The sequence below is a fragment of the Cynocephalus volans genome, chromosome 14, assembly GCF_027409185.1.
Source record: "Cynocephalus volans isolate mCynVol1 chromosome 14, mCynVol1.pri, whole genome shotgun sequence".
Classification (NCBI taxonomy): Eukaryota; Metazoa; Chordata; class Mammalia; order Dermoptera; family Cynocephalidae; genus Cynocephalus; species Cynocephalus volans.
The window spans coordinates 57,476,690-57,604,250 of record NC_084473.1 but is presented as its reverse complement, the minus strand read 5'-3'; the positions used below and the strand labels follow the sequence as shown (position 1 = coordinate 57,604,250).

At 35.7% G+C, this 127,561-nt stretch overlaps 2 protein-coding genes across 2 annotated transcripts; one reads left to right on the top strand and one right to left on the bottom strand.

The window, feature by feature from the left end:
* Positions 1 to 8,545: 8,545 nt before the first annotated feature.
* PEX13 (peroxisomal biogenesis factor 13) lies at positions 8,546 to 39,440 on the bottom strand. Its single transcript, XM_063078299.1, has 4 exons — positions 39,311 to 39,440; positions 19,522 to 20,216; positions 13,497 to 13,622; positions 8,546 to 11,288 (listed from the first exon to the last, which is right to left on the bottom strand). The coding sequence occupies exons 1-4, from the start codon at positions 39,400 to 39,402 to the stop codon at positions 10,990 to 10,992; spliced, it is 1,212 nt and encodes a 403-aa protein (XP_062934369.1). The 5' UTR covers positions 39,403 to 39,440; the 3' UTR covers positions 8,546 to 10,989.
* Positions 39,441 to 39,958: 518 nt separating this feature from the next.
* PUS10 (pseudouridine synthase 10) lies at positions 39,959 to 109,159 on the top strand. Its single transcript, XM_063078615.1, is given in 19 exon segments — positions 39,959 to 40,007; positions 42,932 to 43,068; positions 45,593 to 45,847; positions 46,545 to 46,631; positions 82,378 to 82,412; positions 85,676 to 85,787; positions 88,007 to 88,068; positions 88,372 to 88,417; positions 90,618 to 90,682; positions 92,099 to 92,184; positions 93,244 to 93,369; positions 98,365 to 98,421; positions 99,293 to 99,369; positions 99,463 to 99,518; positions 100,538 to 100,655; positions 104,234 to 104,376; positions 107,832 to 107,856; positions 107,858 to 107,977; positions 109,093 to 109,159. Coding segments are annotated over 18 exon segments (1,635 nt in total). The 5' UTR covers positions 39,959 to 40,007; positions 42,932 to 42,942; the 3' UTR covers positions 109,132 to 109,159.
* The last annotated feature ends 18,402 nt before the right edge of the window (positions 109,160 to 127,561 follow it).

Genomic DNA, 127,561 nt, shown 5'->3' with positions numbered 1-127,561 from the left:
TAATGTAGAAGGAACCTGGGCCCTGAATTAACTTTTTTTTTTTTTTTCAAAGATGACCGGTAAGGGGATCTTAACCCTTGACTTGGTGTTGTCAGCACCACACTCTGCCAAGTGAGTCATGGGCCAGCCCTCCTGAATTAACTTCTGAAGCAGAGCATACATCTGGATTGTCATGAGGGAAAAAAAAGTTAATCTTGTTGTTGGTACTGTGTTTTTAAGTGTCTTTGTTAGAGCAGCTTAGTGTGTGTCCTAAAAGATAAAGTTTGTCCCTGAAAGTGGAGTGCTATAATAGCAAAACTCTAAGACATATATGGCACTGGCTAGCAGGTAGAAATATATTACATGCTGGAAGACTGGTTGGTGACTATTCCCAAATATACTGGGAAAAGTGCCAACTGTGTTAACTGGGAAGGCAGATTATCAAACCTATAGCTCTGAGGGAAGTGGTTTAGAAAAGGCCAGAATGTGTTTGTGTTGGCTTTCAGCCAGTTTCAACAAAAACAGATGAAGTCAGTTAAGAATTAACCAGTTTGCAAAGAGAGATTGAAGAGAGTAGAGTTTTACTACTGGACCCATTCCATAACATCTGCTCTTGTTGATCCAAATACTACCAAGCAACTCTGAGAGATCAGTTTGGATACTTAGTGTCTGAAGCTTTTTCTCATCACTCTTGTCTAGGGAATAACATACATTTACAGAATGACAACTAGAAAGGATTCTAGAGAGATCAACTTCAATCTTTTCAATTTAAGGTTCAAACAGAAAGTTTAAGTGACTTGTCCAAGGTCAAATGGCCAACTCATTAGGTTCAATGACCTTTGCACAAGGAAGAATCTTTCTTCAGCATTGTATAGATGGTCCTTCTTGAGGTCCTTTATGCAGAACAGGCAATTTCACCCACGACTTCCATCCATTTCCCCCTCCTCACCAACTGTGCCCTTTTGTGTTTATAAGCTTCTCTATTCCTCTATTAGTTTTAGTACAGTCTAAGTTGCTTTAATAAGGAGACCTAAGACACAATGGCTTAAACACAACAAAAGTTTCTCTCTCTCTTAAATTACAGTAGAGGTGGGTAGTCCAGGGCTGGCAGGGATGCTTTGCCATCCTTGACACACAACTTCCATTTCAGCATCTGAAATGTTTGCAGAACTCTTACTCCTACTTCCAAACCCCACAGAAGAAATGGGAGGCAAGGCAAGGGAAATGCATGCCGCAGTATGTTTTTTTAAATCTATTTTTTAGTTGACAAAAATTATATATATTTATGGTATAGAACATGGTTTTGAAATATGAATATATAGTGGAATGCCTAAATCAAGCTAATTAACATATGTATTGCCTTGTATATTTGTGATGAGAACACCAAATCTACTCTTGGCAATTTTCAGGTATGTAATACATTGTTATTAATTAACTATACACATCCTGTTGTGCAACAGATCTCTTGAACTTAATCCTAACTGAAATTTTGTATCCTTTGACCAACATCTCTCCATTCCCTCCTCCCCCAGCCCCTGGAAATGACCATAGTACTCTCTGCATTTGACTTTTTTAGTTTCCACTTACAAGTGTGATCATGCGGTATTCTTTCTGTGCCTGGAGTATTTCACTTAGCATAATGTCTTTGAGATTCTTCCATGTTGTTGCAAAAGACAGGACTTTCTTCTTGAAGGCAGAATAGTATTACATTATGTATACATACCACTTTTTCTTCATCCATTCATCTGTTGCTGTACACTTAGATTTTCCATATCGTAGCTATTGTGAATAATGCTGCAGTGAACATGGGAGTGCAGACATCTCTTTGACATACTGATTTCATTTCCTTGGGATATATACTCAGCAGTGTGATTGCTAGATCATATGGTAGTTCTAATTTTAATTTTTTGAGGAACCTCCATACTATTTTCCATAATGGCTGTATTAATTTAAATTCCTACCAACAGTGTGCAAGGGTTCCCTTTTCTTCATATCCTCAACACTTACCTTTCCTCTTTTTGGTAGTAGCCATTTTAACAGGTGTGAGGTAGTATCTTGTGGTTTTAATTTGCATTTCCCTGATGATTAGTGATATTGAGCATTTTCCCCCCATATCCCACTACTTTTAAGGGCATGATCCAGAGTCATACACATCACTTCTACTTACATCCCACTGACTAGAACTTAACTACAAGGGAGGAAGCTTAATTTTCTAAGGTAGACTCTGAGCAACTGTGTAGCCAACTAAAATGTGGGAGTTCCACTTTTAAATTACGAAAGAGTGAATACTAGTGGTCACTCAATCATCGATCTCTACACAACAGCCTAATTTCAAAGATTATATGCTACTCAGATCTCTATTACTGACTTCATTAAAATAAATTATTTTTGAGACTTTTTAACTACAGTGAAATGTGAAACTAAAAAGGAATCGCATTCATACTGAAACAAACGAACCCCCCCCCCCAAAATGTTTATTAATAAAAAGCAATAAAAGTAAATGGAAATGCTTTTGGGACTCCACCAAACATTACTGGAGAACCAACTTCTCCATGATAAGGCAAAGGGTTGTATAAAACAACAAAATTAATGGGGAAAAGTAAAAGAAAGTTATCGATAAGCATATTTTCTTCATCTGCTTCAAGGTCTGTAAGAAATTAAAAGTGTGTGTTAGAGGCCATGTTCATTTCCCAAGCATCTCTAATGGTTATGTCCCAGTGTGCAGATTTTTTTAACTACCAAAAAGTGGAAGACCCTGTTTATAATACCCATCTCAGGTGAGACGCCAAGTGTTGAGACTATACATGTCCTGCGTGGTGTCATCACGTGTATATATACATAGCAGTTCTAGGCCCTGCTTTGCAGAATCTTGACTGCTTACTGCTGAGCAATATTATTTCCCCTTGTCTCTTAGTACCTGTGCTAGAAATAGGTAGAGAATTTCCCATTCTTCTAATAGACTGCTAACTCAAGAATATCCCTGTTCCTAGATATTGTTCCACCCAATCCCCTTAGCAGGCCCTCAGTCCTTAAAAATAGCCCCTGATTCAAAACTGCATCATGGTTATTAATGAACACTTATCACTTTTAACATGAGTTTATATATATGAGCTCTTACTGTATACAAGGGTACTTCAAAAAATTCATGGAAAGAATTTTTCTTTTAATTCTACTTTTCCATGATTTTCCATGAACTTTTTGAAGTACCCTTGTATACCAAGTGCTCTGCTAAGTGCATTAATACACAGTATCCTTTAGTTCTCTCAACAACTCAGTGAAGTAGGTATGATTATTATCCTCATTTTATAGGTGAGTAAAGTGAAGTACAAGAGGTTAAATTCTCCAAGAAAACTAGAAAGTGGCAGAGCTGGGATTCAAGCTCATGTTTGACCCCACATTTAACAATATGATAAGAAGTGAAATATGCCCATGAAAATGTTGGCTGTTAAAAGATAGGGAAAATACACAAAGACTCCTTAATTTGGTGTTCACAATAATGTTTATTATTTTATCAGGCTTTCTACTTAATCTTCTCATTTTCCAGTCCCAGAAATGTATGAAAGAAGAATCTTGATCTATTTCAACTTAATGAAAATTAAGTTCCAAATAGAAAATGTGTTCACCATTCATACTAAAAAATTCATTTTAGTTCGTTTTTAAAAGTTTGTGTGTTTTCGCATACAAATGGAAAAACATGTTTAATGACTAATACAATGGTTGAGGAGTGCGTTTTTCCAATTAATTGATGTCATGTATCATGCATGGATGACCAAATTTCAAAGATTATCATAGACTACAAAAAACATACATAAAACTGAACTACACTATTATAAATATATCTGCTTTTTTCCCCTGATGACTGAGAAAGCACTTAGGAATCTTCCTAAATTTTAAAGAAGAAGTTTCCAAATGCCCATCTCAATTTAAGGCCCTGTGAAAATCTGTGGCAAAATGAGAAAACTAAGATGAAGTATACATGCCCACTGGTTTATTATATGCCAGCTTTCCCCCCTGAAATTATGCCTTTTCTACTTTCTAGTATTAATTTCCTTCATACCTGTTTCTCCTCATATCCCACTGAAAATAAATTTCACAGCTAATTTCAGAGTAAGGATTAGTTTTTAGAAAGTAAATAGTCTTAGTACTTAAAAATCAAAATATACAAAAGAAACAAAACCACCAGATATTACTGATTTTCCACAATGTAAAATTTGTAATTGGCTATTAAGAGTCTGGAAATTAGAGGGAACTTCTACTTCTGGAGTGGAGGGCTACATGTGAGACTCTCCTGGTGAAAAAGATAGACCTGGGCGGGGACACACACATTAAACAGAAGAAGTGTGAGAAAGAGGGGCAAAATCAATCAAAACCAGTAGGATGAGAAACTGCAGGCAGAAGGGGGTGCCCTGTGGGTGGACACCCATAGTGGCCTAGCTGTCAAGATATTGACCATTGGGCTGGTAAGTAAAGTGGGGGAAAGCTGATCTTGTTTTCCCACTTTTATTCAAGACCTTCAAGGGAGGACTGGAGTGGTCCCAGAATGGTGGTACCCTAATACTACCAGCAGAGGCAGAAGCAAATCCTTTGTGTAGTCAAGCCTTACCCAATATTGCCCTGCAGAACTCACACAGATTAACAAGCAATGAGTTCATAAAAACTGCTATACATGTGATGAGACCAGATGCTACCAAACATTTTAACTCCCAAGGATTGCAGATAGTGGAACATATGGAGATATAATTTGGTATACTTAAATAAAGGGCACAAAAAATTATCAGGAATGAACAGGAGATTGAAAAACAAAAAGAAGTGATAGAGTTTTATGACTATGAGTATGCTAATTACCTTAATTTGATCATCACACATTGTATACATGTACTGAAATATAACTGTATCCCATACAAGAGAAATTCTAGATATGATTATTGCAATGTAATTACTTAATGAAAATTACTGAAATTAAAATATAATTGTGGAAGTTAATCTCGGTGAATGAGTTAGATGGCAAATTAGACACAGCTGATGAGCAAACAGGAAAATATACACACAAAAAAATGACCCAGATTGGAGTACAAAGAGACAAAAAGAGGGAAATTATGAGACACAGACATGGAGGACAGAAATAACTTCACTAACCTAAAAGTTAAAGTATTATGAAATTACACTCACATGTATATATTTGATAAAATGAATGATTTCATTGAAAAAATTACATAAGAATGCAAGAATGGTTCAATATCAGAAAATCAATGTCATTCACCATATTACTATCACTAAAGGTGAAAAACCAAAAGACCTTCTAAACAAATATAGATTTAAGTTAGCAATAAAAGAGAACTTCTTTTGCTAAAGACTAATTAGCATAATACTCACAGCAAACACCACATTTAATTGAGCAACTTTAGACTCTGAAACAGAAATAAGATAAAAATGCCTGCTACCACAGATACTGTCAAATATAAATTGACAATCTGGCCAATCAAAAAAAGGGAATGAAAAGTATAAGGACTGAAAAGGAAGAGATATACTGTCGTCATATGCATTTCCACTTATGTAACCCAAGAGAATCAGTAATATTAGAACTTCGCATTCATCAAACCTGTAAATATAAGATCAACTTACTAAGTTCAATCTATTTGTCTGCACCAGAAATGAGATACCATTCTCAAAGGCAACAACAACTATAAAGTACCTAGGAATTAGCCAAATAAATAAATAAAATAAAAAAGATGTTCCAAATAAAAGAGAGAGATTATGTTCACAAATGATTTTTATCTTATTAGTATGTCAACTCTCTCTAAGTTAATCTATAAATTTAATGCAATTCCAATGAAAACCTCAACAGCTTGTTTTAGGGAACTTGATAAACTGATACTAAAATTTATACCGAAGAGTAAAACTCCACAAATAGCTAAGATATTTTTAAGGACAAAGACAGGACATTCATTTACTAAATATTACAAAGTTATATTAAGACAATGTTGAACCGGGAAAGGAATGGACATGTACCAACAGAACAGAACAGACAGCCCCAAAACTTCATGTTTATGGAACTTGGTATGTAATAAAATGGGGAAAATATGGATTATTTAGTACATAGTGTTAGGAAAACTGATTGCAATCCTACTCGGCATGCTCAGCAGACACTGACACAAGTCCTCAAAGGACATAACTTAGCACCAAGGTCACTTAGGTTTGGCAGAAGGATATAACACAGTAAACGATGGCATAACGGCATGTAGAGGAGAGCATCCTCCTTAGGGAACGCTCACGTGCCTCAGGAAGCGCTATCTTGTAAAACCCTTGAAGTTAGGTTCTAGGTCCCTGCAACAAGCTTGGTTATCAGAGTTATACCTTACTAAGATAAGTCTTAAAATCTCTGCTTTTTCTTTTTACAATAAAAAAAAAGTCTGGTTAAGCAGCTGACATTCCTTATTTATCTTAATCAAGTAGATTTCCAAGGAAAGAGTGCTAAGGAGAAAGTAAACCCAAGGTCATTTTCTACAGAGAGGGAAGGGGTTTTGTTAACTATTTCTTCTTAATGACTAGATGAAGAAAAAGTTGGATTCACACCCCATACTATATCCAAAAATAAATTCCAATTAAATCAATGACCTAAACATAAATGGTAAAACTATAAAACTGACAGAAAAATAAGACCTTAAAAACACAAACAGTTGGGGAGATTTCTATTCCATGAAGGATACAAAAGACAAGAATTAGCAAATGATAAGATGGAGTTATTTCCGAAGGCTGAACCTGACAAGAAAATAATATCTAGAATACCTAAAAATTTCATGTACTGTACTCAACAAGAAAGAGAAAAACCTAATAGAAAAATGGGCAAATTCTAAGTATAGGCAATTCACAGAATGGAAAACCAGGACAACTAACAGGCATGTAATGACCCCCATTAGTAATCAGATAAAGCAGATTAAGAAAAAATACAATTTCATAAACAATTAGCAAAAATCAGAAAATATCAAGTGCTGAAAATGTAGAGAAAATAAAACCCTCATATCTTACTCCTGGAGGGGAAAACTGATACAATCATTCCTGAAAACAATCCAACATTACTTAAATTAAATATGCATATAACCCTAACCCCAGCCATTCTAGTTTAGAAAATGTATACCAGAGAAACTAAAGGGCAGGTTCCTAAGAAGACAGGTACAATTTTGTAGAAGTGGGAACTACTGGGAACGAACTATTTATGACCGAGGAAAGGACAAGCTATACAATAGAAAAATAATTGAATACAACAGAATAATACACACCAGTCAGAAGTACATTATGTAAGAACCATGGGTAGGTCTTGAAAACCTAATATTTTATGAAAGTTAGAAGCAGAATGAAATTTATACCACAATATCATTTATATAAAATTTAAAAACATATAAAGTAAATATCATGATATAGTTTTTTGAGGAAATATTTAAAATATGAAATATATTTCAGAAGGACAAATATTAAATAAAGTAGGGGATGAGGAGTATGGAATTGCAGGCAGGAGATGAATAAAAACTGTTATGGTAAAATAAAACACCACAAGGGCAGCCTTTCTGGACCAATGATATTGGTGTCATTAATGAAGAGTATAATCAATGACTGACTCAATTCTGAGCAACTGAGGTCCTTAAAAAAACAAAACAAAAAACACTTATTTTACATGAGCAAAAACACTTTTAAAAGTTAGATAAACATTATCTCTTAAAACATGAAAAACTATACATGAGGCATTATGTGGTAAGAACCCCACAGGATTCATGAGTTAGCTGATCTTAAAAGAAACAGTTTATTCTCCCAAATAAGCTAAATAAAAAACTACACAGTATGAAAGAACATTTCAAGGCAATACTGAGAAAACAAAATTTCTTGTGTTGAACAAATATTTCACCGTGTTTTTTCTAAGTTAGGCTGTTCTGCTATTAAGTAAAATTATTTTAAATTACATTTTGGACAAAGTTATAGGTACAAGTGAACTAATTTTAATTTTTAATTAAATACACATGAATCTGAAATTCTAGCCTGATATACATACTCTGTGACACTTTTAGAGGATTTAAAAAGTATATGTGGAAAAACTTACAAAATGTATCATTGCCATAAAATCTTACTTTTGATGGTTCTATATATATTTTTTAAAAGCACTCTCATGTGAGGCAGATACAGCAGCTATCCCCATTACCAACAAAGGAACCGAAAAATAAATAATGGAACCTAAATCTTACAGTAAGTAGTGATGTCCAGACTAGAATCTGGGTCTCCCAAAATCTCAATTTGAGGTCTTATTTTTATTTAACTCCCCTGTAGTTAACTTTTATATAAATGTAAATCTATTATTTTCTTTTAAATCACAAAGAAATAGAACAGACACAATAGTTTGCAGCAGATAATACATATACACAATGATGTGAAGAAAAATACTTTTTATAGTATTCCCAATCCTGCAAAAGAGTTAACAGTTTATCTTTAAAAAAGTCAAGTTTAACATTTTTATTTCCTCAGTAAAAGTTACTTCACAATTTTCAAAAATGAAAATTTAACTGAATTCTATTTGTTCTTTTTTCCATTAAAGAAAGCACAAGGTAAAGGATAGCTGTATTAAAGTAGATGTATAATTACGACACACTGACAGACTAAAATTCAAGTACCTAGATAAAATGTTAAAATATGAAAATTTATAGTCCTTTTACCTTTTCTTTTCTAAACTGATTAAATACAATCCTAAAAATTTTGAAAACCTTGTTTTATGACTTATTTAATTGAAAATATTTTGGTTTCACAGTTAGTAATTCCTGTTAAGTAGCACTCCTTAAATAAGTTCCTAAAAATAACAATATTGGACCTTGAACTTATACTTAACTTCATCTAAAAAAATTATGCTATAACTGTTATGATAAAAAAGGTTATAAAATTTATCTGCTTATTCTAGTCCTAAATTTATTTTCTAGACTTTGATAGGGAATTTTCAGACATAAAGTTACTACTCAGATTATGTATACTGTAATTTAGCATACTTGACCCAACAATAAACACCCTAAGTGAAACTGCTGTCATTCATTTTGTACTATACTCTTCTGCCTATACATTTTTAATAGTAGTCACAAACTCTAAAGACTTTTTCTAACCTAAATAGTGCTGACTCAACATTTCACTTTTACTTTACTTCTAGCATTCAATTAAGATGTCTTAACACCAAATCTAATAATCTGTTTTATTAAAAATTTGTTTCAAGAACAAAATTCCCATAAATTATTCTTAACAAATCAAAGCAGAACTTTTAATTTTAGAACACAAATGGAAAATAATACATACAAGAAACTATCTCCTCAACTTGAAGGCTAATATCTGGGTGTTAGAAAAATACGCCTAACAAATAAATTTTACTCTAAGTATTTATTTTTTCCGCACAGGATTAAGATTCTATTTTAAGTGATATGTTACTTATTATATCGTCATTTAAAAAATGGGCTCCCCAAGATGCCTTTAATAAAGTTCTTCTAGGCTGGGTATACATTTGGTTCCTGTATGTTTTAGTCTGAACTGTTCTAGAATTAGTTATTTGGTGAACATAAAGTCTATAAAAAGAAAGGTAAAAATACCAAATCACAATCTTTATTAAATAATTCAAAGCTTTTAACAATATCTGTAAATGTTTTCTTGTACACCTGTATTCCTGACAGTATTAACCTGTTGTACAATCACAGCACGTATACAAATTTTCCAATTTTGTGGGGAAATATTCAGTGTACAGAAAGTTAAATGCATTTAAAATCATTACTAAACAAAAACTCAAATAGCGTTATCATATTCTAAATGGAAGTAGAGCATTTTATAGTTTCAGTAGTTAGAAACCGAACTGAAATGTGTATACAATGTGACACATTTTCAATCTTTAAAGAACATCCTGAACATGCAATTTTATTTTTATTTAAAAAAAATTTTTTTAAAAGATGACCGGTAAGGGGATCTTAACCCTTGACTTGGTGTTGTTAGCACCACGCTCACCCAATGAGCTAACCGGCCATCCCTATATGGGATCCGAACCCATGGCCTTGGTGTTATCAGCACCACACTCTCCTGAGTGAGCCATGGGCTGGCCCTGAACATGCAATTTTAAAATTATACTAGACAGAAGCAGAGAATCTATGAAAAGATTAAAAATCATTACTGTCAGAACTGATTATATCGTTTTACAAACTCAACGAACTTAAGTCTTGGTTGGAAGAAAAGAAAGCAAACCTTTCATATATTGTGATTCATCTAGGATGAAAACTAGTCATATTGCAAAGGGATAAAGAGTTATGATCCTCACAAGAAATGGAAAAAATTTGTAAGAAAGATAAATTTCAGACTTTTTACTAACAGGGAAAATATTAGGGCTAAATATTCTATCATTCTAGACCAATCTTCCTTCAGAATGCGTCTAGTGACCTTTTCAAGATAAATTTCAAAAAGCACAATAAAAGATAATAGTATCAATTGTATGTGGGTGAAAACATTATTGCCTAAAGCAAACCCAACACTGGAAATAATACAGATCAGAAAATGTTTATCATTCAATTTAGTTAAGGTTGTAAAAAATTAGCCACTTTGCCTGTTCTCATATTTATATGTTATCTACTCATTTTCTAAGGATTCCATGTCAATTAATCTAGAACTTCAAAAAGCATAAATGATCCCTACTGTAGCAAACTGTTCTTTCTATAGTTTATCAGTCTTACTCTTCCAATAAACCTAGGGATTTAAATAAGATGAAAATGATAGCAATCTCCATAATCTCAAAATCTAGATGAAACAAATGTCCTCATGGTCCAATAACTTGTAATATGTAACCAGGTCACTAGACTAACATACTAGTGTATAACTTTAATATTTCTAGCAGCAAAACAGCTGGAATAGCCAATAACAAATGTTTTGATTGGATTGTGGATTAATTTCTTTGTAAGAAATAATTTTTAAAAGTACTCTAAAGTATTGTTCAACTGAAGGCAAACATGAAAGATATCAAAGACCTTGTTTATCTCCACTGTTCCCAGTGGAGTCAGGTGCAACTGGAACCTTATTAGTTTCAACAAAAACAGATTCAAAGGCAGCTTCCTGTTCATCCAAAGAATCAGCAGCTGTGGCTCCTTTAATTAGTGTTGGGTTGGTAAAAGACTGCTGTTGCTTGGAAATTTTACTTGATTCCACTGTTTTTCTACCTCTTCTTTTACCAAGAATTTTGACATAATTTGCAGGTATAAGTCCTGTTGTTTGACCATCAAGACTAGCCAGAAGCCAACCACGCACTTTGGGTTGTTGTTCTGATGGGGAAAAAAAAGACAGCCTTAGAATTATAACATACTTTGGAGATCCAGTAGAATAGTGATGGTAAAATATATTAAGTAAAATCTGTGTTATACTAACATAGTAGATAGAATATATAAACAAATATTACACTTGTGTATGTTCAAAATCAAATGCCGAATAAGCTTAACAGTTCTAGGGTCCATTCTTATAATCTGTGTTTTTAATTTTATACTTACTAAATATTTCTTTCTACCTTGAAGAACATAAAGTTTTTGTCAGTTGGCCCATTCACAGGGTAAGCAGATTCAGTTCTCTCAAAAGCTGAAAACTAACATCAGTGTCTTTCACATTTTAAATCGGAATCTAAGGAATGAACATCTTGTTTCTTCTCAATAGGGTAAGTTAGGGGTAAGTATATATGGGGAAAACAGGATAATTTAGTCAGGCTCCCTCAGCTCAGCTCTGGGGGTCGAGCGCACATTTCTTGTAAACAAGTTGTGTGTGGGTGGAGTTAGTGCCCATGTGTACCAATATATCTTTTTAGTTCCGTTGCTATTGTGTGTTCTTCAGTTTGTGAAGCAGGCTGGCCAGCAGAGAGCTCACGTCTAAAAATAGAGCATGTTTACTCTGCTAGCAGCTGCTCAGTTTTTCTTTGGACTTTGCCCTAGCAGTTGAGTTTCTGAGTTTCTCTTTGTACTGCCTAGGTCTTAGACGTGTGTGTGCTGAATAAAGACTATTCCTTCTTCAGCCAAGGCTCCAAGGACCATTTTGTCCAGTTACCTAGCTCACAGACCTGTGTGTGAAGGGTCCGTGAACGTGCTTGAGGGGTCTGTGAGCTCCAGACCCCAGCTTTAGCTCTACAGTATAGAAAATAAATATATAACTCTATGCAGCCAGCATTCTTTACCTACTTTTGGCTAAACTATAACATTCGTTCCATATGACTGAAGATAGTGAATGTTAATTTTGATCCAAGATAGGCAAAAAACTGAAGACCACATGACAAAAAGTTAAAGGCAGTACTTTATGCAGTAGGAAAGATTACTTAATACATTCAATTTTATATGACATTTTCCCACCTATTTTACCTATGTCTTTAAAAAGCTGTTTAACCATTACAATTTTAGCTTAACATTATAATTTAGGTACAATATAAGCTTTCATGTTTAGTACTCTTTCAATTATTCACATATTAAACTAATAATTTGAATACTGAATGTAACTTTTCCCCCCATGTAAACACTAAGAACAAAAAAACCATTAAAGGCTAAAGTTTCCATTAATAGAAACTCCCACGGAAAACAGCCAGAGTGGTTAAACACACAGGTGCTGAAGTCAGACAAATCTAGATTCACAGTCCAGTTCTACCACATCTTAATTTTGTGATACTGGACAGTTTACTCATTCTGCGTCTCAGTTTTCTCATGTGTAAAACAGACACAGGATAGTAACAGTATCCACTTCAAAGTATCATTGTGAGGGTTAAATAAAATATGTAAAATACAGTGCCTTGTACATAATGATAGCTGTTATTGTTAACAGTACCTTTATCAACAAAATGTGACTTTTTGCAATAAATCTGAATCCCCACAAATACACACAAAATTTTCTTTTTATCCACAAAACCCCTGATTATAATTATTTGGGAAAGGTAAAGAAAAAGGTAATAGTGTCTTGAGTGATTAAAAACTATTAGTGACCTAGTCCAAAAAGAAACCTGAGATGTACATAAATTTCTTGCTGAGGTTCTTTAATACTTCTTGACAATAATTTCTAAAATATTCACGACGGAGTTTCTGAAGTAAACACTATTCCAATAATAAAGAAAGCAACACCAGTCCCAGTAATCATGGACAGACAGGCATGCTTAGATGATGCTACATAATTCCTTTAATTTATTAGATTTATTACATTTAGAATTTACCTTATATTTTTGTGTGGGGGGATTAACAAGAGTTTGAATTCAACTGTTTTGAGTTTAGAAGAGACTATATAAACAGTCATTTCCTTATCTCAGTGAAACATTATTGAAACAATTCTGCTGGGGCATTTCTCCCTGACTCTCCCAAATTTGCAAGGTCTGAATTGACATGAAAGAGAAATTCTAGTAACTACCTCAAAGATAATTAACAATTCACAAGATCCTTTGTTGCAGTTTTTAATACTGTACTTATAAATATTAAAAATCCACAGATAATTCCGATTTATTCATGATTTGTTACCTTTGAGAGCTAAGTTTAGCATATCACCAGCACGGAAAGAAATTTCTTCTTCAGATACAGCAGCAAAATCATATTCTGCTCTAGCAACTACATGGTCATCCTCACCACTTGCCCAGTTGATGTTGTCTATAAGCCAAATTAAGAATTAATAGGTTAGTAAAGCTTGCGAAAGGAAAATGCAGATATTTCACTGGCTATTGTCTGCAAACCGCATAAATTTATTTGCCAAGAGAAAAGTCCTTCCCTCTTATGTAAATCCAACAACGAACACTATGTTAAATCAACAGTATGTTCACTAGGATATCTACTAAGAAATTTTTCCTTTTCTGTAAGCTCCAAGTTCTACCTTCCTTACTTAAGCCAGGGGTTGGCAAATTTTTTTTGTAAAGGGTCAGACAGCAAAAATTTCAGGCTTTGCAGGCCAGGAGGCTAAATAAAGGGCATTGTGTAATTACATAGAGAGAAAAAATTTTTCTATAAACTTTTTATTGACAAAATTCAAAATGTCATGACTGAGTTCTTTATAACACAGGTCTACTACTTAGAAGAATGGAATATCCTGGGGGAGAATAATATTTCACTTAATTAGGGTTCAACTGCAAATATTCATTTGCTAATGTTAACTTATAATAAGATCTGAGGTATTTCATCTTCGAAAATGTTTTTTCACACAGATAGGTACCACCAAATCCTGACATCAATCCATAAGCATGTGGTTTTAACTAGGCAAATTCATTACTTGAATGATTAATAGACTAGAATATAATTCTATTAAATTCTTTTCTTCATATTTGCCTTTTACCATGTCATCATAGTGCAGATTAATCACTTCCAAAGGAAGGTTAAGTGGAAGCCTCTCAATTGCACAGTTAAATAGATTTTGAAATATGCAAATTTCCTTTGCACTTGCATGGAGGTCCAAAAAAGGGTCTGGCATCGTGGAATGAACTTGGAAAATATATCTGCTGCAAACTCATGTAGGAATGGAAATCTCACTTCTTGTTTTAACTTTTGACAGCCTGGGAGGTAATATAAAGCAGTGCAACATTCCTTGTGATTCAAATAATGTTAGCTGTTGTCAAATAACTTTAGCATAAGTTTTGCATATAAGCACTGTTCTGCCTTATGGTTTTAGGTTGAATTCATTACAAATATTACCAAGTCTGTAGCAAAAGCTGATGTACAAAGCCATTTAGTGTTTTTATAAGAGTGGCTGAGGGTGGTTCTGTTCAGAAAAATTTCAGTCTTGGCCTTGATCTCAAAACAAAAAAAAACTAACTCTTGTTAAGCCACTGAACATACAGTAGGGCAAGTCAGAATCTTCAGCTTCTATATCTGAGAAAAACTCTCAGAACTGACAATGGTTATGTCACAAGAGTGACTACAGTTTTTTTTCTTCTTTTATTTGGAACTGGCTGGTAAGGGGATCCGAACCCTTGACCTTGGTGTTATAACACTGCGCTCTCATGAACTGAGCTAACTCACTAGTCCCCAAGAGTGAATGAATTTTACCTTTGACAGTATTGGTTCAATAACACATGATAAATTCATATATTTTCTGCTGATTACACAATGAATAACCAGGGACTTAAAAAACTTTATATTTTCAAATGCTTGGTAAATTGTGTTCAGTTAAGCCTATTTCCGCTCCACCTATATTTTTACCACCATCAGTTGCAACTTAGCAGATTCCACCTCAGGTTATAGTGAATTAGTGTTTTCAATTTCTTTGAAAATATTCTTGCCTGTAGTTGTACCACACAGACTATTTACAGAGGCTAATTCTTCAGTGACTTCATATTCATCATTGATTCCTCAAATAATCAACTGAGCAGTACCTTGTGCTCCTATTACAGACTGGATAATTTATAAACAATAGAAGTTTATTTGGCTTGTGGTTATGAAGGGCGGGAAGTCCAAGATCAAGGAGCTACATCTAGTAAGGGACTTCTTGATGGGTCATAACATGTTAGAAGAATTACATGGTGAGAGAGTGCTCGAAAGAGCAAGAGAGCACTGAACTTGATTTTATAACAAACCCACTCGCACAGTAACAGACTCAGTCCAGCAATCATGACATTAATCCATTCATGCCTTAGTGACCTAATCACCTCTTAAAGGTCCCACCTCTTAACACTGATGCATTGGGATTAAGTTTCTAACACATGAACTTTGGGGGATACATTCAAACCATAGCAAGTATCAACAGTATCTGTTGGGTCATCATGAGCCAAGGAAAACCTTTCTAATCATTTGCCTTGTTTTAAGTTGCTTTGTTGTTCCAAATGCCATCAACTCTTCAAGAAACTGTTCTCACTGAAGGCTAATATTCTTAAACAAATTTACTTTTTCTCAACACATTTCTTTGGCTGTTGGAATCACCATCAGTAAATAACTTCCTAGCTTGGCTAACAAATGAGCTCTCACAAACTTATTTTGGTCGCAGTCTGATTTTCATTTTCATTCTTTTTTGGTGAGAAAATTCTGTGATAAGATTTCCATTTTAAATTTTCAAATTTTTCTAACTGTTGATTTTCTATGATTAGTTTTCAGTGTGGTAATGTGGATATATATTATATCCATTTAACGTAGTTGTAGTGTTACTACATAACATGTACAGTGCTTTACCATCTAATTCAATAACAAAATAATCCATACTACACTGTGCCTTAAAAGTATGACATTCAAAGTTCAAAGTCTTCTCTTCTTGTGTGCCATGTATACACTCATAATAATAAAAAAATTACAGTATAACTATATGTGACACTTAACATGCTGTCAAGTTATAACTGAGTTATTGAGATTTGTAGTGTGCAGAACTGAAGAGTGAAGCAGTGAGAGTGCCATATATGATCTCTGTGCAAACAACTCTGTTATAGTGAAAGAGAAGCCATAATAATATGTACACGAGTGTGGCTTTGTTCTAATAAAACTTTATTAATGAACACTGAAATTTAAATTTTATATAATTTTCACGTCACAAATTCTTTTTTAAAAAATATTTCTTATTTTTTTCTAACTGTTGAAAAATATAAAAACCATTCTTAGTTTGTGGGCTGTACAAAAATAGGAGGTAAGCCAGATCTGGCCCATAGGCCACAGGTAGCCAACCACTTCTCTAAAGTCATAAGACCTAAGTCTCCTCAATTTCGCTCCTCCTCAAAAATCTTTTTGTATCATTACCCATTTCTCCTTCTTTTGCCTCAGATAAAGAATTGTACCTCCTTTTGACTGGTTCCTTGAATCAAATCTTCTCCAACAAACTATAGGAGCCTCCTTCACTATTTAACACTTCTCTGTCCCTCCCTTACCTACAATCGCTCCTCTACTGACTCCTTTCTTTAGCCTAAAAACATTTTCAGATATCCTTACTTCTTAAAAGACAAACCAAAACTAAAAATTGAGAACTATCACATCAACTTGCTATCACTCAACATGGCTATTCTTTGTTTCCTCTCCTTCCATTCACTGCTAATCTTTTATTTTTTCGTATCTTCTGAGTTTATAAACCCCTTATCCCCCGCCACAGTTTGTTTTCTCCGCTCTACACCAAAATTACTTCCTGGCAATCTATGACATCTAATTGACAAATCTAATGAACTTTATTCAGTTCTTGATCTTACGTTATTATAGCACCTTATACCACTCATCATCCTTCTTCCCCTTCTTGAAACTTCCTTCCTCCCTCCACTCCCATGCTTCCAAAATGCAGTAATAACATGGTTCTACTTCTAGTCTTCCTGATTTCCATCTTAATCCCTCTTCTTTTTTCTGTCTTTCTACCATAGTAATATAATCGACTTACACTATTTCAACTATTCAACTATCACTTCTATGTGGATAATTTTTAATTTTTTTTTTAACCTCTCTCTTTAAGATCCTGTCCTGTCTTTTAAACTTCATTCAAGTCCCAATGTCCCAATGGCACATCAAACTCAACATAACTCCAACCAAACTAATGATAATCACTCACAAACCAGTTGTTCCATGGGATTTCTCTATATTTATTTTATTGGCTTTTCCTGCAAATACATATCCACAATCTGACTCCACCTCAGGACTCACATCACTGCCACCCTAACCCAAGCCACTATCATCTCTCACTTGAATTAATGTAATGGCTTCTTGACTCTCCAGATTGGTCTCTTCTGCCCTAGGTCTACCTATTAACCATTATCAGCAAAAAGATTTTCTTTTTAAAATCTAAGTCAGATTATATTTCTCCTTTGTCCCAAACTCTGTGATGGCTTCCCTATACCATCTACTCATTCAACTCTTCCTCCTAGTCTCCTACCACTCTCACTCTGCTCCAACCACACTGGCCTTCTTGCTGTTCACGTGACATGCCAAGCACACTGCCACTTAAATATCTTTGCACTTTTGCTTTTCCCTATGCCTTAAACACTCTTCCCTCAAATAGCTGGAGGGTGTATTCCATTACCTCCTTCAGGAAGGCCTTCCCTGACTATATGTAGTCTTCCTATTCCTGGCACTTCCCAACATTCTTCCCTACTTTATGTTTTTTTTTTCCTGTGGCACATATTACCTTCTGACTTATTATATATGTTTACTGTCTCTCTCCCATTAGATTGCCACAAGGGCAAGGATTTTTTAAAAATGTTTTACTTGTTGCTATATCTGTAGCTCCTAGTCTGGCATGTAGTAGGCACTCAACAAATACTTATTGAAATAATGAATAAATATTATCACTCTAATAACCCAAATTTAAAGTTCTAGGTCATTTTGATTCTTCCTTTCCCTTTATGTACCACATCTACCCAGTGACCAAAGCCACTGAATTGATTATATCAGTTCTGCTTTTCACATACCCTAGTTTGGAGCTTCATTATCTCTCATCCAGTCTAATGCAAATGCATCAAAACTGATGTCCCCAAATTAATAAATGTTTATTAAGCACCTCCTATGTGCCAAGCAGGTTGTTAGATACTGGGAATACAAAGGTGAAGATAATCCAAATCCTTTATGAATCTTACTATCTAATTTCAACTTGTTTTAATTAAACTCCACTGATTTATCTTAAATACTTCAGACATACTGACCTCGTTAGAGCACTGTTTATATATATGTCACAGCCCATTTAAAAACCAAAAACTACGAAAAAACTATCCATCCCTTACTAAACGAAGATTAAGCCTCATAATGGCAATTAAGTTTTCTACTATTAGCCTTCAACGTAATTTCTAAACCTTATTTCTTACGATCCTTCTATTCAATACTATAGGACAACTGCTGAATGAATCTCATATTTTCTACCTATGTACTTTTGTTCAATCTATTCCATCTGCTTGACAGTCTTTTTCTCCTTACCTAACTGATGAAATGATACCTATTTTTCAAAAATCTAACTCAGATGCCATTTCTTCCTGGATACGACAACCAAAAATGTTAGCTTCATTTTTCCAAAGTCAGAGTATGGGCTTAACAGTCAAGCAACCTGGTTTTATTTCTGGTTCTGCCTTATTAAAGATGTGACCTTGGACAAGTAAGTTCTCTGAACATTAGTTTTGTCACTTGTAAAATGAGGATAATTCCTATCTCTTTGGGTTGTTGAAACAATTGAGATAAAATACCCAAAATATCTAGCAGTGTCATGCATATTAAAAAAAGGGCTCAAGAAACCTTATGTCTCTCTCCAACTGTCAAATTCCTTACCACACTCTTTCTGCCTCATTTAAATTACCTGTTTATGTATATTAATCACTTTTCTCCCAATAAGTTTCAGTAAGGTAGGGATTATGCCCTATGTATCTTCATATCCACCACAGCTCCAAGTTAAGTTCCTTGTAAACAGTAAGGTAATATGTACTGTTACACTGAAAAACAATAAATAAATCAGCAAACCTATTTTTGCTACATATTCCTCTTCCACTTTTGAAGCTCTTAACTGAAAATGTAACTGGATCAAAATAGTAAATACAAATGAATATAAGAAACACTAATTTAACAAACCCATTCTTGAAATTTGAGACTGTTATAGTTTCTGAACCCATTTCCTTACTCTTACCTGTTACTTCATCACTGTAGGTAGACAGCAGTTTCCAGATGAGGTAAGGACCACCAAGGACAACAGCAAAGAACAAGAAAATTGGCCAAGATTTTGCTGAGTTAGCTGCTTGGTGCTCAGCACCCAGGTGAGCCACAGTTCCTTCACTTTCTGCCCACAGGTCTTCATTCTCAGAGCCTCTTCTTAAACCCATTATCCTCTGGATCCGTCTGTAAAGATACCTTATAGTCCTAACTAATGCAAAAGCTGAAAAAACCTTTGTAAAGTGTATTTTTAATCGGGAAAAGTGATTTGCTACATCCAGTACAGCCCTGAAACTGTTATAGACAGCTGAAAAGGTAGCATCCATCATCATACTGACAGAGGCAAATGCATGCACGATACTTTCAATGGACTGAAATGCACCTCTGCTGCTTTCTTCAGCTTGTTGAACAAATCTACTAGGTGGAAGATCATCTACACGGAGGCGGTTATAGCCCAACCCATTATATCCATAGCTGTAAGGGCTATAGCTTCCATAAAATGAATTTCCATAAGCACCGTATCCAGAAGATAATGAACTGTAAGCAGGTCTGAAAGTGTTCACACTGCTGCTTCCTGTTTGCTGTGATGGCCTTGGAAGAATAGGTGGGGGCACTCTGGTAAGTGTTGGTTGTCCAGATCTTGTCAATAAATTAGGACCTAAATCAGCAGATCTAAAACCAAAAAAGATTCAAAATAGTTACGTAAGCACATAATAAAATTCAAAGTAACTATTAAATACCTCCTAAAATGTTATGACAGATTCTACTGAAGATGTTTTAAGAGTAAGAGATAGTCTCTAATTTCCAGATGCTTAGAATCTTATTGTTAAGACAAAATGAGTAGTATGAAATAGCTGACTGAACTCTGCTATTTTCTTGTTTACTTATGCTCGCATTATTAACATTATCTTCAACTGGTAGTTTCTTTTTTAAGATACTCGTCCATTTTCTCAGGTTAGTTACAGCTAGACATTTGTCCATCCATGCACCTAAATGGCACATTCTTAGTAACTATAGTTTCAAAACAGGTCTCAATATCCAATAAAACAAGTTCTTCCACATTGTGTTTCATATTCAAGAGTGCCTTAACTATTTGACTCTTTGCATTTCCATATAAATTTCATAATCAAAGCTTTAAGCTCTATATCCCCACCCCCCCAAAAAAACCTTATTGAGATTCTGTTTGGGATCACTGATCTGTATATTTGAGGTAAATCAACCTCAATCTTTATAATACTGAGAGTTTCAATCCACAAATACAATAAATGCTCCATTTATTCAGCTCTTTCAAAGATTTTTCTTGGTAATGTTTAAAAAAATTACTTAGTCTCAATAATGTCTTAGTTTACTGTGTGGAAATTTCTTAGTTATTCCTATATATTTGATTTTTTTGACGCTATTGTAAATGATATATTTCTAAAATCACTTTGTTGCGGCTGTATAGAAACAATTATTTTGTATATGGTCCTTGTATCCAGCAACGTTGTTCTGGATCTTCCTTTTGGGTTTTCTAGAACCTTAAGGATTTGCAGTCACACTGTATGTGAATAATAAAAGGTTTATTTCTTCCTTTTCAATTTTACAGCTTTGATTATTAAGGTACTGCACCTTGAATAGAAGTGATGATAGCAAGCATCCTTGTCTCATTCCTGACCTCAAAGGGAAAGTTTTCAGCATGTCACTATAAATTATATTTGCTGCAGGTTTGTTGTAAATTTAGCAGTTCCTTTTCTATTGCAATTTGTTAATTTTTTTTTTTTTTTACCATGAATGAATGCTGAACTTTATCAAATGATTTTTCAGCATGTATCAAGATGATTATATGCTGTTTCTCTTCCATTCTCTTAAAATGGTGAATTACATTAATTTTCAACTGTTAAAGCCACCCTACATTCCTAAAGTAAAACCAAACAAGCCAAACTATAATGCTGGATTTGGTTTGCCAATATTTTGTTGATTTTTTATATCTATGTTCATGAGTAAGAATATCCTATAATTTGCTTTTATTTTAACGTCATTGTCAAATTTGGCCTCTTAAAAAGAATTGGGGAGTAAGTATTTCCTTCTTTTCAATATTCTAAAAAAGTCTGTATAATTATTTCTTCCTTACATGTTTGTAAAATCCACCAGTAAAGTCACACACACCTGTAATTCTCTCAGTGGGAAAGATTTTAATTATGAATTCAATTTCTTTTGTTACCATACCACTCAAGCTGTGGTCTGTGGACGAGTGCTAGTTTGTGAACCATTTGTACCATTCTATGAGAAAAGAAAATGAGATGAAGTGTTTAAGTTATTTGATATTGCTATATTTTTACTGTATATTAAAAGTACTGGTCATCAACACAACTATTTTAAGAAGCACTGCTTTAATACTCATAGAACTGTTCATCTTTTCTATTTGTAAATCACACCTGATCCATCTAAATCTCTTTCCTTCCTTTCTGTATTTTCCTTCCTTTTGTCTCTTGTGCTTCATTCTGGGTGTTTTCTTCCCAACTATTTTCAAGGTCACTACTACTCAAAGGGTCACTGTACAACGAGATAAGGAGCTGGCCCCATAATGTAAATCAAAAAATCCTTTCTTCACAAAGAAAGTTTTGCTATCAAGAAAATACCAAATGAATGAAAGTGCGCTTTACATTTACTGTATTTTTGGTTCTAGAATATCCTTTTCTAATAATTTCTTATTCTCTGCCAAATTCTTTATCTTCTCTTTTATTGTCTTCAACATATTAAACATAGTTACTTCAAAATCTGTATGGTAACTTCATTATATGGAGTCCCTATAAATCTGCTTTTTTATCTGTTGTTTTACTTAGCTCCCATTTATCTAATGTTCTCATGTGTCTGACTATGTGATTTGGCTTGTGTGTCAAATATATAAGGATTATAGCAATAATTTAAAGCTTCAGATGATGTTCTCTTTCTCCAAAAGTGTTTTTTTTTTTTAAAAAAAAGATGACCGGTAAGGAGATCTTAACCCTTGACTTGGTATTGTCAGCACCATGCTCTCCCAGTGAGCAACCGGCCATCCCTATATGGGATCCGAACCCGTGGCCTTGGCGTTGTCAGCACTGCACTCTCCTGAGTGAGCCACAGGCCGGCCCTCTCCAAATGTGTTTCATTCTGGATACTGTTTTCTAAACTATCTTCTAATTTACTTCAGGCAGGCTGTTAGGGCTATTATCCATCCTTGATCTCCTTAATCTAATTTCAGGAACTGAGATGATTAAAGCTAGGCTTCTGTTCCTGCAGGGGCATGTTTACTTCTTTTATATCCTCATACTTAGATGTATCCTTTCAGGTTCTACCACAAGGTATGGAACTCCAACTATGCTCTAAGAGGCTGTCAAAAATATTATTCAACTTGCTTCTTTTCCTCTAAACTGCTTCTTCTGGAATCAGAAACTTCTATGGGAAAAGTATCTTCAAATGCCATGCTCACCTTTGTGAATTTCCATCTTCTCCTGAATCTGGGCTCCATAAATCTTCTTGATTGTTCTAAAATGGCTTCAAGTAGATGTTTTTATGTTTTGCTTAGCTTTTCTACTTGTCTTCAGTAGAGTTTCCCCCACCAAATGATCTATTTTACCATCATCAGAAGTCTCCCACAATTTTGTTCATACTTCTACTATAGTATCTTACATTCATTTACATGTCTGACTCTTCTACAAGGTGAGCTCCTCAAAGGCATATAAGTTTTCCATGTTTCTCCATTACTGTAGTGTTTAGCATATAATAGGCTCTGATATAAACACTGTGCTGGAGTTTCTCCCTAGTGAATATTTAAACACATATATCACATAGACTATTAATACAGATTATTTTTTTCTTATATAGCCTTGCATTGTTTCACAAATTGCAATGAATATGTTACTTCAAAAAAACTATAGGGAATTAAATTTAAATATTCAATAAGAAAAAAATAGAGAGCTTTTCTTGTACACTCTGGTTTTAATGCTATGGCATACATAAGTGTATCCAGTGTCCATGGATTCTTGCTTTCTGTTACAACCAGCATAGTAAGAACAACTAAATAAGTCCACAACTTACAAAGACAAAAGATGTGTTTTAAGTATTGAGTGTGCAAAAAGTCTCCCCCCTTTTTATTTTGAAAGATTTCAAACAAAAAAAAGTTGTAAGTACAATAGAAACATATCTTCTACCTAGATTCAACAAATGGTATCATTTGCCACCTTTGCTTTCTCTTTCACTCTCTAGTCTCAATCAAATTCTTGAACCATCTGAAATTAACTTCTAGACTTGATACACTACCCTTAAATACCTCAGTGTGAAGGTTAATTCTAGGTGTCTACTTGTTCAGATTAAGGAATACAGAGAAATCTGGTAAAGCTATCTTTTTAGGTGTGTCTGTGAGGGTGTTTCCAGAAGAGATTAGCATGAGAACCTGAGTGGACTGAGTAGGAAAGATTCACCTTCAATACGGGCGGGAATGATCCAAACCACTGGGGCCCGGAGAAAACAAAAAAAAAAGGAGGAAAAAGGTGAATCTTTCTATCTGCTGAAGCTGGGATATACTCTTTTCCTCGTCCATGGACATCACAGCTCAAAAACTCTTTAGCTTTTGGGTTCCAAGATTTACACCAAGGATACCATTGACTGCCCTGGTTCTGAGGCCATTGGACTTAGGCTAAGCCATACTAAAGGCATCCAGTTTCCAGACAGCCTATCGTGGGATTTCTCTTCACAATTGCGTGAGCTAGTTCCCCTAAAAAATCCCTTCATATATTTATAACACATCCTATTGTTTCTGTCTCTCTAGAGAACCTTAATACACTCAGCATGCATTTCCTAAGAATAAAGATATTTCATACAAAAACATAATACCATTATACCATCTTTGAAAATTAACAATAGTTCCATATCATCTATTATCCAATTGATATTCAAAACTTATCTGGTGGCCAGCTAGTTCAGTTGGTTAGAAAGCATGGTGTTATAACACTAAGGTCAAAGGTCTGGATCCTTGTACTAGCCACTTGCAAAAACAAAAAACAAAACAAACTCATGCATTTCCTTCAAATGTCTTTATATAAACAACTTGAGATAAAATTCGTTTACCACAAAATTCACCCATGTAAACTATAAAATTCTATGGTTTTTAGTATATTCACGGAGGTGTGCAATTATCACCATTTCTAATTCCAGAACATTTTCATCACCTAAAAAGAAAACCCATATTCATTAGCAGCCATTCCCCATTTTCTGCCCCACTCCCAATCCTTGGCAAGCACTAATCTACTTTCTGTGACTATAAGCTTATCTATTGTGACATTTTTTTTTTTTTTTTAAAAAAGATGACCGGTAAGGGGATCTTAATCCTTGACTTGGTGTTGTGAGCACCACGCTCAACCAGTGAGCGAACCGGCCATCCGTATATGGGATCCGAACCCGGGGCCTTGGTGTTATCAGCACCGTACTCTCCCGAGTGAGCCACAGGCCGGCCCTCTATTGTGACATTTTGTATGTAACTGATTCCTGTTACTTAAGGTACTTATGTTCTATACAGTTGCTATGAACTCTTGAATTAGCAAATGCCGAATCACTGTTCCTGGGGGAAACAAAGGTTTAGGTTCCTGCAAGTCTCTGGTCACAACATTTTCATCAACCAATCAATATATATACTTATTTTATGTGTTTGTGTTTAAAGAACATTCACTAGGGCCGACCCCGTGGCTCACTCGGGAGAGTGCGGCGCTGGGAACGCAGTGGCGCTCCTGCCGCAGGTTCAGATCCTATATAGGGATGGCTGGTGCGCTCACTAGCTGAGCGCGGTGCGGAGACACCAAGCCAAGGGTTGTGATCCCCTTACCAGTCACAAAAAAGCAAAAAAGAGATTTAGGAAGGTTTTTCAAGATGGCGGTGGCTGCGGCGGTTGGCGCGGAGTAGCTGAGGTGGAAAAGGCGGCCACTGGGCCTCAGGCAGCCGGGAAACTTGTGGACCTTCCTCTTGCCATCTCTTAAGGGAGGACCGCTGCTGGTGGCCGGTCGTGGGGGGTGACCGCCACTTTGCCCCCGGCAGGAGAGGCTGCCTCATTTACAGGCAACAGCTTTTAAGTGTGGAGCAGGAAAAGAACTGTTTCTTAGCTGCAAAAGCGAGTCTCGAAACAGGGAACACGGCGCCAGGGCTGCTGTGGATGCAGACAGGATCCCGGAGGCCGGGGCCGCGCTGAAGGCGGCCAGCTGCCCTATTCAGGATTCGAGGTTTCAGGCCGGCATTAAAGAAGATTCCTGGGAGCGCCCGAGCCGCGCCGCGACTGAACAGCCCGAGGAGGCAGCGGCCGAGAATGGGAAAGGCGACAAACGAGAGGCAGAGAGTGAGTGCCCGACCTCGCACAGCCCTGTGAGTGACCCCTGGCCCAGCTCTGTTCGGAGGGATTACGCCCACCCGGCTCCCGCCTGCATCACCAGGCCACTCACCGCCCCGGGGCTGCCTCCATTTACCCAGGTGCTGGCAGCTCCGCCCGGCTCGGCTCTCACTGAGCCTTCCCACTTGCTTGGCCCGGCGTGGGGCTTTCCGGAGCCTGCGGGCCGGCCTCCCCTCCCACTCCCTCCGCGGTTCTCTGGCGGGGCTGAGGGCGTGGGGCGTCCCCGGCCAGTGTCGGGAGGGCAAGGAAGTACGGGCGGGCCGACTGTCACTCCACCACACCCTGGACTCCGCCCCCGGTAAACTTCCTGTTACTGGGAGGCAGATACCATCTCTGCGGCCACCAGTTCGGAGAAAAGCCTAACCAAGTTCTGGTTGGGAATAGTGTGGTAGGAGAGTTCCCAGGTCCGCTTGAACCTGCCGGAGAGCTGGCTGCAGGTGGGCGCTAGATTCGGTCTATGCCGGGGGGATACAAAGGTGAACAAGCCCCGAGAAAGATCTACACAGTGCTACAAAGGCACACAGAGCGACCGGTCGTCTGTGCCTAGCAGAAACCTGGTAGACTTCCTGGGCGAGGCGGTGCCGAGCAGGGTCTTGAAGGCCCAGCTGATAGACGAGGGGTGCAGAAGACACGCCCCAGCCCAGCACAGTGCGCACAGAGTGGGGAGACGTGTGGCCAGAGAGGCGGAGACTCGACAGAAACCACACACCTGGTGGGGTCGCCACTGCACGATCCAACAGCCTGGGACAGAGCACACAGAACAGGGAGAAGTCCGGCACAGGAAGTGAAAGCTCAACAGAGATCACACACCCTGTGGTATGTGACCCACCAGCCCAGCAGAGTCCAAGCTGACCAGAAAGGTGGCTCCCCGGAGAAACCCAAGACACGAGGCAACCACACACACAAGGCACTAGAGGCCAACTGAGCAGTCATGGAGGGAGCCATAACAAATTGGCAACCACAGCAACATCCTAGTTAGTCATTAGTCTCAAACCGGTGGACTGTGAAACCCCCTGCCACAATGAATAAACACCAAAAAAAAAAAAACCAGAAATACAAAAAATCAAGAAAGTATACCACCAAAAGTTAATAAATCTCAAACTCTAGAGCCTATAGAACAAGAAGCCCTTGAAATAACTGACAAGGAATTTTGAGTGATAATTCTAAGGAAACTGAATGAGATACAAGAAAACTCAGCTAGACATCATGATGAAATGAGGAAAAGTATACAGGATCTGAAAGAGGAAATGTACAAGGAAATCAATGTCCTGAAAAAAAATGTAGCAGAACTTGCTGAACTGAAGAAGTTATTCAGCGAAATAAAAAACACAACAGAGAGTTTAACCAGCAGGCTTGTCGAAGTTGAAGAGAGAACCTCTGAACTTGAAGATGGGCTGTTTGAAATAACACAAGCAGACAAAAAGAAAGAAAAAAGAATCAAGGACATTGAAGAAAATCTGAGAGAGATATTAGACAACCTCAAGCGCTCAAATATCCGAGTCATGGGTATTCCAGAAGGGGAGGAAAATGGAGATTCCATTGAAAACATATTCAACAAAATAGTGGCAGAAAACTTCCCAGGTATACGAAAAATCACAGATCTTCAAATCCAGGAAGCTCAACGATCTCCAAACGTATTCAACCCGAAAAGGCCTTCTCCAAGACATGTCATAGTCAAATTGGCAAAACTCAGAGACAAAGAGAGAATCTTAAAAGCTGCAAGAGAGAAGCGTCAAATCACCTATAAGGGAGCCCCAATCAGGCTAACATCAGAGTTCTCATCACAAACCATAAAAGCTAGAAAGGAATGGGATGATATTTTCAAAATACTAAAAGACAAAGATTGCCAGCCAAGAATACTCTACCCTGCAAGGCTATCCTTCCGAAATGAAGAGCAAATAGTATATTTCTCAGACAAACAAAAACTGCGGGAGTTCACTACCACACAACCACCCTTACAAGAAATCCTCAAGGGAGTGCTGGGTTTGGTTCCTGAAAAATAACTACCACTGCCATAAAAACCCAAGAAAAATCAATACCCACTAGTATAATAAAAATGGCATTCATGAAGAGAAAACAAACAAACAAAAACACTATCTACAACCTAAGGAACCAACAAACACAGAAAACAAACAGTAAATCAGAAAGCAAGGAACAAAAGACACCTAAGACAACCAAACAACCAATAAAATGCTAGGAATAAATCAACACCTTTCAATAACAACTCTTAATGTAAAAGGCTTAAATTCCCCAAGCAAAAGAAACAGACTGGCTGAGTGGATCAAAAAGCAGGACCCAACTATATGCTGCCTACAAGAGACCCACCTCACCCATAAAGATTCACACAGACTAAGAGTGAAAGGATGGAAAAAGATTTACCATGCAAACAGAAAAGAAAAACGAGCTGGAGTAGCTATTCTTATATCTGACAAAATAGACTTTAAACTAAAAACCATAAAAAGAGACAACGAGGGACACTACTTAATGATAAAAGGACTGATCCATCAAGAAGACATAACAAGGGCCGAGCCCGTGGCGCACTCGGGAGAGTGCGGCGCTGGGAGCGCGGCGACGCTCCCGCCGCGGGTTCGGATCCTATATAGGAATGGCCGGTGCACTCACTGGCTGAGTGCCGGTCATGAAAAAGACAAAAAAAAAAAAAAAAAAAAGAAGAAGAAGACATAACAATCATAAATATGTACGCACCCAATGTTGGAGCAGCCAGATTTATAAAACAAACTCTATTAGACCTAAAGAAGGAAATAGACACTAATACCATAGTAGCAGGGGACCTGGACACCCCACTGTCAATATTGGACAGATCATCTAGGCAAAGAATCAGTAGAGAAACACAAGATCTAAACAATACTCTAGACCAATTGGAATTGGCAGATATCTACAGAACATTCCACCCAACAACCTCAGAATATTCATTCTTCTCATCAGCACATGGATCATTCTCCAGGATAGATCACATATTAGGTCACAAATCAAGTCTCAATAAATTCAAAAAAATTGCAATTATCCCATGTATCTTCTCAGGCCACAATGGATTAAAACTAGAAATTAATAACAAACGAAACTCTGGAAACTATACAAACACATGGAAATTAAACAGCATTCTACTTAATGACATATGGGTCCAAGAAGAAATCAAGCAGGAAATCAAAAAATTTATTGAAACTAATGAAAACAATGATACATCATACCAAAACCTGTGGGATACTGCAAAAGCAGTATTGAGGGGGAAATTTATTGCATTAAACGCTCACTTCAGAAGAATGGAAAGATGGCAAGTGAACAACCCAACACTTCACCTTAAAGAACTAGAAAAACAAGAACAATCCAAACCTAAAGTTAGCAGACGGAAAGAAATCATAAAGATCAGAGCAGAACTGAATGAAATTGAAAACCAAAAAACAATTCAAAAGATCAACGAATCAAAAAGTTGGTTTTTTGAAAAGATAAATAAAATTGACAAACCATTAGCATGGCTAACAAAAAATAGAAGAGAGAAGACTCAAATAACAAAAATTAGAAATGAAAAAGGCAATATTACAACTGATTCATCTGAAATACAAGGAATCATTCGAGACTACTATAAACAACTATATGCCAACAAATTTGAAAATCTGGAGGAAATGGATAAATTTCTGGACACACACAAGCTCCCAAAACTGAACCGTGAAGACGTAGAAAATTTGAACAGACCAATAACAATAAAGGAGATTGAAGGTGTTATCAGAAGGCTCCCAACAAAGAAAAGCCCAGGACCAAATGGATTCACAGCAGAATTTTACCAAACATTCAAACAGGAATTGACACCGATTCTTTACAAACTATTCCAAAAGATTGAAACGGACGCAAATCTCCCAAACTCATTCTATGAAGCAAACATCATCCTGATACCAAAACCAGGTAAAGATATAACCAAAAAAGAAAACTACAGGCCAATATCCTTGATGAATATAGATGCAAAAATCCTCACTAAAATACTAGCAAACAGAATACAGCAACACATACGTAAAATTATTCATCACGATCAAGTGGGATTCATCCCAGGGATGCAAGGTTGGTTCAACATACGCAAATCAATAAATGTGATACACCATATTAATAAACTCAAACACAAGGACCATATGATCATCTCTATAGATGCTGAAAAAGCATTTGATAAAGTTCAGCACTCATTCATGACAAAGACCCTCTATAAGTTAGGTATAGAGGGAAAGTATCTCAACATAATTAAAGCCATATATGCCAAACCCACGGCCAATATCACCCTGAATGGGGAAAAGCTGAAAGCTTTTAAGAACAGGAACTAGACAAGGATGCCCACTCTCACCACTCCTATTCAACATAGTGTTGGAAGTACCAGCCAGAGCAATCAGAGAAGAGAAGGAAATGAAGGGCATCCAGATTGGAAAAGATGAAGTCAAACTGTCCCTGTTTGCAGATGACATGATCCTATATATCGAACAGCCTAAAACCTCTACAAAAAAACTGTTGGAATTGATAAATGACTTCAGCACAGTAGCAGGATACAAAATCAACACACAAAAATCAGTAGCATGTCTTTTCTCCAAGAGTGAACATGCAGAACGAGAAATCAAGAAAGCCTGCCCATTTACAATAGCCACCAAAAAAATAAAATACTTAGGAATTGAGTTAACCAAGGATGTGAAAAATCTCTACAATGAGAACTACAAACCACTGCTGAGAGAAATTAGAGAGGATACAAGAAGATGGAAAGATATCCCATGCTCTTGGATTGGAAGAATCAACATAGTGAAAATGTCCATACTACCCAAAGTGATATACAAATTCAATGCAATCCCCATCAAAATTCTAAAGACATTTTTCTCAGAAATGGAAAAAACTATCCAGACATTTATAAGGAACAATAAAAGACCACGCATAGCCAAAGCAAGGCTGAGCAAAAAAAATAAAGCTGGAGGCATAACACTACCTAACTTTAAGCTATACTACAAAGCTATAATAACCAAAACAATATGGTACTGGCATAAAAACAGACACACTGACCAATGGAATAGAATAGAGAATCCAGAAATCAACCCACACACTTACTGCCATCTGATCTTTGACAAAGGCACCAAGCCTATTCACTGGGGAAGGGACTGCCTCTTCAGCAAATGGTGCTGGGAGAACTGGATATCCATATGCAGGAGAATGAAACTAGATCCATACTTCTCACCGTATACTAAAATCAATTCAAAATGGATTAAGGATTTAAATATACACTCTGAAACAATAAAATTTCTTAAAGAAAACATAGGAGAAACACTTCAGGAAATAGGACTGGGCACAGACTTCATGAATACGACCCCAAAAGCAGGGGCAATCAAAGGAAAAATAAACAAATGGGATTATATCAAACTAAAAAGCTTCTGCACAGCAAAAGAAACAATTAAAAGAGTTAAAAGACAACCAACAGAGTGGGAGAAAATATTTGCAAAATATACATCTGACAAAGGATTCATATCCAGAATATATAAGGAACTCAAACAACTTTACAAGAAGAAAACAAGCAACCCAATTAAAAAAAATGGGCAAAAGAGCTAAGGAGGCATTTCTCTAAGGAAGATATACAAATGGCCAACAGACATATGAAAAAATGCTCAACATCACTCAGCATCCGGGAAATGCAAATCAAAACCACATTGAGATACCATCTAACCCCAGTTAGGATGGCTAAAATCCAAAAGACCCTGAACGATAAATGCTGGCGAGGTTGCGGAGAAAAAGGAACTCTCATACATTGTTGGTGGGACTGCAAAATGGTGCAGCCTCTATGGAAAATGGTATGGAGGTTCCTCAAACAATTGCAGATAGATCTACCATACGACCCAGCTATCCCACTGTTGGGAATATACCCAGAGGAATGGAAATCATCAAGTCGAAGGTATATCTGTTCCCCAATGTTCATCGCAGCACTCTTTACAATAGCCAAGAGTTGGAACCAGCCCAGATGTCCATCATCAGAGGAGTGGATACGGAAAATGTGGTACATCTACACAATGGAATACTACTCAGCTATAAAAACGAATGAAATACTGCCATTTGCAACAACATGGATGGACCTTGAGAGAATTATATTAAGTGAAACGAGTCAGGCACAGAAAGAGAAATACCACATGTTCTCACTTATTGGTGGGAGCTAAAAATTAATATATAAATTCACACACACACACACACACACAAAAAAAAACGGGGGGGGGAGAAGATATAACAACCACAATTACTTGAAGTTGATACGACAAGCAAACAGAAAAGACATTGTTGGGGGAGGGGGGAGGGAGAAGGGAGGGAGGTTTTGGTGATGGGGAGCAATAATCAGCCACAATGTATATTGACAAAATAAAATTTAAAAAAAAAAAAAAAAAAAAAAGACAACTCACTAACTCATTAACAACTCATGGCTAATAGCACTATAACTTATGTATGAATGAAGCTTATCTATCTTGTATCTATCTTTTGTACCATAAGGTGCAAAACAGTCTTGTGTTAGGAACACCAGACAGCACTTCAGCACTATGCTTGCCAGTCATTTTAAACAGTGAAATCATCATCGAAAATGTGAAAAACCTGCCACTAAACTGACTGTGAAAAAGGACACTTGTTTAGAGCATGAAAGCTGAAGTAAAAAGCCAGAGTGTTGTTTTGTTCAACCTCAGCTGGGAGACGATTCAGATCTTTCACAGCTCCATGAATGTCCACAAATGACTGTGAAAGTGCTGGGAGTATTGATTTTGGGGTTTCAAATAAATTTTAGTAAGTCAATTAGCAAATATAAAATACACAAATAACAAGGATCTATGGTAAATGGACTCATACAATATGTAGTATTTTGTGACTGGCTTCTTTCACTTAGCATAATGTTTCTTCATCCATATTGTAGCATGTATCAATACTTCATTCCTTTTTATTGCCAAATTATATTTATCCATACATCAGCTGATGGATATTTGAGTTGTTTCCACTTTTTGGCTGCTATAAATTAAGCAGCTGTGAACACCTATGTACAAGTTTTTGTGTGGACATACGCTTTCACAAATGAAACTGATGGGTTGGATGGAAACTCGTTTAAACTTTGGAGGAACTGCCAGACTGTTTTCCAAAACAACTACCCCATTTTATATTCCTACTAGCAGTGTATGAGGGTTCCAATTTCTCCACATCCTTTCCTACACTTGTTATTTTCTTTTTTACTATAGCCATTCTAGTGGGTATGAAGTGGTATCTCACTGTGATTTTGATTTGCATTTCCCTAATGGCTAGTGATGTTGAACATCTTTTCATGTGCTTATTGGCCATTTAAAAATCTTATTTGGAGAAATGTCTATTCAGATACTTTGTACATTTAAAAATTAGCTTTATTATTGCCTTTTCATTACTGAGCTATAAGAGTCAACATGTCATTTTATAACTATTTTTGAACAAAAATTCAATTAGTGTTCATAAATTGCATTTAGTTGTTTTCTCTCCCCTTTCTCTTCTAAACTAGAACAATCCCATTTTTTTAATGTCCCTGACTTTTTGAAGGGTCTACCCAGTGTTCTTCTGGAATGTCTCACATTCTGGATTTATGTTTTTCCAAAATGTTGTTTAATTTGTATCTCTATCTTCTATATTTCCTGTTAAACTAAGATTGCATCTAATTTTGTAATTAGTATATAATCTGTGGGATGACACTTTGGTACCAGGCAAATATCCTATTCTCCAACAACTGTTCATCTGATGTTTTAGCATCCATTCATGATCCTTTCTAAATCAAATATTAGACATGGAACTGCAAAACAGTAATTTCCTAATTCAGGCTAAAATTTTAACTTAGCCTTGCATAATAATATTGTAAACAAGCTACTAGAACTGTTACTTTCTTTTTTCTCTTACTGAACCCAACATTAGAAAATGGAACAAAACTTGAAAAGGGTCAGCAGATTGCCAATAGTATAGTAATTCAGGCTTTGATGAAGCAGTTCTGCTCCAAAGTAGAAGCACTAATAGAAAAAAACAGAAAAGCAAATAGGCATATTTAGATTTAATAAAAGACAAACATATCTATGAAATAGAAATTAAATAGAAATGTAAAATATGTAGTGAGGAGGACTAAAACAATGGGCCTACTCAATTCTGGGTCCATAATCAGTCAGTGACAGCTAACACTCAGGCTACTAAGAAATAACAAAAACTAAAATTGCTCCACTTAAGAGGAACTAGTTCATTGCTTCAGGATGGGAGCTAGGATGTGTCACTTTTACTCCTAAAAAATAATAAAATTTGCTAACAACAGCTTAAGATTTTTAGAAAGTTACAGACCTAAGAAAGGGGGAGGACTCTGATATGGCCTCAAGCCCAGTAAATGAAACAAGCTGCACTACTGACTCAGTGAATTTATCTGTGATGTCTGTAATTTAACCCACTGTTTTTATACCTGATTCTTGCATGGGGGGGATTCAGGGGGGTGCTGAGGAAACCGGTAGAGGCAACAGGAAACCTACTAGACAGTGAGAGGAGAATATGGAAGAGGGAAAGGAGAGAAAACAGAGCTCTAAAATTCCTACTCAAAATGAGCATATCAAAAACGTCACACACACGAAGAAATAAAAACACTAAGAAACCAAGCCAACAAAAGACAACAATAAGAATAAAAATTCATTGAAGGAAAAACTAATGTCATATAACAGCTCAGCAAAGATTCTAGGTATGTTTAAAATTATTGAAGAGATAATTGAAGTAATAACATCTGTGAAATAAAAATTAGCATTAAATAAAAACATGTGACTATGAAGAAAATTCCATTAAAAATCTTACACATGATGCCCATAATCATAGACGTTATCTTGCAACTATGAGACGAAGAAACTTAGTTACTGTACATTACAGAGCAGAGTAAAAATACAGAACTTGTGAATATCAATTTCAGTAATGGTAGTCTAGATAACAGACTAACCCACTCACTGAAAACAACTAAAAAAAACCTAGAAAAAAATAGAAAAATATCTGTTTAAAGCATCAGGGAACAAGGCCCTGAAAAATTCTGGATTCAAGATCCAGGAGAAATGAAACCCAGAGAAATAAAGTCCAACACTTTGAGATGTTGCTCTAGGAACTAGGATCAATTCCAGAAGAGAGAGCTTACAGGATGAGAAGCTAAGCAGAGCTTTTAATAGACTACCTGGGCTAAGACGACATAAACTAGAGTTCAGAACAGTACATTCCCACACTTCAGACTTGGACCTTAAAGGACTATGCTATAGGTAAGGGTGAAAGGTTAACAAGAAATAGACAAGCCCTGGCAGGAACTAATACCAGTCTCAAATCAACTCAATTCCTCCTTAGATTAAAGTGATCCTATGGCCAGCCCGTGGCTCACTGAGGAGAGTGTGGTACTGATAACACCAAGGCCCCAGGTTCGGATCCCATATAGGGATGGCCGGTGAGCTCACTGGCTGAGCATGGTGCTGACAACACCAAGTCAAGGGTTAAGATCCCCTTACTGGTCATCTTTAAAAAAAAAAAAAAAAATCCTAGATTGCTAGTGGCCTGAGGTTCAAGTCAAAAGTAAAAATCTCTGGAGGAAGATATCACCCCTAGGCCTCAAATCACCTTAAATTGTCTATATTCAATGTCCAGCTTTGTTTAAAATAAAATTTGACCTATATGATGACAAAATTACTTATTGGAAAAAAAGGAGCAACAACAGACAGTACCAGGAGCTCCATATGGGATCCAAATAATGGAATTATTAGGTAGAGACTTTAAACAACTATGCTTAATACATTCAAAGTAAAAAGACAACATTGCGATTTTTTTCCAGCAGAGGATACTACAAAGCAGGACCAAATGGAAATTCTAAAACTTAAAAAAAACAAAAACAAAAACAAAAGCATCCCAAAACTTAAAACTACGAATTCAATGACTGGCTTAATACCAGATTAGAAGCACCGAAAAGATAAATACCAGTGAACTACAAAATAGTTCAGAAGAAAACACCCATAATGAAGCATGAGAAACAAAGGATAAATACAGAAAAGAGACTGAGATGCAGGGCATATGGTGAAATACAGGGCATATGTGTAATTTGAGTTAAGGGAGTGAAGAGACAATAGGCAGAAGCAATATTTGAAGAGATAATGGCTGAAACTTTTCTGAAACTAATGAAAGGCATCAAAGTCAGATTCAAGTATCCCTATGAATTCCACCCAGAATAATAAAGAAAACCACACTGAGGCCCAACAAAGTATAACTGCTGAAAACCTAAAACAACAGGAAAATCTGGAAAGCAGCCACAGGAAAAAAGATTACTTTTAAAGGAGCAAGAACAGATACAGATGTCAGAAATTGTCAGAAAGCTGACAGAAAACAAATGGAAGCCAGGAAAAATTTAGGCCCCTTGAGGACAATGTTGAGACAGGAGATCTCTAGATTTTGTGCTAAAATAAAGCTACAGAGCACCAAGGTATCAGATAAAATCTTAAAGGCCACTAAAGAGAAAAGTCTGTCTATAAAACAATAAAAACTAGACTCAACAGAAAAATTTCTCTAGCTATAAAATTTTGATATAAACCCAGAAAAATATAGTACAAAGTAAGAAAATTTCAATTTCACCTAGGAACATATATGCAAAGATCTTAAAATATCAGAATAGGATTTTGGATTGCACATAAAAAAATCACAACTAAGCAGAGTTCAATCAAAAATGCAAGGATGATTCAACATTAGATTGTTAATTGATGTAATAAACCACATTTTTATATTAAGGGAAAAAATATATAGTTATCTCAACAGATGCAGAAAAACCATTCGTAAAATTTAATTCTTCTTCATAATAAAAATCTGAGCAAGGCAGAGACACAGAAGTTCAAGAGGATATCTATACAAAAAAAAGCAAATGTGGAACTTCAGAAGCATTCTTATAAAATTCAGGACCAACACAAGGATGCTGGCTATCTCTTCTGGTTTATTTGTAAATGATAGGATTATCTACAGGGAACTCAAGAGAATTTCAACCAAACCATTAGAACAAATTAAGCGTTTGATGTTAAGCTATACATAATATTTATACATTTAAAAAAAATCTGTAGCATTCTGACATACCAGCAAATAACCAACTGGAAAATGTAAAAGGGGGGAAAAAAGAGCCTACTTACAACAACAATGAAAAAATATATAATCTAGGAATAAAAAACAAAAGATGGAAAAAAACTTCATGGGGTTAATTATAAAACATTACTTAAAGCAATAAAGAAGATCAAAATTCTCACCAATTGTAGCTTATACAACATTCAAGAATGGAAAGACTTACTTAATCAATACATTTAGACAGTTCCGATAAAAATCCCAGTAAGTCTTTTTATAAAGGATAAGTGTAAAAAGGCAATTCTGAACAACAGCAATGTGTAGAGCTTTGGTGCTAGTTTAAGAATAGACAAATACACCAATAGAATAAGTCAGAAAATCACCAAAACAAACCAACACATTTACAAAACTTGATATAACATTGATAGCATTATAAACTAGGAAGGAAAAGACTACTCAATAAATAGTGCCAGAACAATTAGTTATCCACATGGAAAAGAAATTGTATTCCCTACTTCACAATGATTTTTGTACAACAAAGTCAGTTCCAGGTGGATTAAAGATATGAATGTGAAAACCAGAACATTTAAAAGCAAATATACTGAAAAGTTTTCCTGATCTACGTAGAAAGGATCTATAACCAAGACAAAAAGCACAAACAAGAAAATATGACAATTTTGGCTATATTAAAGTTAAAAACATCGGTAAGAAAAATTCAACATAAATATAAAGGAGAAACCACAGAGTGAAAGACATTAGCAAAACGTATGGCCAAAAAAGATTACTATCAACAATAAAGTACTCCTACCAATTGATAAGGCAAAGATAAAGCCAATAGAAAAGTGGGCAACAGAAAAAACAAAGAAAAAAAGATAAGTAAAAAGATAATATATAAAATTATATAAAGTATATATTATTGTTTAGCATGTTTGTAAACTTTAGATATAACATATATAATATAAAGTATAAAAATATTATTGGGTATAAAATACCATTGGGTATACTAAACACCAAAGAGGGGCAGTAATTACCTCTGGAAAGAATGGATGGGTTTAACTGTTTCCCTAACTTTAAGAAAAAAAAAATAATGACGCAAATCTGGCAAGTGTTAATATTTCTTAAAGTTGGGTGGCGAATACACAGATATTATGGCACTCTCTACTGGTCTCTACGTATTTAAAATATTTCATAAGAAAAAAGTGAGAAAATGGTTAATTTTACATAAAAAGAATTTTAACCGGTGCAAAAGTAAAACTTCTCTCTTCCAGTGAGCAGTCTAAATGGAAAATGGAAAAAAAGGAAAGAAAAAAAAAAAAAAAGAACCACTCATAAAAAAGATAGCAGAAAATGTCATCACGGCTTAACAGCATAATTAAAGTTTATTACTTGCTTTTTATTATTAAGTAGCTATTGTACTCAAGCATTTCAGCGTTTAAATAAAAGATTTCAGAACACAGCAGAAGTACATTCTAATATGTTGGGGATTTTTATGCCTTAGGAAAACCTACAATAGTAGGTGATTTGACATTCAAGTCACACCATCTTAATAAACATGTTCAGATCCAATGAACAAAAAACACACAAGAGTATGTTTTAATCTTTTAAAAGTTGTAGACCCATTTGATACTGACTAAAAATAAAACAAAAAACTATAGGCCTTAGAAAAACATACTATTTGCACACAAAGGCCATCCTTAGGCCTCAGATTTATAATTTCTGCTTTCAAGTTGCTTCTCCAAATCTCAATTCGAAATATTAGCAGAGTTATGCTGGAAAAGAATGCCAAATATGTAGGTTTGGGTCCCAGCTGCGTAAAACCTGGGCTTTCTCCACTTCAAGAGAAGTTAATAGCTTCTTCGAGAGACTTTGCTCCCTTTCGATGCCGGGGCTGGGCAAATGCCGCTCTCAGCCGCCACAGGCCGGAGTCTAAAGCTTTATTTAAAGGGGGTCAAGCAGTTCTGTCAAAGTGTCCCGCAAACAGAAGAGGTCAGGGCGCCGCCCCTCTTTTTTCTAAGCACCAAGGCCCAGAGAGGTGCCCAGAAGCTCCCGGGAAAACGTCGCTACCGACAGTAGCCCGGTCGGAAACAGCTGTCAGACACTGAAATCCCCTTCGCAGGCACCCCGGCCCCACCTAGGTCCTCCCCACCCCCCAGGTTGGGAGCTGGCTGAAGGGGGGAGGGGAATACCTCCCCGCAACAACGGCCTCAACCGCCTCCTGCCAATTCGCCGCTCCCAGCCACCAAACTAGCGGCCTGAAGAATCCCACACTTACTGGAAAGTGGGGCCGGGTCCTGGTCCGGGCCCGGTGCCCGGAATTCGGCGGGTCTCCCAGGGTTTCGGGGGAGGCGGCGGCTGCGACGCCATCTCCTCCACCTCCGCTAGGATCCCGCTTCTCGCCCGGACGGTGCCGGCCAGGGTGCATTAGCACCTCGTGCGCCAGGCACAAAGGGCAGAACACCGAGCCCTCCACCCCTCCCACTCCTGCAATCAGGAAAGGGTTTGTGGTGCTCTGACAACTGGGACCCGAGGGCGGGAAGATGCCCCTAATTTATGGGAGGAAACGCTCTCTTTTAAAATTTGCCTTAGAAAGAGTTTCCGTTCTAAACCTCTGGGTAAGGGCTCATCGATATTTCAGGCAGCGGCTACAATGTCCTAGACGCCAGAGTCTCACGGAGGCTTTTCTGGGACTAGACCCTCCAAGCCCGCCGTAATGCTCTACACACTCCTACACTCGCGGAGGAGGTGGGGTGTGAGGCAGCAAGCCAGGCAGTTTTACAGATTTCCCTACAAACAAGTAGGTGGGGAGTTCACTGAGTCCTCTTAAGAGGGAACTGGTACTTTCGTTATAAAGCTCTCGTTTCCTCGGGGAACAGAATTGCTAGACGCAATAGGTGCTTTGTCTTTAGTCTTCCCCGTTCCCTCCGAGGGCCGGAAGGGTTAAATCTCGCGCTCCTGCATCTTGGGAGAAGGTGAGGCCGGGAGGTCTGAGGTGAGGGGGTGCGTACTGGGTGCAGGAAAGGTCTGCTGGAGGGGGTCGTTTCCCTCCCACTGGAGTGGCTCTCTTAGCATGGAGTCTTGAATGGGAAGTTTCTTGAACCTGCCCGAAGTGGGAAGGGCTTGCTTGGCCAGAACGGAGACTCGAGGTTAGACCTTGGGATGAACTTTCAAGAGTGTAGGGTAGATTTCATAGCTGAGACCATTGAAGTTGTGAGTGCCTCCTTCTCTGGAAATCCACATCCCTACCCTCACGCCACGGGACGAATGACACCCTTTTATAGGAAATGAGTTTTAAAAGATCTCAGGATGTGAGACGCAGTCTGGTTATTTTGGTAGTTTTTCCCGTACCCTGCTCCTTCCTTCCTTGTCGATGAATGGTTTTTGCAGTTGTCTAAGACGTGAAAAGAAAGTCCTTCCTCTCCTCCAGTAAACCAGAGACTGGGCTAGTTATCGTCGAGTACGTATTCAATCCCTGCAGAGATCCTGACACGTGGGAGGCTGTGCTGTTGCAACTTGTTTCAGAGTTCTTTCTGTAAAGCAAACACGTACACGAAGAACAAAAATCTTAACGACAACCAACGCCGGAAAATTTGGAGCGTGGGGTGCATTTCTCAGGGCTTGCTTTCAGAAATAATAAATGTAATGTGGAACAACTGGTTTCTTATGTCTTATGAAATATCATTTCATTACATCAAGATGAACCAACCAACTTTAAGACAATAACATATTTCCTCCTTTTAACGTTAACGTGCTTGAGAAGTCGCTAGATTTTTGCTAGGGGAAAATGATGTTGGAAATTCTTAGCATAATTATTAACATACATACACACAAAATATTCAAAAGAGGTTTTTCATTTGAGTTTTTTCTTAGGCCTCTTCGAAGTTCTCGGGACAGCTTTTGTCATTCTCAGCAGGCTTGGAAACTTTTCAGAGCCAGGTCATTGTAATGTGTCATTTATTGACTTTGCATGATAACTTTATTTTAGTGAATCTATTGGAGAAATAAACATTCAGCCAAAGGAAAGAATAAATTTTAGTATAGCTGTATAAGTCCCCGGGGAAATCTTCGCTACAAAGTGTCCTTTTAAGGCACTTACTCATTGATTTGTATATTGGAGGAGGATGTATTTGTTTATCTTTTTGAGTTAAAGGTTAATTCTGAATTAAATGAAAAATTTGATCTTAACTAATGGAGAGGAGGAGAAAAAATATTTTAAAAATAATGGATGAGACAAAAACAGTTTCTTTGTGAGGGGAATGTAGTAAGGGATGCACTTTAAATGCTTACATTCAGCCCCTCATAGAATTCCAATCCCTTTTCAACATCAAATTAACAGATTAACTGTGCTGGGGGAAGACAGTCAGATCACTTGTAAATAATAATGACTTGATCACACAGAGCTTCATTATTTAGAGGGTGTTCTCCTCATTTTCTGTATACTTTCTTGAAAATATCTGGGGGCCCTAGGTTACTTAGGCAACCTTAAACATGTGCTTCACAGTCCTGGTGTCTGAAAGTTCTCAATGGTATGTGCAGACAAGCCTAGTTTTCTTCCTTTCCCTTCCCACACACGTATGAGGGGTCTTCAGAAAGTTCATGGAAATATTTGTATTATCTTTTAATTCCATTTTTTTCACAAACTTTTCAAAGTATCCTTGTATTTACCTGAATTAGATCCCAGCCATAGGCAATCTGTTTTTTGTAGTCCTGACTGCTGAACTGATTTTTATGGTGAAGAGTTCTATAGAACTATATATCTGTCTTTGTCATTATTTTGTGTGAAGGATCTACTTCTCTTGGTAAATGGCCACAAACATTTAGAAACTGGCAAGTAAGTAGTGAGTATTAAAGGGTTGGAAAACACTCATAATAAAAATCACATCTTCATGGTAAGCTGTTTGTGAGAGCTTCATCCTTCCACAAATTTTAAGCAATTTCATTTGAATTATGAATATGCACAAATTAAAAGGTGCCTTGGTCTTTTATCTATGTGATCACAGTTATACCATACCACAACATTGCCATGTTTTATGAAGTATCACTTGTTCATCATTTTAAAGTAATGTGAACTGAGTCACTGATCAGATCTATTTTTGCCAAAAGAGTGATTAGGTAACTTGAATTTTTAGTATTCCTTCTTCCTGGCAACAGGAGACTTACATTGGCTTTCCCCCCATTCTCTGTATTTTTTTCTGTGTGAGTTTATTCAAATTGCAAAAATTGGCAACTTATTTCGGGCAAATAATTTCTCTTAAGTACTTTGCATTTTGTTTTTGTTGGAGGTTTTACTCACGGATGAAAGGAACAGGTTTTTCTCATTTTGCTAACAATTGATTGCAATTTAGTTATTAAGTCATCAAAGTAAAGTTGATGTTTTTGGACCTACTGATCAATTTGTTTTAAATACTTGACTGCTAAAGTATGATTAAGGCTAGCCAAGTATTATAAATTGTACACTGATCTGATTATTTTTTCCTAGCCAACTTTAATTTTTAATTATTAATAGGAAAAGTTTAATGAATTAACTACTGTGTTCTCAATACTGAATGGTACAACATAAAAAGCAAAATTACACTTTGCACCTTTGTTTTCATTACCCTCTTCAGAGGCAATGGTCTTGATTACTTCTATTTTATTTCTTTTGATCGATTTAGTTATATTGATGCATTTTATCATAATCCAGAATGCTAAACTAAATTCTATGACAGTTAGAAACCTTTACCTGATCTGTCTTATAAACTTCCTTCAAGTTTATAAGGAATATGCGTATAATGAAAGGAGCATTATTGGAAAGTGTGAAACAAAATAAAACCTAGTTTTTATCCCCAAAGAGATGATATATTTGTCTGTGACAGTAAAACACAGAAGCTGCTTATTAGTTTTTCTTTCTTTCTAGTTATAATTACAATGTTTCCACTGACTGAGGAAAATAAGCATGTGGCCCGGTTGTTGCTCAGTACTGGTACCTGTCCAAGATGTATCTTCAGATTCTGTGGTGTGGATTTTCATGCACCTTACAAACGTCCATACAAGGTATTTATATATTTTTTTAAGTTAAGAAAAATTCTATATATTTTAAAACGAATACCTATACCTTTGAGGGCAAGTTTCTATCCGTAACTCTTAATTAAATAAAAAAAAAAAACTATAATAAAATGATTACTGATAGTGGTAATTTTGGAATTCCCATTACTTTAGAAAAGTAGTCTCAGAAATGTTTCTTCTTAAGTGATTATATCTGACATTTAGTGAGACCTTTGAGGAGGAATTTCCTGATGCATTTAATATTTGTATAGACCTTTCCTAAAGGTTATCTAAGCAAACTATCAGAAAATATTGTTTCTTACCCGATATTAGTAAGTTGTAACAGGGGTGGGATGGGGATAATAGTCCTGATATATTCTACTAAGTGGGAGCATTGTGGATTTTGTTGCCTTTTTCCTTTTTCTATTTTCCATATTACCATTTCTATTTATAAATAGCTATGTGGAACACTTTAGAAGTAAATTATCATCATCATTATTACTGCTATAATAACAACAACAGTAATATACAGAGAGCTTTGACATTTAATAGAAGACTGTCACATAAAATATATAACATTTGTGAAATTTATTTGATTCTAATAATGGCATTCTTTTCAGAGGCAGATAGTAATAATGTATATTTGATATATACATATAAAAACAGTGCACATACTCTCACAATCAGTTTCTTATAATTTTAAAAATTACCCAGAGATGGTAATAGCAATCATTTTTCCTTATATGATTAGCTGTTTCTATTATTTTGGATATAATAGTAATACCCAATATTCATTTAGCATTACTATATGTCAAGTTCTCATATAATCCTCAAAATAACCTAACAGGTAAGTACACACTATGATTGTCTCTATTTTCAGATGAAGAAACTGAGACACAGAGAGGTTAAGGAACCTGCACAAAGTTACACAGCTATTAAGTGAGCAAGCTAGGATTTGAACAATCAGTCTGAATCCAAAGCCTAGGATTTGGAGCTAGAAGACATGGATTTGAATCCCAGTTCCACCACTTTCCAGCTTCAGTTTACTTCTCTATAAATGGGAATGATAACATCCACTTCACAGGATTTTAAGGGACAATATGTAATAAAGTATGTGAAAACACTTTGAAAACTGGAAATGGTACATATGCTATGATGATTAATATATATGTATACTTATTTATACAAAATATGACTACAAAGTAATGACCGGTATTGTGTAGCCCTTCTTATACATTTTTTCAAACAAGTTATAATCTATTATTCTATACATATGTTGTAAGATTTAAAATATGTGTTATGTAAAGAGACTGAATGTTACCAACTTCTGTTTGTATCATTTTATATAAATACATAAAAATATTTGAAGGCTTTTTTTGGAAATGTTCTTAAATTATGATCTGTCCCATTTATATAATTACATATGTATGTGTACTCAGTATGTATATGCAGTATATTACAGTGACATTATAGATCTTAGGTCATAATAAATGTATTTGTGTGGGTCATAACATACCTGTATGTGTATGTTTGTAAATTTCTCTGTTCAAATAGGAGAGCTAATGTCTCAATAAAATGAAATAAATTTGGGTGAAAGATTTTTTCTCTTTAGAGTCAGTAAATTGTAATCTGAATGAATTTTAAAAGGGCATTTATTCAACAACTGAGTAATAGAACCTATCTAATTTAGACCAAACAGAGAACAGTTTCTCTGAGTGTTTAGATGAGTGGAATATCTGAACTATGAGAATGGCTTCAAAGGAATGCCAGATTTTACATTCTAACACAAGGAATGACAGAAATTAGGCAAACCAGAATGTAGTAGAAATCTTTCAATAAATGTATATAGATGGTTTGTAATTATGGTGCCAAATTTAAGCATTGCCAACATCTGTGTACCTTGTTTAGTAAATTGTCTCAAAATTATTTTTGCTTAATAGACTTCTATCTAATGATCAGATTTCATATTAAAAAAATATTGTGGGCCGGCCCCATGGCTCACTCAGGAGAGTGTGGCGCTGGTAGCGCCAAGGCCGCGGGTTCAGATCCTGTATAGGGATGGCCGTTGCGCTCACTGGCTGAGTGTGGTGCGGACCACACCGTGCCGAGGGTTGCGATCCCCCTACTAGTCCAAAAAAAAATATTGTACTTGAGGTTTTAGTGATTGTGAGGTTATTAACCTAGCAAGGATGGAAATTCAGTTTGTATTTTTATATGTTTATAATTAGAGTTAAAGTTTGTTGATACTGAAATTAGCAGATGAATGACCCTCAGAACTACAAATCAAATTAATGTGTTAATGGAACCTTTCTGCCTCAGGTTTGGGACTTTAGCTTCACTGATACATGGAATGCTTTTGAAAAAATACTCACACATATATAATAGGAGTTAGGTAATTCTTTTTTAAATTGCCCCAGAATTGATATAAATCAATATTGTACAAGTCTGTGATATGTCATAATTTCCATGTTTCATGTTACCTAGAAACCCTAAGGATGTTGTCAAGGTATTATTACTTTTGTTAAATTTCCAGGAGTTGCTCAATGAACTACAACAATTTCTGGAATCTGTAAAAGATGAATTAATTTTGGAAGTTCCAAATCCACCTCCCAAGAAAATTCGTCTACAAGAAATGGAAGATGGGATTGATAATATGAGTGAAAATAGAGAAGGAAGGATCTCTGTTATCGAAGATGGAAGCATTGCTTCCAAGAACTCAAATTTAAATGTATGCAATGTATGCCTAGGAATTCTTCAAGAATTCTGTGAGAAGGAGTTCATTAAAAAGGTAAATAATCTCTTTTCTAATATAGGAGTAATATATAGAGATTTTCAGTCCTAAGTCCTAGAATTCTTGTATCAAAAAGAACAATGATATTCAACTCTTTTCACACTAATGGATCATAAAAAAATTTTGTAATCTTTTTAAAAAAACTATTCTTGAATTACCTTTTTAATCAACATATCTCAATATCAATGAGCTATATGTCCATGTATTTCAGTCATTAGTGCTAGTCTAGTGAAGAAAAAAATAGCAGTTTGTTTTCCTTTTGCTATTTAACATAGCTAAGGAGAGAAAAAGCTCTTTCTTAGTCATACCTATTATTGTCTAGAAAAGACAAGTGTTACAGCCTCTTAGAAGGCAAATGATTGAATGTGAAATTGCCTTTTGTTTCCTGCTGTCAAGAGTGCTTTGTTATTTGAAAACATTTAAAAATTATGAGGTGACCTAATAAAAAACTATTTTGACACTCAACAGATTGTCTGCAGGTGTCAGTCTTGGCCATTTTGGTACCTTGTGATATTAGTCTTCAGGGTCATAGTTAGCAAATATTTAATCTCAGGATGTTTGTGAGAGATCCTCACTCAAATGTAAAAGTGGAAGTTTTGCAGTGTCATCTCCTGAACCAGAAATTCATATTATGAACATAGAGTGATATTTTCAGCAATTCCTGGGCATTTATATAATTGCCATACTTTTTTAGGTGTGCCAGAAGGTTGAGGCCTCTGGGTTTGAATTCACCAACTTGGTATTTTCAGTCTCCTTCCCACCACAGCTATCTGTAAGAGAGGTAAGGTCATTTGCACGCATAAAACTATATGTAAAATGCATGTTAGAAATTTCTGAAAAAATGGGAATGTAGAAATATTCCTTACCCTATTATATTTTTTGATTATGTACTAATTGAATGACTGAAGCAATTTGTAGCTACTTAATAAATACTTGTTGAGTGAATGAATGAAAAAGGAATTATTGGTTCAGGTTAGTTTATTCGTCACAGGACTGGCACCTTTTTTTTTTAATGGACCTCATTCAATAGCAGGCATTTATTGAGCATTAACTCTGTGTGAGGCACAATGGTCAGAGAAAGATTTGACCAGGACTCTGCATGAAAACATAGTGCTATCTTTGCTAATACTGTTTAATGAAGTATAGTGAGAAACTTCTGTAATCTCAAAATACAACCATGGGTTCTAAATATATCCATTTATATTTATGAGGTGTCTTTCCCCTAAGAGTCCCAAAGCATCACCAGAATGTTACATTTTCTATAATCAGTTTTTTTGTGTGAGAGTGGTTATTAGCTTCAACTAGGCTGAAGATTGAATTAAGAGTTACTGAAGCTGGATAGAATGATAGAGTAGAAGCTGGGAAGTGAAAAAGAGTAGAATGATTTTAAGTAGAATCTCTGTTGATGACAAGATAACTGAACAAGTGGAAGGATAAAAGGATGATGATGATATACGAGGTTTATTAACAGTCATTTTCTAGTCAGTTATCAAAGCATTTCTCACTGATAGGTCATCTCCACGGTCCAATTTTGGTAGAGAGAAACAGACTCCCCCAAAGTTACAGTTTTTGATTAACAAAAATAGGAATATTTTCTAAATGTGGTTTTACATCTTACCACCAAACCCTTCCTCTTAAAGTTTATATTTTTACAGATATGATGTTGATGGGGGTGGGGGGGAAGGGAAGGGGGGAAAAAGAGGAATTGGCAAAGGGCCATGAAAATCAACTACATTGTATATTGATAAATTAAAATAAATAAATAAAATTTGTATTGTCTATTTTTATCACTTATGTGATTTTAACAATATTAATTTAATATTTATTGGATACTTATAAGGTATTTACATTTCATATTAGAAATAAAAAGATGTTGTTTTAAAAACAGAATTATTCTGTTTGAACTCCACTTACTTTTTGTAACTGATTTTAACCAGTATATTATTTAGAAGAAATGTGTGACTATTCAAATTATTGGAGAATTAATACATTTTCACAGTTTAGTGTGTTGTTTCATTGTTTTCATTTATATTAAACATCAATACTTTTTATCCATTCATTCTTAAGAATAATAATTATTCGAGAAATGTATGGTTTTAAATGCACATCCCAGATTTCTTCAGAGAATGTGGTCCATTTTGTGATTTTATTTTATTATTATGTTCCGTTAACTTTCTTTTGCCATCTTTTAATTACTTCTTTGGACTTAGATATGCTGTACAAGCCGTACTGGGTTTAAATTGCTTTTTAAACTACTAATTTGTTATACATCACAATTTAAACTAATTGCATGTCTTCAGAATATTCTTGCATTTTGAATATAAATTCTGTGACTTCTGTAGTGCCATGTTCTGCATTATGGTTTTCAAACTAGATCTGCTAAATATTTTTAACTTAGAACTTATTTATCTGTGTGTAGAATAAACATAATTCAGAGTGGAATTGAATCAATTTGAATGATTTTTATTCACTTCTAAGAAGTAAATTATGATCACAGATATATTAATTTGAAAGCAAATAATATTTTTCTAATGATAATATTTATTCTTCCTTAAGAAAGACCACGTAAAGGTCTGACCTTAAGTAAAGTATTTTTCATAATCAAACTATAAAATTTGTATTAACCCATCCGTATTCCTGGCCCTCCCAATCCCTTTCTGGTTATAGCCATAGTTTTTATTTATCCTCATTATAAAAGCATTAATTAAAAAGCTTAGGAAGAAAAGTTTGCGGTTAATATAATTGTCATCATTTTCCACTGAGTTTAGGAGAATATGGAGCGAGAGATGGAATATATCTCCTGAGTGTGTTTTTCTAGAACTAGCTGATCTGGTCAAGACAGCTTTAAACTGAATACTGCTGAAGAGGGGAAAAATAAGCAGATTAACTGATGGAACACTGTTAGATAGCAAGTAAGACATGGTGAGCAGAATAAATAGAGGCAATATCCAGGAATTCACAAAAGACAACAATTATGGAAAGTAGCTGGACATGATGCATAGAGCCTCCAAATTCTTTAATGGCATACAAAATGTGAATGATAATATAAAGTTGAGATTATAAGGGAAAATAATAAAATATCTCGTGACTATCATGGTGACTTTCTGGGTTTGGGCTTACCATACAGATGTAAAAATGGAAGAATAAGTCTTTCTTGTAAGGCCCAGATTTGTTAAAGGGAAAGATGTAATAATATGATATGGCAAGAAATTATATACCTGCATTGAGATCTGAGACCCTGAAAATGGAAGGATGCTGACCACCATCAAAAGGAGACTAAAAGGAGAGAGAATCAGGGTTAGATGGAGGAGTGGAAGTATACTGTATGCAACTGGGAGGGGTGATGAATTGTAGACACAAGATAGTCACTAAGGTTGTTGGATACCGTAGTGTGAGGGACTCTCAGTGTCTAAGCACTTGATGGAAATCACATTTTGCTAAAAGCACATTACCTGACAACTTTTGGGTTGGAAGTTTCTTCTCTTAGAGTATTGGTTCTCAAACTTTAAGATGCATAAGACTCATTTGGAGATTTTCTTGGGCCCAATCCCCAGAGATTCTAATATAGTAGGTTGAGTGGGACCCATAAATTTGTATTTCTAACAAGCTCACAGGTGGTGCTGGTGCTGCTCTTCCAAGGACCACACTTTGAGAAACGCTGTCCTCAAGGATGATGGGGAAACTAGTCCTAAATGAAAAATTGATAACCTTTTATTTAAAATCTGTATTCCTGAAAGGAAGGGAGGAACAGGCATAATTAGAATTTACCCTTGATTTTTGATAGATGGATTTCAAATAGTCCAAAGAAAGGGCTAGTCAAAGAAAAATAGGATAGGAATCTGGGCTGGAAAATAAAAGGATTGGGAGGTTCAAAGAAAGTGCAATTCAGACTTTAATTCAAACCAAATTATCCCAACCAATAAAAGAAAGTTTAGGGAAAAAATACATCCCAATGAAGAAGAAATGGGGGATCTTACTCTCTCTTTCTCCCTCTCTGTGTATTTATGTAAATATTTTTATATATTGACTTTTTATTTCGGGAAATTTCAGAGGTAATAAGACTAGCCTAATGAACCCCTCTGTACCTATCACCCAACTCCAACAGTCAAATTTTTCACCAACCTGAGATCAATTTCAAAAGAAATACAGGAAAGGTAAAGTCAAATTAATGTAATTGTAAGAAGGAGGCTTAGATCTGTAAGAATAGCAACTGTAAAGCTAAAGCCACTAATGAATAGAAGCTTGCAAGAATTGCTAAGGAAGATCTGTGGTACTTAAAGTTATGTTTAGAGCAAGAAAAAGATGAAAATGGGGGTGGATCTGCTATTTGAAACTGTGTACTGCTGATGGGTGATATAGAGAAAACAAAATTCTGAAAATCCTATTTTGCTTCTGTCCTTTCTGTCAAAGAAAATGATCTTCATACTGAAAAGGGTAGAATGATCATTGGTTAAGGGAGAATGAAAAGCTCCACATGGTGAAACTTCTCTAAATGGGTTCAAGTGTTTGGACCTGGGTGAATTACATTCCAGGATAGAGTCAGAAAGAACTTGCAGCTGTCCATGATCTTTGAGGGCTTTTGAAAAATAGTAGGTTTTTCAAATGACTGGAGACAGATAAAGGTGAAGAGAGTTGGTTCTGTTAACTACCAACTGATGAGCTTGACCCTGAAACCTGGGCAAGATTCTAGATCAGGAACTAAAGGCGTGAATTATGGGCACTGAGCATAAGAAATAATTGGTTGTCAACACACTCAACAGGTTCGCTGAGAACAAATTGTGCCTGCATCATCTCTTCTTTTCACAGGCTAGCAATACTGGTAGAGCAGGGAAAAACGGTACCACTAGCATGACTGGCTTTCAGCAAGTCATTTGACTAGGTTTCTTTCTCATGATAACTTCCTGAAAGTGGCAGGAAACATGAGCAGGACGTGAAGACAATTGGTTGGATTGTGCCAGCCCAGCCATACCCAAGAGGAGCTGATTGATGACTGGTATTAAATTGGATGGTGTTTCTCCTAGTGTGGTTTGCAGATCAACCACGTGAAATTTACTTGGGGGAAGGTGTTGAAAACAGATTGCTGGGTCTTGTCTGAGACTTCCTAAATCTTAATCTCCAGAGGTAGGTCACAGAAGCCCCTCGACAAGTCATGTACACATTGAAATTCAAGACTTACTGAATATAAGGGAGATTTCTGATTTGCTGCAGGACTCTTCATACTCTGTCCTGTTCATTATTTCCATTAGTGATAATACAATGGAAGCACTAACTATAGGTGTGAGTTACACAGAGTTAAGAATATAGAAGATAGGTCAAGTGTTAGAATTAAGATCCAAGAAGACTTTGTGAATAGGGAAAATCTAACAAGATGAAATTAAACAGGAAAAAACATAAGGGTTTTTTTTGTGCCAGGGAAGCATTCAAGATGGAGTCTAATCCTTCAATCTAACCACAGTCCCTTTAAAAACTTTGAGCTAGGAGTTGACTCAGCATGTCAGTGCCAAGAAGATCCACTGACCCTGAGTTCAGTGCTGAGAAACTGAGAAATGTTCTTTTTAATGTCTATTCAATAAATATAGCATCCACCTTGCAAGAGACTGCCCAAACCACTTCAAATCCATTAATAAACATAAGTTCTTATACTTGGGTTTAAAAAAACTGCCAAGTAAAGGATGAGACAGGAATGGCTTAGAATATATGCTTCTAGAGAAGCCTTGGGGTTTTGGTCAAGATAGATAATAAGACAGACTAGATAATTAGACAATAAGAATTAGCGGCATGATTTAGATAACCTCTTTGGTTTTTTTTTAAAATTAATTCATTTTTAAATGTTTTGTTTTGTTTTTATTGGTTAGATAACCTCTCTGGATCTTAGTCCAGATATCAGAAGTAGAGCATCTGGAATGAGAAAGGTGACAATCATCTTTTACTTAGTGCTGGCCATTCTTATTCACGCACATGTTCAGATTATTTTACTTTAGAAGTAACAAGGACAAATGAGAGGGCACATTTTGTGTAATACATATCCTAATCCCTGGAACTTGTAAATACTTACATTACATCAAAAAGGGATTTTTCAGATGTGATTAAGGTTAAGGACCCTAAGATAGGGAGATTATCTTCTATTATCCAGGTGAGCTCAACCTAATCATGAATCCGTAAGAGCATCTTATTATAGAATAATGGTCAGAGAGATGCAACATTGCTCATTTTGAAGACAGAGGAAGGGAGCCATGAGCTAAGGAATGTGAGTGGCCTCTTGAAACTAGAAAAGGCAAGGAAATGTGTTTACCCCTAGAACCTCCAGAAAGGAACGCTGCCCTGCTAACACCTTGATTTTAGCCGAGTGAGGCCTCTGTCGGGCTTGTGACCTAAAGAACTGTAAGATAAAAAATTTGTATTGTTTTAAACCACAAATTTGTGGTAATTTGTTATAACAGCATGACAAAAAGAATACACATTTGGAGGATTTCGTGTATGCAGAATATGGAGATACCTGAAACCTGGTCATAGGAACCACTGCTGAAGGAACTTGGGTTATTTAATTTGGAGAATAGACGATTCAGTGGGATGAATTTGTTTTATTTAAATATTTGAGAGGCTTCCTCAAATATAAAAGAAGGATTACACTGCTGCAGTGATAGAATCAGGAAGGAAATAATTTTCAGCTATAAGGAATTATCCAGAACATGATAGACTGTTTTCAGAGATGGCAAGTTTAAGCCAAGGCTGGCCAACTACTTGGCAGAGATATGGAAGGAAGGTGTGCACCATACAGTTGGTTAGACTAGAGATCTTGTTAAGCCTTTTTAACTCCAAGATTCTATATAATTTTAAGAAATATATTTATTATAGTGGTTATTTTTAGTGTTACCTTATATTTACGATTGATTTCTCCAAACTTCTACACCGTGGTGCCACACTAAAACTATTACAGAATGAATTTCCCATATTTATGCTAGTATTAGGCTAAACTTGCATTAAGTCCTCTTAAAAGATAAATGCTCTTGAGTCTTGTTAATTCTTTTATCTTTATTAGTTGAGTCCAGTAGAGGGCAATATTGTACCATCAGTTTGGTTTATTGGTCTCTCCTCATGGGTAGTGTGTGGGAAGCAGTTTGCTGTCTGTTGACTTTAAATGGATATATCGTCTCTTAAAATGTTACTTTGGTTGTATGAAACACCTACTACTCAATATGCAACTTGATAATGGTTGGAATTTTATTTGTCAGATCAAAACTTTTTCCTTTTAATTTGTTACACTTTATATCTCTATACTTTGCACTGAGTACTACAAATTACACACAGTGCTAGAAAATTAGCTGAGTAAAAAGCAGTACTGTACCATTTCTGTGGTAGCATTTTCTATTTAAGAAACATTATCTTAAATTTTGATAAATGGGTATTCAAAAGACTTTGGATTTTTATTTAGATCTGTAAGTTCTTAACCAATTTGGGATCATTGACCTCATTCAGAATCTAAAGAAAGCAATGAATTTCTTTGTCCTCAAAATTTTGCATGTACTTACACAGGTCTCTTGAATCCCCCAGCCATTAATCCGAGGGTTCTTTATTAATTGAATATTTCAGTAGTTTCCCCCTCTCTGTTATTGAATGATGTGCTTGCTTTTTCTAAATGACAATATTTTTAAAAATTATGTTTATCCCATAGAACAGAATTGGACAAAATTGCTTTGACTTCAAGTACAGAGAACTATACGTTCAAGTTCATATTTGTGTGTGCAGGCTTGAGCTGGCTGTCTTCATTCATTAATCCAACTCTCTGATTCAGCATGTGTATTTTCTGCTTTTTTGTTCAGTTTCCATGACTTCTCAATTTTTATTTTGTATGACAGGCGCCCTTCCTAAATCTGTGTGTGTTCTCTCTCACTCACCACTCAAGACCATCTCAAAGTCCACTTCACTCGACAAGCCTTTTCTGAACTTACTAAGGAGTTTTCAGAATTTATAGCACTAATTTTGGTTAGGTTAGTTGGTTAATACTTCCTTCAATCCCTATATGGTCCACGTATCCATGCAAACCATTGACATACAAGGTTGCTGAATGAGGCACTGAAACATACAAAATTATAGAGGTTACTATGTTAGCCCCTTAAGGGACTTTCAATAGACTCTTCGTGGGTGGGTTGTGGGGTGGTTTTACTGTTTTGCTATGTTTTACATACATGGGCTGCAACTTTTAAAACCCTTCACAGGACATAAGTATGTCCATGAAGCAATCCAAACCCGTTTCCTTTTAAAAAGTAACTCCAGGAGCTTGCCCCTGTTGAGCAAACACCAGTGTATGAAAGTCTGCGGATTAGAATCATAAATCTTTAAGTGAAATTGATCATCATCTAGAACAGGGCTATGGCACTTACTGAGAAAGAATGATATATATGTGGTTGTGATTTATCAGAGCCCTGGACAAGCTACCACCCCAGGTATAAAACCCTTTCACACTTACTGGGATTGTCAGCTTGAGAGTCCAAGAGTTCCCAACCTTTGTGTATGAGGTGATACTCCTTTAATCTCTGACAGTTGAATGGATTCCTAGTATCTGTGGATTGCAGAAAAGATATGACTGGGTGATTTTTAGCCTCACATATTGGGACCATTTCACTAATCATCTCACTCATCTTCATTTGAAGTAGAGTAAAGCTCATGGAGATTATGTGACTTGCCCAATGTGTCACATTTATTGGAAATTGGGTGTCCCTCCCTACTTCGTGCTCCTTTTTTAAAAAAAAATCACACCATCTCTCCATCTTGTGTGCTTATGTGTGTTTTATGTACCTAACTACCTGGTCTCCATGGGCATTACCTTTTCTTAACTACTCATCTTATTAAGCCTCACAACTTATGAACTAAGTGTCAGGGAATCACCAAAATGATGAATTCAAGCATTAAGGAGAACATAGGACTAGACTTGGGTGCAGGTTCAGGATTCTGTTGCTTGATACACAACTGGACATGTTCCAAGGGAGAAAAGATGAGTTACATGTTGTTAGTCAAGATGTATATAGAACCCAAGACCTGGTTAGGATGGGCAATCAGAAGTCTAGCTATCAGCGAGTCAAAGTAGATATTGAGGAGGTCTAATATCTTGTAATTGGGGTGCAGGCACAGAGAGCCCAACACCTAAAACAAGAATCCAATCCCCGAGGTCATTGCAGCGTGCAGCAAGGAGGAATGAATCATGTTCCTGGGAGTGGGATGCCATAGTCAAGCAGGACTAAAAGCAAGGCTAGTTCTAAAGACCACCCCAGTAATATAATGAATACTGGATTCAGAATGTGGTTTGTTAGGGTATTCAGACATATACTTAAATACTTAAAGACATGTATGTTTACTCCCTAGCTTTTCCTTTTTCTTGGCCTGAACCCAGCTAAGTATAGGTGGAGGAGAGAGCAAGGGAAAAAAGTTGCTGTGCCTCACCCACCAGTGTGGGTGATTGAGAGATAGCAGGGTACATAAAGAACATGAGGTGGCCTTAAAAACTTGAAGTTTCTTGTTTTGATTTGTATGGTCTTATTCTTGTGAATTGTTACACTTGGCATTTCTAAAATTTACTAAGAAATGGTAATATAACAGAATTAAAAAGAATAGAAGATAAAGCAAATCCTTTTTCAACTATTTCCCCATCAAATGCAGCATAGCACACTGTTGTTTGCCAGCTATGGAGCTCCTTATCAAACTTTTTTTTCCATTAATTTTTAGGACTATGTGACTTAATAGACTAAGTTTCAGAAAAAAGGAACTTCTAATTTAGACTCTGCCTATTTCAGATTTGAGTTTCTCTTGTCACATAGAGAAGTCATCTCAACTATCCTTTTTTAATGATACTACTGCTGTGTTTTAGACTTAGTAATTCTAACCTACTAAATTGATTGTTTTTGAAAAATCATTCAAAATGATAGCAAATATATATGTGTCACTTAATGAGTATATGTTCTTAGAAATACATCATTAGGCAATGGTATGAACATCATAGAGTGTACTTAAACAAACCTAGATATTATAGCCTCCTGCACACCTGGGGTATATGGTATAGCCTATTGCTCTGAACACTGTTGTATATGCGGTTCATCATTGACTGAAATGTGGTTTTACGGTGGGTATGTGGGACTGTATGTATGTATATATATGTATGTATGTATATATACTCTGTATGTATACACACACAAATAAACACATACGTAAATGAGGTGATAGTTTATATGTGAAACAGCCACACCACCACAATGTGTGCTTGTGTTTTAGGAGCAACATGATAAAACGCCTTTCTTAGGAAAACAAACCGCCCCCGTTTATTGAGTATTTGCATGACAGGGTGTGCTGCCTGTGTGCTCTCATTTAATTGTCGCAACCCCTTGAAGTGGGTGGTTTTATCCCCATTTTACAGATGATGAAATTGAAGCTCAAGGTTATATTGCTGATAAATAATAGAGCTAGGATTTGAATTCTCATCTATCCAGCTCCAAAGCTTATGCTTTAATTATTGTTATGCCATACTGCCTATATTGTGATTTGGTCAGATTTCAAAAGCAGGTTATTATGTTTCTGTGTTTATAGGAGGGATTTGGTTTAGGTTTTGACCTTCACTGCTATTCTTTTTCTCCAAACGATGTAATATCTTCAAAGTTAGGGAAATGATCCTTGGTAAAAATATGGAAATAGAGCTCTTGTAATGTTTTAACAAAAGTGATCTTTTAACAAGAGTGACGATAAACCATCAGTTTAGTTTGTAATTCGCTAAAACTATAACTTTGGAAATAAAATGACAATTTTTAGTACTTTCCTCCTACATTTGTGTTCAAGTTTTTTCATCAGATGACTGGAATAGGTGTAAAAGAGGTTTTGAATCATTTCTTACTACAGCACATATCTTAAAATGTAGGAATTCCTAGTACTTTTTGTGAGGAGCTACTTTTGATTTTCCTTTGATCTTAGGAAGATTGGTGCATATGTGTGTTATGATGAATTATGATGGTAAAGTGCCTTAATTGGAGGTGGGAGTGTCAATAAGGCTTTTAGCCATATCCTTTTGTCAGGGATATGTCCAAGTGTCCAAAACGTGGGGGCTGTGGCAAGTGTTACCCTGAAGTCAGACACACCCAACTTCATTATCGACTTGTCAGAAACCTCTTTCTTAAGAAATAGTACGCGTACTTTCTTCCCTTTAAGCAAAAGGAAAGATCAGCAAAATAGTTTTAGGCCAGGTTTGTCAGTTGAGGCTTGATTAATCACAGAGCTGCAGCTGCTCCTCCTTTTTAAAATTAGGTTGTATTGCTTCAAATATTGAAAGTTATTTCTACAAAACCTCCCTTCTAAATAAAACCAAACCTGTTTATCCTCACTGATATTAATACAGGACCACTACTAGTGGAATCTACTTTCTAAGCTAGATACCATTCAAGCCTCCAGGTGGAAATGGTTAGCTGGGAAATTTTTTCAAAGAAAAACTGAGCATCTTTCTCCTGGCCATTATTTTTATTATGCAATGTTATCCAATTTTTTAATGTGGTAAGTATTTTTCAACCAATTTACGGCATTCATAATTTATAAAACTCTAATGTAAAAGATCTTAGTTGAACATTGGATTGTCATTTCATGGTGCTACTTCCTTTTTACTGCTTGTAGCTTTAGTTTCATAATTAGTGGGTCAGAGATCAGCTGGGTGTCTGGCAGTCTCTACAACCACAGCAAGAGTGCTGAGAGCTGACACTGTCAGAAGGAACAGGGCAAGTATTTTATTTTTTAAAATTACATATATATCTATATGTATATGGAAAATCACAGAATCATATGTCGTTTTCATTACATCATAATTTAGAAGCTACTCATATAAGTAACTGTTGAAGTATTGAGTATAATTGAAACCTTTAATTTTTTTTCTGGTGGAATCTCAGTTTATCTCTGAAGTGGTTAAAATATTACTGTGAGTAGCTGGGCAGAGATAATGTGAGGGGAACTAACTTGGGTGGGGAAAAAAATAAAATGAATTTTATTTAAAGGTGGTCATGAAGTATACAAAAGGAAATGAAACAATGAAATAGATGAAAAGGTGTCAACACAGATAGCCCTTTTATTCTTGTATTAAGAGTCATAATATAAAGTGGTTTTCATTTAGAATTCAGGTCACACCCAGGATTTAAATTTTCTGCGAAGCTGGGACATTATGATATGTATTCATTATCTTGATATTCATTTGGTATTATCACTAGAAACTTATATTAGAAATGATGAGATGGTAATTTTAGTGAGATTTTCATGTTTCTGAAAGCATCACAGAAATCCTCTACCTATCTAGAAAGAGGGCATGTGTACTGAAGCCCTATTAGGTAAATCAATAACTAGGCATGAGTGCTAAATTGGTATTCAAAAAGATTTTTCTTAAATGCAGAAATGTATTCAGAGTACTTCTGTTGGATAACATTTTTATTTATGATGTAACTTGAGTTATTTTGGAAGTAAGATTGAGATGTACCACATGTATGTTCTGAAGAGCTTTTAATCACTCTCACTACAGGTATACTATAATAAATCAGAGAATGCTCACATAAACAATATTCCATTAACATGCAGACATTTTTTTCCGTAAGTTTGTGATACAGTATGTCTCTTAGCTTGTTGGACATCTTAGGTAAAGTCTTCTTCCAGTTTGTTTAGTCTTTCGTATTTTAAGTAATTGCCTTATGGAAAACAGTATGTGATGTGAGTTCTTGAAGTCGAAATCTATCCTAGAATAGAAATATTTTCATTTTCTTTTTATTAGGTTTTTTTTTTTCATTCTTATCAGCGGTTACCCCCTTCCTTCACACAGGTAACCATCGTCTTTACTCCTAAGACTAGAGTTTAGATGGGCATGATTTGAACTTTATATGAAAATGGAACCATAACATGATATATTCTTTGAGTCCAGCCTCTTTCGTTTGACATTTAAGAGATTGATTCATATTGCTATGCAGAGCTATAGTTGGTTTTAATTGTATAGTACTGAATTGCATGAATATGCTTTAGTTTATTCATATTACTGTTCATGTATATTAAAGTCATTTGTAATTTTTTGGCTACTTTCAACAATAAGACAATAAACATTCTTGTAGCTGTATCCTAGTGCACATGTGCAGGAGTTTATCTAAGGTACATATCTTTGAGTGGGATTGCAGAGTCGTAGGAATATACTTCTTCATTTTCACTAGATTATGCCAAACTGTTTTCCAAAGTGATTGTACCAGTTTACATTCCTGTCAGCAGTGTATGAGTCGCAGTTGTTTCGTATCATCACTGACTCTAAGTATTGGGAGTTTTAAAAATTTTAGTATCTCATTGTATGTGTATGTTTTAACTTTACGCTGTATACTTTATGAACAATAAACTGCACCCATTTAAAGGATACAATTCATCGAGTTTTGACAGATGTATGTATCCAAATAACCATCACCACAATCAAGATATAGAACATTTCCATCACTTCCGAAGTTTTCTTGTGCTTCTTTCAGTACTCCCATTCCCAGCCCCAGCCAACTGCTGACCTGCTTAGTCATTATAGAGTAATTTGCACTTTTTCAGAATTTTGTATAAATAGAATCATACATTACGTATTCTTTTCTGTCTGGCTTCTTTCACAAAGCATAATGATTTTGAGATTCATTCATGTTCTTTTATGAGTGTCAGTAATTAATTCCTTTGCATTGCTGAGTTGAGTTCCATTTTATGAGTATATCACAATTTGTTTATTCATTCACCAATTTATAGACATTTGGGGTGTCTTAGTCTATGGCTATTATGAATAAAGCTTGTATGAACTTTTATCTACAATTCTTTGTGTAGATATATGTTTTTATTTTTCTTGGGTAAATACCTTGGAGTGGAATGTCTGGGTCATATAGTAGGTATTTGTTTAAGCTTATAAGAAAGTGCCAGATTTCCAAAGTGGCTTTACCAGTTGAAGTTTATATTTCATCGGCAGAATGTGAGCATTCCAGTTGCTTTATATCTTGCCAACCCTTAGTACTGTCATTCTCTTGCACTCGAGCCATTCTGTTGGGTGTGTAGGGGTTGTGTGATTGTATTTTCCTGATGACTAATGATGCGAGGATCTTTCTATATGCTTATTTGTCATATATACATCTTTGTGATGTCCTATTCAAATCTTTTGTGCATTTTTTAAAAATTGGGTTGTTTGTCTTTTTTCAACAGGTTGCAAGAGTTCTTAATATATTCCAGATACAAATACTTTATTATGTATATGTGTTGCAAATGTTTTCTCTCATTATGTGGCTTCTCTTTAATTTTTTTTCTTCTTAAATAGAAAAATGGTTAAGTAATTTATTGTATCTACACATAAAATGTATAATAGAATAAAATACTAGACAATCATGAAAACTATACTGTAAAATTGTGTAATTCAGTTTTTAAAAAGTTGTATTATATACACATACATATAAGAAACAAGAATGAAAAGAAAAAGGAATACATTAAAATCCTAACAATGACATTCTCTAATTGTAAGAAGTATTATTCTTCTCTTATTCTTATTTTCTTATTTGACCTTTCTACATTTTGTTTTTATAATAAAAAAGAAATGTCTTTACCGTTTTTTACAGATCACTTCTGATAACATGTAAATAGATATGCTATTATATTAGCAGGAAAAAAACAGAAAGATACAAGAAATATGATTTCAATTTTTGAATTTAAAAGAAAAAAGGAATCAAAATATTACAGTGGGTAGTAAAATGGGTGATTATATTTTTTCTTTCTATTTTATATTTTTTAATTTTTCTAGTATAGTAACACTATTTTTATAATTTAAAAAAAGCTTGGGAAAGTGTCTTTATTAGCCATAAGGTAGACACACAAATACAACTAAAAATGCCAACTAGATGGGCACACCTAAGGAAGGCTCTGAACTAAGGACTGCTGCCTTTGTTTAAAAGTGAGAGCTTTTTAAAGAAAGAAAGATACAACAATTATAAGAATACGTTGAACTTTCAAAAGGAGAACAGAACTGAGGTTACCAGACGTGGGAAAGGAGAGGGAGTTAGTGGGAAATAGGTAAAGGGCCACAAAAAATGATTACATAGTGTAATGTTGAATATACTAATTATCCTGAATTGAGCATCACATATCGCACACAGGTATTGATACCTGTACCCCACAGATATATACAATCAATTATGTTTCAATTAAAAATAAAAAGAACAATCACAATAATATGTTGAATTTTCAGGAGAGAACAGACCTTTGGTTACTAGAGGTGGGAGAGGGGAGTGGGAGAGGGGTAAGGGAGAAATTGGTTAATGGACACAAAGAATGATTATGTTTTGCAATGATGAATATACTAATTATCCTGATTTGATCATCACATATTGTATATAAATACCAATAGTCAACTCTGTACCCCACAAATATGTATAATCAGTAAAAAATAAATAAAATAAAAACAAAAACAAATGGTGTTAAGAAATGTTAAAAAGGTGTTAAAGACATGTCAGCACAAATTGAGCCATTCTCCTCAACTTAATCAGAATATTTGAGAGAAAAGTGAAAAAGGAGTGGCTTTTTCACCATGTGCACTTGTGTCTGGGAACCTCCTAAAATCAACTTCATCCCTACTCTCTGGGTGATGCCGGCAGGGCCATTAGGCTGGGCGTCATTTGCCGAGTGTGTCCATCTGTCCAGCACACCCAGGCATTTGAGAGATGACTGACTTCTCAGCAGAGCTGAGCCAGCAGGTCATCTCATCCCCTTTCCTCTCTTCAGAGCACAGGATTTCCATCCCAAAGGGGAAATTGTCCTCCCAGGAGAATGAAGAGAATGCAAGGAAGCTGCTGCTCTTGGGACCATGGTCTCCTGCACAGGAGCCGCAGTTGTTTCAGTAGGTAGCTCGGATCATCTGGATGGGGATCCACATAGGGGGATCAAGGTTGTAGCCCAACAAGGAAAAGGCAAACAAACATACTTACTCACACATCTTACCCCAGCCTTCCAGTGGTAATGTGGTCCTCGAAGCTTCTAAGCATTATAGATGTACTGTGTTTTGGCCGATACAGAATTAAATTCTTGCTCCTCCTTCTTGGGCTTAAGCCCATTGATTCCAGCTGTCACTAAATTTGTAGGCTTATGCCTGTGGTGCTACCGGATCCCTTATAATCACAGCTCTCCTACAGGCTGCACAACCTCCCACTCCCCTATTCAAGAGTTTAGCAAATATTGAGCACTCACAGGCTCTCATTCAGCAACATACAAGTTTTGGAGGCTGGGAATTCCACAGTCCAGGGAACATTTATGGTGAGGGCCTTCTTTACAGTGGTCACTTTACAGCAATGCAGAGTCTCACATGGCAGAAAATGGCAGAGCATAGAGCCCCTTAATTCTTTTAATGATATCTTACAAAGAGAAGTTTTTACTTTTGGTGAAGTTCAGTTCATCCACTTTTTTCTCTTATGGCCCATGTTATTTGTTTCCTAGCTAACAAATCTTTGTGTACAGAAAATTTGCAAAGATTTTCTCTTATGTTTTATTTGAAAAGTTTTCTACTTTTAGCTTTTATATTTAGGTCTATGACCCATTTTGAGTTAAAATATACAAAATGTATAAAACATACAAAAAATATACACTATGAGATAAATGTTGATTTTTTTTTTTTTTTTAAACCTAGTGCCATCTGTTGAAAAGACTTTTCTTACCCCACTGATTTCCCTGGTACTTTGGTCGAAAATAAATTGACCATATGTATATGTGTATATCTCTATCCTCCCTCTTCTATTCCATTGACATATTTGTCCATTCTTATATCAATATCACAATGTCTTAATTACTATAGCATCACAGTATAACTTGAAAATAGGTAGCATAAATCTTTGAACGTTGTTCTTTTTGAAATTTTCTTGGCTATTTTAGGTTTTGTTGTTTCCATATGCATTTTAGAATTAGTTTTTCAATTTCTAAAATAAAACAAAATTTGCTTGAATTTTTACTGGGACTACATTGACTTTATAAATCGACTTGACAAGAATTAACATCTTGATAATATTGTATTTTCCAATCCATGACTGTGGTATATTTCTTGATTTATTTTGATGTTCTTTAATTTCTTTCAGCATGGTGTATAGTTTTCAGGGTACAGGTTTCACACATATTTTGTTAAATTTATCCCTAAGAATTGCATGTTTTGGGGTACTGTTGTAAATAGAATTGTATTTTCCAATTTTTTATTGCTGATCTATAGAAATATAGTTGATTTTTATAACTATAAACTGTAATCTTGTTAAACTTATTTTATAGTGCTAGTAGTTTTGTTGTAGATTCTTTAAAATTTTGTACAACATGAATATGTTTTTAATGACAAATTCAATTTCTTCAGTTTGATATTGGGTTATTCAGGTTTTCTATTGTTTCTTCTGTCAGTTTTGGTAATTTGTGTCTTTTAGTAAAGGAATTTGTTTAAGTTGTCAAATTTATTGACATAAGGTTTTTCGTAATATTCCTTTATTATGGTTTAATATTTTAATCTCTGATACTGGTAATTTGTGTCTTCTTTTTATTTCTGTGTACAGTCCAACTAGAAGTTTATCAATGTTATTGATCTTTTAAAAGAACTAACATTTGTTTCCATTAATTTGCTCTATGTTTATTTCATATTTCATTGATTTCTGCTCTTTATTATTTACTTCCTCCTGCTTATTTAGGCTTTAATTTGTTTTTATTTTTCAGTCTTACTAAAGTGGGAGCTTAGGTAATTTATTTTAGAATTTTCTTTTTTTGCAGTATAATAGCAGAATTAAGTAGGTATGATAGAGACTATATGGCCTGCAAAGCCTGAGATATGTACATCTGGCCCTTTACAGAAAAAGTTTGGTGACCCCTGCTTCAGGACTATAATAAACATCTTCATGTTAATCCAATGAGGTAAATATAGTAACCGTACAACATTATATTTCTGTTTACTGTCCTTAGTGCAATTGTCGTTATATGTTATGTCTACGTGTTATAACCCAATGATACAAGGTTATAATTTTTGCTTTAAACAGTTATAAATCTATTTTAAAAAAGAGAACAACATACATATCTCTTATATTTACCCACAAATTTACCATTTCCAGTGCTCATCATTCTTTCCTATGGATCTTAGTTACCATCTGGTGTCATTTCCCTTCAGCCTGAAGAACTTAAGCATTAAAAAAAAAAAAAAAGTCTAGGTCTGCTGGTGATGAATTCTCTTAGTTTTTGCTTGTCTGAAATATCTTTATTTTCCTTCAATTTTATACGATGGTTTCATCTGATATAGAATTCTAGGTTGACGCAGTATTTTTTTCAGCACTTTGAATATGTTGTTCTATTATCTTTTGTTCTTTGTTATTTTCTGATGTGACGTCTGTCATTAACTGTATTGTTGTTCCCCTTCATGCAACACATTTTCTCTGGCTGCTTTCAAGATTTGTTTTCTTTTTATTTGTTTATTTATTTATTTATTTATTTATTTATTTGGTCTTTTTCGTGACCGGCACTCAGCCAGTGAGTGCACCCGCCATTCCTATATAGGATCCGAACCCGCGGCGGGAGCGTCGCCGCGCTCCCAGCGCTGCACCCTCCCAAGTGCGCCACGGGCTCGGCCCCAAGATTTTTTTTCTTTATAGTGTTTTGCAACCTCTTTCTGCTAAATTGAATTTCTGAGCCTGCTTAGAGTCAGTTTCTGTTGACTTCTGTTTTTTTGGAAAATTAGTCACTTTCCTATTTTTTGCATGTCTAGTAAGTTTTAGTTGAGAATTTTGTATAATATATTGTAGCAAATCTGGAAACTATTTTGTTCTTCTGATTATTGTTTTATGGTTCTAGGTAGTTAACTTGCCTGGTTTCAATCTGTAATCTTGTTTCTTGGATGGCATGCAGCAGCTGATATTTCAGTTACTGCTTTACTGTACCCCATGGAGGTCTCCCCTTCCCCTGTCAAATTAGAAGTTGTATGGTCTGTGCACAGTGACTCCTCCCCACCCCCCCAATCTTTATAACATTTATTTCTTTTTCTTGCTTCGTTGAATTGGTTAGGATCTCCAGTACTGTGTTGAGTAGAATTGGGGATAATGAGCATCCTTTTGGATTAATTATGTGTGTGTGTTTATGTTTAAATTCCACCCCTCCCCAAACATCATTAGCTTTAAAGTTATACATTTAATTTTTTTTCCTTTATTGATTACCCTTGACTTCACAAGGTCTAATTAAATTAGTACTTTTACTTCTCCCAGAGCATATAAGGACCCTAGAATACTTTTATTTCATTTATCCCATCTTGATTTATATGTCATTGTGTGTATTTTAATTTTACACATATTTAAATCCCCCTGACATTATTATCATTTTATACAGGCAGTATTCTATACAGTCAGTCATATTCATTTAGATTTACCCACATATTTATCCTTTGTATTGTCCTTCATTTCAGCTTTCATCTGGGATTATTTCCTTCTATATGAAGAATATCCTTTAGTTTTTGGGGGTTTTTTTTGTTTTTTAAAGTATGAATCTGCCAACAAAGCATTCTCTCAGTTTTTATTTGTGAAAATGTCTTTATTTCATCTTTATTCTTGAAGAACATTTTCATTGGATAATCATATTTTAGGTTGGCAGTTATTTATTTTAACATTTACTTGTACATATTTATGTGGTACGATATGTTGTTTCAGTAGACATTTATTTATTTCAGCCCTTAATTCAACTTTTTTTTGGTTTCTTTCCTTCTTTTTCTTTTCTTTCTTTTTTTTTTTTTTTGCTTATTGTTGTTGAGAAATTGGTGTTGTTTTAATAGTTGCTCCTTGGAGGATAATCTGTCTTTTTTCTCTTGCCATATTTAGGATTTTTCGTTTATTTTTATTTTTGAGCAACTTTATTATGATATGTCTAGGCGTGTTTTCTTTATATCTATTCTGCTTGGGGTTCATAAGGTTTCTCAATTCTGTATTGATATTCTTCTATCAGTTTTTAAAATTCTTATTTATTATCTCTTTAGATGTGTTTCTGCTCTATTTTGTCATTCCTCACCTCCTGAGATTTCAGTTACACATAGGCCTTTTGACTGAATCTGCTACGACTTTTTTTTTTTTTTTAAATATTTGATCCTTTTGATTCTCTGTGTCATTCAGGGTGTTGTCTTTTAACCTGTCTTTCAGTTTGTTGGTTCTCTTTTTAGCTATGTCTAATATGTTGTTAAACCTAGTATGTTGAGTTTTAAATTGCTGTTATTTAGTTTTTTTTTCCAGAGCTTCCATCTGTTTGATTTATGTTGTTCCTGTTAATAGTTCTCTGTCAAAGTTTCAATATTTTCTTTTATTTTCCTGCATGTATTCAGCTTTGCTTGAATTTTTAAAGTCTGTACCTGATAATTTCATTCTCTGGATCACATGTTTCTATTGCCCATTTTTTCACCATCTCATTTTTCCTTATGTACCTCATTTTTTTCTTGCTTTTTCCGAAATTATAGACTTTATTTGTATAGAAGTTTTAGTTTTCAGAGTAATTGAACAGAACGTACAGATAGTTCCATTACCACCCCCCGCCACCATATACAGTTTTCCCTGTTATTAACATGTTACATTAGTGTGGTACATTTCTTATCATTATGAACTCATATTGATATGTTGTTATTAACTCAGTTTTTACACTAAGGTTTTTTCTTCGTGTTGTGCAGTTTTGTGGGTTTTGCCAAATGCATAATGTCATGGATTTACCATAACAGTATCACAGAGAATATTTTCACTGCCCTAAAAGTCCTTTCCACTTTTTCATCACTCCCTCCCTCTCTCCACCCATGAAACTCTCGCAACCACTGATTTTTTTTCTTTCCATTGCCTCAAACATTTGTCATTTCTTTGTGTTAGGATGTACCTCTTTTGTTTGAATGTTGGAGATTGAATATGAAAAATATAAATAATTTGAAACCTGAAATAATGTTTTCCTCCTTGCCTTGGATTGAATGTCCCCCCAAAATTTGACTCCCACTGTGATAGCATTAAGAGGGTGGGAAATCCTATTATGGTAATTGAAAGTGGGGCCTTGAAGAGGTGATTAGATTGTAGGACCATGCAGTAGCGAATGGATTAAGAATGGTGGTCATGGGCATAATTTGGAGGGCTTTAAAAGGAGAGTGAATGAGGAGGTTAGTCTCTCTCTGCTCCACCATTTTCTGCCATGTGAGACCCCTGGGTCATTGTTGCCAGCACCAAGACTTTCACCAGATGTGTTCTCTGGACTTTGGACTTCCCAGCCTCTGAAACTGTAAGCAATAAATTTTGTTTTCTTATAAATCACCCAGTTCCAGGTATTTTGCTATAATCAACAGAAATGGACTAATACACTCCTCCAGAGAGGTTTTTAGTTTTCTTTTGGGTTCTGGCTAGGGCATTAACAATTCTGAATCACCTTAATCCAGGTACAGAGATTGTCATGATATGAAGCTGATCTTTAGAACCTTTAAGGGTTGTTCTATTCTCCATTTACCCTTGACTTCTAGGATGGAATCTTTCATGGTTTCATTCAAGCCTTAGGTCTAATCATGATGCCCCCTCCCCTTCTTTGGTGGGTGCTGGACTGTTAACTTTTGATCATGTTAAGGTGTTCAGTCACCTTTTCTGATTCACAGATGACCCTTGTGGAAAATCTGTTCAAAATGTTTGGCTTATCTCTGGTTTCCTTATTGTGGATTTTGGCCCTGTAATTCTTCACTGCTTTGTTAACTTTCTGATGTCTTCAAGCAGATTTTATTTGTCAATCTTTTCTAGTTGTTCTCAGCAGGAGGATTGATCCACCATTAACACATTTTCTCAACTTTGTTTTCCAACCTTCTTGTTTAATTTTTCATAGATACTATGTTTTTAATTTCAGTGGCTTTTTACTATTTTCTAGTTTTTCCCCTTTCGTGTGTGTGTGTTTTAGAAATATCCTTTTCTTGGTTCTGGTCAAGATGGCAGAATAGACAGTCCCCAGCGTCACTTTCTCCCACAAATCAACCAATTTACCACAATAAAAATGTAACATCAGCCAAGATGGGGCCACCGGAGCTCAGGGGAAGAGGAGGAGAGACCTACAGAGTTCAAGAAGGTGGGAGAAACCATAATGAGAGAAAGAAAAAACTGCTCTGAGTATTTCCGGCTGTGGCTGCTTTAATGCTGGAGCTGCTGAGCGCATGCAGCAGGAGCCGGCAGAAGCTGCGGCTGTGCCCTTCAGATGGAGTTACTTGGAGGTAGCAGGGGAGAAGAGGACCTTGGTGGCCACCAGGACAGCAAGACCTCTAATAGGGTTCCCATGGACCCATGCAGGAGCAAGGAGCCAGAACAGCTGAAAAAGGGGAGCCATTCAGAGGCCTTTGAGTTAACGCAAAGGACTGGCACAGGGCCTGTCCTATGTGAAGTATTCGGAGCATGGGCGGTGGGGGAGACAGGCTCACTGGGAGAACACTGGGACACAGCAAGGACAGCCGATCTGCCCCCCAATCAGCGCAGGACTACTCAGAGGAGATTGGTTGAGAATGCAGAATTGCATGGGGTGCAGTTTGATGAAAAACTCAGGCCCAGATCAGAGTTTCTACACAACCCAGGTGCACCGAGTCTCTGGAGAGCTGGAAGTACCTATAAGGTCAACCATTAAACCCTGAGCTGCATAAAAAGCCTTCCCTAGGGAAACAGCAGCAAAACAGCAATTTAGCTCAACCACAGAGCTCAAGTACTGGTTCCCACAGGAAGTTCCCCTGTGTTAGAAGTAAGCAAATGACAAAAAATTATTTCTGGCCCAGGCACACCACCAGCACCTTGGGGCCTGCCAGGGGACATGAGGCATGGAGTTGGGGACAGGACCCCCTCCCACAACCAGGCACACCACCAGTGCCTTGGGGCCCGCCTGGGAATCTGAGGCTTGAAGTCAGGGACTGGACCCCACTCCTGCATCCAGGCACATCACCAGCACCTCAGGGCTTGCCCAGGGGCCTGGGGAATGCAGCCAGGGACCAGACCTGCCTCCCATAACCAGGCACACTGTGCCAGCACCTTGGGGCCTGCCTGGGAATCCAAGGCATGGATCCAGGGGCCAGATCCCCCTCCCACAACCAGGCACACCATGCCAGTGCTTTGGGGCCCACCCGGGGACCTGAGGCATGGATCCAGAGACCAGACACTCCCTACAACCAGGCACACCACCAGCACCAAGGAGCATGCCAAAAACATCACCTCCACGTGGGTGGCCCACCACAGCCACCACAATAACCATGGCTGCTGTGGAAGTGGCTAGATGCCACAACCACCATGCAGATGGTCCGCCAGCCACTGGAGTGCATTGACACAAGGAGAGTCACTAGCAGAGATAAAAGAAGAGGACATCTCTTTCCACAAAGCCCATTTCAGAGTGACAGAAGAAGCATCTGCTCTATGATAATATTGGGGGACCTGATCACACCTCTCAGCATTGGACAGATCATGTAGACAACAAATTAAGAGTAACCATTATTCTTTCAGAAGGAGGGAAGAAATCTAGGGTAATTAGAGGGGGGAGGGAGAGGAGGATGGGGAGAGTTTGGACAAGGGGCATAAAGGATAATTATGATTTGTAACAATATGTGTGCTAGTAATATTGATTTGAACAACATATCTCAATGTTGGACCCCCAAAATATGTATAATCAATTTTGATTCAATAAAACTTTTTTAAAAAGAAAAATCCCATTCTTGTTTGATAAGCACAATATTTTATTTATCTTTCTGAGAATATTGATATTTATTGCTATCGTTGAAACATTTTTTCTTGTCTCTAGTTTCTAAAAGTTGCCTTTTTCACTTTAATTTGATATGTTTCTTCTATGTTAGAGGCTCTCCTCAGTTGCCTGCTGACCCCTTGGTTGTCTGGTCATATTTAAGAGTACAGATTAAGAAGCAATTGGAAGCTGAATGCATGAATGAAGAGGGATGGTCGAGTGTGGGTTTTACTATGTAGTGTGTGATCTGTGTTTAATGTCATTAATCTTTAGGTCTTTCCTCTCGGACAGGTGGCATTTCTTAAAGAAGATGCAATCTTCCATCTAGAGATCTGCCAGGATCTAGAAACTGGGATGGAGGCAAGGGTTATGGATGTATGTCATTATTTTGTGCCTATGTTTACTCACTGAAATACTGCTGCCCTTAAGTGTGACTTATGACCCCTAATCAAAAGACCCTTATTTTATCATCTCAAGAAAATAAAAGTGTGGCCTTTTGCTAGGGTTAGAGAGGAGACTTTACCTGGCTACATGGTGTGGGGTAGATTTGAGGATCTGCCTCTTTTGCAAATAGATTTTCAGTCAGTCTTCCTTATTTTCACCACCACTACTACTTCCAGAATTCCTGGATGCTGTTTATTCCTTAATCTTTTGCTGATTGTGGAGTATCACTTTCTTCTGTTGCCAATTCAGAACTCAGGTTTTCAGAGATCTGCTAAGTCCTTTACTACTCTTCTATATGATTTCCAACTTCCAAATTGTTGCTGTTCCCTACACTCACTGTCCCATGCTGGTGTATTGTAAGCACTTTTAACAAATCTTTCCACTGTTGTTTCAAAAGATTAGCAAAAGTGCATGCCTGAGTTTGATCATCCCTCTTTATTAAGAAGCCCAGTATATTTGTTTACTTTTAAGATATAATTTTTGCATTTGTCTCATTTTAATTTTTATTATAATTACATCATTTTTATTTGTTACATTAAACAAATTACTAAGACCAAAGTGTACTGTCTTGTTTCTTTTATCTGTAAGGTTAGAAATACTTTCTTGCATTATAGCAACCCTGATGGAAATTTACCAATCTACTTTTTATTTTACAAATTAATTACAGAGAGGAATATGAAGGGAAAATTTGAAAAAAATGTATTTATAGTAGAGTTTGTATTCTTTTTGGCAGTTAATAGTGGAATCATACCGAATAGTGACACTTAGAATGTTTGCAAATTTTAAGGTTATGTAATGGAGGAGTGGTAGATGGAAGAGAAGGGCAGAACAAATTCATTACCAATTAGACTCATGAGTGTATTTAATAATAATTTTGGGGACTGCCCGTTAGCTCACTTAATTAGAGTGATGCTGATAATACTAAGGCCAAGTGTTCATATCCCTGTACCGGCCAGCTACCCATAAAAAAAAAAAAAGAAAAAGAAAAAGAATCTTTGACATCTCATGAGCCTTTGTCTTTTTTATTTGTTTAGTTATGTTATTTTTATGTCATATTGTACACAATTTGTGGTGATGTATGAATAGCTCATCACACTACCATTCTCCAGAAATTTGCTTGAAATGTTTCACACACCATATCTTTGTCATTAGATCTTGCCTTTAGACAGGTCTTCACCAAATAATTCTAAGGAATCTGTGGTTCTGTTTTTCTTCTTCCCCTCTCTCTCACTTTCTCTTCCTTTCTCTCTTTCCTTTCCTCCCTCCTTTCCTTCTTTTCTTGCAAATGTTACATCAAGGTGTCCTAATAAAGAAATTGGCAGGATTTAAACTGGACAGGATTGTAGGTCCAAGGGCCCCTGCCTTCATCCTTTCCCCAGTGTCTTATTGCACTTTGTTGTTGGGTGTGTGGTTAGATCTGCTTTGGTCATTTGCCTTTATGTCTTGCACACCTGTTAAAAAGCATTCAGAGTTAGAAACTGGCCCACTGCAGATGCTGTTGCATTCTCAGATTCATGGCAAAATTCAATTAGTATTACCTTCCTTAAACTTTCAGACTAAAACTGGAACCGAAGTTTGGAAGGTGAAAGCCTTGAGGAAATCCCCTTTTTTATTTAATGTGCTTCAATAAGCAGCTTAACTTATTTTTTGAATTTCCAGACAGGAGACCTGTATTATAATAACAATTAATTTTTTTGTAGACTATTTGCTTTAAGCGTTCAATTATACAAGAAACCTCATTTTCACTATTTTATAGATGAGGACACAAGCACCAAAACGGTACTTAATTTGCCCCAAATCAATTGCTATTAAGTAGGAAGGAGAACTCGAACCCAGTTCTTTCTGTTTTGGAGTCCCATGCTTTTTTCCAGGATACTTTATGACTCATTCCCATCCTGGTTCTGATACTACTTAGGCAAGTCCCTGGAAAGAAAAAGAGTTGGCAGACACATTAAACCTTAACAGCCCAGAGGAGTTTATCATCTGTATTGGAAAGATTTTGTTTGAAGTTTTTAGTGCATTGCATTAATACATTTAGAAAGACTCAGATATCGATAGATGACTTATAAACCTATTTTTCACATTGTAATGAAATTCACTAATTGGAGAAAGATCTTTCTTTAGAATGAGATCATGATATATGAGGGATTGTGTGTGCATTTTACAGTTTGCAAAGCATTCATTCTATCATCATGACACCTCTAAAGTTAGCTATTTCATTTATGAGGAGTAATGTTTATATTCAAAAGAAATAGATAACTGTTCTCTTTAAACTGATGAAAATAAAGTGTAGAATATTATAAAACAGGTAGAGCTTTATTACCTTCAAATACATGCAGTAATTAACTTAAACTAAGTCAACATAGTCCATTCACTCTTTTCAGCTTGAAAGGATCCTTGGTGATATCTTTCAATGAATAGATAAAACCAAATTTGTAATTAGCATGTTAATTATATGGTCTCTTTAAATGTACTTGAGAGTCCCTTAAAACTGTTTTCTTACACATCTAAAGCATTGCCCCTGAAAGTCTGGTTAGTTTTATTAATCTGCTCTGCCTAGGAAGGAAGTATTTGCTAAAGAAAGGTAAATTTCCCCCAACCCTTATTCACATCATCACACCTTCTGAATTACTGGGTTCTTATTAATGCATTTTCCTTTGGTTTCATTCGTGCAAAAGAACAGATAACATTTTTGTTGTGAAAGTTTGGTTTCTCTTATAATAGGTGTTCTAATCTGGTGATCATATTTCTAAAGGATAGCATGTACAATCTAGAGTAAACCCATTGGATGTGGCCTTGTACTCATTTGTTTTCTGTTGCATATAACAGAATACCTGAAACTGGATAATTTATAAAAAAAAGAAATTTATTTATAACAGTTTTGGAGGCTGGGAAGTCCAAGGTCAAGAGAGAACATCTGTTGAGGGCTGCCTTCTTGGCGTGGACTCTTCAGAGTCCTGAGGCACACAAGGTAGCCCACGGTGAGGGGGGTAAGAGCAAGTTAATGTGCTCACTTGCTTTCCTTATAAAACCACCAGTGCCATTCCTATGTTAACCCATTTATCTTACAATCCCATCTCCTCCCAAAAGCCCTTTCTTTCAAATACCATAGTCAGATACCCACATTCTTAACACTGTTACAATGTGGATCAAGCTTCAATGAATTTGGGGGGGGACATTCGCTTATAGCAGGCCCAATCCAAACAAGGCACTGAGGAATAATAAGAAGAGAAAAAACCAAGAAATATTATCTTTAGCACAAACTCTTCATAGAAATATTAGATTTCAAAAAGGCTATATAAATTTTTCAAAAATAAAAATTTTTTCATCTCAAAGATATGTTTTGTATTGTTCCTCTGTTTTCCATTACTAAGAGTCAAGTAACAGTGAAGCAAGTTTCTTAGAAATATAGTCCATTTTTAAATAAAATAAATCTCAACCTATTAGATATTTAAATTAGGATTCTTCTATCTAGTAAATATACATGTGTAATAGTTTTAAAATGTAATGATCTAGTGTTACTTTTAATATCTTGTTTAGTAAATTGGCTTGATGATAATTGAGATGTATTTCATTTTAACAAACTGTTATACAAAAGATAACTTAGATGATTGGTTATGAGTTTATAAATAATTATTAAATTACTGAAAAAGATTCATAAAATTACATTTAATTTTTTTCTTTTTCTTTTTTATTTATCTGTTTTTTATTTTAACGTCTCAATATACATTGTAGTTGATTTTCGTGACCCTTTACCCATTTCTTTTCCCCCTCCATCCCTCCTCCCCCCATTTTTTTCTTTTTAAATTACAAAAGTAGTACATGCTTACTGAAAATGTCAAACAACTCAGAAATGTATAAAGTTAAAATTAGTCTCTTTCTCTTCTTCTTTTCTACTTCCCATTTTTTAGAATAACATTTTGGTGCATCTCTTTCTAGACCTTTTGCTGTGTACATGTAAACATATATACATGTACTACACATGGTTTGGGTTTGTTTGCTTTAATGGAAACTACATTTTCTACAAATTTTTTTTCTTGCAACAACCTATGATGTACACCCTTCAATGTTAAAACTTACAGAGCTCACACATACGTATATGGGCTTTTCCTCACATATCGTTAAATCAGAATTTCTTAAATCAATTCATTTAATCAATTGCAGAACATTCAGGTCACCTTTAGTTTTTATCATTGCAAAATTTCATTTGCAATAATAAAAACTAAAGGTGACCTGAATGTTGTAGATAGTATCTAGTATATCTATATTTTTGTCCAATAAATTCTTAGAATTGGAAATGCTGGATTGAAGGGAATACACTTTTAAAATTGTGGTAAGTATTTCCAAATTGCCGTCTTAAAAAATGGTACCAGTCTACAGCAGTGCATTGTAACTCTATGCTTTTGCCCAGCTGGGAATTATGATGCTTTTTAATATTTTCTAACCTACATGCAAAAGTCGTGTTGTTTTAATTTGTACTTATTTGATTTTCAAGTGAAATTTTACATCTTTTTACATGTTTAGTAACCATTTGGGTTTCTCTTTTATCTGTTTTTTTGGCTTTTTGAAATTGATTAGTAAGAGCTCTTTGGACATAATGGCTATTAGTCTTTTGTCTGTTTTATTCCTTCCAGCCTGCCATTTGTCATTTACCTTTGTTTATGGTCATTAACAAGCATAAATTTCTGATTTTTATGGAGCTTTTTACCTAGGAACAAATTTCTTTGCAGTTTTTTTCATTTTTTCTTTCTTTCTTTTGTTTTTTTGGCTGCTGGTTGGTACAGGGATCAAACCCTGGACCTTGTCTTATCAACACTAACCAACTGAGCTAACTGGCTTGCTCTTTAATTCTTTGCTTAGGTCTTTCAATTGTTTTATAGTTTTTATGACATTTCTTATATCTATTACTACATGGTTTTTAAAATGTTTTTATTTTTAATTTTAGTTGAAATTTGGGTAGGATCTTTTTTTTCCCATAACGTTTTCTATTTGGTTATTAGGAAAGTAATGTGTATATGTTTATATGTATGTATGTTTAATGTCTATCTAGTAACTGACTAACTCACTGGTCTCTTATTAATGCTAGTGTTTTTTCAGTTGAGTCTGTAGGTATGCAGTTACCTTATTTACAAATAATGATAATTTTGTCTTTTCTTTTTTAGTATTTTATAGATTTGATTTTTTCATTCCCATTCTGTCAAGAGTATACAGTGGAGTTTTCCAGAAGCTACATAATGTGTACTGTTGCAGCAAATTAAGTATGGAGCAGATATGAAAATATGGCTATCTTCTTTTTCTTAAATTTATTTTAACATATATTTGTACATATTTGTGGGGTCCTCAAAAATTTGCTTCAATGCATGCATATATTGCTCATTGATTCACTTAGGTAGCATAGTCTTGTACCCATCAGTCTACCATTTTTCCCCCTCCTCCAACTCCATCTCTGGTAACCATATTCTACTTTCAACTTCTGTGAGAACCACTTTTTTTTTTCCTTTAAAGATACCACATGTGAATGATAATCATGAGTTATTTGTCTTTTTGTGCTTGACTTACTCCACCTAACATGATGTTTTCGAGTTCCATCAATGCAGCTATCTTCTATTAGGACACATTTTAAGAGATTTGCAAAAATGTACCACAGTGCCACTTTTCTCACTAAATTATTTCGTTTGAGGGCTGGCTACTTAGTTCAGTTGGTGAAAGCATGGTGCTGATAACACCAATGTCCGGGGTTTGATCCCTGTACTGGCCAGCTGCCAAAAATAAATACAAAGAAACCTCAGATACAACTATTTCATTTGAAACATGAATTTTTCAAAAAAATGTTATTTATGTTAACATCTAATGGATTTATTTAATATTTTTAATGAATTAGTGATATTTTTAATATTCAAAGTTTTAATAGTTAATATGATCAATATTGATAGATACAGCCAGCATAAACAAAAGCTATTTGAGGTCCTGAGAAATTTTTAAGAATATAACAGATTCTTTAGCCAAACTTTTTGAGAACCACTGATTTAGATATAACAATTTAAGTTATTTGAAGGTGCATGTACTCATTTTCTTTAATTCTTTAAATCTATGAGTAGAATATTCTACTGTATATGTATGTACATCTGCATCTGTATGAACACCTATGTACATGTATGCATCTTTGTTTTTTACATGTTTTTATATTTATTGTGTCTGATGTATGCTTGTGAGCAGGGCTGCAACTTGGATGGAAGCACTGGCCTACTTGGGGTTTTGGGTCCTCCTTGTGGCTGACTTTGTCCACAGGCCAAGTTTATAGAAGTGATTTACATATGTGAGCTAGTGGACTTCTGATGATGGGACTATACAAAAGTCACAGAGTTCCCTAGCCCTGGGCAGGGAGAGTAGAGGGCTGTCATAGGACAGCTTCATCATCTGATGGTTGCACTAGATTTCTGGAAACCCATATTGTGCCCAAGGCAGGAATTTAAAGGTATCTCTAGACTGTGGCTTCACTGTATGAAATCCTGGCCCCTATGAATATTTCAGTGATGATCGTTCTCTAAAATAAAATTGAAGGAGGAAATACATTTGCACATCTCAGTCACACTCAGTTGCCAACAGATATTTGCTAAAATTCGTTTCACTGATGTTATTAACTCTAGAGTTACCTGAAATTTAGTTGCCAAGTTATCTGTCATTATCACGTGACCCTAAAGGATAAGACTCAGCCACATATGTCTTTATTTTATCTATCCCAGAGCCTTTTATTCATTGCAGCTCTTCTGTGTTTCAGATTCCCCCCTCCCTACCTCTACTCCTACCCCAACCCACTTATAGGATTTCCTCTTATGGTTATTTCCAACCAAAATCCTTCAGAGCTAAGCAAACATCAGCACCCACAGGATTGGAAGATCAGTGGAAATTCTCCTTAAAACTCACAACATAGAAATAGCAGTTCTGGGCACTGGGTTAATAGAGCTATACCATGTAATTTGGCCCTGCAGATTCCCTCTATCGTTGCTGATCTGTCTTTGCTTTTCCCCTCTTGCCTTGTCTAAAAAGGAAATATTCAGTCTTTTTAAACACTGTCTAAAGGTTTTTATTGCCAAAGTAGTAGAAAACCTAGAGTGAAGATGTCTCTTCTTATGTTTCACTCCAATAGAGAGGATTTTGGTGGAGTTATCCCGACATAAATTTTATTCATTAGAGGAGACACCCAGATTCAGCCTGTTACAGTCATTTCATCTCATGCATAGTGTCTGAGGCTCTGGGGAAGAGAAGAGAGTGGGATTGAGGCCAGGAGGTGATGGGGGTGAGGAGATGGTAGTGAAGAAGTCTTTACCTCAGCTAAGTGATAGGGTCAAGCAGTGGTTATAGGGGAATATTCTCCTTGTCTTTGCTTCCTCTTTCTGCTACCATGCCTGAGATAAAAAGTGAGGAGCAGGCCCTGGTGAGGCAGATGGTCAAGGTTGTAGCAGGCTGCCAGAACTCTGACACAAAGTGAGGAACAGGTACTAGTGAGCAGAAGTTTGAAGTTGTAGCAGATTACAGTGGGGGGAGGAAGAGGAGAAGGAATTTTAGGCATTTGCCCTGGATGGGCAGAAGGAAGGAGAGTTACTAACCTACTTATTGAGCACAGTTTCCAACTGGCTATTTGTGTGCAAGAAAAATACACAAGTGTGTATATGTATGTGTGTGTTTGAGTGTGTTGGGAGAAGAGATGGGAGCAGTGGGTACTGCTAATGCCTTTATCTACCCACACATCTATGGTTATTTCCCTATTGGTACAAGTCGACATTTGGTATTATCTTTGTTATTATAAATGAGTCCAAGAAATGTGTTGGATTGAAAAGACTTTAGAGTTTGAAGGGCGTTGGTGGTAATTTAGAAACCCCAACATCACTGCCAATCACCAAGTCCCACCAGTCTGTGCCCTCATTATCTCCTAAAGTTGCCTACTCTTCTTCATCCTCACCAGCACTGCCATAATTTATTTTTTGCTTGATTTACTGCTTTAGTTTATCAAATGTCTTCATTTTCCATAGTTCCCATCTTCCTCCTCTAATTCACAATGCCACCAGAGTAAGCATTCCTGAAGGCAAATATGATCGTGCCTCTCCACAACTTAAAATCCTTCTGTGGCACCGTGTTGCTCTAAGTGTAAAATCTAAACCCCTTAGTATGGGTACAGTCATTCTATAAGTTACATCCTGCTTCCTCCTTTGCACTCCCCAGCCACACATCCTCAGCTCTTTAGGGACCATTGATTTATAGTTCTCAGAACCTTCCCAGCACAATCTGCCCTTTACACCTTAGGATTTCCTCTATTTGGAACTTTCCCCATTTCTTTACCCAGTTAATTCTAAGTCACTGATGATTCAAATCTCAGATTAGGTGTCACTTTTCTCAAAAGACTGAGCTGAGGATCTTTTAATTGTCCCCCCTTAAGTATATCCCTGTCACAACAACTCTTTTATTTTCATTAATGTTATTAATTATTAATACTACTGATGTTTATTATCATTTTACTTCCCTTTTATCTCTCTTGGGTTCAATCATGGGTAGAAACTGGTTGTTCATCTCTGTATTCTCAGTAAAGATTGCACCACATAGGCAGTACCCTTAAAATAATGAAGTATTGAATCCTTTCATCTGATGGTTGAGGAACTAAGGCCCAGAGAGATAAGCCACTTTGCAAGCAATCATATGGTGTTTAGAAGCAGAGCCTGCCTTTTGGTCTAATGTTTGTTCCCCTCTATTAGGAATTACAGACTTAGGTATCTAGAAGGGCCAGATAGGCAAAAAAAGAAAAAAAAAAAAAATGAAAGGGGGCTGGACACATTCACTCCTTTTTCTGGAACATATGACTTTTCCACACTGTGTTTTCCCATGTATGATAAAGAAATATTTTGGTACAAGAAATATTTTATTTTCCTCTCAAACTGCCATATAAGAAAAACAATAGTATGAAAATGATAGTTATTTTGCTACCTGATGAAATATAGGAGATTCAAAGATCAAATGTATGTGGCATTTGTCATGTGATGGTTTCAGTCTTTGCGTTCTTGTCCTAGCTTGGCACTCCAAACCTTTTGACCTTTCCAGTTTCATCTCTAATCATGGAACCCATACCCTCATTTACACACACACACACACACACACACACACACACACACACACACACACACACACACCCCTATGCTCCAACTTTACTCAATTGTATTTCTCCAACATGCCTTTTTTAAAAAAATTATTTAATTTAAGAAAAATTGTAACATAGTTGATTGTACATATCTGTAGGGTACAGAGTTGAATATCATTACTTGTATGCCATATGTGATGCTCAAATCAGGATAATTAGTATATTCAACATCATACAATGTAGTCATTTTTCATCGCCCTTTACCAGTTCCTCCCTTACCCTGTCCTCGCTTTCCCACCTCTGGTAACTTCAGTTCTGTTCTCTCCTTTTGAAACAACATGCCATTTTTAATGCCTCTTTCTCTCTGTCCTTCCTTTCTGCCACCTCTGCTTGAATCAGCCTCAATCTCTCATCCCCCTTTCACTCATTCTCATTGTTTGATGCTAGATGAACCTCTAAGCTCAAAAGCCATTCCCAGGTATAGAACTTCTAGTCAGTAGTGTATGTATGTATGTGTGTGTGTGTGTGTGTGTGTGTGTGTGTGTGTGTGTGTGTGTGTGTGTTAGTGTTACTAGTACACAGCACTTTAGCAAGCAATTATTCAATTGCCCCATTCAGGACTTGTCTAGAATTCTCAAATAAAGTTAAAGCAGAGTCCAGGATTAAATTTCCAGAGGGTGACATACTGCCTCTGGTATGAAATTTGATTAAACTTGATCATTTTAATGCCGTTTGGTTCTGTGGGGGAGAAAGAATTAATAGCTTACTTTAGAGAATTGATTTTTTTCCCATTGACTAAGGAATAGAACATTTATTAAAATTATCTTGGTGACCTCAAAGGGAGAGATGTATTTCTTTTTCCTTGGCAGAAAGAGGTCCAGGGTATTATTAGCATGTAGTAAAAATTGGTTAATTGAGCAATACTGACTTCTTTGGGATTCAGCCTTCTAGTCACTGCTGTGTGATTAGTTCTGTCCAACCTGTTGGCATGATTGAGCAGAGAGCCTGCGGAGGATTATGAAAGAAAAACCCTTCAACAAGTCTCAGATACTGAAGACATTTGATTTAATTTCCCATGGTATACCTGGTTATCTGATTTCCCTTGGCAACCCAGTTCTGCCTTACTTATAATCAGAGGGTGGCAGGTTATGTTGCAGACTTGATGGCATCACATGGAAGTGACTGTAGGGAACAGAGTTTGCCTCAAAAGAAGAGACACAAAACTCACTAAGAAAGGACAGACGAGTCTGAGATCCCTTAAAGAAGAGATAGTTTAGTATAGCTCAGATTTCATTGGTGAGGGAGGCTTCAATACTACTTGTAGCAGAACAATTTGGGGATATAAGGGAATGGGATCAAGTTCTGTAAGTCTTTTAAGGGATAAACTTGAATTTTATTATTTGCAAATTGTAGATAAAGTTTCAATTAAACAATAATATTATCATTTATTCAGTACATGCCAGGAATCTTACTTGGTTCTTTACATACATGATTTCATTAAATTCTCACAATATCCTTGCAAGGAAAGTATTAGTATCCCTGCATAGATAAGGAAATAAGTGTTTCTTGATCTCTTGAAGTATGAGGCTAACAGAAGGGTGGGACATCATTGACTACAAGGTTTCAACTTTAGGAGACAATTATTCATTTTTTCTATGATCTCAAAGTCCAATAAGTCTCAATACTCTTTATTATAAAACAGTGTACTAATGTTCCTTTATGATAACCTTTAGCCATTCAGAAAAGTTTAAATCACATTCATCTTAGGCCAACTTTTTCATTTTGCACATTAGGAAATTGAATCGCAGAAGTTAAGCAAAATCTAAAGGGCAGGTTTTCTGACTCCTAGTAATTTGTATGTTATACGATACCCATACACTTTGAAACGGGGCTTGAATAAATGGAAGGAAAGAAGGGAGGGTCTTGTAGTACTACAAATGGTATTAGGTTGAGCTAGCAGAGTAAGCAAATTAATCAGAAGGTACTAATGAGAAATTTAGGCACTGGGAACAGTTCTTACCTAGCTAGTGATTCATTTGTTCTTTTTCGCTCAGCCCGAAAGAATTAATGCACTTAATGTTTCTGAATGGTCTTCAGTCTTTAGAAGTCTCTACTGCCCTGCTGATCATTTGAAGGAAGTCACATTTGTTTAAAAGGACAGGGCTGCACATATGAACCACAGCATATACATATGTTAAGCCATGTCTTGAAGTGGATGTGCATGATAATGACTGGCCAATTTTGTGATATGTAGAAGCAGAGACTACATATGGTATATATGTGTATGTTCCTGTCATGTTCACAAAATGCTATATACTGTGACAGGACATGTCATTACCATTCTTTAAGGTGAAAGCTGTGGGAGTCTGATAGGAAACTGAGAAATCTTAATGCCATGCACTTACTATGCAAAGCATTTTACATGAGTTTTGTTTAATTCTCGTTAACAATTGTGATTGTGAATGTTATCATCTTCAGCTTAGCAGTTTATTCAGTTTTTTATTAATCCTTCCCAGAATGTTTTCTCTAACATTTTATTATAAGTTTCAAATGTATGAAAAGTTGAAGGAATTGTTAGTGAATGCACATATACTCACTTAGATTCTACAATTGTTACTGTTTTCCTATATTTGCTTTATTATATATCTAGCCATCTTTTTATCCATCCATCAATCCATCTTAGTTTTTCTTGTATTTCAAAGTGAGTTTCAGACATTATTACATTTTACTCCTGAACACTTAAGTGTAGGTAGACATCATTAACTCGATAGAGTTGAAAATATGTTAGCACTAATTTAAAAACAAAAAACAAAAAAACTGGGGCCATCAATTCTATGTTTTGGGGACTATGTACAGGGTTACTTTGGGTTTTCCCCCATGAAATAAAATATTTTAAGAAAAAATGTAAACTACCCATGTTAAGAAACACTCATACCTCATTAATGAGAAGTAGAAATCTGTAGGGAGGAGGGGGATACCCCTGTTGAATTCCTAGCCCACAACAAACCAGCATTGCAAAGTGAAATCTTACTTCATTTCTCACTTTAAATGAGACTGAGGTCAGTGCCACAGTTCTAAACACTAACTCCTCTCCTAAAAAGGGGAGTTTGATTAGCAAATTAGTTAAACACTTAGGTAATGATGTTGGAACTTAATTTCACTGAACATTTCCCCTCTTTTCTCTGTTTTCTGGGTGTGACTGAATTGCCTATAGCATGCTGCATGGTTGCTGGTAAAACAGGAAATGGGGTAAGTAATTTAGGTAGGGAATTTTTACTACCATTTAAATACAAGCTACCTGATTCTTAAAGTACTTTTACTACTACAATCTCTTTTTTTAGAGTGAATTCACTAGTTACTAGAGAAATTGGTGTAAAGAAACATTTTTTATTGTATAAATTTAGAGTGTTAACCTGTTTAGTTTAGTTGGATAGCATATTAGTAGTCTATTAAGCCAGATTCATTTTTTTGTATGTGTAGATTTAAGATTCATTTTTTGTGTGTGTAGATTTAATGTGATTTAATGCATATTTTATATGCATTAGGCACTTATATAGATTGGGAAGTTATTTTAAAAGAGTAAATTCTACATTGGTCTTAGAAACTAAATTAGAAACAAATTATAAAATTATGCCATAAAAGATAAGGAGTAAAATCCTAGTTAAGAACAGCAGTGAGTTTATACATAGATAAGACATAGAAAACAGAGGTTCACAATCCTTTATCTGAAACCCATGGAGGCCAAATGTGTTTTGGAATTTAGAATTTTTGGATTTTAGAAATGTAATATAAATATCATATATAACATACCCCTCACCTCCAGAGCCTGGGGTGCTACTATATAATCAAGCATATTAATATTTCTGCAATGAAATATATGAATATTCACACTAATTTTGATAGTCTCTCAATATCCTCATTTGTTCAAATCATGATTTAGTTGCCAACTGAGTTTTAAAAAAGCAACTTTAATTTTCCAGAGCTTTTTGGATTTTGAGACTAAAAAGGGCCATGTGACTGTTGGAGCTTCCTGTACACTGTGTAGAGAAAAGCCAGAGAGAAGTATATATTTCTGTATTGGAATCTCATACTTGGTTAAGTGATTTACAGAAAAAGTAATTAACTTGGCTTTTTTGGGGTTTGTTTTTCACATCTGCATTTCTAAAAGGTAATAATTATATGCATACAAAGATTTGGGGGTTTAGTTAGGTTTTATGAAATTAGTCTCAAATACTTATGATTCTGGCATAATAAAATTTGATCCTATGTTTTAGAAACTTGTTAGCATAGTCAGAGCATGCTCTTTTCTAAATGTTTTCAGTTTGTATCTACATTGCTAGTGAGTTGCTGTTTTCATTCCTTATCAAAGGATTTCAAACTAACCTTAGTTCTTTCAAAAGATCCTGATTGACATAAGGATACTGGAAGAGAAAAATGACAGGACACTAGTCTTTTCCTTCAGTGCCCTTACTTCATTGTAGGTTGAAAAGATTTTGGAGGAATTGCCATTAAAGATTTGATTCAGGGAATTTAGAAAAGAATTAATTGCCTTGGGTATTTTTGTTCATCTTTTCTCTAGAATGGTGGTTGTGTTGTATCTATAGCAAAAGTGATTGCAAGTGACATCCTCATCAGCAGTTATCTAACAGAGAGGAGAGAGATGCAGTTACTAAGTACTAAATGGGAACTGAATTTACCTTAATGAGTACTAAACCCTCTAAAGGACAGTCAAGTATATGTGAAGGACCTCTGTGAAAACATTTATTCTAAATTATATTAGAAAAGTTATTAACCACATTTAACTTTCAGAATTGAAAATCTGTCATCTTAGGTATTGGTTTTTTGCTGTATATGTAAAGATAAGGTTTTTAAGCTGTCTGTTAACCCTTTCCTCTGTCTCTTCACTCTGGAGGGAAAAAAAATACCTGTAGTTGAAGTTTTTTAACTGGACTAAGATGCTCTAAATATATTTCAAAAAATAAAGGATTTAAAATACCAATTTTCTTAAATAAATAATAAGTAATGTTTTAACTCATTTTTAGGATTGGTTTTTGCTGCAACCCTTTGGACTTTCTAGAGTCTAAACAATTTTTTAAATAGTTTCCATTCTTGTGCTTGCTTCTTTTAAATATTAATCCTTTAAAATGTAATCTTGTACATTAATTACTTTCAACTGTGATGCAATTTTGTGCAAATATCATTCAATAGTTAAACTGTTGATACAATATCAAGACTGTCTTTTAAAATATCTAAAATGTTTCTGATATTCAGAGAATTAGTAACAGTTTATGAATCTCAAACACTTAGTGTTGGAATAAAATCTCGAATGTAGAGAAGTAATTTGGTTATTGTCAGATGTAGGGCTTATCGGGATGTTTCATTGTTAAGCCACAATCCCAAAGCATATGAAAGCACTCCCTGTAATCAGTTATGTTCTCAGCTGGATACAGAATGTGTAGATCAACTGTTTCTTAATTTGCATTTTTAGAGGAACAGTGGCCTTTTATTCTTTTTTTCCCCAGATCAATTAAATTTAGCCATTAGCTAAATTACTTTTTGTTTTCTACCTGTGGCTAGCAGTGTCTTTCAGTCTTGCAGAATTAAATTACAATGAATATTGCCTATAAGTAGTAATTTCTATTAGTGAAAATCAGACATTAAGAGGAATGATTCACAAGTTGTCCCTAACATCTCTTTGTTAAAAGCAACCCTGTAAATAGCCATAAAGTTGGTTTGAAGTTTTAATCATTTGAATGATGTGGGCTTGTTAGTTTGTTAGCAATATCCCAGTGTTCTCAGCAGAGTAGAGCAGTTTTAATAATACCATAATATATTTTTCTACCTCAGTTCCTTTCTATTACAATTTTAGGTTACAGACTAAAGCTAAAACTCATAATGGGGACTTCCCAAAACCTATTTACTGGCTCATGAGTAGATTTTGGGGGAATGTCAGATTTTTATTCAGATGTTTATCTGATATTACATTGATGAACATTCAGAACATTGATACTTTAAGATTTAATATTTTTTCTTTAGCAGTAAGAAAAAAAAAGTACAGCTTTTACATTGATTTCCCAAAACTAATCCCCATTTTCAGCAAGAGGGGAGATGCAAGCATTTTTTAATAGAGATGTGATTATTGTAATTCACAATTTTGTAGTTTCTGAGCAATAATCAATCATCTCTGTTTCACCCTTCTGTCTTCAGAGGTATAAATCCTGGAATGTGGCAGTTCTCTCAGAAAAACCCGTTAGTGTGCTTTTGTCTTTGAAGCTTTAAAAATTGTCTTATATGCCATTTTAAAAAGTAGTTACTTGATTCCACTAGAATACAAGATCCATGAAATGAGGAATTTTTGTCTGCTTTGTCCTCTGCTTTCTATCTAATGTGTAAAATAGTGCTTAGCACATAGTATGCGCTCTATCAATATTTTTCAATAATTGCATTAATTCTTGCCTTTAATGAAAAAAGTGAAGTTTTTATGACAGTGAATTAATTTTTATGTTATTCAGAAAGCAGAGTCTGTTGCTGGGAAGAAATGATATAGTTCAGCTAAAAGAAGCCTACAAATGGATAACTCACCCCCTGTTTTCAGAGGAACTGGGTGTTCCAATTGATGGAAAGGTATTGGGTCATCAGCATTGTTAATTTCATTCTGTAGTTTTACTAATTTTCCTTAATTATGTGGCAGAGTTTTGGTTAGCCAATAGAATCTTCTCTTTAAATAATCCCATGAAGGATTTTTAAGCTTTTAAAATGTTAATTTCTAACAGTCTTAAATTGAGGTTAAAGCCCTTCCTTTTTTTTTTTTTAACCCCCAAAAGACTTCTTTGTGATCCAAGACACTTATAAGTGTAACAGTTGCAGTATACCCTAATTGACCTTAAAAGGTTAGAAATGAATCTTGGCCTTTAGTGTATTTATAGTTTAATTGGAGAGACAGATTTACTGATACAAAGCAATATATAAATAACTGTGAGCAAGTGTAGGGTCAACTCTAGACTATTTAATTTTGATTTATCAGTGGTTAATCTTGTTTTCAAATATATAGACAAAACCTATTGAGCCATAGCAAGAATATAGGCTCAATCTATCCTGCCTTGTTGGTATCTCAAGTCCCTCTGTTTACTATAAGGCAGTAACTGTCTTTGAAGCCAGAACATTTATCCATTCCCTCTATTCCAGAGGAGAGCTTGCCTCAGTCTCTGGAATGGATTGAATTTCAAGGAAGAGCTCAATAGGTGTCTGGATGTGAAAATAGGACATATTCCCAGGTCATCTTAAATTAGATTTTAATAGTATGGCCTCATTGCTTTATTATTTCATTTAAAGGAAATTCCTAGCTGGCTGGATAGCTCAGTTGGTTAGAGTGTGCTGCTGATAATGTCAAGGTCCAGGGTACCATCCCTGTACTGGGCAGCTTCCAAAAAAAAAAAAAAAAAAAAAAAAAAAAAATTCCCTGAATATCAGTTACAGCCCTATTCAAGTAAAATCGCAAAACTATCTTCCAAAATAGTTCTTTTTAATGATTCTGAATTATATAGCTCTATTTATTTCTGTTAGTAAGAATAAGCTCTGACTGTCCTTTAAACCAAGTACTGAGAGAATAGAGAATAAAACTTCACAGATAGTATGAAAAGGAAATGAGGTAATGAAAGTGCTTTGGAAATTAGAGAAATCATTAATGCAAAATATTTTTACCTCAAATTTCAGTTTTGAAGCACAAATAATTTTAGATGTTGAGCAGAAAATAGAAAACAAAAGATGCAATAATGTTCTAATAGATTCAGGTCGAGTGAAGTTTTCTTGAATAAAAGGAATGTGTCATTCATTTTAATTTTATTTTGTGGATTAGAATAAGAAGCAAAAAAGAAAGCTATTCATTATTGTGATTCCAGAGTAGCTAATAAGCTTGCTTGGGCTAATGAACTCAGTAAATACAGAGCTCAATAAAAACAGAACTCAATAAAAAAGATAAAACTGCAACATATCATGACAGTTACAGCTTTTTTTCAATGTGGAATTTTGTATATTTCCTGTGGGGGTAAAAGTATATAGAGTACTAAATAGTTCTTTTTTCGTTACAAGAATGTTTATTGTAGCATTTTTTTATGACAAAAAAATTTTCTACAACTTAAACGTCCAACAGTTCTTAGAGTTGAAAAGATATCCATGACACAATAGTAAATAAAGCAGTTTTCCAAAAGCATGTTTAATATTTCAAAAAGGATATGCACATATGTTTCTATTTATAAAAATGGCTAGAAAGAAACATGCAAAGTTGTTACTGGTTCTACCTCAGTGGAATGGAATTGAAAACCATCCTGTGTTTGATTATTTTGCAATTTACATATATTTCTTTTGTAATAAAACAAAAAAATTAAGATCTTTCTTTAAAACTCAAATCCATTAAGAAATTTAAGCACTTTAAAAAGAAGCTTCACAGTTTTTAAGGATGTGAATAAAATGTTTTTTGCCTTGCTGATAATTCTAAGCATAATATTGACAGAATAATTCCTTTCACTTACCTTTTCCAGTTCCCTGAATTCTCATTCATCTTTACACCTCATTTATATATTTGTCCAAAAATTATACAAATTTATTTTAAAACTTTTTTGGTAGGATCACTAGTGACTGAATTTTAGAAGTTTTTAAAAAACACAAAACATTATTTCCTTTACAGCTGTCCTGTGAACAAACTGGTTTGAGAGCAGTAGTCTTTCCAGTTTTCTTGTCACTCTTTTTCTGCACCAATCTTTGAGAGTTAATTTCTGTTTCCATTCATAAGTTGTTAGATGTTAGTTTCCTTTTGCTCATTTTAAAACTGTCTTTATAATTTTTAGAGCTCGTTTGAAGTGAGTGTGGTCTTTGCCCACCCAGAAACAGTTGAGGATTGCCACTTCCTGTAAGTTGCCACATAAACAACAATGTCAGTTGTGTAAAATTGTTAATGTTTTTTGATTTTCATGAAAATAGTATTGCTACTCTTTCTAATGAGCATTTCAGAATTTGTCATGTCTTAGTAGGTTTAAAATGTGCCCTTTAATATAAGGTTTGTAGACAAACCAATGCAGCTCACATAAGGATTCATTTTTTTCTGCTCCTGACATCCTAAATTTAGCAGCCATGCTGTATAAAATATATATGAATTATATCCACCCCAAAATAAACTAACTAACCTTTTATTTTAACTTGAATTTTATTTCAGAGGTGTGATATGCCCAGATTGTTTCAAGCCCGCCAAAAACAAGCAGGTAAGCATTCCCGCATGTTATTCTTTAGTTTTGTCTGCACTGAATATTCAAATTAACAATGAAAAGGGATATGCATTAGAAATGTGGCAACTCTATTATACTAAGAATCAGCCTTTAAATATTTCCATCTGCTATATTTATTTTTACTTTTTTCAACTCTCAGTACCTTTGCCTCTGGCTAGGAAGACAATGTCTTGATTGTTCCGTGGATGTCATTAAATTTAGAACTTATGTTTCAATGATGTTACTATTACCCATTTGGGGAAATTCAACTTTTAGATTTTAATTCCTCAAATTACATAATCTGGAAAAATCCATGGTTATCAGCAGCATTCTAAGCTCTTGTCTGATATCCATTTTCCAGAAATTGGTATTTTAAAAATATAATCCAAAGTATTTTATTTAGGACAGTCATGAATTAATATAGCCTATTTGAGGCAACATTTGCAAAATGGGCATTTTATTCAAACTCCCCTTTACTGTGTAAGCTGGACTTCATGTTAATGAGCAAATTAATTAGCATGCACTTTTAGTTCATTTTATGCCAGGATAGAATGGCATCACACAATATTGGCAATCTTTCATGTCTCAGTTACTTATGAACTAGTTTTGTACAGAAAGTCAGGCATTCCTACAGTTTTACTGACATCCATTTCATTGTTGTGCTTGTTAAAAAGGATATAAGTTAATTGTCAAAGATATATCTGTTAGTCTTTCCTCTTGCCTTGACTAATTGCTGGGGCTTTTAGAGATGGGAAAAAAAGTTTGAAACATTTGCCAAATACCCTGTGCAGAAGTAATTGGGAATGCAGGCCAAGCCTAAAGCAGTGCTTGCCTGCTTTTCTCATGTCATGGTACACCTGGAACATTACTATGTTTGTTCAGCACCCTGAGGTTAGCAGATAAAGTTGCTCCAGGTTGGAAACAACAGGCCTGGAGGTTCCTACTGTTCCAGGCCCTGCCCGGCAGCCCTTGTGAACTGAAGGGTTCGACATCTTAGCACAACTGTGGTCCACTGCTTTGCCACACCAGTTGGGAAGCTCTGCCTAAATACTTGTAAGACATATTTATATTGAATATCTAGTTTTATTTTTTGTTACTTTTGAGAAAATATACAAGTGCCGGCATCAAATAATAGGATAAGGAAGGTTTTTGTCAAGGCATCATAGACTCACACCATTTGGCCATTGGAAGTTGTAGAATCTCAAATGTAGTTTTCTTGCCTCATGGCTGGGAGTAAATTGAATGACCTTTTGAGCTTCTGTCAGGCCTAAGATTTCATGCCTTATCAAACAGGCACTGAATTTTCAGTTCTAATCCTGTGGTACCTTGTAGAACTCCCTAGGATTCCCCAGAATATGGTTTAGAAAAATCATTGCTTTGTCTCATGATAAACTGTTGAGATGCCTACATTCTACTCCTTTTCAGTAAAACGTGATTTCTTGTAACAAAAGAAATAATTATGATTTATCATAGTAAGCCATGTATATATGCATTGATTAGTTCTACTAAGTCTAGTTTGGCTTTTCTTATTTTAGAAAACCCAAGTGTGGGGTACTGGATGGTTAACTAAGTTGGTTAGAGTATGGTGCTGATAACACCAAGGTCAAGGGTTTGGATCCCTGTACTGGCCAACCACAAAAAACAAAACAAAACAAAACAAAACAGAACCAAAAACCAAGTGAGACATTTGTTGTGGATGCCTTCTGTTCAGTATAGTGTGTTAGCTTACTTTGTCTGTCGCAGGTGAGTGATATTGAGTTGCTAGATGCCCAGGCAGGCTGGTTGGCTCTGTTTTGCCCCTTACCCTGGCAACTAACTCCTAAAATACATACTGTGGCCTCTGAAGGGATGTAGGGAAGAAAATGTAGATGAATCAATCTAAATTTTTCTTGAAGTCTGGGGGAAAAAATTTCAAAGCACATTTCCTGCGATGTCATCATTTCGTGTACCATACTTTGAGAGGAGTGGGACAGTGTAGTGAAGGAAACCTGTTCTGCTAGATCTACCTGGTATTATAGACATACACTAGATTGAAGAGAAGGGTTGTAGAGGTATACCTTTTCTTGAAACTATTAAGTATTTCTCTCTTTAAGTATGTAAAGTGATATAATTTCTCCAACCATGTTCTGTATTTCACCTCTGATGTTTTCTTGTCTAGGTGACAAAATGTCTTTTCTTTTCATTTTACCCTATATAGTCGGTATTCACTAGAATGGCAGTTATGAAAGCTTTGAATAAGATAAAAGAAGAGGATTTCCGCAAGTAAGTAGAAGTACAGAAACAAGGAAACATCATGGAATTTTAGAACAAAGGGAATGTTAGAGATAATCTGGATTATCTCTAAAACAAGACTGGATGTATCTCAGGAAGCAGGATTATGTTTTAGTTGTTGTATCCCCAATCCCTGGCATGTAGTGGTGTTCAAAAAATGTTTGTGAGATTAATATTTGAACTTATAAATCAAATACAACTTCTTTATCTTTTAGAAGAGGATATTGGTATCCAAAGAGGGAGCTGATTTGCCTAAGGTTTTAACTGAGTCACAGAGTGGACCTAGACTAGAGCCAGGTGTCCTGACTCTCTAGTCCGGTGCTACTCCCATCACATCCCTAATCCTGTATTTCCTAGTATTGTCCAGAAGAGGGAGAAGAAGGCTCATGAGTTTCCTCACTTGTTAAAATATGCTGAAATACAATAAATACAATAAACTTTGTTTTAATTCTCAGTGCATTCATTTTATTAAATAAAATATTATTGTAGTTATCCTTCCAGAAGATCCTTAAATAAATTTCAAACAATGACATTATGAAGGAAGTTTCATACATTTTACTGACGAAAAATGAGCCTCAGAATGGAAATATTTTTATTAAATTTTAGAAAGTAAAGACTGGTACTCTACACAAGCAGTAGTTCCTGAGTTTCTAAATGATTTCTTTGTTAAGACATCTTGGGAAACTGCATGAAATTTTCAAGACACACATTTGAAGTTAAATCCACATCTAGTCATTTACAGGTAGACTCCAGTCCATGGCTTTGAAAATTTCCTAGAATGGTGAACAGAGAATAAAGCCATACATTGTTCTTTCCCATTTGTCTTCAGTTGGATTAGAGTTTCTTAGCTAAGAGGACAGAGTCTGCCACATTCTACTTTTTCTTGCTCTGTGGTCTGATTCCCAAGGTCATATTGGAATGAGAAGGAAAAGGAGAGAAAAATGCTGGAGTACCCTCCCCACAGGTGGTACTTACTCATATGACCAGTCTCTCTGCACACCAGCTTTACCCAAATGATTGAGGATCATGTAAGCAGGCAGAAAGCAGTGAGTGACTATAGGCAGCAAAGTGGTTAAAGAGCCTGGAGTGGCTTCCACTTCATATATACTGATTTTTTCCCTGAAATCTCAAGGCTGTTGGAAGTTATCATCTGGGACAATGAGACCTCCTGAGCATGAAAGGTAACAGCAGAGCCCTGATTTACTTAGTGCCATGCTCGTGTGTTCAAAGTGGTACTCCTGAGGCCTGAAAGATGCTTATTATTCTGAAACTAAAAGTTAGGGAGAGGCTTAGTCCTTGAGAGACTCAGGCTCTGCGTGTGTCTCAGACAATGCTGATTCATCTTAGTTTTGTGATTCAATATCATGTCTGGAAAATAGTAGCCGTAAAATTTATTTTGTTTTGCAGGCAGTTTCCTTGTCCTCCAAACTCACCAAAGGCTGTATGCACTGTTCTTGAAATTGAATGTGCTCATGGTGCTGTTTTTGTGGCTGGTAAAATATTTAGTCTAGAATATACGTATACTGTCAACTTACTCTCCTTTCTGAAAAACTCCACTGATGCCTCTTCTGTTTTATTCCTATTGTTATTAGGTTTGGTTAGTTTATTCTTTTGAGAAGTAGACCTGATAGCCAAACTTATTTTACGTTCTTAGGCATTCTTAAGGACCACTCAGGAGATCTGTGATTTAAAATGCCATACCAGAGGGAAATGACACTTCCCAGGTTTTAACAGTTTTCATCACAGATGGCTAAGTAGAGATGTGAGTAGATGTACAGACCCAAAACTGGTCAGAAGAAAGACAGCAGCACAGAGGATGTTTTCAAGCAAACTTGAAATAATAATTTTATTATTTCCAAAATGACTAAACACTTGGCTTCTACCTGAAAAAAATTGTTGTGTTGTCTTTCCCAAGAGGTAATCTAGCAGACAATTTTTGTTTTGAAAGTTATAGCTGTTCCATATTAATAGCTGAAATGGCATTGCTCTTTAGCCTTGACTATAATACCCAGCCCTAGAGCAATGAAAGCTACCTGCCTCAGTGTAGCTTTATTCATAAAGCAGTGAGGCACATTGTTAGAGAGTTTTGTTTGTTTGTTTGTTTTTAGCTTAAAAAAACTTCAAAATGCCCTGTATTTGAATTCTTTGGGATACATTTTCACCAATGACTAGTACATTGAAAGTATTAATCAGGTGTAAAAGCAAAAGTTTTTCCTTTTTTTAGTGATCTTTGGTGTGTTTCATAATATTATATCATGTGCTTAGGCAGCCAATCAGATTAATAAATATATTGAGCATTCCTTTCAAACTCATTTGATGCACCATTCATATCATGTCTTTAGCTGTCTATTCTCTTGTTACTTTAAATCTTTTTATTATCTACATCTATGTGCTCACTCCCCAAATTAGATTGTAAGTTAATTAAAGGCTATGCCTTGTTTGATATCATAGCACCTAGGATATTGGCACTCATTAAATAGTTGTTGCTTCTTTTTTATCTCATTGTGTGAATTACACTATTCCATCTAGGCTACCTGATATTTCTTTGGCAGGGCGATATAATAAATATTCCAGGAATCTACCACAAACTCCTTGGATAATTGATGGAGAAAGGAAGCTGGAATCTTCAGTGGAAGAATTAATTTCAGATCATCTGTTAACAGTATTCAAAGCAGAGAGTAAGTGTTATAATATTCATATTGTAAATACACTGCCATTCATAAATAGATTTCTTGGGGGTGGCAGGAAAGATTTCTGTATTTTGTTAATCACTACCAAGTCTGCATCCTTTGGCTGTAGGCTTCCCATGAACAAGGATCGATATGTCCTGGGCTTTTCTGGCCTGGGTTTGATTTCAGCCAAGGTGCCCATGGATGTCTTTCCTCTCAAGATGACTGCTCTCTCCAGGGGAAATTCAAAAAATTGAAACTACTTTAACTGAATATACTTAAGCCCTGACCTTGGCACACCTTAGCCTCGGCATCTTTGGGGGGAATATAAAGAAATTAAAACACAACTTCTTCATCCAGTGCTTGTTCAAGAATAATCACTGGCAAATGTCTAGCTTCCGTCTTAACCTATAAAGTGTCCTGGGATAAGATTCAGACTTAGAGAAAATACATCAACAGCAACCATTTTACAAAGACTTAATGGTAGCTTTAATTTTCTAGGTATTAATGAGCCCGAGTTTGTGGGATGAGTCAGGTCCTGTAGACTTAAAGTTTTCCCTGTCTCAACAGGCCTGTCAGGTCAAAGGCACCATAAAGTCTTGTGATTCCAGTTAGGATTAGATAAGAGGAAAAGGACTAAGATTTCAATAGCAGGAAATCATGTTACACATCAGCAAAAACTGCAGGCAGTGAGTGATGTCCCTGTTTGGAATGGGGCTCCTAGCATAATTACAAAACCTTTTTTTGAGGGACCAGCTAGAAATCCATTCTTCTCTCTGAAAAACCTTAAGACAAGCAGGATTTGAGAATGACAAGCAGTTGGTCTAGATGAGATATGGTTGTCTCTTCCAGCTCTCTGACTTGTCAGAAGGAAGAGAAGCACTTCAAACCACATCCCTCTTATAATTTGTTGCATATCAGGTAGGTGAGCCCTTTCTTAAAGGGTCTTTAAGAATTGTTTACTGAATACAGAAGACAGTAACCCAGCAACCTAATATTTTCCAAAATCTTAGCTGTAAAAACTCTGGGCTACTGCCATGAGCTTTTACCTACTAATTTAATATTTACAAACTGGTTTTCTATAGACTTATGTAAATTATGAACAAGTGAAAATAAAGCTTTAGTACACCAAGTCCCTTTCAGATTCTTTTTGGGGCCACCTTACTCCCTTTCTGTAAGAAGATTCAAGAAACCTTCAGTTGTAACTATTGGGGTCCCAAGGAAGCCCCTATTATCTCTAGGGTGCCAGAGGTGAAACATCTATATGTTTTCCCCCTTGCAACCTTTTGTGAAGGTGGTTTGTTGTCATTTTCTATTTGAGGGGGGGAATTGTCCTCAATCTGAAAATAAAGCAAATTTTGTGTTCTCATCTGTAAATGTGTGCTGAAGAAATTTACTGAGAGCAGCCTGAGAAAAAGCAGACCTCTGGGACTCTGTATTAACTGGTTCCTTGACAGGGGATTTGAAATTCCTGGTTAATAGCATGAATTTGCTAACCCTGTGCTTCCTGGATATGTTACTTTTTATTTCTGATTAATGGTTCACATCTGACAACTCTGGGAAGATGGTTTTGTTATACCCCTAAGTTTCACAGCTCTGTGAAGTAAACCAAATTGCATGGAGCAGCCTCGCTACTTATATAAATGTTCCCTTCCCTAAGTGGGATATACAAGCTTGTTTCTCAGTCACTTCAAACCGGTGTGTCATATTATCTATTTGCTAATTCCCTATTTAATGAGTATTAAATTTTGACACCCTTATAATCAATGTGTGTAAGAAATTTTCCCCTAATGCATTTATACTTCACTTATTGAATAAATATTTGTCATGTCAGTTCCCTGCTGAAAACTGGTCAATGACTAGCTACAGGATAAAGTCCAAACTACTTAACTTGATGTACTGGGGCCTTCATCATCTGGCCTCTGCCATCTTTCAGTCCTGTTGTCTGTCTGCCCTCAGGTGTGAGGGCCGGTGCAGATTAGCTGAACCATGTAGAGTTCTTGATCATTCTTGCCCTTGATTTTATTTTTGAAATATGTGTTCCTTTCAACAGAAGGCTCAAAGAAGTTTCCTTTCACAGAATTAGGGGGATAAGGCAAGGAATAATGTGAGTTTAGAAAACTCAACTAAATTTTAAGCATGTATTTTCTAATACTTAAGACAATGGCTCCTTTTCCTTTTTTGTCAGCTGTCATTCATAATTGCACAGTAGTAAAATTTAAAGATTTGCCCTCACAAGTTTCTCTCACTTTAGGGTCCAAGAATGTTTCCTTAGTTCTCAAGTTTGAAACATTTTTCTAAAAGATATAATAAATACCCCTTCTCCCTTAGTCTGGATTTAATGCTTTTGTGGCCTCAAGAGCTTAGCTTTTTGCACCTCTTTCTTGTTGATGGAGTGGAATTTGTGGGAAGCTCAATGGGATGATTTACAAATTTGATTTCTGGTCTAATTTTGCAGTAATTTGTGGACTTATCTCTTCAAATCCAGCTTATTCCTTCTACCCCTGTCAGTCACAGGTTCTGATTCAGTTACTGTGGACCCTCTGGTTCCCTGGCATGGCTGGTTTGGAGATGGTGATGGGCAGGTACAAGACAAACCATACCCAAGGAGTCTGCATCTTTCAGCTTCCCAGATACCATTTTGAATTATGCATTTAGCTATGGCTGTCCATCCTTAGTGCAACAGCTTAAGTCTGTTGACTCTGACTGGAAGCTACTTATGTTGCTGTGGTTTATTAGTAACTTGACATTGGAGTGTAAACACAGAAGGGTGGGTTCTTTGGGACTTAGTGGTTCACAGAATCCTACTCCCTGCCTGGTCTAGATTCTCCACCTGGAAAAGAGCGTGTCTCTCAAGGCTGCTTACTTGGCTAGTCCTCAGGTATTAACACAGCACAGGATACCCAGACTTCTGAGCCTAACCAACTGCTTGAATTCTAGGTCTACCTTGGATATCTAGCCCTTACCAAGTTAGCTCCAGGTTGCTCCACTCTATGAGAACCACAGCTTTGGGCTCTGTGAATTACAAGGGAGCCCATTTCACCCTGGGGGTATGTGACAGACAATAGCCCAGAGCCTATGTTTCCAACAAGTGTTGGTCTTGGCTTGCTGAAGAGATTTCTTAAAGGCAAAAGAAGGGTAAAATCCTACTTTCCTCATTGCTAAACATCCCGGAAAGGAGGTTTATTCTTTAATGTTGTTTACATGCGACTTTTCAAGCCTTTAGCCTGCCTTCTAAAATTTACATGGAATCTTTGCATATAGAATCTTTCCGGGGAGATAACTGGCTGTCAAAATGGTGAATAGTCCTCTTTCCCTTCCCCCCTTTCCCATCTGTCCTTTCAAGCAATTTTGTTCTTCCTCACCTTGCACTCTCCAAAGTGGCTGGAATGTTGAAGAATAAATACAGACCTCATAGCTTGTACTGTAATTGTGCTCCTAGAGCAGGAATGTTCCTGTACTTTTCCTGTTCTATTCCAGCCCACTATATTATAGTCCATGTTCCTCCACAAACAGTAAGCTCTGTGAGGATAAGGACTGTGTCCATCTTGTTTGCCTTTGTCTCCCCAGCATCTAGCACAGTGCCTTGCTAGTAGGCACCCTGTAGATATTTGTTCAGTGAATGAATAAATCAGGATGTGAGGCCAATTTCTCCTAGCATTCAACCTCTATGTTTAGAGACCTCAAACTTTACCACTCTAGGGGCTGCCTGGTTAGCTCAGTTGGATAGAGTGTGGTGCTGATAACACCAAGGTCCAGGGTTTGATCCCTATACTGGCCAGCTTCCAAAAGAAAAAAAAAAAAAAACCTTTACCACTTAATGACTGACAAGGGTTCCCAAAACATCTCAGCATCTCAGCCTTTCCTAGCCCCTGGTTGAAGAAGACTGGGCCTGCCTGTCCATGTGGGTACAAGCCTGAGCTCCTCTGGCTAAGTCTTCATGGTGGTGCCATATAGCAGGTTGGTTAAGAGACTTTGGAGCCAGACTGCCTGGTTCATACCTGTCCCTACCACTTACAAATGATGTGATCTTAGGCAAGGTATTTATCCTGTCTCTGTCTCAACTTCATCATAAGTAAAATGAGGATAATGATAGTACCCACCTTATAATGTTACTATAGGAGGGTACTTAAAAAGTTCATGGAAAGATTTGTATTATCTTCTAATTTTATTTTTCCACAAACTTTTTGAAATACCCTCATATATAAAGCATTTAGAACAATGCCTGCTCATGGTAATGTCTGCCATGGTGATGATGTGGAAATCAGCAGTCAGTTCCATATCTAAGAACATTGTTCTGTAACACTACTTTTCTTTAAAACCAGTTTCCCCTTCTGATATTTGCAGCTTTTAGTCTGTGATGATCCATTTATCTTAGATGTACGTTGGTTTTATTATGGTTTCAGCTTAGGTTGGATTTTATAATGAATTTGCTTTTTAGAGTCAAACCTTTTCTTCTTTCTTTCACAGAGTTTAATTCTTAAGTAAATATTTTGTTTTGTTTTGTTTTAAGGAAAGAAGAACAATGATAGAGTTTTCACCCTTAGCTTGTGGCCAGAGTGCTGGTGGGGCCTTCCTCCAAACAGTGCTCTGCCTGTGGCTCCACCATGGGCTGGTGGCCTGGGATGATAGTTAAGATCTGGCTCTGACATCAGAAACTCCTGGTTCTGCCATTTAATTGTGCGACCTTGGGAAAAATACCTAACTTTCTGAAGCTTGATGTTCTTTTAGTTAATAACTAGTTCATAAGGTTATAATAAGTATTAAATGATGTATGCATAATGTTTAGCTCACTGCCTGGCATGTAATAAGTCCTTAATAACTGGTGTTATTACTGCCATTAATATTTTTAGTAGCGATTGGGATTAGAGGTGGGATGATACCTGTCCCTCGGTTTCTCCTATAGATTGTTCAAGACCTTGAATTGTGTTTCTACCAAAGGTTGGGAACAAATATCTTAGGGCTTTTATGTCTCTGATTTTTTTCTTTATCTGCTTTCCAAAGGTTTTAATTTTTCATCCTCTGGAAGAGAAGATGTAGATGTCAGAACATTAGGAAATGGTAAGATTGCAACAGCATCGCCTAACTGGAACTAACTTTCCAATTATCACCCTTTCCAGACAGCAGGCTCACCGTTGTCACTTAGTCAAAACCACAGTGGACAGGGCCCAGAGCTTCTCCAAGTGGGGAAGCTTTGTGGATTATGGAACTACCTTTATAAATTATATGATATATATTTTATGGTAATTATTCTTCAGAGTCCATCCTTATTGCATACCTACAGGTTATAAGGGACTTTTATGTGCATTAATGAGGAGGTGTCTGATCTTTTTCCACAAGTTTGATTATTAATTTTTCCATTTAATAACATTTCCAAAGTACCATTACAGTTTTTAAAATGTACATCTTTATTTGAAAAGTGATTCTGCTCTCTTGGCCTTCACTTTTCTCATTTTACCTTGTTGCATTAGAAGAAAGATGATGAGGTTAATCCTGACCTGTTTGAGATTTAAAGAACACTTCCTCTCATGGAAATCACAGCTTTTCTGTTTCACTAGTAGATTAGGCTAGGAGGATGGATTTCAACTGGGCATTGTTGCCTGTGACAAAGTTACATTAGTGTAACCAAGTTAATTAGTGGGGTTTTTTTGAATTTTATTTTGTAGTTAACAGGCTTGTTCGTGGATCTTTGGGAAAGCAGTCATTTTCACGTATTGCCTTGGCTGGGGTTTAGCAGTCTCCCACCCTTTTCTCCTCCAAAAGCCCCTTGATTCTTTTCACACATTCTTCCCTTCCCCAGATGTAGTCATGTCACTAAACTTTCAGTCCTCTGAGCTCAACCCATTTTTCACACCTCCTAACCCTCTTGCATTAGCCCAAATGTTAACTCCATCAACACGTTTCTGTTTCATGACGGGGTGTGTGCTGCCAGGAAGGCCCTTTGCAATTCAGCTGGTGAATCCTCATAGAGTACATTTCACTTCACAAGAAATTAAGGAACTTCAGCAGGTAAACCACTTCATGACATGGAAATCGTCATGTTTCTGCAACTCTGTAACTGAGCTAGAGTTGCTAATTGTTTTTCTTTTTCTGCTACTACAGAAAATTAATAAGTCATCTAACAAAATCCAAGTACGTGACTTGCAGCTTGTCACAAGGTAAGGGTAGGCTCACTGGAGAGGATTTTCAAATGTGAAGTTTTAGTTGTAGATCATATATCTGATAAGGGAATTGCATCCAGAATATATATAAAGAACTCTAACAACCCAATTAAATATGAGGAAACGATTAAGTAAACATTTCCAAGGAGGATATACAAATAACCAATAAACACATGAAAAAATGTTCAACATCATTAATCATAGAGAAATACAAATCAAAACTACAATGAGATCCCACTTCACACCTACTAGGATGGCTATCATCAAAAAGACAGAAAATAACAAGTGTTGGTGAGGATGTGGAGAAATTGGAACCCTCATACATTGCAGGTGGGATTATAAGTGTGGCCACTTTGGAAAACAGTTGGGCAAATTCCTCAAAAGGTTAAACATAGAGTTACTACATGACCCAGCAATTCCACTCCTAGATATTATATATATACAAGAGAAATGAAAACATACATCCACACAAAGACTTATACATGCATGTTCATAGTAGCATTATTCATAATAACAAAGAAGTAGAAGCTACCTAAATGTCTGTGGATAAACAAAATGTGATATATCCATATAGTGGAATATTATTTGGTAATAAAATGAAGTGAAACAACATGGATGAACCTTGCAAACATTATGAAGGTGAAACAAGCCAGGCACCAAACACCACATACTGTGAGATTCCATTTTATACAAAATGTTCAGAATAAGGAAATCTAAAGAGACAGGAAGTCAACTAGTGGTTGTCTGGGGCTGAGGGAAAGAGAGAATAGGAAGTTACTGCTGATGGGTACAGAGTTTCCTTTTTTGGGGTGATGAAAGCATTATAAAATTAGATTGTGGTAATAGCTGCACAACTCTAAACAAACTAAAAATCATTGAATTGTACAGTTAAAACAGGGGAATTGTATGTAAATTATATCTCAATAAAGCTATTTTTAAAGAAAGGGAAATTTGGGGCAAGGCTTACGTGTATTTTATGTGTTCAGACAAAACTTTCTTTTATTGTTTTCGTTTAGAGAGGCAATAGGACATATGAAAGAAGGTGAAGAAGAAAAGACCAAGACCTATAGTGCCTTAATATGGACAAATAAAGCAATACAGGAGAAAGACATTGGATTCCTAAATGACATAAAGGTAGTTTAAGTGCTTGTGTTCTTTTTATTTTTCTATTGCCTATAAAAGAGTCCATTGTCTTCCAGTTTATTACCAGCAAGTCATAGAGCATGGGGTCTATGAGATCTGGATTTAAATACTGGCTTTGCCTTTTACTAGTTGAATGACTGGGCAATTCATCTTACCTGATGGAGAGAGAGTGTTGCTTGTGATTAAGAGCCTGACTCTGAAGACAGATTGCCTGGTGGCGAATCCTAGATCTGCATTAAATGAGTTTAATCATATGAAGCACTTAGGATGGTACCTGGCATGTAGAAAACACTCAGCAATGCTATTATTAAAATAAATATAAAATACAACTTATCTAATAGAACTGATGCTAAGATTAAGTACATGACTAAAATGTGATAATATATGTAAAGCACATACATTTTGCACATTTTAAGTTTTTCTTTACATGAGCATGTCACTCCCTATAGAGGGTCTGCCAGTTCATTTGCCTATTTTTTCTCACCTGTCCTTACCTCTTTCTGTAAAGATAATTTACTTTCAAATACAGGGAATGAGCATAAGTGGGGACAAAGATGCACATAGTTACCACAACGTTGCTTAAATGGGCAATATTTTGTAACAATCTAGATGACTTACTAGAGGGGACTGGTTTAATATTATGGTTTAACTGTATAATGGACTATTATTATCCAGCTGTTAAAAATTATGTGGTAGATGAATATCCATTGACATAAAAAAGTGTTCCTGATAAATGCAAGGGGAAAAAAAAGAAGGTATATATAGGATGATACATTGTGATTTAAGCACACGTGTGTATATGTACGTGTATACACATATATATGATTACATAGAAAATAAATTGTATGGCAAAAGATACCATAAATAGGATTTGTATTTATCATGAAAAATACAAACACCCAATAGATAAAAATGGACAGAGGATATGAACTAGGCAGCTGAAAAAGAACAACTCCAAATGGCCAAGAATCATTTGAAAATATGTTCCACCTCCAGGATAAAGTAACAATAAAACATTGCTTTATTCCCCTTAGACTAATAACACCTGTCAGTGGTTGGAGTGGAGGAGAAGGGTAGTTGCATACATTGTTAGTAGAAATGAGTAAAGTGTCTCAGCCGTTGTGGAAAACAAGGTGGCAATGACTGTAAAAAGTTAAAAATGCACTGGTCTTCTACCCAGCACACCCTCTTCTAACAATCTGTCCTGTAGAAATAAAACTCTAGTGCATAAGAATACGTGCACAGGATGTTTATTGACTTTGTTCAAAGTCGTAAAATCAATAACAACAAAACTGGAAACAAAATAAATGTCCTTCTATAAGGAAATGGTAGAATAAATTGGAATATTATATATCTGTTAAACAAGAACAGCATATGATGCCATTTAATTTATATGTTAGTGTGTGTATACATACATACATATATACATACATACATACATATATATATATATATATATATATATATATATATATATATACCTAAAAAGTGTTAGGAAAAAAGATAGAGGTATGTCTACATCTATGGCTTGTAGGAGCACCCATGATATTATGAGGAAAAAAAGCAACGTACAGAATTATATCTATAGTATGAATATTTTGGCGAAAACATATAAGTCATTCACTTGCTTAGAAAAACTTGTCTATAAAATGAGAGAGTAGACTAGATCATGTCCAATGGCCCCTCCAGTTTTCAGGTTCTGTGATTCTATATTTAAGGCCCCTTGGCTTTTGGTCCTACTAAGGCCTTCAGGATGGTAGAATACAGACAGATATCTTTAAAACTGCAAAACAAATTTCTAAACTCCTCGATTCCTTCACATGTGTATAAGCCATCCATATTGCTGTGAGAAAAATAAACTCATTTAAAACAAAATAGATTCACAGTTTGACGGTAGCCATAGAGCTAATTCAGAAATAATGCTGAAAGATGATTTTTACACATACAGACTAAGTGGTGAAAGGGTCTATTTTAGTGGTCCAGAGCCCAAGTAGAATGATGCAACTAGTTGATTTCTAAAAACATTTTTAAAGTTTTCAAATATTCTATTGGCATATAAAATATAAAAATTGAGTTACTTCCCCATTCTGAGAAAAAGTTACTTCAAATTTACTATTTGTCCCCTCTTTTTTATGGGTAACCTACTTCTAAGAAAAAAAAAGTGTGTATGTGTTTGCCGGTGTTTCTGAAAATTCAGCAGTATGGGGACAGCAGAGTGCAACATTAGAGTAAAGTGGTTTCCTTTTGTCAGCTAAAAACAAACAGACCGAAAAAGACACATGAATGTATGTTGACCTGAGTGTTATGTTGGAAGCAACGATGGGTCCAGCAGCTCAGTTAGTTTTTTCCATTCACTGACTGGCTCATGGTCGAAGCACTGGGAATGGCCAGAGTGAAAGGAAGCGGGGGAGAAGAGCACTCATTAGATGGGGGCTCACTGGAAGGCCAGCTGTTTTTGTACTCTAAAGTGGAAGCCATGTCTGTATAGATTCCTTAATAGTTCAATCTCATCCTTCATTTTTTTGGTCTTTTTGGCCAGTGAAAAGTCAGACCTTATGGAGACAGTTTATCACGTCAGAACAAAGTGCTTCTAAAATCAAAGAATTACAGAATGGTAAAAACCACAGAGTTAGGAGGGGCCATTGACTCACAGCTCTGATAAAAGCAGTCACACCCTTTCAAGTGTGGTCTTTGTTAGAACTTGCTTTTTCTTTCTTGGTGGAGAACTTGAGAGGGAGACCAGAAACCTTTCTTTTCTTAGCAAGGCTTCAGGCACTCACTAATCATGTAAATTAGGAAGAGTTGTTCCAACAAGAAATTGCAAAAAAATAAAAGTTCTTATGAGCCTACGTTTCTGGTTATGCCCAATATCTATTTTTAAAACTTGGAATTAGTTGACCTTTTACAGTATTAACCTCTACTTCTTAATTGTGACATAAAGGAAAACTCTCTAATTTGTACTAATTGTAAGAAGAGCAAGCCCGTGTCCCTAAAAAAAAAAAAACTGAATTGTAAAAAGACATGCAGGATCATTATTCTCAAAGTGGGCTAACAAATATTGAGGGGTCCTGGTTTATTTTACACATTTATTTGTAATTATTATGTTGAAATGTCACCCTAAGCAATGATGCACCTTTTCCAGATACAGATGCTCCTTGACTTATGATGGGGTTACATTTTGATAAACCCAGTTAGGTCACTCTGATGGGTTAGAAAACAAAGATAAGAACACTGTCCTCTAGAAGGGCTGTGCTGAACCAAAGGGCAGGATAGAACTCCATGGTTCTAACCAATTTGTTGAATATTAGAGCAAACAGGCCTTGAGGGTCATTTACTTCAAAGCCCACCTTTTTTAATGGTGAAGGTACTGGGACCCAGGAAATGAGTAATTACGGACTGTGTTATGAGAAATCCCACAGTTTGAACCTAAGGGGGTACAATTTATTATCATATTAGTTTCTACCCTAACAGTGATAGATGGAGTCCGCTAAAGGAAACATCTGTGGTGAGCTGCGGATAACGGAGGTGCCAACGCTCTGACTCTGTTTGTGTATCGTATCCTCCTCTAGGACTTAAAGATCGACCAGAAAACACCTCTCCGGGTCCTTCACCGGAGGCCCCTGGCTGTGAGAACTCGGGTCATTCACTCCATGGAGACAAACTATATGGATGAGCACCATTTTCGCCTCTGTCTGAAGACTCAGGCTGGCACGTATCCTTCCGTCTTCTGCACTGCAGTAACCTAACCCTATTGGAAAAGTGAATGCTGCCCTGAAAATAGGTTTATTTTGGTCTGGGAAATATTAAGGAAAGGATTATATTGGAGAAGAATCCTTTTCTGTTTGTTTGAGGGTATTTTTGATTGTTTGTTTGTTTTCCCATTAAATTTGTGTTTCTTAAAATGACATTTTAAACCACGGAGTAACAGTTCAGTGTCAGCTTTAAAGTTACTTATGCTTCACATAATTACAGTGTCTCACACAGTGCTGAGCACATCGTAAATAATCAGAAAATACTTTTGATTGATTCATTTGCTGGCTTTACATATTTTGCAAGTCACATATTCATGGCTATATTTGGGTCCTTTCAGCATTTCAACCATTTGCCCCAGATGATTAAACACAGGTAGTAGAAGGGAATGACGCTACTTTATATATTGATCTTAACTTTATTTGGCCACTGGCCCAGTACAACAGAGAATATTCTTTCTCTACATGCCCTGTGGAATAAACAAAAACATTAAAACAGTTCAGATTAGATATCATTTGTGCCATGTAAACTTGGTTGACAGTAATATTGTGCTGTCATTGGTGCCATTTTCAAAGTCTGTAGAGTTTCGACTATGTTATAAATAGAAAACGTTGAGATTCAGTTAAAATATCCTTAGTCCAGAGATAATCTGTTCATAACCTCACGTGACTTTTGTGGTTTTCTCTCAGAACTGAGTTGCTGATTAAAATACATCAGGGAGCTCCAGTAGTCTTAGCTTTAGTTTACTTTTCAAAGGTGTTCCTAGTTTTTTTTGTTTCTTGGTTTATATCATTTTGTGATCCAATAGCATGAAGTGATAAAATGCCTCCTAACTGGGATAAAATTAATGACATACTTATGTATATAAGAAAAAAAAAATCAAATTTTAATCCCCAATAGCATTATCACTGTATTGCTGTAACTAGTCTGCCTCTCCTTCCCGCCTCAACCTCCTCTCCCCTCATCCTCCCATCTCCTACCACAGGTGTGACCTGGATTTACTCAGCTGAACCAGGTATAGGTTACCTACTCCTAAAATCTTATAAATTTTGCAGTTTGGATCAAGGAATGTTCTGTTTATATTCCAGTGGGCAGATCTTTGTATCTTTGTTGTTTGGAGAACATTTACCTATTATGGATGGAATTTCAAAGTAATCACAGATTTTTTTTTTTTAAAAAAAATCTCTTAACCTAATCCTAGCTTTAATTTTGGTGTGCCAAGGAGACATGCAATGTCTTTTGGAGAAGCTAATGTATTTTCGATCCTTTTAAACATTCTTAGAATCAGCCACGTACATGTACTCAAGGCGTTAGCCAAGAAAGACTGTTTGGTAAAGCTTTTCATACCATATGGTTATACACAGAAGCATATGAATTTTTTTCATACTAAATATATTTTGTGTACATCCTGTATATTTATACTGCTTAGTACACTGAGCTAGCTCATTTGACTTAAACCTCATCCCTTTGGCTATGAATAAGAACCTCTCTTGACCTTTTAGGTCATCTCCCCTTGTCATTGCTACTCAAACGGAGCATTCGCTAAAGAAAGTGAGAGAAAAAGAATGACAATTTTGAGTAATTATGAGTTTAGCAAAAAAGACAATTACTAGGTAATTACATATCTTACGCTTGAGTCAAAACATTTGGGTGAAGGTAGAGTGAATAAACTTTCAGCAACTGAGGACATAATATTGGAATTAGCATATTATAGTGTTGATTTTTTTTATCATCTGAGAATAAATTTATTTTTTCTATTCAAATTCTATGAAATATTTTATACTAAATGCTAATTTATAGAACACAATATAATGCTGAGTTTTTACTGAATGCTGGTAAAAACATATCTTTCAGATAAATATTGTCAAGGCTGCCATAGAGTCCTGTGTAAGGAATGTTAATGTAATCTTTTTTCTTTTCTTTTATTTTTAGCCACAAAACAAGTTTCAATACATTTAAAAAGACTAATATCATAGAAAATATGTTCTCTGACCAAAATAACAGAAGGAAATTTTAAAAATTCATAAATGTGTGGAAATTGAACAACACTCTCCTAAATAAACAATGGGTAAAAAGAAAAGTCACAAATTAGAAAGTACTATGAGATAAAAATCAAAATGTAACATATCAAAATTTATAGGATGCAAGGCTCTTGCTGCACTTAGAAGAAAATTTATACTTGTAAACACCTATATTAAAAATAAGACAAATCTCAAGTCAGTAAACTTCTACCTTAAGAAAATAGAAAAAGAAGAACAAAGCAAATATAAGTAGGAAATAACAAAGATTACAACAGAAACAAGAAATAGTGAATTAGAAAACAGAGAGAAAATCAACAGAACCAAAAGCTGATTATTGAAAAAGGTCAACTAAATTTGCAAAACTTTACCTAGACTGACCAAGAAAAAAAGACAGAAATTTCAAAAATCAGAAATAAAGCAGGGGCATGGTAGAGCAGTTGGTTCTATTATGGTGGAGTGGGCTTTGAGCAGAGAGACGTTCTCTTCTTTTTCTGGTCTCCGCTGGTGACTCTCCTTATGTCACTGCAGTTGGGTGTCTAGTGGGCCGTCTGCACGGCTGCTGTGGCTACTGCTGTAGCAGCCGTGGTGGTGGCTGTGATGGGCCACCTGCATGAAAGTGGTGTTTTCGGTGTGCTCCTTGCCTGCTTCCGGGAAGGGGATACTGCCCTGGGCTCCTTCGCAGGACCCTGGACTGCTCTACTTCTTGCCTGCTTCTGGGTGGAGGGGACTGTCCTTGGCTCCTGCCTAGGACCCTGGGCGTACTCTGCGTCTTCTGTTAATGTAATCTTATTAAGAACAAATTCCAGAATTAGTTACTGACCTATGAGGGAAATACAAAGTTATCTCTTAAAAAAAGAGAGAATTAACTTCTCCTACTGTGTTAGCAAACAACTAGGTCCTTTGATAATCCTTCTGAAGGCCCTTGACCAAGACTAAATTAATATTCTCATTATCCCTTCCATCCTATTGCCACTGGGTCATGTTACAAGGAAAGCCATCACTGAGGTCATTCTGTGTGTGACCCTTTGGGAAACCTACCATCTATCTAGCAGATGCCAGTTGCTGTTATTAAAAAATGGGACTGGAAAGATGACAAAATGAGCATTGTGGCAAAGAATAAATAGTGTTTTTTAAAAAGTATTGAACTAATATTAAAAATCCATGCCCAAACCTTGACATTTGGACATGGACTATAAAGAAAAAAGTTGTAACTTTTCCTGAATTTGATATAAACACAGGTCCCATTGTCCTGATGTTTGGCTACCAGACTAGTAGGAATCGGTTTGTGGTAGCTTATTTTCCAAGACACACATAACAAGTCAGAAATAAACTCTCTTTTGTAACATTTCTGCTTTTGTTTATTATTTCTCTTTCACCTATCACACTTGCCAGAGAGTTGGTACTGCATGGTTGTCTTAATTTTTTTCCTAAATAAACCCCAGCTACATTAAAGAGTTTGTACATGGAGACTTTGGGAGAACCAAGCCAAACATTGGCACTCTGATGAACGTGACTGCAGATATTCTGGAGCTGGATGTTGAGGTAAACCACTTGATTGTAGAATGGACTTTTCCAAGTTGAATTCAGCCAAAGTTATGCTCTTTGGCATTAAGCCAAATGGCACTACCCACCTTCACAGGTATTTGAAAAGGGTCAAAATCTCACAATAGCATTATAATGGGGGGCGGGGGGACTATCTTCAGAATTTTTATTTTTTTAAATAAGATCTCATTTATGATCCTTGCAAATATAGAGCTTATTTATTTATTCATTTACGTATTTACTTATTTTTGGCAGCTGGTGAGTATGGGGATCTGATCCCTTGACTTTGTAACTAATGAGCTAACTGGAGCTAATTCATTAACTGGGCTTCACATATGGCATCAGATCTAAATCTTCAAGCCAAGCAAAGAAATAAAGTTGGATTTTTAAAACTTTCTTTAACAAAAAAAATAGGTGTCCTAGGGTAGTTAAGGTGTGCTTAGATACTTCTAAGACCTGGAATGTGATTATTTATGTGGAGACAAAATAGTCTGCTTGCTGTAATTTCCTTATGACTTGAAGGTCAAGGTTTTGTTCTAGAAGAGTAAAATGAAGGTAAGTAGAGGTAGATGAATTGGATTTAAAAACCAAAAATTCCGCTGAAGTGAAACACAAAGATCCTTTATCCTTTTCTAGTTCCATGTGATCTTTCCTATTCATTTATTTCACATTTACCTGCTAAGTTACAAATAAGACTGTAGGTTTTTAGACTACTTGAGTATTTGTTAAATGCAAGATGGAAGAATGAAAATGTCCAGAAGAATAAAAGTTGCTGAGACTTCTGAGGGAAAATTGGTATAGTCATCTAAATTTGTTTGCTACTTTACCCATAAATAACATTTAAAAACTTAAATTTATTGTTATCAGCCAAAAGACACAATTAATAACCAGCTGAGTAACCAAATACTGCTACTCAGTTAATTTAGAAACACACCTTAGGCCCAAGAATCCCTAGAATGGACTTTAGAATGTTAAATTGTGGTACTCAATAGCTCTTTAACTCAAATGCAGTTTCTTCTGTTGCATTATATTAAAACTATTAAATTTATATAGCATTAACAGCAAATGTTTACCAGAACTGTAATATTTGTCTTAATGACTTTTCTCCCTTCTAGTCTGTAGATGTTGACTGGCCACCTGCTCTGGATGACTAGCTTTCAAATTTGGAGGCAAAGAGTAGGGTTTTCCGGGCATGATGTGGACATCTATGCAGCACACACTGTAAAATGGCTGTTTACCAACCATATTGGTGTCTTGGAAACCGTTTGGGTCATGTTGATCTATATATTTTTAAAATTTATTGTAACATCTCAGGATCTATATATCTGTCTATTTTATGTTAAATTGTTCCAAGGATGTCTTATGATTTTTCTCATTCCCTCTCTTACCCCCACAAACCAAACTATGAATAATGAAACCATTCTCCCCTTTTAATTCTTTCTTTTAGAGAGCTACACAGACAGGATACATTATTTGTTAATCAAAGAGGCTGTAATTTCTTTCAGCAAGATTTCCCTCCGCAAGAGATATACCACCTTTGAAATCATGTTCTAAATTTTAAAAATTATCTGAATAAAAGTTGGATCTGGATTTATGCAGCATATAGTATCCTATAATATTCTAAGATATCAAATGCAAATCTTACATCATTAATATTTTCTCCAGTAAGCCTCAAACAAATTTTTACCAATAGAATTTCTTTAGGGGGTGACTTGTCACAAAGGACCTTGCCATTTTGACAATATAAAATTATCAATACATTTCTCCTGTGGAGGGAAAGTGAAACTTTAGGAATTGAGGCAAGAAATAAGGAGAAACAAGTGCCTTCAATAACTTCAATCCCAGGGTTAAGAATTTGAAAAATTGAGATTGCTAAACAAAGGTAAACTGATATTATTTCAGTGCTTCAATCTATTTTCCAATTTCAAAAATCTTTATAAAGTAGATAGGATATTGTCTCCATTTTATAAATATAGAAACCAAAGAACAGAAGTTAAATGACTTATCTAAAATTTTTAGTTACAAAAAAAAATTTTTTTTTCAGTTACTTCCATATCTAGGACTAGAATCCAAGTTTCTTGATCTCTAGGGTCCTAATAAACCCTAATATTGAGCATCTATTGTGTGAAGGAGGCACTTGAAAAATGTCATTTACTCATTTAACCATGAGAATTAACTTTTCGAATCTACATACCAAATCAAGAACCTTACCAAAAAATAGCCCAAGTATATTTCATAAATCTCATATAATTACTATTTGTTAATAAGTTAATTATCAGTTGGTATTATGAAGAGGAAAAATATTAAATAAGCTAGTAAACCTAAAGAAAACAGATGCCTCATTAAGAGAAAAGTTTCAGTAAGGAGCCTCATTAAAATCCCAGATTGAACTGTAATTTCCATTACCCTAAATCAACTATTTGAGCTTTTTTTAGAACACATGTAACTTGGATAGTATTGGATTACTCACAGTTTCCCATCTCTATGTTAAATATAGTTCCTAGATATCTAGATTCACTTTACATATCAGGAAAATTGTTTTAATTGACATGAAGAAATCAGCTTACCACTCTGAAACCATGTGTTTCATATGTGAATAATAGCAAATAATTTTTTCCCTATTTTAAATGCCAGAAAATGAGAAAGGGAGAACAGAAATAAACTTTCGATAAAAGGGTGAGAACTGTATGGATGTTTCTCAATTTCTGGGGAAATTTTGCTGCTACAGGAGATTTAAATAATTTAAGACAGTCTTTTGCATGTTTCTTTTGGCTCATCTTTGAGTACAGTAGACTAGCAATATGGAAGAATCAGGAACATCTACAACAAACTCAAATTAGAAGACTTCTATTTCTTAAACTTCTGTTCCTGAGATTATGCAAAATTTCACACAAAGAATAAACATTAGCTGTAAACATTTATTCCAAATGTTCACATAATTTTGTGACACAGGTTGTTAAAAATGTAGGTCTTTGTTTTAGGTAGAACTGGGAACATTAAGTAATGAGAGTACTATAGTTTTCCCTTTTGCCTATGTAATAATATTTAAAAATTAGTTTTATGATTTCCTTTTTTAAGTTTGTTTAAATTAGAAGTCTTTTTATTGGTCTGTACTTTTCTTGTGATGTCTTTATCTGATTTTGGTGTCAGGGTAATACTGGCCTTATAAAATGAGAATTGTTTCCTCCTCTTCTATTTTTTGGAAGAGTTTGTGAAGAATTGGAATTAATTCTCTGAATGTTTTGTAGTTTAGCAGTGACCTGGGGTTTTCTTTATGGATAGTTTGTAAGGTGTTATTAATTCCATCTCTTCACATGTTTAGGTCTATTCAGATTGTTTCTTCTTGAGTCAGTTTTGGTAGTTTGTTTTTCTAGGAATTTGTCCATTTCATCTAAGTTATCTAATGTATTGGTGTAGAACTGTTTATAGTGTTCCTTTACAATCCTTTTTATTTCTGTAAGTTCAGCATAACATCCTCTCGCTCATTTTTGATTCCAGTAACTTGAGTCTTCTCTCATTATCTTGGTCAATCTAGCTAACGGTTTGTCAATTTTCTTGAACTTTTTAAAGAACCAGGTTTTGGTTTCCTTGATTTTTTTCTCTATTTTTCTATTCTCTATTTCATTAATTTCTCCTCTAATTTTTATAATCTAATTTCTTTTGCTTGGTTTGGTTTCCTCTTTCTTTTCAGGTGTCAGAAAGTGAAAGTTTAGGTTATTTTTTATTTCTTAATATAAGCATTCATAACTATAAATTTCCTTCTACACATTTTAGTTGCATTTCATAAGTTTTTATATAGTGTGTCTTTATTTTTATTCATCTTGAAGTATTCTAATTTCCCTTTTGATTTCTTCTTTGATCTCTTGATTATTTAGGAGTGTGTTTAATTTCTACACATTTGTGAGTTTCACAAATTTTTTCCTTGCTGTTAACTTCTATTTTTATTCTATTGTGGTCAGAGAACATAGTTTGTATTATTTCTATCATTTTGAATTTATTGAGGTTTCTTTTAAAGTTTAGCAAGTGGTCTATCTTAGACAATGTGCCATATGCCCTTAAAAAGAATGTATATTCTGTTGTGTTGGATGGACTGTTCTATATATTTTGTTAAATCTAGTTGGTTAATAGTGTTTTTCAAGTCTTCTATTTGTTTGTGATCTTCGGTTCATTTTTAAAAGTGGGGTATTTAAATCTCCAACTATCATTGTTGAATTGTCTACTTTTCTCTTTATTTCTGTCAGTTTTTGCTTCATGTATTTCATGTGCTGTTATTAGGTGTATGTATGTTTATAATTGTTATATCTTTCTGGAGATTTTGCCCTCTTATCATTATAATATTATTATAATGTTGTTATAATGTTTTTCTCTCTCATACCATTTTTATTGTAACGTCTGTATTGTGTGATAATATAGCCATTCAGCTTTCTTATGGTTACTCTTCGCATGGTATGTCTGTTTCTACCTTTTTACTTTTAACCTATTTGTATCTCTGAATCTAAATTGTGTCTCCTCTAGACAGCATATATTTGGATCATGTTTTTTTGCCTTTTTTAAAAATCTGACAATCTCTGCCATTTGATTGGATTGTTTAATCTATTAACATTTAATGTCTTATTAACATACTTGTATTTTTGTCTGCCATTTACCTTTTTGTTTTCTATACATTTCATGTCTTTTTTGTTTCTTTATTCTTCCTTTACTACTTTTGTATTGACTTTTTTTTAAACGTAGCATTTACATTTCTTTAATGATTTTTTTAGTATATTTTTTGAGGGTTTTTTTTTTTTTTGCATGTGTGAGATTGCACTAAGTTTACCATACATGTTAATTTATCAAATTCAACTTCAAATTTATATTAGCTTACTTTGTCATATATAGAAAGGTTATTCCTACATAGCTCTATTCCCTTTCTTCCTTTTTTGCAGTATTGTTATACATGTTACATCTATTAATATTACAACCCGAGCAATATATTATTGTAATTATTACTTTACCATCTGTAGCCATTTCCTTAGCCCAATGCAGCTTTACCCTCACCCACCTTCTTTGTGTTGTTATTGGCAAATATTACACATATGTTACATTCCTATATTCTTTTGGCCCAATGATACATTACATGTGTATATTATTTTATACAATTGCTTGTAAAATCAGTTAAGAAAAGAAAGGAGACTAATTATGCCTTTAATCCGTCTGTCATAATTTTGTAACTACCTTTAATTGTGCTTTTTCTTTTTTTCATATGGATTTGAATTACTATCTGGGTTTAATTGCTTTCAGCCTGAAGAACTTCCTTCAGTATTTCTTCAAGGCAGGTCCACTAGAACAGATTCTCACAGCTTTTTTCTGTCTAGTGAAGTCTTTATTTCACCTCATTTTTGAAAAATAGCCTTGCAGGATTAAAAGGATTCTTAGTATGCAGTTTTTTGTCAGAACATTTAGAATGCTCTCCCACTGCATTCTGTCCCCCACTGTTCCTGCTGTGAAGTCATCTGTTAATCTTATTGGGGTTTTTCTGTAATTGACTTGTTTTTCTCTTGCTGTTTCTACAATTTGATCCTTGTCTTTGAATTTCAGCATTTTTACTATGATGCATCTGTGAATCTTTGTGTTTACCCTACTTAGAGTTCATTGAGCTTCCTGGATGAATAGGTTATTATTTTTCAATAAAGTGTGGAAGTTTTCAGCCAAAATAAATAAATAAATAAATTAGAAGTCTTTTAAATGACACTTAGAGAAACAGCCCTTTGTACTTCTTAGTATCTCTTTGTCCCAAATATAGTTTGTGGTTTATTTTAGGACAACAACTCTGAATACCTGGAAAAGTCAAGAAAAAGTAAAGTTGGTGAAATGAAAAATTTCCAAGTAAGATAACTGGTTACATTTGCAAGTTATGTGAAGTAAATTGAGAAGTTATATTTCCATTTTGGAAGAGAAAAACATCCTTGGCAGGTCTTTTCTTCTGGAGCTTTATTCTTTCATTTTTAAATCCACATAAGAGAATGAACTTTGATGTAAACTTTCCTGCGTTGATTTCTTATAATAGTACCCCTTATTATGAAAAACTGTTTTATGATTACATGTATTTTCTCATTTCAAAATAATTTTAAACTTACAGGAAAGTTGGCAAGTACATAAAGAATCTTTTTTCCTGAACCACTGAGTCATTGGTGCCTCTTTATCCCAAATACATTAGTATGTAATTGCTACAAACAAGGACATTCTTCTACTTAACCACAACTATAAAAATCAAGAAATTAACATTGCATATTACTATATCTAATCCACAGACTCCATTCAAGTTTTGCCTGTTGTCTCACCAATGTCCTTCATACTCAAGTCATCACATTTTGCGTTTGTTATGTCTCTTTCCACCAATCTGAAACAGTTTGTCTTTCCTTGACTTTCATTACTTTAACATTTTTGAAGGTTTCAGGTCAGTTACTTTTTAGACTGTTCCCTCAGTTTGGGTTGCCTGATGTTTTCCTATTTTTATTAGATTCAGGTGTACCTTTTGGGCAAGAATACCACAGAAGAGATATTTTCTTCTTGTATCTTATCAGGTGTCACATAGTTTGTATTTGTCCAGTTGCTGATGGTTCGGCTTTGATAAGTTGGTTAAGGTATTGTCTACCATGGTTCTTAACCTTTATAGTTACTCTTTTTTCCCTTTGTAATTAATAAGTATCTTGTAAGGAGATCATTAAACTCACTATTTTTAGCATCCATTGAAGATTTTCACCTGAAACAATTATTACTACAATGACTGCCAAATACTGATTTAATTCTAATCATTCACTTTACACTTATTGGTTGGCTTTCCACTGAAAGGAGCTTTCTCTTCTCTCCACTTATTCATTTATTTATATCACTGTGGATTTGTGGCTTCCTATATTATTCAGTGGGTTGTAATTTGTTACTAACATCACTTATTTTGATTTCGGAGTGTTGATTTGGCCAGTGGGAGCCCCTTCAGCTGGCTTCTGTGTCCTTTTGACATGTCTCCATCATTCTTTGAGCATGTTCTTATTTCTAATACAAAAAGACATTCCAGCCCTAGAAAGGAGCTGAGGGCAGCCCCCACTTCCCGGGAACATGCCGAAAACACAACTTCCATGCAGGTGGCCCACCAAAACCTCTGCCACAGCCACAGTTGCCACAAAATCGGCCCGCAACTACAGTAATAGCTGCAGCCACTATGCAGGTGGCCTGCCAGACACTTGGTTGCATTCACACAAGGAGAGTAACCAGTGGAGACTAGAAAAAGAAAAGTCTCTCTCCTCAAAGCTCACTCCAGCATAATAGAAGAAGCAACTGTACTACCAGATGACATCAATATAGAGATACTAGAAATGTGAAAATCCAACAAAATATGACATCACTAAAAGAATACAGTAATTCTCAAATACCAGGTCGTATATAGAGCAGGAAACCCTTGAAATGACTGAAAAGGAATTCTGAGCAACAACCTTAAGAAAACTCAATGAGATATGAGAAGACTCAGACAACATAATGAAACAAGAAAAAAAAAAATCAAGATATGAAGAAGGAAATTTAAAAAGATTAATACCTTAAAGAATGTAGCAGAACTCATGGAACTGAAAGATTCATTCAAAGAAATAAAAAACACAATTGGGAGCTTAAGCAGCAGGCTAGAATAAGCAGAAGAAAGAATTTATGATCTTGAAGATAGTCTTTTTGAAAGAACCCAGGCAGACAAGAAAAAAAAAAAAAAAGGAAAAAAGAATTTTAAAAATTGAAGAAAATCTTAGCTAGCAGACAAACAAGTTTACAAACATTCAAATCATGGGTGTTCTAGAAGAGGAGGAGAAAGGAAAAGGCATCGAAAACCTATTCAATGAAATAATAACTGAAAACTTCCCAGGTATAAGGAGAGACATGGACCTTCAGATCCAGGAGGCTCAAAGATCCCCAAGAAGATTCAATCCCAAAAGATCTTCTCAGAGACACATTATACTCAAACTGGCAAAATTCAAAGATAAAGAATTTTAAAAGCATCAAGTCATCTATAATGGAGCTTCTATCAGACTAACAGCAGACTTCTCAACAGAAACTCTACAAACCAGAAGAAAATAGGCTGATTATATTCAAAATACTGAAAGAAAAAAACTGCCAGCCAAGAATACTATACCCAGCAAGGCTATCCTTCAGAAATGAGGGAGAAATAGTGTATTTTCCAGACAAACAAAAACTACAGGACTTGACCACCAAATGACCAGCCCTGCAAGAAATCTTCAAGGGAGTCCTACATCTGGATTCTGAAAAATGACGTTCGCTACCACAAATACACAAGAAAGAACAAAATCCACTAGTAGAACAAAAATGCAAATGAGAAAGAGAAAGAAACTAAATCTATGACCATGAACAGCTAACAAACATCAAAGATAAACAATAAAAGATAAAAAAAGGAACAAAAGATATTTAAAACATCCAAACAAAAATCAATAAAATGACATGAGTAAGACAATACCTTTGATAACAATTCTAAATGTAAATGGATTGAATTCTCCACTCAAAAGACACTGATTGGATTAAAAAGCTAGACCTAACTATGTGCTGTCTTCAAGAGACCCACCTCACCTGTAAAGACACACACAGACTAATAGTGAAGGGATGGAAAAAGATATACCAAGAAAATGGAAACCAAAAATGAGGAGAAGTAGCTATTCTTATACCAGATAAAATAGACTTTAAACCAAAATCCATAAAAAGAGACAAAGAAGGCCACTATATAATAATAAAGGGACCTATCCAACAAGAAGACATAACAATCATAAATATATATGCACCTAACACTAGAGCACCCAGATATATAAAGCAAACACTATTAAGCCTAAGGAAAGATAAAGGCCCCAATACAGTAATAGTAGGAGACCTGAATACCCCTCTGTCAGTACTGGATGAACCATCTAGGCTGCTTCTCAATAGCGAAACACAGGATTTAAACAACACTTTAGACCAACTGGACCTGGCAATCTACAGAACATTTCATCCAATAACTAAAAATATACATTCTTCTCATCAGCACATGGAACATTCTCCAGGATAGACTATATGTTAGGTCACAAATCAAGTCTCAAAAAATTTAAAGAAACTGAAATCATTTCAAATATCTTTTCAGACCACAATGGATTGAAACTATAAATCAATAACAAGTGAAACTCAAGAAACTATATAAACACATGGGAATTAAACAACAATTCCAAAAAACTGAAACAGAGGCCATTCTCCCAAAATCATTCCATGAGGCCAGCATCACCCTGATACCAAAACTAGACAAAGATACAACAAAAAAAGAAAACTACAGGCCAATATCTCTGATGAACATAGATAGAAAAATCCTCAACAAAATATTAGCTATCCGAATACAGCGGCATATCCAAAAAATTATACACCATGATCAAGTGGGATTTATCCCAGGGAAGCAAGGATGGTTCAACATACACAAATCAGTAAATGTAATATACCAAATCATCAAGGACAGAAACCATATGCTTATCTCAATAGATGCAGAAAAAAGCATTTGACAAAATTCAACATCCCTTCATGATAAAGACTCTCAGCAAATTAGGTATAGAAGGAAAGTATCTCAACACAATAAAAGCCATATATAACAAACCCACCACCAATATCATCCAGAATCAGCAAAAGCTGAAAACTTTAACAATGGAAACAAGATAAGGATGCCCACTCTCACCTTTCCTATTTAACATAGTATTGGAACTGCTAGCTGGAGCAATCAGGCAAGAGAAAGAAAGGGCATCCAGATTGGAAAAAATGAAGACAAACTATCCCTGTTTGCAGAGAACGTGATCCTATATACAGAAAAACCTAAAGACTCTACCAAAAAACTCTAGATTTCAGTTAAATTGCAGGATACAAAATCAATATGCAAAAATCAGCTTTTTTATACTCTAACAATAAACTAGCAGGAAAAGAAATCAAGAAAGCAAATCCATTTACAATAGTCACCAAAAAAAATAAAATACTTAAGAATCAATTTAACCAAAGAGGTGGAAGATTTCTACAATGAGAACTACAAATCACTGCTGAAAGAAATTAAAGAGGACACAAAAAAATTGAAAGACATTCCATGCTCTTGGATTGGAGGAATTAACATTGTGAAAATGTCCCAAAAGTGATCTACAGATTCAGTGCAATCCCCATTGAAATACCAATGATATTCTTCACAGGAAAAAAAAAAAAAAAAAAAAAATCCTGAAATTCGTATGGAACAACAAAAGACCATGAATAACCAAAGCAATCCTGACCAAAAACAAATAAGTAAAACTGGAGGCATTACTCTACCTGACTTCAAATTATACTACAAAGTTATAGTAACCAAAACAGCATGGTACTGGCATAAAAACAGACACTCAGACCAATGGAACATAATAGAGAACCCAGAAATCAACCCACATACTTACAGCCAATTGATCTTTGACAAAGACAACAAGGACACACATTGGGGAAAAAGACTGCCTCTTCAATAAGTGGTGCTAGGAAAACTGCACATCCATATGTAGAATAATGAAACTAGACCTGTACCTTTTGCCATATTTCAAAATCAACTCAAAATGGATTAAAGACTTAAATATATGTCCTGAAACTATAAAACTCCTAAAAGAAAACATAGGGGAAACACTTCAGGGAGTAGGAATGGGGCAAAGACCTTTATGAATGAGACCTCAAAAGCACAAGCAACAAAAGCAAAGATAAACAAATGGGATTATATCAAACTAAAAAACTTCTGCACAGCAAAAAAACCAAACAACAACAACAACAAAAAATCTACATAATGGTAGAAAATATTCACAAAGTATGCATCTGACAAGGGATTAATATCCAGAATATACAAGGAACTCAAACAACTTAGCAAAAAAACAAGTAACCCAATTAAAAAATGGGCAAAGGAGCTGAACAGGCATTTCTCAAAGGAAGAAATACAAATGGCCAACAGACACATGAAAAATGTTCAACATCACTAAGATCAGGGAAATACAAATTAAAACCACATTGGGATAGCATCTCATGCCAGTTAGACTGGCCAGTATCAAAAAGACAAGAGAATAACAAATGCTGGTAAGGATGCATCCAGAATATACTAGGAAAGGGGAACCCTCCTACACTGTTGGTCGGACTATAAATTAGTGCAGCTGTTATGGAAAACAGTATGAAGATTCCTCAAACAACTACAGATAGAACTGCCCCATGACCCAGCAATCCTGCTGCTGGCTGTATAACCAAAGGAATGGAAATCATCATGTTGAAGGCATACCTGCACTCCCGTGTTTATCACAATTCTGTTTATGGTAGCTAAGAGTTGGAACTAACCTAAATGTCCATCAGTGAACTACTGGATAAGGAAAATGTGGTGTGTGTGTAAATATATACACCCAATGGAATACTACTCTGCCATAAAAAGAAATGAAATTCTGTCATTTGCAGCAACATGGATGAACTTAGAGAAAATTATGTTAAATGAAATAAGCCTGGTACAGAAAGAAATATTGCATGTCCTCACTCATAAATGGGAGCTGGAAAAAAAAAAAAAGGCAAAAAAACCAAAGAAAGATACCACAATCACAATAATTTCTTGAACTCTCTAAAGGAGATAAGGGAACTGAGGACACCAGAGGTGGGAAAGGGGGAGGGGGAGGGGAGGTTAGGGAAAAATTGGTAAAGGGCCACAAAAAATGTTTACATTTTGTAAAGATAAACAAAAAATTTACATGTTCATCTTTGTGTCTCTTCTGCACTAGCCCTGGAATGGGCTATTTCTGTAAGAAGATCTGGTTCCTTTTAATGGAATATGGTATATAGAAACCAAGGTCTGGGTCCTAGGTACACTTATTTCTATTCTGGCATTGCTGCTCCCAAGCCCTCCCATGAAACAGAACTAGAGAATGAATATGAACACACACACACACCACACCACACATACACTTATGTATCTCTGTATCTACACATATTGAAAACTATGACAGTTTATGCACTTCTAGTTCCAACTTTATTCTACTTTTCTCCCTTTCCATATTTGTAATTCCCTTCTCTGACAATAAGATATCTGATTCCCATTAGCCTCAATATATTTATTTAATGATCAGTCCCCCTCAAAAATAACAAATCTCCTATGGCTATGTCCTTATTTCAGATCACTGCAATCCCCCACTCCTTCCCTATGACCCTCAGGTGTTCTTCTAGGCTGTGCACTGCAGTCCCACACTGGGCCACCACTACTGACCCCTGTGGCAATATCACAAAATAAGCAAATGGCCTTTGTCCTGAATTTTTCAGGAAGGGAGGGAGACAGGAAAGAACTTAGGAAGGCAGAAAATGAAAATCTTTTAATTCAATGGAAAGACAAAGGATCATAAGAGACTATTATAAACAATTATATGCCAGTAAATAGGATAACCTAAAAGAAATGGATAAACTAGACATATACAACCTACCAAGATTAAATCATGAAGAAAAGAAAATCTGAGGGCCGGCCTGTGGCTCACTCGGGAGAGTGTGGTGCTAATAACACCAAGTCCATGGGTTCGGATCCCATATAGGGATGGCTGGTTAGCTCACTGGCTGAGCGTGGTACTGACAACACCAAGCCAAGGGTTAAGATCCCCTTACCGGTCATCTTTAAAAAAAAAAAAAAAAAATCTGAACAGACTAATAGTGAATAAGGAGATTCAATCAGTAATAAAAAGTCTCCCATCCAAGAAAAGCCCAGGACTTAATGGCTTCACTGCTGAATTCTACCAGACATTTAAAGAACTAATACCAATTCTTCTCAAACTCTCCCAAGAAATTGAAGAGGAGGGAATTCTTTCAAACTCATTTCATAGGGCCAGCATTACCCTGATACCAAAGCCAGACAAGGACACTAAAACAAAACAGAACTACAGGCAAATATCCCTGATGAACATAGATGCAAAAATTCTCAACAGAACACTAACAAAATTCAACAGCACACAGCACATTGAAAATATCATTCACCATAATCAGGTGGGATTTATCCCAGGGATGCAAGGATGGCTAAACATATGCAAATCTATAAATGTGATATGCTACATTAACAAAATGAAGGACAAAAATCATATGATTATCTCAATAGATGAAGAAGCATTTGACAAAACTCAATGTCATTTCACAATAAAAACTCAACAAATTGGGTATAAAGGGAATGTAACTCAACACAATAAAGGCCGTATAAGACAAACCCACAGCTAACACCATACTCAACAGGGAAAAACTGAAAGCTTTTTCTCAAGATCAGGAACAAGACAAGGATGCCTACTCTTGCTACTTCTAATTAACATAGAACTGGAAGTCCTACCCAGAGCAGTTAGGCAAGAGAAAGAAATTAAAGGCATCCAAATTGGAAAGGATGAAGTTAGATTGTCCCTGATTGCAGATGACATGATCTTTATATATAGAAAGCCCTAAAGAGTCCACCAAAAAACTGTTAGAACTAATAAACTAATTCAGTAAAGTTGTAGGATACTAAATCAACACAGAACAATCAGTAGTATTTCTATGTACTAATGATGAAACTATCTTACAAAGAAATTAAAAAAAAATCCCATTTACAATAGCTACAAAACAAATTAAAAAGGAATAAATTTAACCAAGGATTTGAAAGATCTCTACACTGAAAACCAAAAAACACTGATGAAAAAACTTGACGAAGATACAAATAAATGGAAAAATATCAAGATATCCCATGTTCATGAGCTGGAAGAATTAATATTATTAAAGTGTCCATACTAACCAAAGCAATCTGAAGATTCAGGGCAATCTCAGTCAAAATTCCAATGACATTTTTCACAGAAATAGAAAAAAAAATCCTAAAATTCATATGAAGCCACAAAAAATCCCAGATGGCCACAGCAATCTTAAGCAAAAAGAACAAAGCTGGGAGCATCAGACTACCTGATTTCAAAATATACTACAAAGCTATAGTAACCAAAAACAGTATGGTACTGGCATAAAAACAGACACATAAACCAATGGAGCAGAATGGAGAGCCCAGAAATAAATCCACGCATTTACAGTCAGCCGATTTTCAACAAAGATGCCAAGAACACACAATGGGAGTGGACAGTCTCTTCAATAAATGGTGTTGGGAAAACTGGATATCCATCCACAGAAGAATGAAATTAGAACCTTATATAATCACACATATAGAAAAATCAACTCAAAATGACTTAAATATAAGACCCCAAACTAAAACTACTAGAAGAAAACACAGGGGAAAAGCTCTATGATATCTGTATAGGCACTGGTTTTTTTGATATAACCCCTAAAACACAGGCAACAAAAGCAAAAATAGACAAATGGGATTACATCAAACTAAAAAGTTTCTGCACAGCAAAGAAAACAATCAACAGAGTGAAGAGAGAACTATAGATTGAGAGAAAATCTTTGCAAACCATACATCTGATAAGAGGCTAATATCCAAAAAAATATAAGGAACTCCCAACAACTCAATATCAAGAAAACAACCCAGTTAAAAAATGGGCAAAGGAACTGAATAGACATGTCTCAAAAGACAACATATAGCCTCGGGGCCCACCCACTGTCCCGGGGCATGGAGAAGGGGACCAGACCACCCTACCACAACCAGGCACACTGAGCTAGCACTTCAGGACCCACCAAGGGACCTGAGGCATGGAGAAGGGGACTGGACCTCTCTCCCACAACCAGGCACACCACACCAGCACCTTGGGGCCCACCCAGGGCCCCAGGGTATGGAGTTGAGGACTGGACCTCTCTCCCACAACCAGGCACACTGTACCAGTGCCTCAGGGCCTGCCCGGAGACCTGAGGCATGGAAAAGGGGACTGGACCTCTCTCTCACAACCAGGCACACTGTACCAGTGCCTCAGGGCCTGCCCAGGGACCCAGGGCATGGAAAAGGGGACCAGACGACCCTCCCACAACCAGGCACACTGAGCCAGTGCTTAGGGGCCCACCCAGGGACCAAGGGTATGGAGTCGGGGACCAGACCACCCTCCCACAGCCAGGCACAACATGCCAGCACCTCGGATCCCACCCAGGGACCTGGGGCATGGATAAGGGGACTGGACCTCTCTCCCACAACCAGGCACAACATGCCAGCACCTTGGGGCCTGCCAGGGGACCCAAGGCAAGGAGAAGGAGACCAAACACACCCCACAACCAGGTATACCGCCAGTGCCAAAGAGCATGCCAAAAACAGCACCCCCACGTGGGTGGCCCACCACAGTCACCATAATAACCATGGCTGCTGCAAAAGCGGCTAGACGCCACAACCACCACGCAGATGGTCTGCCAACCACTGGAGTGCATTCACATAAGAAGAGTCACCAGCAGAGACAAAGAAGAGGATGTCTCTCCACAAAACCCATTTCAGAGTGACAGAAGAAGCATCTGCTCTATGATAATACTGGGGGACCTGATCACATCTCTCAGCATTGGACAGATCATCTAGGTAACAAGTTAACAGAGTAACCATTATTCTTTCAGAAGGAGAGAAGAAATCTAGGCAATTAGAGGGTGGAGGGGGAGGGAATGGAGGAAGGGGAGAGGTTGGCGAAGGGGCATAAAGAATAATTATGATTTGTAACAATATATGTGCTAGTAATACTGATTTAATCAACATATCTCAATGTTCAACCGCCCAAATATGTATAATCAATTTTGATTCAATAAATAAAATAAATTATTTTTAAAAAAATAAATAAATAAAAAATAAAGGAAGGACATGGAAAAGCTTAAAGAAAATTTTAAAAAGCTTTGGAAACAATGTATATTAAATTTTAAAAAAATGTATCTTACTTTTCACAGAAAACCACAAAAGAGCCATTGGTAATAAAAATTCACTTTCACTGAAAAAAAAAAAAAAAAGACAACCTAGAAGTGGGCAATAGATATACAATAAAATGTTCAATATCACTAATCATCAGGGAAATGCAAATTAAAACTACACTGAAATACCATCTCACACCTATTAGAATGGCTATTACTAAAAAAAAGAAAGATAAATGTTGGCAAGTATGTGGGAAAAAAGGGAATATTACATACTGCTGGTGGGAATATAAATTAGTATGGGCATTATGGAAAACAGTATGGAGGTTCCCCCCCAAATTAAAAATAGAACTACCATATGATCCAACAATCCTACTACTGGGTATATATTCCAAGGAAATGAAATCAGTATGTCAAAGAGATGTCTGTACTCCCAGGTTCACTGCAGCATCATTCCCAATAGTAAACATATGGAATCAACTTAAGTGTCCATCAGTGGATTAATAGATAAAGAAAATGTGGTATACACAATGGAAAACTGTTCAGCCATAAAAAATACAGAAATGCTGTCATTTGCAACAACATGCATAGACCTGGAGGACATTATGTTAAGTGAAATAAGTCAGTCACAGAAAGACAAATGCCTCATGATCTCACTTATAAATGGAATCTTAAAAAGTTGAATTCACAGAAGTGGAAAGTAAATGGTGGTGACTAGGGAGGGAAAGGGGGGCCTAGGGAGATGTTGGTCAAAGAATACAAAATTTCAGTTAGATAAAAGGAATAAGTTTAAGAGATCTATTGTAGAACATGGTGATTATAATAAATAATATATTGTATTCTTGAAAATTGCTGAGTAAATTTTAAAATAACTGTGTGAGGTAGTGCATGTCATTAGCTCAATTTAGCCATTCCACAATGTCTGTGTGTATACATATATTATATATCAAAATATCCTATTATACATAATACATATACGCAATTTTGTCAGTTAAAAAAAAAGATACTGGAAAGCTCCATCTCTCTCTCCACACCTAAGAACACAGGGAGAAGGTGGCCATCTGCAAGCTAGCAAGACAGCCTTCACCAGAACTCAACCATACTGGCACCCTGATCTCTGACTTCTGGCCGCTAGGACTGTGAAAATAAATTTCTACTGTTTGAGCCAAAAAAAAAAAAAAAAAAAAAATTTTTTTAGAAAGGCATTTCAGTACTCTACAAAATTATCATTTCAAAAGACAGTTACATTTGCAAGTATATTCAGCTCTAGCATTCCATAAAAGTGCCTAATGTTTCTAAGCAACCAAAACTACCTTTCCCTATAAGGAAGATACTATAAATATGAAGAAAATCTGAATGATATTTTAAAAGTCAAATAGCAACAAAATTTTAGCAAGAGTTTTAGAATTTTTTCCATTTATTATATTACTAAGGAGGAAACAATCACTGTATACAAAGATATTACAAAAGTAATGAAATATTCTGTACAAAACGCATTTTAATATTTTAACATCTGGATGCCAAGGTTAACATTAAATAATTAAACAATACTTGAGAACTTTTAAAAATCGCTTTCATCAGTGCCTCCAAATTCATTCCAGTCATTAATAAGCATATAAAAATACAACTGACAAAAATTAGGCTTTTGCTATTCTGCTGGGATCTGGATTCATCACAGCTAACAGTATTTTTCAGTATGCTTTTAAAGTAGAAGACATCTCAAAACAAGTTGTAGAAACAAGTGATAAGAACATTTAGAGTATGATAAATTCTACCCCTTTAAGTAGATAATTAGTAGCAGGGTATTTTTCCTAAAGCCACAGACACTTAGAATAAATGGAGTGATTACTTTAAAAAAAATTTTTTTTTTCATTTTTGTTTGTTTTATTAATGCGAGTAGTAGGGAAATATGAGTGGTTTCTTGGTCTATGCTTCTGCAAGCAAAAATATTATGGACATGATTACTTTTGAGATGTGATCTTATCCACTGAGTTAAGATTGTGCTTTAACTAAATTCTGCTAAGATGTATTAGTTAAAATATTAATTTGACTAAGCCTTAGACAAAAGGCATAAAACTGGATACAGACAATTCATACATTTATTTCTAGCCACCTACTACTTCTGGGCTTATAATGATAAACAGCATGAAAATTTCTATTGTATGTAATACAAAAGGCATTCTAATTTTCCTCTTTCATATTCAGCTTCTGAAAACAAAACATCAGAAACCCTTCAGTGGCAACTTCATTAGTTATAATGAAATTTACTTTTAGGAAGAGAGCCGAGCCCAACTACTCACAATCCATAATCAACTTTGGCAAAGAAATTAAGAGTCATAGAATTTCAGAATTGAAGTCATTAATTGACTTTATCTTCACTATACAATAGGAAATGGTTCTGGAAAAAATAAGGCCAGAAGAAGGTTCTCCAGATCTGGGTAATAGTCACCCTAAAGAATCTAATCCATAGTAATTTTTCTCACTCTGCTGTGTATTAGATAACTATAAGGACTGTTTGGATTAGGGGTTAATTGGAGCCCTACGGGTATATCTGCAGATGTGGTTTATTAAAAATATTTGATTAGCACTATACAATTTACAGTGTTTCTTCTTATGCATTATTTTATTTAGTACAACACACCCTGTGAGGTATTAGGCTAGGTACTGTCTGATGAAAAAAAGTACAGCATGTGGTAATCCTTCAATAAATCCATTTCTGATACAACAAATCATTTGGTGCTACTAGGCAGCCTAGATCACCAATTACAAGTCTCTCTAACATGGATTAGTTTTTCTGAAGCATTAGGTTAGAAATTGACAACCCAACTGTTTCTGTTCACTAGGTTGTGAGTAGAGAGGCCTAGTTACCGATTTAAAAGGCCATGAAGATAGTAGGTTCTGATAACAGAAATCAGAATAGCAATTTAGAGGAGTAGGCAGATTGGCAAGGGGCATGAAGAAAACTTCTGTGATGCTAGAAATGTCCTAAGCATGGTGGCTACATGAGTGTTTATATACATAAAAATTCATCAAGCTGTACACTTTAAGTGAGTCCACTTTATGCATATTACTTTATATGTGTTATCCCTCAAAAGAAAAAGACTGACATCTTTGAGAGCAAAAGTTTTGTCTCATTCACCTCTGTATCATTCCCAGCATCTAACATGGTACGTTGCACATTAGACATTCAAAAAATGTAGGGCTAACTGGTTAGCACACTTGGGAGAGCATGGTGCTGAGAACACCAAAATCAAGGGTTCATATCTCTGTACTGGCCAGTCACCAAAAAAGACCCCCCAGAATGTGATATATATGATTGATTACATAAACACTAGAGTGTCTGTGCAAGGGTAAGGTGCTGAAGTAGTGCATGAGGGAAACTTGAGATTAAACCTGCCACGTATAGTGAAGAAGTCAGGGGTATTAAACCTAATAACTGTAGACTTTCTAACTAATACATCTGACACTACTATTCCTAATGAAATTGCTTTCAACCTCAAAGGGCTGCAGGAGGGTTTTTAAAAGAAAAGGAAGGCAGTTGGTCAAGGAAAAGAACTGTACTTCACAAGATTTGAATAACCTTGGCATCACTGTTTTTCCTGCCAAGTTAAGTACCTTTCCTGTTGAAAACCATACCCTTTCCCACATTTTTAAAATCACTCTTATGTCAATTTCACCTTTCCCTCCCTAATAATAGCTCCCATTTTTACAGCATCATCTATGCCAGGGACTGCTAGGTGCTGGAGTCCTAAAGGTGAATAAGACAAACACTTA

Excerpts from the sequence above, each read along its gene's own strand:
- PEX13 (XM_063078299.1), bottom strand. The coding sequence starts at position 39,402 with ATGGCGTCGCAGCCGCCGCCTCCCCCGAAACCCTGGGAGACCCGCCGA. Across the intron at positions 13,623-19,521 it reads CTACAGTGATGAAGTAACAG|ACAACATCAACTGGGCAAGT; the intron begins GTAAGAGTAAGG and ends TTTGGCTTATAG. Across the intron at positions 11,289-13,496 it reads GCTAAACTTAGCTCTCAAAG|AACAACAACCCAAAGTGCGT; the intron begins GTAACAAATCAT and ends TTTCCCCATCAG.